Below are 121,896 nucleotides of genomic sequence, written 5' to 3' on the forward strand. Positions count from 1 at the left end.
GCAGTCATGAACTCAGAGTGGACATCTCAATTAGTATTCAGACTCAAGCTCAGGTAAATACAGTTCAAGTCAAAAACATTAGACTTATATTTTGAGGGCTATTATTCACTATCTAATATAACTTTGAAGTTCAGAGAAAAATTTGTATTATTTTGTAATATAGTATATTGTACCTAGCCTCTAAAGCTAACTGATGAATTGGCCTCCAAATGAACACATTTACTTACAGCATTTTCTGTAGTATAGCTACAACATTTTTTCTCCATAATCACTTAAAATTAACATATTTAGAAACAGAATGCTAGACTGAATGCAAGGCAATTAAATCAGTGAGGAAAGCAAGTAACTTGGATAGTCTGTTAGCTAATTATAAAGCACTAATCTCTCTGCATTCACTGAATACATACCCCTCATAATTATGCATTGTTCTGTCATAATGATCGAGCTGTACTTTCCATACCTCTTCCATAACTTTATCAACTTTAGATGAGCTTGTGATTTTTATAATCATCAGAATAATTTAATGCCTAAAAAACAGTGTCTGAGTAGCAGAGTGTAACCTTGATCCTACCTTTTTCAGCCAGCATGACCTAGCTAGCTACGTTAGGAAGAATAGAATTAGGGAATAACATTAAGAATGCTTTACATTTTGCAAGATGTGCCCGCATATGCTTCGATTAAACAGACATCATGGGTCCATTAGTCCATCACTGAAATTTTTGTCTCCTCATATTTTCGTCAGGAAAAATGAAAAGATTATAGTCACAGTTACTGCTTGTTTAAAGATGTTTTGTCTAGTTACCGTCACATCTTCATTGTTGAGGAATGAACCCTGCTCCCAGCTCCTACCTCACAGTCCATCCATCCGGCCTCCACGCACCACAGCTCTCTGTGAAGCGCTTCACCAGTTCATGGTCTCCCTCCAGAGCTTTGGGCTGCACGCTAGTATCTAAACACACACACACATACGCACACACGCGCACACACACAAACACATGTACACACACCATGATACTTTCAATAATTCATGCTACAGATTTCCAGGGTTTGATAAGAGAGCGAGATGACTAAGTCATGAAAGAGGGGTGACTGTGACTCATAGTGTGATAGGAGAGGGATAACTGTGACTCACAGCATGTGATGAGAGAGGGGTGGCTGTGTGTGACTCACATGGGATGTCCTGGACTCCTTCATAGGAGCACAGAGCTGCATCAGTGGTCTTCAGCTCCAGCGAGACCTTTACCCCCTGCGAGGGCTTATAGATGAAGGAGACAAGTGTGCTGGGGGCCATGGGCACATGGATGGAGAATATCCTGTCAAGAGAGACACTCAAATCTCCAAAAACAAGTCTGACTCCCAGCACAGAGGCCATGTCTCTAGAGACATTCAAACACCACAACATAACTGCCTTCCAAATGATACCTGCTAATATAAGCCACAGCCAGAATTCTGCACCATTTGCTTAATATACATGTTGTACATGTTGTATTTCTGCAATACCCTCTCATTTCAAGACAGCTACCTTCTTGCCGATCATAAACCTCTGTCATGTGAGTAGCTTGGATCACACTCCTATATGTGACATACTATATAACTACATGTTCGGTTTTATTCCACAGTATGCAGCTGGACCCATGTTAATCCCACTGATTTACTCCGCTTATGTGCATATGCTGCTTAAGTGCACTACAATGTCTCATGCACATTCATTTTCCTCAGAAAGAAGAACTCATTCAAAATAATGCACTGGCCTAGCTATGGTGTCATCAACAGCATGTACTTCTGATTCTTTTGTTCATAGAAGGGAACTCACTTCATCACAAACAGGAACTCTATATCACTCTCAGATGTCCTATTACCAAGAGTCCCAGTTTGTGACACATCATGCCATTACATAACATTGTTTATGCGCCCTTGTTTGCGTGGCTTCCATTTTACACATTAATATTATTTGTTTGGATCTGCATTGAACCACTTCATGTTAAGCACCCTGGATACATCAGCGGTGCCCTATGAACAACTCCACCCTGCATGATCTAGACACCCTGATCCCACCCACATCCCACAGTGCGTGCAACTGTGTTCACAAGCTTTAATGCTGCAGATGATACTCATATCTTCTCCAGACAGGCAGGACCACGGTTGTACCTCGCACAAACTTTGGAGTGCGTGGGTGGGATCACACCTTCAACCAACAGGGAGCAGCCGCCACTCCAGGCGTCATCGGGGCAACCGCGAGTCGCCAGCCGGCCGCCACTCTCCAGCTCCTCCCTCAGGTAGAGCGGCTGGATCTCCTGGCCGCTCAGGTTGAACCAGCCCGTGGAGCTCTCCTCCTGTGGGGAAGAATGCAGGTGTGGCACTTCATCGTCCACCCAAAAGCAGCGAGCACAGGAGCCTCTTACGAGGCACTTCCCTCCCTGTCTCTCTCTCTAGTGGCTGAAATAAGGGTTCTCTGGCTCCCTCTCCCTCTTTCTGGTCCTTATGGATGAAATGGGGGTTCTCTCTCTCGCTCTCCCTTGTTCTCTGCTTCTTATAGCTGGAATTGGGGTTTCTCTCTTTCTTTTCTCTCTCGCTTGCAGCCCTTTTGGCTGAATTCTGCCAAGGAGACTGAGCATTCGGTATGTAATGATTTCAGGTCAGATATACTCAACACGGCAAACCAGAAGCTTCATATTCGCTGTACTGGATATAGTACACATGAGAGTCACACCAGTGGCATTTACCTTCCCCTTCCAGTAGAAGCTCTTCCCAAACCCCTGGCAGAAGGAGGAGACAAAGGGGAGCTGGAAGGAGGGCCAACGAATGTACAAGAAGTCAGACAGGAGCCCCCAGAACCTGAGAGCAGAAAGTGACATCAATATTTGCTTCTGAGGATGACAGCAACCATTCTGGGTGCATTGCATTACTATAGAAACAAGTCGTCATGTTTCTTCTGCTTCCAATCCAAGTTTCAAATCCAACTTGTCTTTGGCCCCTTCTGTTGGCTTTATCATGCAATGACACCCTTCCCCAGGCTATTCTAGTGTTTCCTGATGGTCCTGAGTATGGCGTCAGATTTATGTCAAAAGTCGCAAGCACAGAAAATATTCTCAGGAGCGCAGGAAACATGCTGTGAGCGTTTAAAACATTCTTGTGCACAAAGCAGCCACCACGCGCGAGAGTGTTTCTGCTTGGCGAGCGCTGGAGGGCATACGCGCTCGCATGGGTTAACTCTGCTCGCGCGAATCGCGAGTTTTGACAATTTGGGGGCGGAAACCAAGGGAGGCACTGGCCCTCTTATGATTGCTCACTTTCAACGCAATGACACCCACATGACCTCCTTGGACCTTGCCTGACAGCTTCCGTTAACTGAACAACAGGCAGACACTGTTTGGCCAGAGGCTTGTTATTTTACATTTACATTTATTCATTTAGCAGACGCTTTTATCCAAAGCGAAGTACAAAAGTGCAAATAGTGGGCAAACAACAGGCACAAGGGCAAGATGTGTACAGGTCATACAATGCAGATAGTGCTGAAGCTGAGCGTAAGGTCAGTGTAGCGGGACAACTAATCTGATCTGAGGTAACATATCAAATACAGTCACTGGGGACAATAAAGTGCTGCTATACTACCTAGGCATAACGTAACTTACTACAAGTACAGGCCAATCTTAGATTTACAAGGTGAAATGGCAAGGGCGTCAGTCCAGGTAGAGTCTGAAAAGTTGTCTTCAGCCCACATTTGAAATTGCAAACAACTGAGAAATTTCAAACATTTGAAACAACTGAGTCCTGACAACAAGTTCGGAGTTGAAGACACAGTGGACGGAACAATGGCGGCGATACCTGAAGATTTATATGTAAGTGATACTGATAGATGGCTTTGTCTAACAACCCAGCAATTTACTTACTCTGAAATTTGGCTGGAACAAATAAATAGCTAACATTAGCTAATTAACATCAGCTATGCTTCCCCTATCATTCAGCCAATTGCATGCAATAGACGTTAGAAGTAACGTTAACGTAAGCAAATTGCTGTGTTGTTAGACGAAGCCAGCTAGCAGTATCATTTACATGTAAATCTTCAGGTGTTACCGCCGTTGTTCTGTCCACTGTGTCTTCAACTCCGAACTTGTCAGGACTCAGTTGTTTGAAATAACAAGACTCTGGCCAAACAGTGTCTGCCTGTCGTTCAGTACACGGAAGCTGTCAATCAAGGTTCAAGGAGGTCGTGTGGGTATGATTGCATTGAAAGTGACCATCGTATCGTAAGAGGGCCAGTGACTCCCTTGGTTTCCGCCCCCAAATTGTCAAAACTCAGGTCGATTCGCGCGAGCAGAATTCAACTTCACATGAGCAGAGTTAACCCGCGCGAGCGTGTACACCTTCCAGCGCTCGCCAAGCAGAAATTCTCTCGCACGTGGTGGCTGCTTTGTGCGAGAATGTTTTGTACGCTCGCAAGCATGTTTCCTGTGCTCGCGACTTTTGACATAAATCTGACGCCATACCTGGGCACCCACAGTGTATGCTGGTCTTTATTCCATCTAAGCTCTCACATTATTTAGGTTTGAGCTGTTAGCTGAACACTGCTCATTGTTTGAAAAAATATTTATATTCACTTACGTATTTAATCTTATATAAATTATTTCTGAATGAAATCTGCTGTTACACCTGTGACTGTAAAAAATTGAAAAAGCAAACTTGTTTGTTCAACATGAATCGTCCCCCACTTCAACTCATCAGGTACACCTCCCCCAATTAAGTATACTTTGTTGTTCAGTTTCTGAATGTCCTATGCCCCATTGAACAACTAATTAACCTTAATCAACTGAGGTGAATACTTTTGTATACTTTTGTACCTCTGCATTACTAATGAACAGAAACACTTCTGTTATAGTGGACATTTCCAACAGCCCCATATCTGCATCAGATGACTGACAGCAGATATTAACGTGAAGTCAGCCAGAGATCAGCACAAACAAACCTAGGCTGCAGTGAAAACCAGCATACATTGCGGGTACCTAGCACCAAGTACTGGGAAACATTGTGCCATTCCACACCATGTGTTTCTATACAAATGGTAGGCAGACATTGCCAGGAGCGTTAACCTGCAAGATGTAAACCTGAGACTATTCGTTCTTAGCCTGAGGAAATGGAGAATGTGTGCATCTGGGAACTGCAACAGCTCTGCTTGGAATGTGGAAATAAGACAGAATGCATGTCACTGAGTAAGACATGAAGAGGACCCACTTGTCCTGGTTGCTGCGGAAGGCCTTCTTGTCATGGCATTCGTACACCCAGCCTGGGGCGAAGATGGCAGCTGAGAAGCCGTGCTTGCGGATGAGTTTCATGGCCTAGGGTAGACACGAGAGAGAGAGAAAGAGAGAGAGAGAGAGAGAGAGAGAGAGAGAGAGAGAGAGAGATGGAGGGAGGCAGAGAGAGAGGTCACTCTGTCTGATCTCTGCTCTCGGCAAATAATGACCTATTTGGAAGGAGAACCTCCACCCGTTCCCAAATTAACAAGGTTTTTTATGTTTTTGATAATTTAAATATACTGTATTGTTTAAAAGTTTAAAGGATCCTTATTTGTCTTTAAAATCTTAAAAATAGACAGATCTGTATTTCATCAACTCCACTCAGTTCTTTGTCACTGTGTGTGTGATTATATTAGAGCGCCATTTGACTACCGAGGTTATGAGCCATACCTGTCTGATTTGACTCTTACATACACTCAGTAGCACAGGGGGGTATGCTTTCTTGTGAGCAGCTATTTGTCATGGGTGCGACCGGGCTGGTTTCCAAAGTTTTGTTTTGTTTTGTGATTTTTTATTAGCTTATTTTTGTCATTTGAATCTTTCTTGCATTTTTTTACGTGCGGTGCATCAGCCAGCACCATCACACCTATAAAATCACCTAGTTAAATCTGTCTGACTGATTAGGAAGGTAGTTGCTTCTTTTTTTCCCCAACAATGTCTTTATTGATTTTAACAACAACTTAGCATACACACACACATATATATATATATATATATATATATACACGCTACATGGCCAAAAGTATTTGGATGCCTGACCATTACACCAACAGAGACTGTAATGACATTGTATTCAAATACATATACTTTAATGTAGAGTTGGTCCCCTTTTCGCAGCCATAACAGCTTCCAATCTTCTTGGAAGGCTTTCCACAAGATTTTGGAGTGTTTCTGTGGGAATTTGTGCCCATTCATTCTGTAAAGCAGGGGTGCCCAATACGTCAATCGCGATCTACCGGTCGATCGCAAAAGTAGTGTGGGTAGATCGCATGGCATTAAAAAAAACAGACGTCAGCCTATCATCTATCCTCACTATGAAATTTGTCACTTGATTGACATACAGGGCAGCAATTCTGACATCTGACCTTTTCTGACACATGGGTCACCACGCATGCACATACAACCGTGCCAAAAACTCTATCAAGCTACCGAGTTGCCTAGTTAACCTCTAGTTAAATTTATTTCTTCTAAACTCAAGAAAGGGTATAAAAATGAGTGAGGGAGCTGGACCAAGTAAGAAGCCAAGAACCTACCATTTCCATACGGAATGGGAGGAGGACTTTTTTTCACAATGTCATATTCGAAATGCGTTTGCCTCATCTGCCAGTCTACCATTGCTATTCCGAAGAAGGGAAATGTGGAGCGGCATTTTCAGACTGTTCATAAAAACTACGACACTGACTAAAATGTCAGTTATCCGGACAGCAGTCATTTTTCTCACAGCTGACCACAAAAGCGAAGGCAGCCACCGAAGCATCATTCCAGGTGAGTCACTTCATCGTTAAGCACAAGAAGTCCTTCCAAGACGGAGAGATGGTAAAAGAGGCATTCGTTGAAGCAGCTGACTCATTGTTCCGAGACTTTAAAAACAAACCAGAAATATTATCTTCAATCAAAGCTCTCCAGCTATCAAAAAGCCGAAGCCATGGCCGAGGATTTGACCCAGCAACTTTGGAAGGATATCGCGGACTGCGAGTGTTTCTCACTGCAATTGGATGAGTCTACAGACGTGAGTGACACAGCCCAGTTGTGCATTTTTATTCGGATGGTGTTTACCGATATGACTGCAAAAGAGGAGCTGTTAACAGTACTGCCCACGAAAGAACACACGCGAGGAGAGGACATTTTTCAGTCTTTCAAAAACTTCATTGAGAAAACCCAGCTCCCAGTATACAAATTGGTGTCCATCACCATGGCCCGCGATGGTTGGCCGCTCAAATGGATTTATTGCCAGGTGCAGGGAGGACGATGCTTTCCCGGACTTCCTCAATTACCACTGCATAATACACCAACAAGCGTTATGCGCAAAAATGCTCAACATGAAAGAGATAATGAAGATCACCTGTTCCATCGCGCCAGATCTCTTCAAAGACGGCTATTTTGTGCGCATCTGGAGAAGGCTGACTGCGACCACTCTGAGTTGTTGCTACACACTGACGTGAGATGGCTTAGTCGAGGGAAATTCCTGCAAAGATTTCAAGAGCTCTATCTGGAGATTAAGGAGTTTTTCCATGTAGCTAAACATGCAGAATACAACCAACTAAATGACGATCAGTGGCTGCTAGACTTAGCATTTTTAACCGATCTGACCAACATGTTGAATGACCTTAATGTAGAGCTGCAAGGAAAAGACAAAACCGTGATCAATATGATCAACTCAGTTAATTCTTTCAAACGAAAAATGCAACATCTCTCCTCAAAGCTGCAGCGCCATGATTTGGCAAACTTCAAGAACCTCGCGTCAGAGCTGGAGACGCAAGGGAAGGCGTGTGTGCAACTTGACGGTGCACGCTACACAGAGCAGATTGAGAACTGTCTGTCAGAGTTTGACAAACGCTTTCAAGAATTTGTTTTACTGGAGCCAGTCGCTACATTCATGTGCTACCCTTTTCGGGATGATGCTGAGGTTGATTCACTGGCATCAAAAATTGAAACACTGTTTCACCTGAACTTTTCTGGAGTGGAGGATGAGATTTTGACACTACAAGCTGACATTCAGCTTAAGTCCAGGGCTCATGGACAGTTCTGGAACTTACTCACAGAGGAAAAGTACCCCAACATGAGGAAATGTGTTAGCTCCTTGACTGCATTATTCTGCATTATTGCATTATTCTGCATTACTGCATTATTGTTTTTTAATGCTTTTCATTGGTTAAATATTTGTAAAACCCACAGAGAGACGTAAAGGGTGACCAAGAGCATTGATTTATGAAAAAAATAAATAAAAATGATGAAATATGTAGATGCAAAGTTTCCACTCGACAGCGATGATTGTTTTGGCATTTATATTTTGAGAGGTTAGGTGAATTTAGGTTAGCACATGCATCATGTTCTGTTAACACCTGCTATCTGGTTTAGCACAAGCTAGCAACACCACTTTGACCCTGGTCAACATAGTCACACTGGTTGTGAAATACGTATGGCTTTGTCGCGTTCCAAAGCAGAGGACCTACGATGGAGAACACTCAGGCTACTGCCGCTCAGGCTGTGTCAATAGCTACACTAGCTGGTTAGCCCTAGCCACATCATGCCACATCGACGAACATGCGCTGCTCAGATATCTGCTCAGGCTGAGCAGCACACGTGCGTCACGGAACCTCTTATTTGAACTCCCTGGCTTGCCATATTTCGGCACCCATGTTAACAGGTTAGAGCAGCCACACAGCCCGTGTGAGCAGTGCGGCTCAGGTGCGGCTGCAGCAGCACGTCATCTAGATTCGGCGTGTCACCTGTTTTTTCCGCGTGATGCGTGTGGTTCTCAGCAAAAATAGACAGTGAAAATGATCTGTTGATAGTCATATTGACATCACACCAGCCTTTCACTTCAGTTTCAATGTCTATATCTGTAGACATCTCACAGACATGAAAAAAAATATTTTTTTAAGTCAACACTTCTTGTATCTGTTTCAAATTCTGTCTAAACTAAATATAAATGAAATTTATAATGATTCTATTATTCTATTATTGATGGCCATTATCAAAGGCAAACTCAATGTAGAAAGATAGGGCTGGTAATAGCAGCACCGCAGCAACAACGCTGTCCGTGTGGACACCACATGCATGCAAGCCACAGCAGTTCAGCAAGGTAGCCGTCACGCATAGGTAGACGTAGGCGGTGTGTCCCGGGCATAACTGCTTCACTCACTGGCTCATTCTACAGCGGGCAAGCTGAACTATGTCCAGACTACGGTGGCCTTAAAATATTTAAATACAATAAATTTAATGTTAACTTAAGATCAGACAGTTGCATGCACATGCACGCATGCACACACACACACACACACACACACACACCTCTCTGCAGCTGGCTATTTCTCATCCTGGTTGGAAACTAACCTTGTAATATTTTTCCATTACTTTCAGGTACAACATCATAGGGCCAAATCAACAAAGTAGCTCACATTTTGTATAGGCAATCTCTTAATTTAGGTGTGTACATGTGATAGCATTGATAAGGTCTCAACTAAGCCATAGTTTTCTGCAAAAATGTTAGCTAAGTTATATCTTGACCTTGTTCTTCTTTTTTTTTCTTTTCTAGGTAGAATATGTGAATGGCCATGTGGGAATGTGAGATGTGTGGAGAATCAGTAGTAAGTAGGTATGAATTGCTTAAACATTGCAAGCTAAAACATGGCCATCATGGGAACAGGTTCAAGCATTCCTGCCCGTACTCTAATTGTCCTTACACATTTAGATTATGGAACAGTCTTTTGAGTCATATATACCGTACTCACAAAATCCAAACAACTTCAAAGTCATCTGAGTCAGCTGAGATTTTCATGTCAGTTGTGTACATGTCGTGAGCTTTCAAATGAACGAGATTTTAGTCATGTAAACAAACATTTACGGAGACATGAAACTGTAACATGCATGTTTAAAGGTTGTGTGTTTAAAACTAACATCTACAATACATTTCATACCCATAAACAGAGAAGGATACCTTGTGTATCAACATGCTGCTGCTTCTTTAGTCAAGTGTCAATAAAGTAACCACTGGGGTGAGAATAAGAGGGTTATGAACAATGTCCTGGAAAATGTCTTGAAAAGTGGAGACTCATAATATTTAATATGCCATCTTTTGCAGAGTGGGGACACTGAACTCAAGAGGGACGGTGTCCTTAGAAGTCTGTGTGTCTACCTCAATGAGCACAGCAACACTCTCATCAAGGAGTACTTGGTTATTAATGGCATTTTACTGTGAGCTTTTAGTATTAAACTCGCGACGTTATCTTTTTTCAAAATGGTCAATTTGTTTTTCACCATTAGAACAGTAAGGAAGCTGAGAGAGGGATCGCACAGACAACCATGGGGCTTTATGTGATTCGCAAAGAAGGTGCTGATGAAGAGTAGGAGCCAGAGGATGTTGGAGTGATGATCGAGGGTGTGAAACTGCTACACGACCTGAGAAGCATTTCCTCTGAATGTGCCATGCTTTTTGGACTGATTTACAAACTCAACCTGAGCTATCCCCAGGAACTGAAATTCACATCTGAGTTCTTCCAGAAAGTGTTGATGAACTTGGATGGCAACAAACTGTCCCCAAAGGTCCAAACATTTAACCTTGTGCACTTTGTTTGGATATTGTTTAATTTTGCCATTACCCAGATTTCTTGGTAATTGTAGGTCTTGCTGATGTATTCCTTTGTCTTCTGAATTGCTGATGGAAGAAATACATTTAAAGTTTCTGTAATTTTGAAGTTGTAACTATTGGCCTGTCCATTTTTGTAATCGATTTTAATGAATCTGGTGATAAAGTTGTCAGAACTGTGCTTGTATGTGTTGCTTGGTGATTTATTACAGGAGACAGAATAACCGATTTGAAACGCATTACTTTTATGTATAATACTTGAATAAACACATTATGCTTATGTATAAGTTTGCATTAACTTAATTTAATAAAATCTGACTAAGTTATTTAATTTATTCACATTGACTCAACATGATAGAAGAATATTGCATTACATGTGACCCTTTACATTGAACTTATGTAATAAAATTAGATGGAAAATTCACATGTAATTGAAATACTTAAAGTCAACATTTTAGGCAAAATTATGTTTTTGAGTGTATTCATAACTTGTTTGACCTTCTTGATTTTTTGTAGCCCTCTACAGTTCCACAATGTAATTTTAATTTTTAGCTCACTAGACATTTTAGATAGCCGGTAATGAATTTCCCCAACAGATTAATGCTTTTACAGTTAAGAAAAACAAAAACATTACTAACACTAACACAGCCATTATATAAACACAAAAACCATAACCCATTCAGGTTCCATAGCCTGAATTTCCTCCCCCCATTAAATCTTAAGGCTTCCAGATCAGCATAGCTGTGCTATTCAAATAACTATATAACGCTAAGCTTAACCTCCTGTGCTACCATATGAATGCAGAAATCTCTTTCTTGAACACCATAGCTTGAATGAGGACTGTATCATGCCTCATTCTCAGATGGTAAAACATTATTTTTGGAAAAAAGTGAACAAAATATACATAGGAGTCTAAATCCCTTTGCTTACTGTAATGCCCACTAGCACATTAACTGAGTAACAATCACACCCTAAAGTAGTCTCGAGTTTTACAACATTACGCTCATTACTTAAAAACAAAACAAAAAAAGGACAGAAATACTTAAAGTAGGAGTTAAATAATGCCTATTTGTTCTGTAGACAATTCCCATTTTCTTAATATATTCAGTTTTTATGTCAAGATTGATACATCCTTAACAGTCTTTGAATTCAGTCCAGAGTATGTAAGCAACTTAAGTGATGTAGCCTAACAAACACCTCTAAACATAAGTGCATTTCGAAGTTGCAAATCTGAGCGACCTCACCTCAAACAATAAGTAATAACATTACTTGCTGTTTATTTTACCAAAATAGCTGTTACCTTCAAATTGTGTTACCAACGGCGTTGGCATCCGCTTCAGTCTGATCCACTCTCTAATTTAATCTGCCTGATGAAGTCTTCAACTTCGCTGGACCTGTTAAAGATGTGTGGCCATCCCCTGTATGTCACAAGGAGTCAAGCAGGAGGGATCATGCTGTACCGGAACCCCAATGATCGGAGCTGTCGCCCCACATTGTCAAACTCTTTTCGCTTCTTGTGCATGCCTGCTGCCATGTCCTGGTAAAACCTCACCGGCTGATTCTTGTAAAGGACCTGTCTTTTCGTCTTGACTGCTCTCACCACCGCTTCTTTATCTATGTAGTTCAGAAACTTCATTATGAGCGTTCTAGGTGATGCGTTAGAATCTGTCCAAGAACAGAGACTATGTGCCCTCTCTAAAGTGAGTTTTGTGCGTAATGGTGCCAGCTCCAGGTCCTCTGGTATCCAGCTCTCTAGAAAGGTGCTAGAAAGGTGCACGTGTCTTCGCCCTCTGTTCCCTCAGGTAGATTGACAAGCCTTAAGTTGGAGCCCCTTGATCTTGCCTCCAGGTCTAGTATTTTTTCCTACAAATCTTTATTTTTACCTTTCAGGGATTGTACTTTAGCTTGGAGCATGGTAACATTGTCTTCAGTTGTTGAGATCTTCGTCTCTGCTTGTGTGACTCGCTCTGCACAGTCAGTAATGTCTTTCCTCACATTCTCAAGAGCAGCTAATATACCATCAAATCTGGTGGAAAACTCAGATTTCATTTTGTTGACAGCTGCCAGTATGGTTTTTGATATGGCACTCGATTCCTCGAAGTCGTAGGGTTGTCCCTATCCAACATTGTGTCCTCAGGTGCTATGCTAGCATTAGTTGTTTTGTCGGTATCCATAGCTTTGGCACTAGCAGTAGTCTTGGAGTTGGCGCTTGGTGATGCAAAGTTCGGCAGTTGAAGTGTTTTATTACGACCTTGGCTTGCTTTTCTTTATGACGAAGGCATTACCCTTGGTTCTTCTAATGAAACTGGGTAGACAGCAGTCCCAAATACGAGTTTTAGAAAGGATTTAGTTGTCAGAGTAGCGGAACAGGTTAACATGCGTCCACTCAGCAAGCCGCCATAACTGGAAACCCTCCGGCAGTCGCTTCTTAATGCTGGTCTAGGATCAGATGTCCCAACCTCATTGCTCACCTAAACTAATCCTCCTTCTGCAGATTACTTACTTACTTACCAGCAAAAGGTAACTCTACCAGATATTAATGTGTGAGGGATGAATAATGCAAACTGCAAATTTCAGTTTTTTATTTTTCTTAAAAGTTTTTTCTAACAAAAACCCAATCTCACCTTGTGAGATTTGTTCAAGGGTTTGAATACTTTTGCAAAGCACTGTACTTTCAGCAGAAATTCAGTTTACTGAGAGGTGTCAAAAATATGGATATCTGCTATTTGTTCTATGTAAACCAAACTTGCTGCACCTGCACTGTTTGACCAACGGTCAATACTGTTTACATTTTAAAAGCAAAATTTTGGGTGTCCAGATGGGTTTTTGTTTTGTTGCTGTTGCTGGCTCATTACTGAAAGGTTACTGGCCCGATTTACCACTTAACCCAGAAATACATCAGAAAATATCCAGCTGGATGGATAAATGGATAAAATGGACAATGGATAAAAACTGTAGCAAATGTGAGTCACTCTGGATAAGGGTATCTGCTAAATCACAATAATGTAATGTAATATTATGAAACTGAACTGATCATGTGTATTAAAGTTCAACATGCCAGTACTGTGGCCTTACACTGTGACCTTACACCGTACCTCAGACAGCAGATAGATAGACACTTCCCATCACCCCCTCTCACCTTGTTGGTCTCAAACTTTCCCCCGACCACCTCACTCCGGGCAAACACATCCACCCCCACAAAGATGTCCCCCAGGCGCCCCTCGGCCACAGGATATGAGGTCATCCACTCCAGACTTTGCTCTGTCCAGTTGTAGTTTGTGAAGATACCGTCGCACGCCTGGAAAAACACTCTATAACCAGGGAGAGGGACTGATGTGAAACAACTTTTTTTTACAGATGTGGATATCAATATAGATGTAGATGTATGATCAGTACATTAAAAAATGACCCAACAGTTTACCATTAAATCTTTAAGTTAATCCTTTTTTCCTCTTCCTGAAGCTCCTCCTCCTTCACCTCTCTCCCATCTCCCATCTCCCCTTTCCGCTTTCTGCACTTTTGGCTAGTCCTGTGGCCCCTCTCTCTGTCCACTTTCTGCCTTCCCTGCCTGTTTCTCTCCTTCTCTCCTGTCTGTCTATGGCTCCTGTCTCTCCTTCTCTTCTCTCTGTGGCCCCTCTCTCTCCCTTTTCTCTTGTCTGTAGCCACTCTCCCTCTCCCTCTCTTGCCTGTTGCTGCTGTTGAGTTCGTTTTGCCACTTGAGTGTGCCATCCTCCAACACGCTGTCATACCACAGCACCATGCTGCCCGGCACACGTTCGTGCATCTGGTCTGTGAGGTAGCGCAGGAAGTGGGGCATGTTCTTCACTGCCATTTCCTGTAAGGGAAGAAAAACACCACCTGTAGCTCCACTGCCACAGGTCACTCCGAGCTACAGGGAAGTCTATGTAGCTGCGGTTCTTGTAGCGGTCTCCTATTTTTCTGCAGTTGAGGATAGCTTCAGTTTTAGTCCTTAGCACTGCTGGCATAATAATAATTATGCCCTTACAGAGTACCTTGTGCAGTTAAATTGCACTGAGAAAAGAAAGCAGAGGGGAGGTTCTAGATTGTCCTTACCAAGGAGTAGGCATCTTTACAAGAGCGATCTACTTTTGTTGTTACTTTCCTTAGTGGTAATCTAATAGCGTTGTCTAATATGTTGACTTTTCCTGGATTAAAATTGCATGCTCTAACTACATTACATACACAGTCAGGTCTAGAATTATTGGTAACCTTGCTAAACAAGCAGAAAACTACTGTAAACTATAAAATAATGCCATTATTGTCTTAAACCTTAGTTTCCAACATGTGTAATAGTGCGCTTTATTAATGAAAACTTTCTACATTAAGAATGAAATGCTTCAATGGAATCGACCAAAGTCTAAGATTTTTCAAATAATTTTTTTTCCCCAAAAAACAGGTTTCACAATTATTGGCACCCCTGGTTTAATACTTTGTGCAACTACCCCTGACACAGAGGACAGCCCTGAGTGTTTTGCTATAATTTATAATAAGGTTAAAGAACACATTTGAAGGGATTTTCAACCATTCCTCCATGCAAAACATTTCAAGATCATTGATATCCTTGGGTTTGCACTTATGGACTGCCCTCTTCAGTTCAGACCACAGGTTTTTGATGGGATTTAAGTCCAGAGACTGAGACAACCATTGCAGAATATGGATTTTGTTTTCACTTAACCATTTTTGTATGGATTTTGATGTATGTTTGGGGTCAGTGTACTGCTGGGAAATCCACCTGCGACCAAGCTGCAACCATTTCCTGGTGGAATTTCCTGGTAGATTTATTATGCCAATGATTTTAACTAGTGGCCCTGGACCACTGGCAGCAACACAATCGCAACTGGCTCTTGCTCGATTGCGCTCTTGCTCGATTGCTCTAGCTGTGTTTGTGGAGTGGTCTCTGTGCTATTACATTCAATAGGATAAAAATAAAAATTGGGGCTATTTAACTAGCTATTAAATACGGTAGGTCTGATCTACTCCTAAAGTTGAATCTTTTGTTGCCATTAGGGGACAGAGAGGGAGTTAGCTCGTTGGCAAATGCAGCTAATTCGGCTCTAGCCTACGAGAGGTTTTTTGTGGTTTTTTGCCCTCTCAGGAGCAAATCTTTAAATAGTTAAGCAGCACACTTTAGCTAGCTAGTCGAGTAGTTTAGCTAGCTAGCCGGTTCGCTTGTTAAATTTTTTCTACTATTCTTCAGCGTCAGATTTTAGGATATTCTGATTCTGGTTGTGTTAGCGCAGCTGCTGAACTGTAAACGTAGTTTTATTGTAATTTCTTGTGCTTGATTTCTGCCTTTGACTGTTCTGAGCCACCTCGGTGCGTTTAGCACTTTTTAAACTAGTAATTCTGTCTCAGCAGTAAATCTTCATTTAGGGAAAGCGTTTCAGTTAGGGGAAAAAATGTGGCCAAAACGAGAGTTGCCGGATGATCGGATTTCTGGAGGGAGACCTCCAGGATGAGTTCATCTGCGATTGTTGCTGACTTGTTGAGCACTTGGAGAACAAGATTCTTGATCTCGAGGCCCAACTTGCTGGACTCCACAGTAATCCTGAATTGTTAGAGTTCCAGGAGCTGATTAGTACGCCCTATAGGGAGATAGTGTGCTCACAAAAGCCGGGTAGGGGGGAAGATACAGACCAGATAGGGCAAGAGAGCTGGGTTACAGTAGGGCGTAGGCATAGAAAGGGGCACACAATTCCAAGAAGGGCGGCATCTCCAGAGATTGCAGTGACCAACCGTTTCGTGCCACTGCAGGATGCCCACAATCCTGAGAGTGGAAGGACTGAAGAGCCCCAGGGCACCCAGATGGCCTCATCCTCCAAGAAAAGGGAGTTAGTGATAGTGGGGGATTCAGTCATTAGAGGGGTAGACAGCATAGTGTGTTCGCACGACAAAGAGTCTCGCATGGTCTGTTGCCTGCCTGGTGCCCAGGTTGGCGACCTCCTGGAGATCGAGGACAAGCTCCTGGCCAGAGTGGGGGAGGATCCAGTGGTCATGGTCCATGTTGGAGCCAATGACATAGGAAAGGGTAGGTTCGGGTTCGGCAAGAAAAAATTATTGAGCTAGCGGGGAAGATTAGGAGCAGAACCTCCACGGTAGTCTTCTCTGGAATTCTACCAGTACCACGTGCAAGCAAAGGGAAGCAAGCCTTTATATGGAGGTTTAACATGTGGCTACAAACCTAGTGTAGGAAAGAGGGGTACAGGTTTATGGGGCACTGGGTCTCCTTTTGGAACAGCGGTGACCTGTACAAGCGGGACGGGTACAGCTGCACTGGGCCAGCATATGCTTAGGATAGCAGAGGGTTATTTAAACTAGGGTCTGGGGGGGCAGGGAGGTTATACAGTGAGATGGGTAGGGATAGACAGACTGCCAGAAGAGAACATACCATGGCTAAATATTTTATTAGTAGTGAGGAAACGATGCTTGTAAGTCAGTCAGAGCAGCACTGTAATAGAGGTGGTTCTGAGCAGCTGGGGGTCGGGGTGAAGGACAGGAAATGCACACGTGGTAACCTGAAATTCCTCTGTTTAAATGCTAGAAGCATAAAAAATAAAATTTTGGATCTGGAAACCGTTATGAGTAATAGTAATTATGATGTTGTTGGGATTACAACAACCCCATCGAGTACCTTTGGGACGAACTGGAATGGAGATTGCGAGCCAGGCCTTCTCGTCCAACATCAGTGCCTGACCTCATAAATGCTCTACAGAATGAATGGGCACAAATTCCCACAGAAACACTCCACAAAATCTTGTGGAAAGCCTTCCAAGAAGATTGGAAGCTGTTATAGCTGCAAAAGGGGGACCAACTCCATATTAAAGTATATGTATTTGAATACAATGTCATTACAATGTAATGGTCAGGCATCAGAATACTTTTGTCCATATAGTGTACATACAGACTATCCAAACACTTGGAGACGATAATATAGCCCCACAGTGTATTGAAGTATGCTAATCAATTAATCACGTCTCGGCCGGATGCACACACATTCAACGTTAGTCTACACACAAGCCGACGTTAGATTAACACCAAAATATACATATTTATAAACGTGACAAAATACCCCAAAACCCCCAAATTACGAGAGTCTTAATGTCCAGCAAGCAATAGAAATATTTCAAATACGAATAAAGTTCATCAAGATTGCAATCAAAGTCAAAGTTTGTGACGAAGAAGGAGCAAGAAGATGTGGTTCAAAAAGGAGCAACCTGCAATCTCATCACTCCAACGAATGAGAAAAAAGCAATCTTTTTGCAACCACCCACATCTTCCAACCATCAAAATCCACACCATAGGGCAAATACCAGTGTACTTTCTATACCGTTTATACCGCCCACCCTACCTCATGGTAAGCATGTGTACCGAGCTTTATGCCAATGAACAAAAGCATTGCAGAGATATGGCCACTCTTCCTTTATGGCGCCTTCACGGGCAAATTTGTGGGTACACTGCAGCCATGGAGGGATTATCATGACCACGGGCCCTGGACACAAACTCGTCACTGGCCCCTACCTACACACGCAAATAGCACACGTGCACTGCGTGTGCCCTCCCCAAGCACACAGAGTTTGGTCGCACAATAGCACAGGGCAACCCACAACCACACAGCATGTATAATAATCAACTATTTGGATTATGAATCGCATAATTACTCAATGGCTCTTATTTATCCATCAGATTTTAAATTTTGCTTGAGGTTGTTTTGGGCATATGCTAACTAACAATAAAGACAATAAAGATGAGAACTTCATTCAAAAATACGTCTTTTAATGAATGGTTACTAGGACTATTTCAGTGAGGGCAGTTGCTTGCTAGATAGTACAAGTCTGCTTCCTTTGAAAAAAGTCATCCATGGCAGCATTATGAGATCCAGCAAACCCATAGCCTTCAAATTAATTCGAATGCAACCCACATTGGGCACCGATGCATAGACACAAGTTGTAGAAATCTTTCGCAATTTAGAAAGTATCAGATTCTCCCGTTCTCTCAACTTGTGCACTCGGCAGCAACACCATCTCCAGCCATAAACATCGGCATGACAACGATGCAACATTTAAGCAAAGAATTTCTAAATAGCAGACGGGCTCTGGTTTAACATTGTAAAATCAGGGCACATTTGGAGTGTGAACAGGACTGTTGTGAATAACAGGTTATTATCTGCTACACTGTATGTTCAACGTCATTAATAATTTATTGATCAAGAGAAAATTATTTCAAAATAGAAAACGTTACAGCTCATAACATGAAGTAACATGGCTTTTAACATTAACATTAGCTAGCTAGCTAGCTAACTAACTTAATGAGATGAGTCTTCATCATCCAGAGAGCCAACGTGCCACCTCTTCAGATGCTCGAGCATAACTGATGTGCTCCCATGCCAGGCAAGGTCAGGTTTACAAATGTTGCGGTTCACAACCTTCATGGCAGAGTTAACCCTTTCGCGCGTACATTTACACTGGTGTGATTAGCCGTTTAGTGCGTATGCTTTGAGGAAACGGTGATTTAACATTAAAAATACAGCAAATGCTAACTGAAAACTATGAGAAGCTTAATAACGCTAATGAAAACATAACGAACCATGTAATGTAACGCTACATACTATAAAAAATAAGTTATGTGAAAGTGAAATGAAATAAGTGAAATGCTGCCACACTTTTGACGTCTTTGGTCCTGGTGTTGCCATCTCTATTGTTCACTCCAGTAAAGCAACGTAGCTTAGGCAACATACCTGAGCATTTCGACTCAACACAAAAAGACACGCGATGACGTCACCAACTAATCAACAATTAAATTCGTTGGCAACTAATTTGGTCATCGATTTTTGTTGACTACGTTGATTATTCGTTGCACCCCTACTGTCATTTTAGGTCTGTTTCGTTCTATACATGCCATGTACAGCACAGTATATACATCTTTAGGGGTCAAACACACACCTTAATTTAAATAAAACCGCAGTGAAAAATATCCTACCTAAACCACTCGCTTTCTTCTCGCCTTCTTTGAAGAGAAGTCATCGATCAAGTTGTCAAAGTCCAACTCCCGGACGACAAAGCAGCATCTTTAGCTTCTTTTTCTTTTTTGAGTTTATGCTTTGCTGACCTGCTAAGCGCATGTTTCTCCATGTTGACCGCGAAATTGACATTTGACCTACAGCCTAGGTCATTACGACATTATGTGATTTAATCGGCTAATTTACTAAACATTCAAACAATTTCATAATCATACTGCATTTTCAAAGTCACATTTACTCCAATATTTTAAAAACAAAAATTCTTTATGTAACAACTGTAGACTTGTGTGTTTTATGTTACGTGGGTCAGTGAGTGAGTTTCATACCTGGGTTCTCACTGCTCACTGCCAACCCCTTATAGCCAGCGTCATTGCCAGTGGAGCTAAAGGCAAATTGCCCTTAGCCTGTCGGCAACAACACTAGTTAACCAGGTCTCAGGGAGTGACGTAAGCACTGCAACCGCTCGGCTACCTGCTACCCGCTACCCCACAGGCTTTACGCAGGACTCACACAAGCTACTCACTTCAGCTCTGCCACACTTACACATTAAAAAAAAAACTAAGATAATAATAAATCTTAAGGCCAAGGACCCCCATTGGCTCCAAGGCCCTGGGCATGTGCCCACTTTGCCCATGCGGTAATCCATCTATGACTGCGGCCATATTGTTCAACCTGGCAACTATCCTTTAACAACTCTTAAAAACAATGGTCCAAAGAGGTAATACACAAAACCTCACTGGGCCATAACTCTAGGAGGAGATGGTTAAATGTGTTTTTTTATGGTATAGCACCCCCAAGTGGCCAAATTTCATGAAACCTGGTGCATACCCAGTATTCCTAATGCCAACAAAGTGTACCAAGTTTGGCATTACTCCAACAAAGCACTGCTGAGATATGACTCACTTCCTGTTTTGGTGTCTTCACCATGGAATTTCATTGGATAACAGCGGCCATATTGTTTGCCCTAGGAAAATTCTTTTGGTCAGAACCCTCTGTAGATGATACGTACCAGATTTGGTGGTGATTTTCAAAAAAAATCCAATACAGTGGAGTCTATTCAATTCATTGTGACCCAGGGATTCAGGGGAAATAAGGATCACAACTCTAGCTAGGACAAACAGTTCAAAAGTTATAAGCAAAAACGTACTCTGAAATTTGGCCTGCTGGTGGCACTACAGGGAATGATGGATTGACCCTAAATTTGGTGCCTGGATACCTTGGACTGTGCTCTATGAGGGTGCCAGATTCCACCAAAATCCACCTAGGGCTTCTATGGCCGGCCATAGAAAACCACCCCCGTGTGGCCAAATTTCATGAAACTTAGTGGGTGCCAAATATTCCCCCTGGCAATAAAGTATACCAAGTTTGGCGTGACTTCAACCAAGCATTGCTGACATATGGCTCACTTCCTGTTTTGGTGTCTTCACCATGGAATTTCATTGGATGACAGTGGCCATATCTTTTGCATTAGCAAAATTCTTTGAATAAATTTTGGTGAGAACCCTCTGTAGATGATACATACCAAATTTGGTGTTGATAGGATGAACGATCTAGGACTAGTTCGCAAATTTACAATGGGGGAAAATCCAATATGGCGGACTTAAATGGCAATGGGTACATTCGAATCGACATGACCCAAGGATTCAGGGGAAAAAAAGATCACAAGTGTGCCTTCGGGAAAGCACACTAACTAGATTTGTGCACATTTCCTGAAGAAAATTCAATGTGTGGTTGTCTGCTTGCATTATTGACTGTATGTGCGAACTATTGGAGTTGCCGTCTCCCTCTCCCCCTCCCTCTGTGTCTGGCGCTGGAGCCTGAGACGGCGCAGTAACTTGACATCAGGGGTCTCTGATGGCTCCCTTGCAGATATGTAAATGTAGAGACGTGAGCTCCCTTAGACAAAGCAATGTGTACACGTGACTTAGAGCAGAGGCTGAACTCGCCGACTATTTTGGCTCATAATTGAAAAACTGTTCATCACAGCACTGAACCAAAGACATGGTGAATCTTCGGGCAACCACACTAATAACAATAAGGGACACAAGAACAGTAGTGTGCTTGCCAAAGGGTAATCACACAAGAACAGCAGTGTGCTTGCCAAAGGGCAAATAATTGTTAGGGGTGCCAATAATTTTGTCAGAAAAACAGTGAAACATGAGAATACATATATTGAAATAAAATTATATTGTTTTCACAAACGTATGAACATATAGATTATCTGTGTTGTTTATAATATGCAGCCTGTTTTCTTCATTTTTATCAAAGGTGCCAATAATTCTGGACCTGACTGTAATACAAATATCACATATTAAAAGTAAGAATTAGTTTTTGTTGAACAGCAGGCACTGGTACATCTTTTATGCCACAGCAACTTACACTCAGCGAGTTCTCAATGTTGATCAGCCAGCCATCGAACCCATAGCAGTGGGTGATCTGAACCAGCCTATCGGCGGCCATGCGGTAAGACTCCTCCTCTGCCAGGAACAGCTCACACATCTTACCACCATCTGTCCACTCGGTGATGAAGGTCCCTGAAACAGCCAATCACAAACCAATCGATCGTCATCTGTTGTTATGCGCTCTGCTCTGAGACCAGCTGATGGCCGTCTCCCACCACTAGGGCGGCGCAGGCCCTGGGCACGGGCTCACCGAGAACTAGGACACCATGTTTGTGCGCCGCGTTGGTCCAGACGGCAGGTGGGATGGTCACCATGTTGTGGCTGAAGTAATTGAAGATGTCAATGTACTGCCAGTGATAGAAGGCATAGGGCGCTTCAGACTCTGCCCCCTGCACAAACCTAGGTAAGAAAGGCATATTCAGAGAGGGAAAATCTGCCAGGCCCACCCCCACCTCCATAGTGAATGGGAATGAGTGACAGACCCAATTGCAACTCAGTTAATGTACCTCTGAGTGTTCCAGTGTTCAGAATATGTGAGGGGCACATTTACAAGCACTGTCAGAAGTCAAGAATAAGCATGTAAAGGCATGGAAACACAGAAGGAGTTTTTCAGAGATTCTGGAATCCTTCAGATGACTCTAGCTGACAGATAAATGAGCACTGACTCTCATTCACAGGTAAATGAGGACTGCCAGCATGGCATATTCATGTATATTTTCCTGAGTACATAATGTATCACGGTTCATTCTCCATAGAGATATGTGGTAATAATGTGAAGTATATTTCCAAATGTTCTTGTGGGAGACAACAAACCTATCCTCCAGGTAGCCACCCATCATGTCATGACACACCAAGGTCTTCATCTGACAGCTCGCGAGTGGAGGCTGCCGATTGGCCAGGGGCACTGTGGCCACATTAAAGGGGTTGGCTTCACTCCGTTTCCATGACAGTAGCTCATCCAGAGACTTGAGGCTGTAGCTGATTGGTTCAGTGGTGTCTGGGTCATAGTGTTTGACTGCGAGAGAGAGAGAGTCACCAACAACCATTTGTGTCCCAGCATTTTTTCTGGAAACAACATGTGACCCCTTAAAAGACTTAATATCTTACTAGGGGCAAATGTCTCAATACAAGCATGCTTCTGCTGAACAATTAGGACTGAAAGGGTTAATCATTTCAGCACTGATTGGGCATGACTGCATTTACATTTTGTCTCTTACCCAGAACGACATACAATATGAGTGCATTTAACAATAAATTACATTGTCGACATCTGGAAGAAGCACTTATCCAGAGCAATGTACACGATGAGTACATTTAATTGATTGCGGTCTTCAATTTTCTAAATCATAATCGAGTTATACCTGACAAAGGGAAGGGCTCATATTTAATGACTTCATGCACACCGCGCAAATCCTCCGGCTGATCCAAGCAGGACTCCAAACTGTAACATACAATACCATGTATGTAAAATAAAAACAATTTGCTGTTCGTCTGTGATCACACATTTGGCTAGGTCAGGGGTGTCCAAACCTCTCCTGGAGGGCCACTTGTCCTGCATGTTTTAGATCTCTCCCTGCTCCAACACAGCTGATTCAAATGATCAACTCGTTATGAACTCCTGAAGCTGCTGAATAACAAACTGATCATTTGAATCAGCTGTGTTGGAGCAGGGAGAGATCTAAAACATGCAGGACAAGTGGCCCTCCAGGAGAGGTTTGGACACTCCTGGGCTAGGTGTTAACAGCAGCAGTCAGGCTACAACTGTACAACGGCCGCCAGCGTCAGACCTCGCCGCCATCATTTTTATAATGTGCCCAAAGCGCCAAATTGATCCACAGCACAATAATAAAAAGCCAGTTTAGCAGACGGGCCCCTTAGAATCTGAAAACACATTTTCATCAGGACATGCGTGTTGTCAAAACTGCCTCGTCGGTTACTGACATCATTCATTCGCTTGCTCTTTACAGCGATTTGGTTGATGTCATGCAGATTTTATAGCAGTCGCATATTTCTCTGCTATCAATCAGCGAACTTTATTCCTTCCACCTGTTCAAACGCTGGGACGATGTAAGAATAGTGTAGAATGGCGGAATTGCTAGAGTATACTAGTTAGCCAGCTAGCTACCTGTCAGTCTCTGTTTTCTGCAGTTTTCCACCCGCAGGTTGAGCGACTGGCTCGGTTTCCTCTCTTCGTCTCTTGAGTAAGGACACATCATCACTTTCCTCTGCCATTTCAAAGTTTGTGATGAATATTTTACTGACACTTTTATAAGCAAGTATTCAGCGTCTAAATCATCAGAACTGAACCACACTTCCTTGTTAAGTAGGATTGGTCACGTGAGTTTGTCAATCGCTGACGTACTGTTCAACGACCAATGACCGCAGTTCAAGTCATCACATGGATATTTGGTAGTAGTACTTGGCAGGATTAGTGTCACATGCAAATCCAGAAACGATTGCGCCTGGAGTATATTTTTACCCGTGATAACAAGAAGTTCCCCTCGCAATTCGGATCCTCGCAATTCATACCTATGGTTTAGTAATTCGTTACTTCAATTTTCCACTTCGTGCCCTCACTTTACCAATCACGATTTAGTCTTTTTTTTACTCGGTTTATCAATTGTTACCCTCAGTTTATCCATCCGTACCCAAGATTTAATACGTTTTACCTTCACATTAAAATCCGTCCTCACCCATTACTAATTCGTTCCTTAATCACCACTTAAAATGAACCCCTATTGGCAACAACACTATTGCCAGCTATCTTGCACCGAGTCTGCCCTATCCAGAATGCCTATTAATATGAGGGTAGAAGTTACAAGTGGATTTTTTCCACCACGTCCTAGTCTAAGTGGCTCTAAATTTCTGTTCATGCGCCTGTCCTACTGACCTGACTGGCGTTAATTACATAAAGTAGGCCTACAATGGCCTGCAAAGGTGCCATGAGGGACAAAGAAAGGGAGGGAGGAAAGTAAGAAGTTAGCATAAGAGAACCAGCCAAGGTGGGTGTGGTATATAACAGGGCAGTGCAGATACTTTATAGCCTCAGCAAAGATAACCGCATTTGAAACTGCATGCACTGGCCAGATCACTATAGTCTGCAACCGACTGTCCCCTCCTGATGAGGTTGCTCCTCTCAGCCAAATTGCCTGTCTGTATTGGTCCCTCAGTGGTGGAATGAACTTCCCATAGGAGTCAGGACAGCAGAATCACTGGCTATCTTCAGATGCAGACTAAAGACCCACCTCTTCAGACTGTATCTCAGTTCCATTTCAATCTCCACCTGCTAGCACCTGCTACTTGTATTACTTGTCGCTTGTTTACTTATAGTATCACTGTGTGTTATGGATATTGTGGTCCAGTGATGTTGATACATATGGTAGTATATGGCTGTCTAGTGTCAGATGAGCACAAGTTAACTTGAGATAGTACTTGAATAGTGTTGTGCTTGTGTAGTAGAATGATGTTGTTAGACTAGTTATGAACAGGGACCATTACTGTGAAATGTAATAGTGCACACACAGAGGTATTTTGCAGAGTGTACAAACACTTCCGGGTAGTGTTTTTATATTAGTATGTTTTATTATTTTTATGACGCAAGACATGTACTTTGTACATATTTTCTTTTATGTAGAATTCAAGCAGTATTGTTGGAAAGTGAATATTTTGTGCTTGATAGAATCTACTGTGATAGCCACGCCCACAAAGGGTTAATACTCTGCTGTTAGTCTTCTTACGTTCTCTTTGGTTCTGCATTCAAACTGAGAAGGCGCTGCTGAGGGCTGATGTGATAGCCTAATTATTCACCACTGACAATCTCTCTAATATCCCAGGTGGTGAAATTAAAGTGCCTTGAGGAAGACCTAGTGCGACAGAGTCGTTTTTCCCCAAACACAACACAACGCAGATTAAGACCCCGCTACACTTGCACTGGATGGTCTGGGAGTATTGTTATCTTGGTCTCACGCTGCTGCACTTTTAACATGGATAGATACAGTACACTTCTGTTCTCTTGTGCTGGCAGTTGCTGTGGAAAAGAGTACTAACTGAGTGTAATGTAATGAGAGAAAAAAGGTTGACCATGAAGGTGAAGTGAGAGTGTTTCACCCCATTTAGAACAGGAACCTGCTAAAAGCACAGGGCACACCCTTTGAAAATGAGGCAACAGCAAGGACAGTTCTCACATCCTTAAATTTTCTAGAATGACCAACCACCTTCAACCTCAAGCACCTTGTTGATAGAAATCTCAAACTTTCAAAAAGTGGCCACAAGGTGGCACTCTGCAGCAAGGTTTTACAATGAAGGGGCCTCAGACGTGACCTTGCTTTGGTCATGCTAATAACTGCTCACACTGAAAGAGTGAAGGAGCAGGAAATGTACATCACTTGTGTTATTAGAGCAAGTATTAGATACATAATGGCCTGTTAGGAGATATAATATTGGAAAATAGGTATAACTCTTGAAAGAGTTGTGTCTTTGAGCAACAACAAAAAGGCCGAGTGAGAATGTGCAGTCCATACAGTTCAGACAGGTGACTCCACCAATATGAATAGAGAGAAAAGAAAGATTTATCTTAGTTATGAAAAATCTTACTCTCTTTGTCATATTCTGTTTCACATTTCTCTTCTTTCGACTGCTGATTAGGTTTTGTGTTAATAAGACTGTACTGTTAATAATACTGTACCTATCTCTCCTTACCATATCCTCTAATCTGTGAGAAGAGCATCTGCCTGTTGATATAATATGGTTTGAATCAGGAGCTCTTATCTGCTGTGGTTTAGAAGGAAAGCTGATCATTAACATACTCTCTTATTATTGCACCCATTTCAAATGTAAGCCTCAATCATGAACAATTGCACCTGTCTGGCCTTTATTCAGCATCAATATCTTGATGCTTAATTGGAGGTTTTAAAGTCGGTAAGAATGTGGCAGTCCAGGCCACTGAGTGTTTGCCAAATAAAATCAGGTCTTTTGACAACATCCTGTGGATTTGATTTTGAACCTATTCAGGCATCTAATCAAAATAACTGTCAGGACTCAAACGCAGAACGGGCGTACTCAGATTCCAAGTGGCTATATTAGAATCGCAGGGCAAGCTCATGGTGGCAGACAGGCAGGGTCAAAAACTGGGAAGGCAGTCCGAGGCTAAACAAACAAGGAGCAGGGATCAAAAACAGGAACAGGCTGGGTCAAACCAGGCAGGCAGGTAGATCAGGCAACCAAGGCAGGACAGCAGGCACAGACAAGGTAGGTGGAGGTGCTCAGGCAGAAGTCAGCACAGGATCAACAACACGAGAAATCAGGAAGGTATGCAACAGAGAAAACACTGAGACAAACTGGCGACAAGACAGAGACAAGCAGGGTATATAAAGGGCTGGGCTGACGAGGAGATGGGATGCAGGTGGGCAGGCAAGCAGGTAAAGGCGATCAGGAAATCAGGTGGGCGGGGACAGGGCGGAGAGTGGGGCAGGGCCGAAACACATGGGAACTGTAAACAAAAGCACATGGATGACACTGACAGACAGGGAGAAACACAAAAACAATAGCTAGGGGGCTGAAGTACTGGCAATGAGCATTTCTGAGCAGTCTTCCATGTCAAGACTTACAGAGGGAGCTTAGACAGCTTCTCCTATAGACACCCTATGCTGAATGTGCATCTAATGCTAAAGGCTTGGAGGGTCAGTTATGTTTGTTCTGAGACTGAAACAATAACAACAACAATAAGAAGAAGAAGAATTTGCAAGTCTAAAAGTGTTTTTTCATAACCTAGTGCATACATTGATGTAACCCAAAAAGCAGAAATCTAAAATGTTTAGCATTTACATTTGGAGTGGCTTTTTCATTTTAAAAACCATAAGCTAAACTGGATGATATGAAAGTGCTGCGTGTGGCCAAAGCTTTTGCACTGAGCAAAGTTTATATGCAGCATAGCGTGTTTTAGACACAATAAAGCTGTGGGCTTAATAGCCTGAGAGATCTCCGTCATATGCAATGGCTGTCTTTGATTAAGGCAAACCATGCCACTGCCTGGGGCCCTGGGCGACCAAGGGGACTGCAGCAAAAAGCAGAACACTTAAAATGATTTTCATCTGTTTCTCCTTGTGGGTCCATGAGGAAATTCTTCACCTTAACAACTGCACTTACAATATGCATTTTGGCTCCTAAGTAGCTCAGTGTTTAAGGCCCTTGCCTTGACTATGAGCTGAGCTCCACAGCCCGTGTTTGAGCCCAGCTGTGTCATCAGCCAATCATGACTGGGAGCCCACAATGGTGGAACAAATGGGTTTTGTTCCACTGAGGATAGGGGTGAGTATGTGGACAGGAGCTGCTTGGCTTGTTGCTCTCTGGCACCCAGTAATACGTCAGGAGTTGCTAGAATAATGTGAAGGGAGTGGCGCCTGTCTTCCACTCCACTGCTGTGCGCTGTGTGACTTGCAGGGGCGTCTCTACATCAGGGGCCGGTGGGGCCCAGCCCCACCGCTAGATGGAGGTATTGAGTTCTTTCATTGATTTTCTTATCTCTCAGGCACAGCAGTTCAATGAATAAAATTCACTTTGAATAACTCAACCTTTGATAGATATTATCTGTAATACCTCTTTTAAAATGTACTCAAAGAAATAAAAATTGTTTGTGCAATGTACTGTACCCTCAGGTGCTTGATGCTGGCAAATATCTGTCAGTGGGACCAGCCCCACGACCCATGGCCCTGATAGTATGACAGGGAACCCCTTCTGCGCATGTCATAATGGAGTTTCTTGGCTTGGTTCGGCCCCACGTTTGGTAATGCCCACATAAAGGTCAAGTGCAGGGCACAGAAATCATAGCTATGTGTCAATTGGCTAGCTAGCTGTAGATCTTCTCCTGACTGTAGCCGTAGTAGCTGTCTCCTTACGATTGCCTTATTGATATGAGATTGTGTTAGACTCTTGTAGTAGCCTAGCTCTAGCAGTCCATAGCTGTAACTTTTGAAATAGCTTATCACCATGAACGAGGTTGAAAACCTCCTGGCCACCAAATTCAGTTCTCTACCTTTTGAAGAGAAGCTGCCGATCAAAAGGTTGGGACGCCCCCAGCCAGAAAATATTAACATCACCTAAGGAGAAAAGGATAAAAAAAGCAGTTCCAGTCCGGAGTGGTTCTAGAAAAAACCCTAGCTAACAGCTAGCAATTTGAAAAAATCACTCTTCTGCTTTCCTTGCCTTCTTTTTGGGGGTGAGACGACATGGACCACGACTGGCTTTAAGGATTTAAAACATCTATCGGAACTGCTTTTCAAGTAGTGAGGTGAGTCAATAATTGTGCTTTATGGCTGTATGCTCAGCTTGAATAGTGTTGGCTATCTATTGCATTAGCCTCCCTGTTTGGTAATGCATGATTTATGGTATTACATGGATTGGCCTCCCTGTTTGGTAAATAAAGATTTACGGTAGCATATTACATGCATAAAACATTGTAGACTACAGAAGATTAATAGGTAAATAAGTAAGCAATATTACTTTAAACTTGTACACAAAATTTGTATGTTCGTTGTCCATAGTATGTCCATCGCATTTTAAAGACATTTCAGGAGTTTAATTTAGCCTATGCGTAAAGTCAACGATTGCATTGCAAAAGAGATTATTTGGCGATGTACAGTATATGGCCAAGGTCCTGAAAAAGCTGAGCTGGGATTCCAAGCGGAATCTCAGCTGCGCAGAGGCCGGAGCAAGTGACGTAGTACAAGGAGTATGTGGAATTTAAATAGTCCTCACAAAGAGAAGTCAGACATTGGGTAGCACGTTAATGAATGTTCCTCCCAAACTTAGATTTGAAGATAATTTATTTTAAATGGTAGGCCCATCTGCACCCCCCCTCCCAGTAGGCTACTTTCTTGTATTTTCCAGGTGAGCAGCTAGGCATGATAGTGTGTTATAAGGGTTTCATCACTGTGTCTATGTAGCAAGGTTGAGGCTCACAGTTGTCACTGATAGGCTTGACAAGCTAATTGGTGCCCCATCAGAATTTCTATGTCAAAGCTGCCACTGGTGACTTCTATTGTAAAATACAGGCATTAACTGCTCACAAGCATATAGGAGGATTGTATGTGTCTTGCCTCAGCGCTCCTGTATAGTGAGACAAGCTAGTCTACAGTAGGAAAGTCCAAAAACAGGGTTGCAAAAATGGGAAAAAGCATTAAAAATACATGTATTTGGCAGATATTCTCATCTACAGCTGTTGACAATTCTTATCGTGCCAAGATACATCACACATATCACAGAAGCAAGAAGAAAAAAGAGCATGAAAACAGTGAAAAACAATTTCAACAATAAAAAAATTCCAACAATAAAAAATTATTAGTGCTTCTGTATCTGTGCTAAAACATAATGATATTACAGCAACTGTTTTGTCATGCTCATAGTATTGAACGATTATCCAGCGTTACCTTGCGTCATACTGTTTATCGTAAGTAACAATTTTTAACACAGGGACTGGACATAAGACTACTACGGACTGGACTAAGACTACTTCACGTAAAACACGTCTACACTCTGGGAAGCAGAGTGTCTGACCACTTTCGCGTTTTGTTAAACCATCCATTTAAATCCATGCACAGCATGGCATGGGCATTACGGACACAGACCCCGAGAGCGTGACAATGAGGAATGCCGACCATTACACTATTACAACGTCACTGTTAAAGCTGGACACTTATGTAAAAAGTCTCCATCACTCAGTAGAAGTGGGTAGGCCTACGCATTACATGTCAACACCCTCAAAAATCAGTGCAGCGACGGTCATGTCATTTCGCTACCCGTCCTTACGAGTCTACGAGTTTTTACTGAAGTCGGAAAAACGTCATGGTTGCGTAGTATGCAAAGGGATACTTCAGTTGTATTTTTATAACAATTTCTTGCGTGTTGTACTACCTACTGTTGAGACGAATCATCAATCACGGGATTTACTCCCCAGGTGGAAGCCCCGCCGTAACAGCTGTGCTACTGCAGTGATGCCTACCTACATTTACATTTATTCATTTGGCAGACGTTTTTTCCAAAGCGACTTACAAGTTACATACAAAACAACACAAGCGAAAAACCATACGGAATCAACAATATTAGAAGCACTGCATGACAAGGTTTCAAAGGTTGGCCAGGCAAGGTACAAACTAGCAGGTAAAAGTAACGAGTGCCTGTGTGCTATACGTATAATACGATGACTGTACTGTGTTTACAGATTTAAGAGCCTGCTATTGTTTCTGTAGCAAGATGTGGATAAGTGTGAATCATCTCTACTTGGAACTCATTAAAAGCAGTCTAACAGAGCCAGCAAAATTATTTATGCATGCATATGCTGTTGCTCAGTTAAGGTCCCCACTTTTACATAAAGGGCAGCAATTTTTTTAAGTTCATAGGCAGCTTTTCATGAATGTCTCCTTATATTCCCACACATCTCGTTTGTTTAAACCGAGAAGGATTATAAATCAGCAAACCTTCTCGGTTGAACTAGTTGCTACACAGTACCAGGTCTGTACAAGGCTTCACAAACCTTCGCTCCAGAATTGCCTGACACGTGAAACACTCATGTTACGTAATCCACACAGCACAGCCATGTGATATCTCTGATGTAGCCTCAGGCATTGGCTGCTTCTTGACCAATCACATTTAACTAAACCTCCTGAAATCTCGTGGGCGTGCCGCAACTAGGGTTATTGTTTGGGAAGTGATCACCGATTTGAGTGGGTCAGCAGTTTGTTTTAATGTAAGCAACCACAACTTACATTAAAACGAGCTTGCAAAAAGTATCACAATCTTCAACGACTGTGAAACTTTACGTGTGTATAGGCTTCAAGGGGTTGGATAATAGCCTATCTATTTAGACTAGTTACATTAAAATGTTATATGGTTACACTTCATTTGAGAGGTGTGAGAGTGTGTGATGGGCACAATCTCATTTACCTAGATGTACAATAATGACTGAATTATTGTGAAATGAAACAATGGCATTCTCTTGGTGAAAAAAATCCAGAGGGCATATTCAGATGAAAACAAGATTATCTCAGTTTAGTAACAAACAAGAAAAATCAATCAAGTCTTTGTGTGCACCTTACATTATCCTTGGGAATTTGGTCAAGCGCTCATTGTTAAGTGTTATGTACCTTGAATGAATTATGGTGCTTATCATGGCCATGGAGGTGGCACTCAGCTGCCAGCTTTTGTGCGTTGAATGCTTATGTTTAATTAAATTTATATCACCATGCTAATGCGTAGCACCTAATCCACTGTGCTGTGACTGTGGGGCATTTAAAATCAAGGCAGCTCTGTTCTGTAGGCTGTTAAGCCACCACACAGATGTGGGGTGTCTTCAAGTGCAGTAGTTCAGTTCAGACCAGGGGGTTCCGATACCACATAAAGGGGATCCTCAAAACAGTGTGAACAATTAGGTGATACTGTCAGTATGACAAGATGTTGTACAAAAGTAGCTGATAAAATTCCTGATGGCCTCATATAAATTGTTCAGTCCTCAGTCTGTATGCTGACTAGGGCTGGGCAATATGGACCAAAAATCATATCTCGGTATTTTTAGGCTGAATGGCGATACACGATATATATCTTGGTATTTTCTAAGTGGGCTAAATGTTCAGTTGTAAGTCAAAGCCACATGTGAGATATCACGAGCACTTTTATTAAAACAGACTGTGATCAAAATAAAATGCAAAGACAGGGTTTCCTTTCCTGTTTGAAAATATACAGCTGCGAAACGTGTAAATGAAAAATTATATAAAATAAATTGCCTATATTAAATAAAAATAGACCTGTCTCTGAGAATGCTTCTTCAGTTGTTTTCAACAACAATAACAGACTTCTTAAAATAGAGTACAATTACAGGTTTTCCTCTCCTGCTTATCAAAACACACAGCTGTGAAAATGTAACGGCTTCAGAAGGACACCAAACACCTTTGACATACACTGTAGTCTTTATTCCGTAGCTGTAGCACAGAGAAAAGATATGTCACGGGCTTAATGACAGACAGGTCCGCAACCACACACAGTCTCTGCTCTCATTGCATCCCACAGCAAACTGAGAGGCAGGGTTCAATTATCTCAAGAAGGGAAGAGGGGGCTCGACCGTTCCAATTGACATATTATAAGTGAGTGAATAAGTACGAATTTGATAAAGGCTTAAAAATAAATATACCTTCATCTCACATAGAAGTAAGTTTTAAAAAGATTGTTGGGACTTGCATCAGAGACACAGCCTGGAAAATCAACAAAAAAACTTAATACTCGAACTCCCCCGTGAGAGTTAGCTTCATCCATTTATGCGTGCGAAAGGCGATCTCCTTAACAACTGCAGGGAACTACAAAACAAAACTGTGACCGAACTGGCCCCACTGCTGAAAGTTGGTGGAACTAAACCACTCTGTCACACAAATAACGATAAAAATGTAAACAGAACAAAAATAACAACAGGCTTACCCTGTTTGAAAATATACAGCTGTACAATATATCCACATGTAAATGAAAAAATATATAAAATAAATAGCCTATATTGAATAAAAATAGGTTTATGTTGGTAGTACTAAATGATGAGCTATTTCAGACTATTGAAATACACTACCTGTAGGTTTATGTTGGTAGCATTTTCTGATAAGGTAATGGGCCTTTTTCACGTAAACATGGCGGACCTTCCGGTCTGAGCCAACAGGGGGTATCTTTACTTCCGGTTAGCCATCTTCCCTATTACTGGCGAATCAGGGCAGGGCAGGGCTAAGGAATTAAAGGAATTAAAGTATAAATTTTGCTACGATTCTGAAGTTCTGTCTACAACTGAGACTACCTCTTAATTCATTTGCATGGACTTTACAAACGATTATATTATTCTGATTATATGTCACGTAGTTTTATATAAGTTTTATATTATCACATTTAATGCAGCTAGCTAGCTTGCTTGCCTACACAGCTAACATTGGAAACTTTTGTTGTTTTATTTAGCGTAAAAAAACAGCGGTGACAATGCAATATTTTACTTAGGATAGATGACCGCGTTGTTGGTAAGCTTACGCAACTAAGCTCTGTTTGAACTAATTGTGACGTGACTTTGTCAGTGTCAAAGTAAATGATTACATACGAACATGTGTCATTGAAAACTGCTGTGCAACATGCCTTAACAGTGAATGCATTCATGAAATTATGGTACCTTGTTATTGGAATAAACATTCATTTCTCAGTCCTCCCAATTGAACCATTTCATCAGATGATAGGCATTAGGCACACAGAGAGGGCCGGTAAAAAAAAAAAAACTTCCTGGATTTTTTAACACCCACCGAGATTTGTCACAGTATGCCCGATGGCCAGTACCAGGGGCGGAGCAGCTGCCCCTGGGCCCGGCCCCTCCTGAGTTGCGGGGGGCCCTTCATGGCCCCGATGTGGGCCCCCTTTAATGCACATTCCAGGCTGTGTCCTTACGATCAGTGCTCTTTCTTCTCCCACTGACAAATCAATAAGCGGCGATCTGCTATTTATATAGCTCTTGCCAGGTATACTACTTCATCAGGGTGGGGCTCAAAATTTTGAAAATATAAAATATATTTGTCTAACCCAATCCTAAATATATTCCATTACTTATTTCGATTCAAAAACATTATTTTATAATCTATATTGTTTTTATTTAATCAAATAAACTCACGTTTCTCTCATTTGCCGACAACTGCAGTGCATGATGGGTATATCTCTGATCTTCGAAGATCATCTGACGTAGGCTAGCCATTTAGTTCAGACAGACAGAGACCGAACAGAGAGCAGTGATCGTGTGAAGCTGAACAATGTTTAAAAGCAAAAGTGGTGCTCAAAAAAGAAAGGAAAAGAAAGTTAAAGAGGAGGAAAAGTCCAAACTCCCAAAGTTGGACTCTTTTTTCATCGTGCCTACTCCCATTGAAACTTTCGATGATGCTTTGCCTTGCAATAGCAGAGGAGAGAATACTCAGGCTAGCGAAAGCCATGTAGGGGGGGGGTGAGGAAAGGGATATAGCAAGCATAGTTCAGGGTGATCTCCCAGACCATGTTAATTTCCCTGAAAACATAAATGTGCCTACTCCTGCTGAAACGCCCTGTAGAGTAGAGGTTAACACTCAGGTAAGTGAAAATAATGTACAGGAGGGTGAGAAAGAACGTAGGGAACTAGCAAAAACAATTCTGAATGACTTCCCAACAGACCGTGCAAATTTCCCTGAAAACATAACAGATGCAAATGTTAAAAGGTACATCCTTCAAACTGGTCCATGTAAGTTTAAGGGTCCTTTTCCAGTTACGGGAAATCGAAGCTTTTCAGCCCATTATTTCATGTCCACCACTAAAGCTGGTATGAAATTGCCACGTAGCTGGTTGTGCTACTCCCCTAAACTTGACTGCGCATATTGCGAGCCATGCTGGCTCTTCGCAAATCGGCAAAGTCCCTCATTTAACAATGCCTGGGTAAATGGAGTTCGAGATTGGAAACACATCTCTTCCAAAATCGCGGTCCATGAATCTACGCAGATTCATCTCAGTGCATGTGTTGTATATGAACAGTGGAAAGTTCATGGCACAATAGATGCTGATATGGAGAGAGACGTTCGTAATGCGGCTAACTTTTGGAGGCAAGTGTTAGAGCGCATTGTGAATGTCACTCTTACATTAGCGGCCTGCAACATGGCATTTAGGGGGCATCGAGAAACCATTGGACAGGGAAATGCAGGGAATTTTCTGTCCATAATTGAGCTTTTGGCCCGCTACGACCCTGTCTTGAAAGAATTGATCAGTCGACCAGAAGGATCCGTAAAATATCTGAGTCATGCAATTCAAGATGAGATCATTTACATATTATCACAGAGAGTTAAGAGCAACATAATAAATGAGATAAACGCATCCCCGTTCTACTCTGTCATTATGGACACCACTCAAGATGTAGCCAAGCGTGATCATCTGAGCCAGGTCTACAGATATGTTATCATTGACCGAGATGAAATGGATGTCCCTACAAATATTAGAATCATGGAAGCTTTTCTTGGGTTTGAGCTTACGGTGAATTCGTCTGCATCTGAGCTGGAGAGCAAAATTGTGCGTTCGATAGAAGGACATGGGTTACAAATTTCCAGATGCCGTGGACAGGGTTATGATGGCGCAGCAAATATGAGTGGCATTTATTCTGGCGTTCAGGCAAGGATCTCGGAATGGGAGCCACTGGCTTTGTATGTACACTGTGCGGCGCACAATCTTAATTTGGTTTTAAATGATTCAGTTAAAAACGTCCCAGAGGTGAGGCAATTTTACGATGTGGTCAAGAGCCTTTACAACTTTTTCGCGCATAGTGTAAAGAGATGGTCATTGCTTGGCGATATAATGAGCCAAGAGAGCAGAGACATCACTTTAAAACGCCTCTGCCCAACCCGTTGGTCCTCCCGCTACGATGCGCTTGTTGCTTTAAAGTACAGATATGGCGATGTCATTAAAGCTCTGGATAAGATCTCACTGACCAGCAGTAAGAAGGCCGATTGGGATGAAGCAGGTGCACTAAAAAAAAACATCACCAAATTTCAATTTATCTTTTTATTCAGCCTCCAAACAAAAATTTTGGAATGCACAAATGCGGTCTCCAAATTATTGCAGGAAAAAAGCATAGACCTCCTCAAAGCTTCTGCATTACTGCAGAATGCCATAGGAACTCTGACACAATACAGGGAAAAGTTTGAAGAGGCGAAGTCTTCCACACTGGCACTGGCTATGAAATGGGGCAGTCAAACACAATTTGAAGTCACCAGGTCAAAAAAGGTGAAGCGACACTTTTATGACCTTAGTGAAGACAGTCGGCTCTCCAACGCAGAGGATTACTTCAGGGTGAATGTATTTTATGCGTGTCTTGATGTTATCATTCAGCAGCTCACCCATAGGTTTGTTAGTTTAAACAGAACTGCTCACCTCTTCGAGGCTATTCACCCCAATACACTCCAGCATGCCAAGGATGAGGAACTATATGAGGCAGCGCATCGTCTCAGTAGTCACTATAGTCGGGATATTGACTCCAGTTTTCCTGGTCAACTTGTGTCTTTTAGGACATGTTTTAAGGAGCAGATAGCTAGACATCCATCCATAATAAATCTGGCCAAACTCCTGATAGTTGATCATCCCGCAGTAACCTCAACATTTAGTGAGGTGTGCACTGCTTTCCTGCTATTTCTCACACTTCCTGTCTCAGTCGTGTCAGCAGAGCGCTCTTTCTCCAAATTGAAACTGATAAAAACGTATCTCAGGAGCACAATGGGTCAAGAGAGGCTTTGTGGATTGGCCATGTTGTCAATAGAGAGTGAGCGCGCTAGGAAGCTTGACGTCACAGGTATCGTCAATGACTTTGCAGAACGCAAGGCTCGTCGAATGCCTTTTCAATAAAATAGTAGGCCATAAATTGGCACGCTGATTTTTTCTCAGACTCAAACCACCCAAAAGATATTGAACACAAACTATACAGACATGCAGACAAGCCCAGATGCTAGCCTATAGGCTATATAGGATTTAAAAAAAAAAAAAAAAAAGTTTGTTCATACAAGTTGTGCATAGTTCAAAGTTTCTGAGTGCTTCGAAATTATATTTGAAAAAAAGTCTTGTTAGACTAGTCCACATGTGGTTCAGTATAGTGTTTATGTGGCTTTACGTATTGAATTTATTTGTAATGTATATAGTTTAGCCTAACCCAGCCTCTTAGGGAGCAAGCCAGCTCAACTAGGTGCCGGTCCCAAGCCCGGATTAATGGGGAGGGTTGGCATTAGGAATTATAGCCTAAACTATAATGAGAATAGATGATTAACTGTTTAATATTGGCCTATGGTTTTGCACTCCACTCTTGTCACTGGCATAGGCGGGGTTGGGGCTGGGGGGCCCTTGACCAATTTCTGCCCCAGGGCCCTTTGTAAAGTTGTTCCGCCACTGGCCAGTACACCACTGGCAAGAGAATGGATTCAAGCCATGAAGAGCTGTTTAACGTATGTGATGACACAATTGTTTGTAGCATGCACTTTCGCAGCGACAACCTGTTTACAGCAACTACTGGTCTAAACAGAATTAAAAGATGCGGTGCCTTGTATTTTTCCAAGGGTCGAGTCAAGTTTATGACAGATCGACAAAGACTGGGGTTTGATGTTCATCGAGTCAAACCTTGCTGTGGTCGAGAAAATGTTGATGTTGTTAGTGTTGCTAGCCAAAGCATCTCCTTTAACAGACCGATGCAAACAATAATTTACTCAGTGCTCTTTCTCCTTTTGCCCCTTAACAATGTTATCTTCACTACATCTCCAGTTTGTGTGGCTCCTCATTCTTTTTAAGTGACCTGTAGCACCGTGCTCGTATTACGACACTACTGTCTGCTACTGTCAGGAGTTCCTCCCGACATGACCGCGCTGCACTCCCTGGGAGAGCGAGGGGGCTCGGGATGGAATAATTGGTCATTGACGGTGTTCGCTGCCTGGTGTGTGCTCCGCACCTGTTGCCTGTCTGTGTGTAATTTTCGCTGGGACTATTTAGGCAGGTGAGTGGGAGTAACACGCCAGAGACGCTAACGGAGGCTATCACACGGGATTTTAGCGTGGAGCCAGGTTTTTTGATTTCTTTTTTTGAACGTGCCGGCACGGCTGAGTTTAGGGTTTATTTTGGTTTGCTGTTTTTTTTCTTTGAGCTCTGGGAGTCGCGACCCAGAGCGGGTTTTGAGTTTGTTTTGTTTAATTTCTTTCGGTTTTTGCTTTGGTGTGCGAGATGCGCGAGTGTGTTTGTGTGTTTTAGGCGGCTTCAGAAGAGCGGCGACCGAAGGGGCTCTAGCGGTGAATCCCTGAGGGAGCGGGGAAAACAACGCTTGGTTCCGGACGCAGCCGGGGCCGAAGGGAGCCCCCACCCCGTGGAAGCGCGTGCTGGGGAGGTGATCCCCTAGCTGGAAGGGAGGTGGCACCGCGAAACCTTGAGAGAGTGCGTGGGTCACCAGCACGGGGTGGAGAGGGAGGGCTGACCGGCTGCTGTTCTGTGTCTCCCTCAGTGCGATCCCGCGGAGCCGGCGGAGTTACTACCGGGGAGAAGACGTGGGTCGCCGCCGGAGCCGCCAGCCCCCGCAGGAGTGACGCGGGGGCCTTGTCTGGAGTTTATTTAATTTCTTTTTTGTTTTTTTTGGGACGTAGGCGAAGCCCGGCAGTGTGGCGCGGGCTGAGCTACGTCCCCCCTTATATTTTCGTTTCATTTTTGTACGTGTGTGGTGTGCGTGCGTGTGTGTGCGTGCGTGTGAGGAGCCTCCCCCACAGCGGCAGCACTTCCCCCTCGACAGTGAGATTGAGTAGTCTTCTCTCTCCCGGCGTCCAAGTGGGCGGGGACGTCAGATCACGGGTGTGTGCAGTGAGGCTAAGTGTGTGTGGGGGGATTCTGTTTTTTCTTTTTCTTTTCTTCTTTTGGTGTGAGCGGCTGGGTAGCGTTCCCGCCTGTTTGTAGCCGGGGAGGGCAGACAGGGGTGGATAGAAGGATAGGGGGAAGGGCTTCGCTGGGAGAGGGATAGCGGCGTCTCAGATTTTATGAATTGCCTTGTTAAATTTTGTGTTTTTTTTAAAAGAATAAAGAGTTGCTCCTACTCACCTTGTCCTGGCATTCTTGTGGCGGGCGGATCCCTAGGAGGGCGAACTACCTGGGCATAGTGTCACTCCTGACACTAACAAATTTGGCGTAAGTCGGCAGGATCCGCCTTGTCACAAGAATGGATGAGCGGGGAGGAGCAGGTGCGGCGTTTCCGCCGGGTGGTGTCACCGTCCCCTGGTTTATGTGCGCGCCCTGGGTCCCTAAGTTCTCCGGGGAGGAAGGCGCGGTCAGATATGGGGAGTGGCGGGCACAGGTTCAGGCTATGCTCCGGGCACAAGGGCTCACAGAGGAACAAAGGGTTGACTTTCTGATGGGGGCCCTGGAGGGACGTGCCCGCCGGGAGGTGCTGCTTGTGCCGGTGGAGCAGCGCAACACGGTCGCCCTTCTGTGGGCCATGCTGGAGGAGCTGTTTGCCCGCCCCACACCGCTACCCGTGGTTCGCCAGAACTTCTTCCAGTGTGCGCAGGAGCGGGAGGAGGGTTTGGATGGGTACCTCCTTCGGCTACGGGAGGTGCACGCCAAATGGCGGGCCCGGGAGCCGGCGGTGGATGGTGACAGCCTGGTGTTGCGGGACCAGTGTCTGCTTGGCCTGCGGAGGGGCCCCCTTAAACAGGAACTGCAGAGGCAGGTGAGGCGGCAGCCTGCGCTCACTTTCCAGCAGGTGAGTCGTGAGGCCCGCGAGCTTGAGCTGGAGTCCCAGGGGGGGGACGGGGCAATGTGCTGTGCTTCTCGTTCGCAGGAACCTCGGCTGCCGGCTGTTCCGCTCCAGGCAGGGGACCTGGAGTGCTGGAAGGACGAGGTGCGGGCTGAAATGCGGCAGGAGCTCCAAGAACAGGTGGCCGCACTGGGCAAAGCGCTGATCGCAGAGCTTCGACAGCAGTGGCCGCAGGCTCCAGCCACCCCGCCCATAGAGGAACGGGAGCCCCAGGCCCGTGGCCCGGAGAGCCGTTGCTCTGCCAGGCAGGGTCGGGGGCCGGCGCGGTTTCAGTGGGACGCTGATGGCCAGCCCATTTGTGTTGCATGTGGGCAGTCCGGGCATGTGCAGCGCCACTGTCTCAAGCGTGCGCCGTTAAACTCCCGACCCCGTCCGCGGTAGGGCACGCGGGCGGGGTACAAGGGGACACTGGCGAGGACTGCCCTGAGCGTGTAGCAGTCCTGGGGCCATGCCCCCAGGTGGAGGTAGAGGTAGGTGGGGTTAAGGTGCCGTGTCTCTTGGACACGGGCTCACAGGTCACCCTGATGAGTGAGGGGTTTTTCAGGAAGTGGTTTGGGGGCCTTCCTGAGCGGGACACGGGTGCTCTGCAGTGGTTGTCCCTGCGGGCAGCCAATGGGCTAGACATACCCTTTGTGGGGTATGTGGTTTTCGATTTTGTAGTCGGGGGGGTCCGCATCCCTGATAAGGGCGTTATTGTAGTAGAGGACCATTGTTTAGGGTCAGATAGCGTCCTGTTGGGGATGAACATCATCTCCCAGTGTTGGGAAGAGGTGATGAGGGGTGTACAGCCTGGTGCCCTAACCTTTTCTGCCTCTCAGCAGGGCCGTGCTCGGCAGGCCTGGGAGCGGGCTTTTGCCCTGTGCCGCCGGGCCCAGGTGCAGGCCCTCTCCCCGAAACGTGGAACGCTGCGGCTGGGTCGGAGCGACGACACTGAAGTGCCGGCCGGCTCCGAGGTGGTGCAGTGGGTCCGCGTGGAGGGGGGTGAACACCTAGAGGGCCTGCCCTGCCTGTTGGAGGGGCTCGAGGAAGGTGGTGAGTGGCAGGTGGCCCGGGCCGTGGTTCGGCCACGGGGGGGCAAGGTTCCCCTCCGTGTGATGAATGTGCACCCCCATCCCTTGACCTTACCCCGACGACGCCCCTTGGCAACCCTGTCCTGTCTTGACCCCTCGCAGATTCAGGGTGAGTGCGATGTGGTGCTGCGGAGCCCCCGCCCCGGGGAGGTAGAGGTGACTGTGGGGACCGTCCAGGCCCCTTTGGGGGTGGGGAGTCCATTGCCCCTGCCGGAACTAGAGGGACTCACAGGGGAGCAGCACCGTCAGGCACAGGAGCTGCTGCAGAAGTGGGCGGGGGTGTTCGCAGCCCACGAGGAGGACTTCGGGTGTACCGACGCGGTGTATCACCGCATCCCGACCGGTAATGCTCCACCCAGCCGTGAGAGGTATCGCCCTCTTCCCCCTGGCCTTTATCCCGAGCTGCGGGTTCTGTTGCAGGGGATGCTAGAGAGTGGGGTGATCACCGAGAGTTCCAGCCCCTGGGCAGCCCCCGTGGTCCTTGTGAAAAAGAAGGACGGCGCGTGGCGATTCTGTGTTGATTACCGCCGCCTGAATGCCGTTACCCACAAGGACGCCCACCCTCTGCCCCGCATCGAGGAGTCGTTGGCGGGGATGAGGCGGGCAGAGTGGTATTCCACTCTCGACCTGGCCAGTGGGTATTGGCAGGTGGCGGTGGATCCACGGGACCGCGAAAAGACCGCGTTTGCTACCCCCGTTGGTTTATATCAGTTTGAGCGGATGGCGTTTGGGCTATGTAATGCCCCGGCCACCTTCCAACGCCTCATGCAGCGGTGCTTGGGTGACCTGCTGCATGACTCTCTGCTGATATATCTTGATGATGTTGTGGTTTTTTCCTCAGATTTTTCCACCCACCTGAGGCACTTGGAGGCGGTGTTTGAGCGCCTGGGGCGCTTTGGGCTCAAGCTCCAGCCTCAGAAGTGCAAGTTGCTGAGGAAGGAGGTGCGATATCTGGGGCACATCGTCAGTCGGGCGGGGGTAGCCACGGATCCGGAGAAAACGGCTGCAGTGCGGGACTGGCAGGCCCCTGAGACTGTGCGGCAGGTAAGGGCGTTTCTCGGGTTTGCCGGCTACTATCGGCGGTTCATCCCCGCTTTCGCTAAGATCGCGGCTCCCCTGCATCGGTTGCTGGTGGGTACGGCAGCTCGGGGTAGGCGCACACAGCGGGTGGAGTGGGGCCCCGAGTGCCAGCGCGCCTTCGAGGAGTTGAAGGCTGCCCTGCTCTCCGCCCCAGTCCTAGCCTATGCTGACTTCTCGTTGCCCTTCCGGGTATATACGGATGCCAGTATGGACGGGCTGGGGGCTGTGTTGTCGCAGGTTCAGGAGGGTAAGGAGAGGGTGATTGCCTATGCCAGCCGGAGCCTGCACCCTGCGGAGAGGAATGACCAGAACTACAGCGCCTTCAAGCTGGAGCTGCTGGCACTGAAGTGGGCCGTGACCGAGAAATTTAAGGACTATCTCTGGGGCGCAAAGGTCACGGTCTTCACTGACCACAACCCCTTAGTACACTTGGGGACGGCGCGCCTTGGGGCGACCGAGCAGCGGTGGGTGGCACAGTTGGCCAGCTATGATCTGGAGGTAAAGTACCGCCCTGGGTCCCGCAATGCTAATGCGGACACCCTGTCTCGGTTGCCTGGGGAGGAGGTGGTTGTGGCGCAGGTGGCTTTGGATGCCGCAGCTGAGGGTGCGTGGGACTGGGCGTCCTTACAGCAGAGGGATGAGCATCTGCGGGCTCTGGCGGCGCGGCTTGAGAGCGGGGAGCCCCCTCGGCGGGAGGAGCGGAGGAAGGCCTCACCCGAGGAAGGTAGGTGGTGGAGGGAATGGGAGCGGCTCCATTTACGAGGGGGGGTCCTTTGCCGCCGGGTGCAGGACGGGGCTGCTGGGGAGCCGTTGTGGCAGGTGCTGGTGCCCTGGGGCGAGGCCCAGGGTGTCTGGCAGCGGTACCATCAGGCCCTGGGTCACTTGTGCGCCAACAAGCTGGAGACTGCCTTACGCCGGCGGTTTTACTGGCCGGGTCTGGGGGCGGACGTGCGGCGTTGGACGGCAGATTGTGGCCAGTGTGTGGTGGCCAAGGCCGGCCCGGAGGTAAGGGCCCCCCTTGTCCCTCTTTCCACCTCCTACCCCTTAGAGGTGGTGGCCATGGACCACCTTGCGCTGGGGCGCCCGGGCGACCCGTACCCCTACCTGCTCGTGCTGACGGATTTGTTCTCGAAGTACGGGTGGGCGGTGCCTGTCAGGGACCAGTCGGCGACGACCACGGTCAAGGCACTATGGGGTGCGGTGATACAGCACTGGGGCTGCCCTGAGCGACTCCTCTCTGACCGGGGGGCGGCGTTCGAGTCCTCCATGGTCGCGGCTTTCTGTGAGCTGTACGGATGCACAAAGATCCGCACCACCCCCTACCATCCCCAGGGCAATGGGGCCTGCGAGCGGTTTAATCAGACACTGCTGTCTCTCCTAGGCTCATTGCGAGAGGATGAGCAGTCCCGTTGGCCGGAGCGCCTGCCGGCCCTGTTGCAGGCCTATAACAACTCGGTCCATAGCAGCACAGGGTATGCCCCGCATTTTGTCCTGACAGGGCGCCACGCCCGGTTGCCGGTGGACCTGGCCCTCAACGTGCCGCCCCCCGAGCGGCGATGGACCCTGGAGGGATGGGTGAAGGATCACCATCGGACCCTGCTACGGGTGTACCAGCGGGTGCTGGAGGGGGTGCGGCGCCAACAGGGCCGGGACAAGGAGAGGTATGATCGGCGAGTCCGGGACCTCCCCTTGCTGCCTGGTGACCGGGTGTTGGTGCGGAACTTCCGGCGGCGGGAGCATGGTAAGTTGGCCCCTCGTTGGAGCCCCAGACCGTTTGTTGTGCTGCGCCAGGTCGATCCGGAGAAGCCGGTGTATGTGGTCCGCCCGGAGGCCGGTGGTGAGGAACGGACCCTACACCGGAATAACCTGCGCACCTGCCCGGTGGGCGACGTTCAGGGGGGCCCCCCTGTGGAAGAGACCCGCCGGGTGGCCGAGCCGGAGGAGCGAGGTCGGGCATGGGGGTGGAACCCGGTGTGGGTCCCGGCCCGGAACCCTGGAGTGGTGCCCGCTGCTCCCCTAGAGGAACAGGAGCAGGAGGCAGTGGCAGGGCCTCCTGCACAGCCGGAAGATGCGTCCCTTCGTCGCTCCTCCCGTGAGACGAGGGGCCAGCCCCCGCGCCGGTACATTGAGGAGGTGTAGTCGGGGGCGACTACCCATAAAGCGGGGGGGAAATCTGTCAGGAGTTCCTCCCGACATGACCGCGCTGCACTCCCTGGGAGAGCGAGGGGGCTCGGGATGGAATAATTGGTCATTGACGGTGTTCGCTGCCTGGTGTGTGCTCCGCACCTGTTGCCTGTCTGTGTGTAATTTTCGCTGGGACTATTTAGGCAGGTGAGTGGGAGTAACACGCCAGAGACGCTAACGGAGGCTATCACACGGGATTTTAGCGTGGAGCCAGGTTTTTTGATTTCTTTTTTTGAACGTGCCGGCACGGCTGAGTTTAGGGTTTATTTTGGTTTGCTGTTTTTTTTCTTTGAGCTCTGGGAGTCGCGACCCAGAGCGGGTTTTGAGTTTGTTTTGTTTAATTTCTTTCGGTTTTTGCTTTGGTGTGCGAGATGCGCGAGTGTGTTTGTGTGTTTTAGGCGGCTTCAGAAGAGCGGCGACCGAAGGGGCTCTAGCGGTGAATCCCTGAGGGAGCGGGGAAAACAACGCTTGGTTCCGGACGCAGCCGGGGCCGAAGGGAGCCCCCACCCCGTGGAAGCGCGTGCTGGGGAGGTGATCCCCTAGCTGGAAGGGAGGTGGCACCGCGAAACCTTGAGAGAGTGCGTGGGTCACCAGCACGGGGTGGAGAGGGAGGGCTGACCGGCTGCTGTTCTGTGTCTCCCTCAGTGCGATCCCGCGGAGCCGGCGGAGTTACTACCGGGGAGAAGACGTGGGTCGCCGCCGGAGCCGCCAGCCCCCGCAGGAGTGACGCGGGGGCCTTGTCTGGAGTTTATTTAATTTCTTTTTTGTTTTTTTTGGGACGTAGGCGAAGCCCGGCAGTGTGGCGCGGGCTGAGCTACGTCCCCCCTTATATTTTCGTTTCATTTTTGTACGTGTGTGGTGTGCGTGCGTGTGTGTGCGTGCGTGTGAGGAGCCTCCCCCACAGCGGCAGCACTTCCCCCTCGACAGTGAGATTGAGTAGTCTTCTCTCTCCCGGCGTCCAAGTGGGCGGGGACGCCAGATCACGGGTGTGTGCAGTGAGGCTAAGTGTGTGTGGGGGGATTCTGTTTTTTCTTTTTCTTTTCTTCTTTTGGTGTGAGCGGCTGGGTAGCGTTCCCGCCTGTTTGTAGCCGGGGAGGGCAGACAGGGGTGGATAGAAGGATAGGGGGAAGGGCTTCGCTGGGAGAGGGATAGCGGCGTCTCAGATTTTATGAATTGCCTTGTTAAATTTTGTGTTTTTTTTAAAAGAATAAAGAGTTGCTCCTACTCACCTTGTCCTGGCATTCTTGTGGCGGGCAGATCCCTAGGAGGGCGAACTACCTGGGCATAGTGTCACTCCTGACACTACGTCGGACACTATACCAAAGAGAACATGCACGTAAGAAACATGAATGAATATTAAACTATCATGACATATATCATGACAATGGACCATTGGATAATTTCATAACAAGCTGCTAGGTGGCTTGATCTAACGTTAACCATCCCTACGTAGCTACTGTAGCTGACATTATCTTCATAATTAAAGATAAACTGATTATGGAACAGTTTATATCCACGATCCAGTTTGGATTGTTTTGTTTTGCAATATATATCCACTGTTTCAGCAACCTTTGAGAGCCGGAATTTTAGCAGATATGCCAAAGATCTGGAGAAAATCAGAGAGAGACACACATCTTCATTGAAGGTAGCCATTGTTGACCGGAAGTAACTTTACCCCCTGTTGCTTTCCAATATGGCGGCGTGAAAAAGGCCCATTCAGACTATCAGAACATTCTATAGTTATATCCTGGTAGTCTTTTCTGATAGGGTTTACAATATCAAAATATGCTACTTAAAGTTTTACGTTGGTATTGATTAGAGTGTGTTGATGGACAAACTAGACGACGAATTTACATGCCAGCATGTAAACTACAATGTCGAGATACGTACAGTTTATGTGATGGATAAAATGTAAGTAGCTAGGCTATGCCTATTATTAAAATTTACTAGACACTATTTTCGAAATTGCTATTGGATGAATTAATGAAAACAATAATGTAATTAGCTTAGAACCATTTTCTAATAAGGTAAAAAAAAAAAAAAAGAATTACCGACCTTTTTGGCTTCTAAGGTAGTGTAACAGAAGCAAATAAGTTAATGAATATTTACCAAAATCACGGTCAATATGTTTGTTTTGAAAAGTTACACTGGGTTCGGAAATCCACTACCTTTTTGAAGTTTTACTTTGTTTTACGTGCATAGGCACTTTTATTTTCATAATGCGCACTTGGCTCTTCAAGTCAGTGAACTTCTGCTCACTCTCTTCCTCTCTGAGGAACACAGACTGCACGCATAGCTGAAAACTTCTGATGCTGACTGCACATATTTTTCTTTTTTGTTTTATCTTTGAATAGGTATGTGGATTTCTATGTGAATTGTTCTGTGGAAGTTGGACCGAGGAGCTCCAACTACTGTGGACCTATAACAAATATACATATACAACTATACATAATGTAAAACATACATAACATAAAAATGCCTACATACTTGGATGTGAGAAGTCCTATCCATACCATAAGATTATCATTCCATGCCACAGATTATCATTCCATAATTTTATTTGGGCTGTGCAAAAGTTTAACATACATTATTTTCTTATTCTTTTTAACAAAAACAATATATGATAACATCATGTAACTTTTCTGTAGTGCAAACAACATTTTTGATATAAGGCATCTTCACATTGACATGTACATTCAAGAATTTTCTTTCAACAGTGCAAAACCGCAATTTCACATATAATTCTTTTGAATAAAACAGACCTGGTACTATGAAAGAACAAATAAAATCTTCTAGACAAAAGAATGATTAATTATTGAAATTTATATTTATTTTACAAACACAACCATGGAAGACAAAAACACACAAAAAACTGAACTAGTGGACATCACAAGCGGCTCAAGAAGCACAAGCAGCTCTGAATTTGGTTGAGGCCTATTTTTTCCACTTGTACTTTTTTTGATCTCTTGCAGCAGTAAGTAGTCGTTTATCCTCCGGAGATGCACTGTAAAACTCTGAGCAAGACATTTCAAAATTTATCAGCTCACTCTTCATTTGTTCTGCACATCAGTCCATTTATTTTTCATTGAAGAGAAAACTCTCTCCACATACCCAGTAGAGGACAAAGGACACCACATCCAGGATGTTTGGAAGATCAGCTGCCTGGAGAACTGCCACCCACCTCTCAGCTGTTCCCCTGGACACCCACTCCTGATGCTCTGTGAGGTGCTCTAGAATGCTGTTGGCAGTAACACACTCTTCATAGAGTGCCTCTATGGAGATGTTAAGCCTGCCAACCAGGTGAAGCCGCTCAGTGATCTTCTCCATGTCATCATAGGAGATCCTCCCAGATGTCAGAGGGAGGGGCTGCAGGTGAAAGAGCCAGTTATCCTCTGAAAAGTTGAACCACTTCTGGACATAACTGTTGGCGGTGTTTAAGAAGGCTGTAAACTCCTGTCTGGAGCATTAGATGGAGAGACAAGATGAAGGTTTTGTTTTGTCAGGAAGCCATAGAACCCATCATTTCTTCTCTGAGTTAATCTTCTCAGAAAAGTACATAATGGCATAGAGGTCAGCTGATGTGGTGTCATCCCTCTCCAGCTTCTTGACCACCTCTCCAAAGAGAGACAGGACATTATTACAGAAGAGGAGGTACACCTCCACAAGAACAGCCTCTTCCTCAACTCCAGCAGCATCCCCTTTCAACCTCAGCAATGCTTGCAGGTGCCTTGGACAGTCATCACCAATGCTGATAAAATATGACTTCAGAGGAGTGCAGTTCTACAGCAAGCGGGTGATTGCAGGGTTGAGTGACAGCCATCTGGTCACCACATGGTGCAGGATTTCATGGAACTCAACATCACAAAAGGCACAAAACTCCTTCAGGGACTCTCTCCTTTTGGCAGAGGTGGAAAAGAAACTGTAGACCTTAATGACAGTATTTTCCACGTCATGTGAAAGCTGATCCAGGGCATGTTTAATAGTGTTATGGACAATATGTGCATGGCAGTTGCTTTGGAGGAGGTCATTGTTGGATTTTATCTTTAATTTTGAAGACTGAATTGTGGATGCCATAATTGACATTTGTATTGTCTGCACTGAATGCAGACACATGATCTTAAGTCAGGCCCAGGTTTTCAAGAGAGCTCAGGATGGTATTGACTATACCTTCAGCAGACTCATTTGGATTTTCAACAAAATCAATCAGTTTGTTGATGACCCTGCTCTCTGGAGTGAAAAACTGTACGGCCAAGGGTAACATCTTGCGATTGCCCTTGTTAGAGGCATCTGTTTGTATAGAGAATGGGAGTGGATTCTCATCACATTGTAATTTGTTGATCACCTCCTCTACTGCCTTTGGAGCAAGGACATCTGTGATCACTGCCTCAGCTTTTGTCCTCCCACAGGACATCTTCTTGGCAATGCTGGAGTCACTCAGTGTTCAGTGAATCAACTTAAGTACACAGTCAGAACTGTTGTAGCTCAAATTGTGCTTCACAGTATGATAGATATGTGCTAGCTCAGCAGCAGTCATCTGTAAAGAAAAAAGGATGCAATTTCACTGTATATATGTATAGTTTATGTATATAGTATATGAACTACCTGTATAGTATATGCATATGAGCTGTTTGTGTCAGGGCTCCGCCCTCCTAGCTGTGGTGTTTTTGTTTTTCCCTGTCCATGTGCTTTTTGTTTTTCCTTGTGTTCCAGCCCCGCCCCGCTCCCCGCCCACCTGATTGCCCCATTACCTTCACCTGCCTGCCTGCTCACTTGCATCCCATCTCCTCATCAGCCCAGCCCTATTTCTACCCTGCTTGTTCCTGTCTTGTTTGCCAGTTCGTCTCAGCGTTGTCATACCTGTTTCGTTCCCGCAGTTTTTTGGATGTCTGATATCTCCGTGTTTGCCTTCCGGTTTTCGACTCTGCCTGCTTTTGTTTCGTTACTTGCCTGCTGTCATAAATAAACCCGCCTGGAACCTGAAGCTCTCTTGGTCTGCGACTGAGTCCTTGCCTGAGCCCTTACAGTACGAACTGGCCACGATGGACTCAGCAGACCTACCCCAGCTGAAGACTGCGCTGGAGCTGCATGGCGCATTACTGGGGGACCATCAAAGCCAGCTGGAAGCCATAGGCCGGTCCTTGGAGAGTTTCGCCACCAACCTTGCCGGCATCACGTCCCAGCTGCTGCAACTGCAGCAGCTGAGCCAGGAGAACCGCCCCGCACCGCTTGCGGCAGCTCCCCCATCTGCCCCGCCAGCTCTCCCGAGCCGGGAACCCCGATTGCCACCTCCCGAATGTTAAGCGGGGAATCCCGGAACCTGTCGGTCGTTCCTCTCCCAGTGCTCCCTGGTTTTCGAACTCCAACCCTCCACGTTTCCCACGGACCGGGCGAGGATCGCCTACGTGATTACCCTGTTGACGGGACGTGCCAGGGAGTGGGGCACTGCGGTCTGGGATGCCGACGCTCTTTTCTGCCACTCCTTCGCCACCTTCGCCGAGGAGATGAGGAGGGTCTTTGACCGCTCCAAACACGGTCGTGAAGCCACGAGGGAGATGCTCCTGATCCGCCGGGGGCGCCAGTCGGTGTCTGACTACGCGATCGATTTCCGCACCCTCACTGCCTCCAGTGGGTGGAACACAGAGGCGCAGTATGACACCTTTCTCCACGGCCTTTCGGAGACCATCAAGGACGAGCTGACCACTCGGGAGTTGCCGGTCAGTTTTGACGCCTTGGTGGATCTGGCTATCCGCGTTGACTAGCGCCTGTCACAGCGGCACCGGGAGAGAGGAGCCAGTGAACCGCGGAGCCCCTCCCGTGAGCCCCTACCCACACCAGCAACGCGCAGCCCTGCTACACCGCCGCCTGTTTTCCCGGAGCTGATGCAAGTCGACCGCACTCGCCTGACTTGCCTGTCCCCGGCTGAGCGTCAGAGGAGGATCAGCGCCGGGGCGTGCCTGTACTGTGGTCAACCTGGGCATTTCGTGGCAACCTGCCCAGCTAAAAGCCAGCGCTCACCTGTAGCAAGGGGACTACAGGTGAGCGTCACCCCCTTAAGCCAGTCCTCTGAAGTCCGTCCTCTGTTTCCTGCCACGTTGCTCGTCGAGGATCAGCCTCACCCGGTTTCCGTCCTGATTGACTCAGGGGCCGATGGGAGCTTCATCGATGCCAACCTGGCGGCCCAGCTGCAACTGCCCCGGGTCCCGCTGCACTCGCCTCTGGAGGCCCATGCCATCACCGGGGCCCCGCTGGTCCGCATCACCCACGCCACTCCCCCCGTGAGCTTCCTCATCTCCAGCAACCATCGCGAGGAGATAGTACTGCACGTCATTGATACCCCGCAAGCTTCCATAGTCCTGGGTCATCCCTGGCTGGCGCGGCATAACCCCCACATCGACTGGCAGGGCAACAAGATCCTGGGCTGGAGTCCGTTCTGCCACTCCCACTGTCTGCATGAGGCCCTAGCTCCTGTGTCACCTGTCGTTCACGCACCAGAGGAGTTTCCGGACCTTTCGGCAGTGCCGCCGGAGTATCTGGACCTGAAGCCTGTGTTCAGTAAGCCCCGTGCAGCCTCGCTTCCCCCGCATCGTCCGTATGACTGTGTGATCGACCTCCTGCCCGGCTCCTCACCACCTAGGGGGCGTCTGTACTCCCTATCCCCGCCGGAGACTGAGGCCATGAATCGCTACATCCAGGAGTCCCTAGCAGCTGGAATTATTCGCCCACCCTCCTCACCTGCCGGGGCCGGCTTGTTCTTCGTTGGAAAGAAGGACGGCTCTCTTCGTCCGTGTATTGATTACCGGGGTCTCAATGCCATTACCGTGAAGAACCGCTACCCCCTCCCGCTCCTGTCCTCTGCATTTGAGTCGCTGCAGGGGGCCACCATCTTCACCAAACTCGACTTCCGCAACGCCTACCACCTGGTCCGTATCCGGGAGGGGGATGAGTGGAAGACAGCCTTCAACACCTCCACCGGTCACTACGAATATTTGGTTATGCCATTCGGATTAACTAATGCCCCTGCTGTGTTTCAGTCACTGGTGAACGATGTCCTACAGGATATGCTGAACCGGTTTGTTTTCGTCTACCTAGACGACATACTCATTTTTTCTCGCTCCCTGCCCGAACATGTCCAGCATGTCCGTTGCGTTCTCCAGCGCCTGCTGGAGAACCACCTCTATGTCAAGGCTGAGATGAGCGAGTTCCACCGTGACACCATCTCCTTCCTGGGTTTTATTATCTCAGCGGGCGGCATACAAATGGACTGGCGGAAGGTCCGTGCGGTGGAGGAGTGGCCCCGCCCCACCTCTCGTCGGGAGCTGCAGCGCTTCCTTGGTTTTGCCAATTTTTACCGCCGCTTCATCCGTGACTACAGCACTGTAGCAGCTCCCCTCACGGCTCTGACATCTACCAGCAGGGCATTCTCCTGGACCCCGGCAGCCGAAGCAGCATTTCGCAACCTGAAAGGCCGCTTCACCTCTGCGCCCATCCTGACACAGCCTGATCCTGCCCGTCAGTTCATTGTGGAAGTGGACGCTTCGGACATAGGAGTGGGGGCCGTCCTGTCTCAGCGTTTGGCTGCAGACAACAAACTCCATCCCTGTGCGTTCTTCTCCCACCACCTCACGCCCACCGAGCGCAATTACGACATCGGCGACCCGGAGCTGCTGGCGGTGAAGCTCGTACTGGAGGAGTGGAGGCATTGGCTGGAGGGGGCAAAGATGCCGTTCCTGGTGTGGACCGACCATAAAAACCTGGAATATATCAGGTCGGCTAAGCGTCTGAACCCCCGACAGGCCCGCTGGTCCCTGTTCTTTTCCCGGTTCGACTTCGCCCTGTCCTACCGACCAGTTACCAAGAATGGGAAACCTGACGCTCTCTCTCGCCAGTTCGCGCCAGCAGGCGAGACCCCAGAACCCAGCACCATCCTGCCTACCTGGTGCGTGGTTGCGGCAGCGCAGTGGGACATCGAGACCACCATCCGCGCCGCCCTCCGGACCAAGCCGGGTCCTAGCTCCTGCCCCCTTAACCGCCTCTTTGTCCCTCAGTCTGTCCGATCCCAGGTCCTGCAATGGGGGCACTCGTCTAGACTTGCCTGCCACCCTGGCGCCCGACGTACTGCGGCGTTCATCGGTCAGCGGTTCTGGTGGCCCACCATGAGGGAGGACATTCCCCGCTTCGTTTCCGCCTGCTCGGTCTGCGCCCGGAATAAGACGTCCAACCAGCCACCTGCCGGTCTGCTGCAACCCCTGCCAGTTCCCCGACGACCCTGGTCCCACATCGCATTGGACTTCGTCACTGGCTTGCCCTCGTCAGACGGTAACACCACCATTCTCACCGTCGTTGACCGTTTTTCCAAGTCTGTCCACTTCATTCTGTTACCTAAACTTCCCTCCGCCAAAGAAACAGCGCAGCTGCTTATTCATCACGTTTTCCGGCTGCACGGCCTGCCCTCCGACGTGGTGTCTGACCGGGGTCCCCAGTTCACCTCCCACTTCTGGAGGGCGTTTTGCAGATTGCTGGGCGCTTCAGTCAGCTTGTCATCGGGGTTCCACCCCCAGTCCAACGGCCAGACCGAGCGGGCGAACCAACAACTGGAGACGGTGCTGCGATGTCTGACCTCCCAGGAGCCGTCGGCGTGGAGCCAGCACCTTCCCTGGGTGGAGTACGCCGTAAATTCCCTGCCATCTTCTTCGTCGGGGCTGTCCCCTTTCCATTGTTGCCTGGGCTACCAGCCCCCTCTGTTTCCTGCCCAGGAGGAGGAAGTCGGCGTCCCCTCGGCAGCTGCGTTCATCCGGCGATGTCGCCGCACCTGGAGGCGTGCACGGCTCGCCCTGCTGTGAGCCTCAGCCCAGGCTAAGCGCTTCGCCGACCGCCACCGCTCCAAAGCCCCTCGTTATTGCCAGGGTCAGCGAGTGTGGCTCTCCACCAGAGACCTTCCCCTCAGAACGGACTCCCGCAAGCTCGCACCCCGCTTCATCGGGCCGTTCCCCATTGCTAAGGTGATCAGTCCCGCAGCGGTCCGGTTGAAGTCTCCAGGATCAAGCCCGTCTTCCGCAGCCCGCTCTGTCCTGCACCCCAGGTGCCCCCGCCACCCCGCCTGATCGACGGATCGGAGGCGTACACCGTGCGCCGCCTGCTTAAAGTTTGGCGACAGGGGCGCGGACTCCAGTACCTGGTTGACTGGGAGGGCTACGGTCCTGAAGAGAGGTGCTGGGTTCCTGGGACATCTTGGACCCCGCCCTCATCCGGGACGTCCACCGCCGGCACCCTGGCGAACCCGCTGTGACGCCTGGGGGCGTCCGTAGGGGGGGGGGGGGTACTATCAGGGCTCCGCCCTCCTAGCTGTGGTGTTTTTGTTTTTCCCTGTCCATGTGCTTTTTGTTTTTCCTTGTGTTCCAGCCCCGCCCCGCTCCCCGCCCACCTGATTGCCCCATTACCTTCACCTGCCTGCCTGCTCACCTGCATCCCATCTCCTCATCAGCCCAGCCCTATTTCTACCCTGCTTGTTCCTGTCTTGTTTGCCAGTTCGTCTCAGCGTTGTCATACCTGTTTCGTTCCCGCAGTTTTTTGGATGTCTGATATCTCCGTGTTTGACTCGTTGCCTGATCGTTTGCCTGCCCGGTTCCTGACCCTGCCTGCTTCTGTTACCGACCCCGCTTTTGTCCACGGACTGCCTTCCGGTTTTCGACTCTGCCTGCTTTTGTTTCGTTACTTGCCTGCTGTCATAAATAAACCCGCCTGGAACCTGAAGCTCTCTTGGTCTGCGACTGGGTCCTTGCCTGAGCCCTTACAGTTTGGAGTTGTAAGATGTGTGTAAAAGGTTGTGTGTGTGTGTGTGTGTGTATATATATATATACACAACCTTTGGTACCTATGGTAGTTCAACTACATTCATATGTGCATACTGATTCAAGTAGTTAAACTTTTTTGCCATTTTTTGTGTAATTAACTACTGAAAATACAAACAATTTTTGGTCATAAAAAGCTGACATTCTTTGCACTTTCCCATGAATAGTGGGGTATTTTATTTTTTTGGTTTATGTATGACCTGTGAACAAGTGGGGACTTATAAATATACTCAAGTAATAAAAAAATAAATAAACTCAAGTGAGTGGCATTTTTTGCTGGCATGTGCGTGTTTTTTGTATTATATTTTGTTATAATTTCGTATCACATGTACATTGATAATTTGATATTTTTTTCACAAAGTAGTTTGAACTACTTTTTCTAAGTAGCTTTAGTTAACCAAACTAGATTTCTCCCTAGGGTAGCTTTGCTGTTGTTCAACTTCTTCCAGTGTGAAGTAATTGGTAGCTTGCAAAGCTATGCTTTCAAAGTAGCTTTCCCAACACTGGTATCTATCAACCAGACTTGGGTTTAAAAAATCTATATGATTATAATACTGTTCAAACCATATCAGCCTCTGGAGATGCCTGGCGGACAAGAAACTTTGAGAGTGTTCCACTTTGAGAGTGTTCCCTCTCCTTGTGACCTCCGCAGCCTCTCGCTCCTCCTGTGATTTTCTCCCGACGCGTGCTGTTTAATGTCACAAATTCCGCCGTAACAATGGAGAAAACCCGGTGGCAGACGGTGCAGTTAGCCTTGTGCGCCGCTGTCAGGTGTATCGTAGCAACGCTGACAGTGCTTCTCATGAAGCGCATTCTCTGCTTGGGTCGTGGAACATAACGTGACAGACAGGTTGAGGGAGAGCAGCAGGGTTTCCTCCTATCTCATATGAATCGCCCTGTCTGTAATATTTCTCTCCCATAGATTTGCACTGAATTGATTCTCAAAAATACGGAACAAAGCGCGTCCCTATCAATTTAATAGGCTACGGAACACGTCTTTTAGTTTCCAATTAGCCTACGGGACGATTCTGTATTTTACGGGACGGTTGGCAACCCTACGTTCTGGATCATTACAGTGTGCATATAGTGGGGATACACTGTAACAGTAGCCTATTTTTTATTTTGTTTTGTCCATGATGTAATTTGATACTTTCTGTTATTATATAAATAAATAACAACTTCCGTGACAAGTTCTGCTTACCTGCCTGTTGTTTCCTTTATCTGCTTATCTGCCTGCTTCCTGCCCCGCCTCAAAAGCAAAAGTGGTTTGATTCGCCTGTGCACAAATCGATCGTGTAAATCAGTGGTTCTCAAACGGTGTGCCTTAGCATTTTGAGGAACCCGATGCATTTTTATATGGGCGTGTGTGTGTGTGTGTACACGTGTACACTTATAGCCTACGCTGTGAAAAGACTGATGTTTTATACTGTGCTATTAATCCTTTTGCACATAACTTATTCTTATGCTATGTGGCGCGCCTGTTATGTTACATTGTTCGTTATGTTTTCATTAGCGTTATAAAGCTTCTAGTTTTTAGTTAGCATTTGCTATATTTTTAACGTTAAATCGCTGTTTCCAAAGCTAAAATTAGCTAGAATTTTTCCAATCTAGTGTTCTAATCACACTGGTTTTAGCATACGTGCTAAACGGCAAATCACACGGGTGTGACCGTATGTGCGAAAGGGTTAATGAAGTAGGCTAGTTTTGTTTTATTTTATTTTTTTAGTATGTTGCTGTTCATGATGCCGCAGTAAGTTCTTGCGCCTATGCACTTCAGTGCATTTTTAATAAATTATAGGATTGCCTGTCTGATTTAACGATCTGTTTGATAATTATTTCACAGTCTGCTGCAGTGATATGGGTCAAATCTCGCTAATGAAATTATAGCCTATCATAATGTGTGTGGCATTCTTCATAATCGATAACCAACTTTAAGCTGGTATGCCTTGACGATGTTCTGGTTTGACCTTTGGTGTTCCTTAGCCCCAAAAAGGTTGAAAACCTCAGGTGTAAATAACGTGGCTAAACAGAGCAGTCAGTGGCTTTCGCCAATTCTGAAACCAGAATCAAAATTAGGATTTCAGAAGATCAAGGAGCGCAGAGAGCGAGAGAGAACGCTAAAAGAGGGCAGGCAACTGCTGATGAGTTTCTTTCAGAAAACCGGCGATAGTAACAAACAGTAAATATGTTGCAGTAACGTAAGCTATCTTGCTAACAAGCGATTAGCTAGTTAGCAGTCATAAATAACAAGCACAAGATGATAAAGAAGCAGGATTTGATTCAATGTAGCTAGTAAGCATTTTATTAATAGTTAATGTAACAGACAGTGTTCTTGTGATCATGACCCAGCAAAGTCAGCCTTAGTCCAGCAGCTAACCTGTAAAATACACACTGTTAAGTTCCAGGAGCAGCTGCCGAGGAAAGAGCAGGCACCTCCTCATGTTCTGATGTAGCTGAAGACATGAGACAAGGTGAGCTCAGCAAAGTGGGTGGGGGGGGGGGGGGGGTGGGGGTCTTTTTAACGCAAGCATAGTAGTGAGTCAAAAGGTTTTATGAGTCAAAAAGTTTTGCGACTCAAAAAGTTTTACGAATCAGAAAGTTTTGCTTGTGGGTCAAAAAGTTTTGCTTGCAAGTTGAACTGGACGTAATGGGCTGGATCTACGCTGATGGGTGAGAAAAGAGTTTCTATTGGTGGGTTTGACTTGGATCGACAGTATGGCTACACCCATAGATATAGAAACGTAGATACCTCATTGGCCGTGTAGGCCTACAATTCTTCCCAGCGTATAATTTTTCCGGTCCGTTGCTGATCCAACGTCTGATGTGTTTTGTATAATGAACGAGTGACTAAACATTATTAAAATAAACCGCTGTCTGTTTTGTCTGTGTTGACATATATTCAATGCTTGCGTATATGTAAAAACACTTTAAGTTCAGTATATTGCTATCTTTGTCAACTGGATAGCATCATAGCTGCTAGCTAGCTAGTATGGTACGTCAACCCAAAATTAGCTACTATGATGAACTTTATCCAAGTGCTAATGCATACAGCTTCAATACTTTTACTTAAATACTTTTTGCAGTTAGCTAGCTAAGAGGCGTTCTGGCTAACTGCAAAAGTATTGAAGCTGTATGCGTTAGCACTTGAATAAGATTCAAAGGTTATTGGACGTCTGTTGTAATAAAAGAAACCGAAGTCCGTTTGTCTGTATATTTCATGTTTGTGCACATTTAATAAAATGTTAGTAATATTGTTGACTTTGTAGCTGGCTAGCCAACGTTAGCTGGCTAGTGTATTTTTGGCCAGTTAGTATGAACTGTCGTGTACAAAGCTGACTATCTGTTGACTTTGTCCTCGGGTAATTACAAAATTTAGTTAGCTGGGGTTGGCAGCGAGCAGTGAGAACTCCGGTTCGAAACTCGCTCGCTGATCCCTGTAACATCTAATTGAACACTACACAAGATCCTTCCCGTTACATAGGCCTATAGAAATCTACATTTTTGGAGGAACTCACAAAAGCTGAAATTGTAAATAATTTACACTTGATATTGCCTATTCATAGATCAGAGCCTGCATGTGTAGCAAGAGCTGAAGTAGCTCGTGTGAGTCCTGTGTAAAGCCTGTGGGTTAGCGGGTAGCAGGTAGCCGAGTGGTTGTAGCGGTTACATCACTCCCTGAGAGACCTGGTTAACTACCGTTGTTGCCGACAAGCTAGGGGCAATTTGCCTTTAGATCAACTGGCAACAACGCTAGTCGTAAGGGGTCGGCAACAAGCAGTGAGAACCTCGGTTCGAAACTCGCTGGCTCGCTGACCCTCGTAACATCTAAGTAACCAAACACAATGGAGCAAGATCCCACCCGTTACACATGTCCCAGAAGAGGTTGTGGCTATTCAGAAGGTTAATGTTTTGGCATGGAGCTGATTAGATCTGCCCCCAGTAACTGAATTTAATTCCAATAAGTAACCAGTATCGTGTTCAATTTCTCACTTTTATAACAAACCAAATTTCATGAAAATAGGTTCAGAATTAAGCGACTTACAGTCGGTTTTGTAGAGAAGTCTGCATCTCTCAAAACACATATCGTATTTGTTTCCTAGAGGATCTTGACCGCTCCAATATGGCAACGACGCAGACGCATAGCGGCGACATACAGCAGCGGCCAATGTGGTATCTATGTTTCTATATCTATGGGTGTAGCCATGCTGTCAATCCAAGTCACACCCACCAATAAAAACTCTTCTCTCATCCATCAGAGTAGATCCCGCCCATTATGTCCAGTTCAACTTGAAAGCAAAACGTTTTGATTCCTATATTTTTTTTTGACTCGTAATACTTTTTGATTCGTAAAACTTTTTGACGGGAAAGCAAAACTTTTTGACTCGCAAGCAAAATTTACTCTCAAAACTGTCTTTTATGCTTGCGTTAAAAAGACACAAAAATACCGTCATAAGTTTCTCGCCGCAATATTTATTTTGAATGAGCAGAGACACAAAAGAGTTACAGAAAACTTTATTCGCTGTCCAGTATCCTTGTGTAAGTGTACAAACAGAAAAATTACGCTGAGTCCCACAGTAGGATCTAGGCGATTGCTGGTTGTCTTATTTCCCATTGCTGTCACTGCTGACGGAGCCGTGGTATTTAAAAATGGTCTCACGCAATGAGGTGTGCTGAAATAGCCATTTCAACAGTGAAACTGAGCTGTTGGAAAACAATATTTCTTTACTATTTAAACCATATAGTAGGATTCTGTATTCTTGTTAATTGTCCAAACACAGCAGGACCTCAATCCCAAACAGAGAAACTTCTAGACAACTCATAGTGAATGCAGGCCAGCCAAATTCCAAAACTGGTCATGTGGGTATGTTAAACATTATTCTGTCAGTGCTTGCTGACACACCCATAAGTTGCTAATGCATTACATACTTTAAACATATGCAAAACCTGCTACATCTGTAATTTTCCTCTCTTCCCCATATGTGGAATGGCATTGTGCATTGTCTCCCTTTGTGAAGACTCCTGTTTTCAGGGGGAGAAACACACTCCAGAACAAAGTCTTAAATGCTCATAAGGCTAATAAACTTCCCTGACTGCAATGGCTCAAGGAGATTAGTGTTGCAGTTCCAAGCAACAGAAACACTTTTGTCAAAGAATATGATTTTTTTTTTTTGCTCACAAGCATTGAATCTAATATAATATATGTTATAATTTGAAATGAATATGACCTACTTGCTGAATGTCAATAACTGGTTAACAGTTGTATATGAACCATAGCCACAGTTTTAAAAATCAGTAGTAAAATGGTAAAAAACTACTAATAAATATGTTGTCCTTATTGTTATCACCCATTAAACTAAGATCAAACAAGTGTTTGATAGCTAATCTGACTGTTGATATATGTATGTTATACTGTGAATGTCAAATAACAGTGTGCCAGATTTTTTAACCATAAATGTGAGTAAAACGTGAAACGCCCCTTTGTGCTGTATATTGTCTTGCACTCATATGTTGACGGAGGCACCCACTTGTGATCTCAACACTATGTTTGGCACTGACTCTCATATGTCGTGTCCTGTTTGTGAAAAAGTCTATGTTATTTATTAAATGCACCTTGTAAGTCGTTCTGGTTAACACATGATAAATGAAAGTAATGTAAAGTAAATGTACTCATCACATATTTAAAACCTTACACTATTCTTAGTTTGCAGTATGATCTGACTGATACTGCACACTGAATGAGATGCATTTATGTGATTAGATGTGTAAGAGGGAACATGAAAGTAAAAGAAAGACTGATTCATCTACAGCAGCGTTTCCCAACCCTGCTCCTGAAGGCACACCGTCCTGCATATCTTCTATCTATCCCTGCTCTACCTACCTGACTGAACTCATCAGTGGCACTTTTGATTAGCTGAACACACCTGATTTAGTCAAGCAGGAAGGATACATAGAAGATATGCAGGACAGTGTGCCTCCAGGAGCAGGGTTGGGAAACACGGATCTACAGCTCTCCTTGTTATTGTTTGTGGTTGAGTTCCGAGGTGGTTACGTCACACTGGTGTCGGAAGTGAAATTCCCAATTCATTTTAGTCATTTTTTTAAAACGCACTTTTAAAGTAGTTCTAGTGATTTATGGCTTACCATCGATTTCCGAACTATATATTGTGATCCCAACTTGCGACTTAGATTTTTATTTTAATTGTTTCGAGCTAAATCTTACGTAATTGAATTTTTTATCTTATGTTCTAGTACAACCACGGGCTAAAAACTACACGTCCCTTGAAACCACGGTGCTTTCTCATTCTCGCTCTCCGGCCTTGCTGTGGCTAATTATCTCTATCAGCCATCGCTATAGCAGCTTGCAAGCTCGTCTTTAGCGGTCATCGCTATCAGCAATACGAAGCTCATCGTTAGCAGCAATGGTGTCGTTTAGCCAAGTCTTAAAATATCGAAACATTTCATGAGTCCAAATATATCCTCACATCGAACAGGTTAATTCAGGAAATTCCCAGCTCCTGAAATGAATCCGAACTTGAGTAAAGATGGATAGTGTGCGAAGCCCATTGTAATTTTCCATAGGGAATTTACTTCCGACACCAACGAAGAACCAGTGATGACGTACCCACCTCGGTATTCTATAGAAAAATGTCCGAATATTAAGATTTAAGCCATAAATCACTAGAAGTACTTTAAAAGTGCGTTTTAAAAAATGTCTATGACTAAAATTAATGGGAAATTTCACTTCCCACACCAGTGTGACGTAGCCACCTCGGACCTCGCCGGGCCCAAACCCCTCCCCTTTTGCGGGTTCTGACGGAAGTGACGTCACGGCACGTAGCCAGATTGTCTCGCAAGGAAGGAAGGAGGGGGCACAGAGAATAAGGAAGCAAGTGATGGAAGATGAAATTCATTAAAATCCGGCTCCATCCTTTCATCATTTTAGATTAATGCCATCCAGAACAACGAGAACAGAACCTTCATAACTTCAGCTACAATACAAGCCCCATATTGTGATATTCTGAAAATCTGACTGTTAGATAAGGGACGGTGAAAGTTGGATTAGAGGAGAGGAACAGTATTTAATCTTGGATAACCGGAGTGAGAACGACGAAACGGACGTTTATCGTGGAGATTAGGGTTTCGCTGGTAATAACAAATAGAAACTACAGGGTATCTGTATAAAATACTGTCCATATTTTTTTTAATTAACGGGGAGACAGCTAGCTTGTCAGCTAGCTAAATAAATTTTAAATAATGGAACTAAGAGTTGGAAACCGATACAGACTGGGCAGAAAAATTGGAAGTGGATCTTTTGGAGATATTTATTTGGGTAAGTATAAAACACAGTAAATTGAAAGTAAGCTATCTGAAATCGAGACGGCTAGCAAATATTCCTTATTGCATTTCACACGAACAGGAGGGAGACGAGCTACTGCGATCTAGTTGGTTATCTTGGCAAAGTCCATTGCGTTAGAACTAGCTATCATTAGACTACGCAAGTGTTCGTTTTTCGCACCCAGAAGTTATCAAATTGGCATACGTTATCCTCGATAGTTTATTTCTTGGAGGCTAATGAGACTAGTTAAAGCTATGGTAATTGACATCATGTCTCAATAGACCTGTCCAAACGCTATCCCTTGTAGCTTACTAGCTATGACAGCTCGCAAGCAGCTGGCAAGCTAACGCAAAGACCTTTTGCTAGTGAGCTACACTAGGTGTTAACTGTACTTAAGTGTTGTAGTTTGCAAAGCTATCTAACTGGCTTGGTTTTCCGTCGTTTACCTATGGGTAATATGGGTAGATGGCTAGAGCAGCTAATCAACTAAGTTATGTCGGTCTCGGTAGCTTCTCTCACTGGCTGAATAAAAAGAGTGATCTACCTTTTATGATTAGGTTATCAGTTTTGATTTGTGTTCAGTATGACATAACTAGCCGTCGGTGTAGTTCCTAGTTCTACTGATAACTGTTAGTAAAATGTGACTGTAACCAGATCAGCAACACTGTAGTAGGGAAGAGCTAACGTCATTATATTAGGAAGGGAAACTTCGCAATCGAAGAGCATCTCCTTTTTTTACCTGTTAGTTAGCCGTTTGATTTGTTGCAAGCCTCTAACTAGTTTCTTTGATGAACTTGATTGTTAGCTAGGTGAGAAGTACAATGCTGTTAAAAAGCTTTTTATCCTCGCTGTACAGTGGCTGGCGAAACTAGAAAGGGCCGACATTTTTAGCTGGCCAGCTAGGTGGAGAGAACCGAAATATGACAAAGTCTATCAGTTGTGAATTTTGGGTATCGTGGTATCTACAAGAGTGATGTGTTTGATCTTATCCCTCTTGAAACAATCGCCTCCGAGAGTACACAATGGGTAGGCCAAGTCTCCAAGTAATTGCATTGTAGCTATTTGTATCCGTTTACGACCACTGTGAGCTTAGTCATGCTTCTGTCTGGTCTTTTTTGAGTTTCTTTCTATAATGCTGTTTGTTATAATTTAGATCTGCGGCTATCTGGCTCCGAATATTAGCAAGCTTTAAAAAGCTCTGCTAGTTTGTTTACGGCCAGTCGGAAAGCCTTAGTCAGGACGCTCAGTGAAAGACAATAGGTTGTGCGTTTGGACAATGATAAATGTGTAATCTGTTAGCCGACAGATAATTGGTTGTGTGTTTGCTCACATTAGTTCATTCATACGTCTTTTGGACAAGGAAATGCATGATTGAAAAGTTTGCATTGCTTTCGTGTACAATTGTTTGATCTTAATTGCTGTACAGGCAGAATTCAATGTAACCGACTCGCTAGGTACTGATATATAATCTTTGGAATGTAACATTGCCAGAGAGTGTCACAAGCCTGCAAGTTTCCACCTGGGAGCATAAGTCATGTTTTTCTGTTTTCATAATTTAATGTAAAGATAATGTAAAACATTGCTGCTTACATTCCAAAATGGATCTGTTCGAACAAGGTTAAATAGCAAATTGCATATCTTGTTCCAGATATGCATGAGTGACAGCACTTCATTTGAATGCAGTAGGTGGGGTGGGGTGAGGTTGATGCCTGGGTAGGAGACCATAAAGAAAAATGAGGTTTTCTAGGGCTGTTTTCACACTTGGTCCCTTTTGCTGGTCCGAACTCGAGTGCGATTATTCTCCCCGCCCCACCTTGCTGGTCTCCGTTCACATTACATTTTTGGGTTGCGAACCCTGGTCCATAAGGAATGTGCAGCTTTTATTTACCAATGTCGCTAGGCAACGACGTAAAAGGGAGGCAAAATGGAAAGCCACACAGTTTTCTTATTCATCTTTTTGTTAATATGGTGTCAGCACCAAAATAACCGTGTTTGGCATTTTCACTATGCCATAAACAGGGTTGGGAGGGTTACTTTAAAAATGCATTCTGATGCAATTACTAATTACCTGTTTAAAATGTAGTCAGTAACCTAATCCAGGTATCACAATATTGAAGTAACTTAACTTGATTATTTTCGGTTACTTGTGGATTGCCTCAATACCAAATATGACTAATGTTAATTTGGTAGCTAGCTAGCTAACAAAATAAAGTTGTTAGAACAGGTTGCTTGCAGTGTCTGTGGTAAAATGAAGTATTTGGTCAGAAGAGACGTGATGAGGCTGTATTACAGCCATGCATTGCTTAACGTCCAGGGTACGATCTGTGAAATAGGACGTTGTGCGAACACCATACTATATACTTTGCAAACCTATATGGAGGAGGCACGAGATTGGATGCTGCTGCCTACGAGTCAAAGCATACACTGTTATACGGTAAACTTTTAAATTGTAATTATGCAAAGTTCACATTAAAATGATAGCACAGTGCAGTACATACGTAAGACATTAGCATAGGCGTTTATTGTGACTATCAAGACATAGGCTATGTATATGGTATACTATGTACTGTACCATTATATGCCTGGCAGCGCAATCACTTTATTTCCATGAGCCATGATACATGTGTTGCGTGCGAGAAGCATTGCCTTCACTACATCCAGTTATGTCTGCTACGTCCCGTTCTGCGATTGGGATTTTTAAACTTTATTATAACTGTATGGGGCTATGGATGTATATGTGAACGGGCATTGTCCAAACGGACGTTTAGCGGCGCATGACTGTAGTTTGATAGCTAGCTAGATAACTATTAGTAATATGACAGTTGAGCAAAGTGTGTGAAAGCCAAATTAGCTAGCAAGCTGTCTAGCGTCCTACATTGTTTTTTTAAATTGTAGTTTGCTATCTGTGTGTTTGTTTGTAAGGTGACATTTGTATTTTTAAGTTGAATGTGCAAGTAGCTAGCTAGATAATTTGGCTTTCACGCACTTTACTAACTACCAATCCAATACAGCTTTATCATGTCTCTTCTGAACAAATAGTTAAGTTTAACATTCGTACTGCAAGCCAAAATATTGACTTCTGATCTTAATTGCCGCTAGCTAGCTAGCAACTTAACGTTAGTTAAGCTTATTCCAGTCTGGGGCTTGTCCCGCTGTCTGAGAGTGATCTGAGCTGCTCAAATAAGGAGGTTTTTGTGGAGACGGGCAGCAATGCAAAATGAATTTGCCGCTTTGCTTGCAGAGCATACGCACATACCCTCAAGGTGAGCGAAGTGTGGCTACCTGCAATTATTTCCTGAATAGTTTTTAGATGCGACAAGCGTGAATTTCCACGTAGCTGTCCTATAGTCACTATTTTTAAGATTGTTAGCGTTTTTGAAAATTGCATGTTAATTAATAATTTAAGGGTGATTTATTCATTGTAGGAGAATTTTGATCCATCTGCGGTCTACTTGTGTGGTGGGAACATGTTTTGATCAGCTGGATGGATGGTTTTAGATTGGATAGCTTTCACAACAAATGCGAACCACACTGAAGTTCAGGTGAACCGTACCCAAGACCCCGTTTTCTGGAGGACTTGGGTACGGTCCCTTGGTGTGCACCCAAGTTCGGAAAACGGCTTTCACGTCAACAAAAGGAACCAAACGAACGGCTCAAGCAGGCTCGGGTCTGCACCAAAAGCTCTACTGTGAAAGCACCCTAAAATGAAAAAATGTACAGACCTAAACATTTCCATAACTTGTGTTAGCAGTCGCCTGGGCTACAAGTGCAAAGGGAAGCTCCACTGTAATCTGTCAGTGTCCCTGCCCTAAATGAATACAATGTGTCTTGTGTTGTGGGGCAGTCCTGATTGATTGGCCTTATGGAGAGTGACTAGATTTGGCCACTATCTTCATTGATGGGCGGCAGCGCATGCTTGATTGTTATATAGTGCCATTAATCATCCTAGCCCAAAATTAGTCATACCCATGCCAAATTTTGATTTATAGTGAATTTTTATATGACCAGTAGGTTTCATCTGGCTGGAAATGACATAAACAAGTGACAAAAGACGATAAAACATTGTGTTAGAGATGTTAGCGATACATTTTAACTATTTCTGTTTTTTTTTTTTACATTTTTACCAATAATGCCATGTTCAAAATTATTCATACCCCTTGAAATTGCCACACATTTTTTGAGAAAATGCAAGCTTCTATACTATTCCAAATGGTCCTGGTAATTTCTACCATGTTCTACAGCATTCTGATCAACTATAAATCGGGAACAGCTGATGCAGTAGTTTTGTAGTCAGTTACTAGTCAATTGCAAGTCATGGCTAAAACCAAAGACCTTAGTGAGGACCTCCAGTTGCACATTGTGGCTGCTCACAAGACAGGGAAAGGCTATAAAGTCATATCCAAGTGTTTTCAAGTGACAGCGCCCACAGTGTAAAGCATAATCAAAAAGTACAAGGAGTTTCACACTGGTGAAAAAAGGGTGTGGTAGGAAGCCAAAAGTGATCCCCGCGCTGGCAAGAATGGCAGTGCAAGAGGCTAAGAAGAATCCAAGGGTCACCACCAAGGCCATCCTGATGAATCTGAGCAATTCTGGTACCAACATCTCAAGGCAGACACTCCAGTGGACACTGCACAAGGCTGGTCTCCATTGACACTGACCAAGGAGGTCTACACTTCTCCAAGACAGGCACACAGAAGCTCGCCTAGCCTTTGCAAAAGCTGGACAAAGAAGAAAGCTTTTGGTCATCAATTCTGTGGTTGGATGAGATGAAAATGGAGCTGTTTGGTCACAGGGGCGTGGCTTTCGTTTGGCGAAAGAAAGGAGAAGCATTCAACCGCAAGAACATCATCCCCACGGTCAAGCATGGTGGTGGGAATGTAATGCTTTGGGGGTGTTTTTCAGCCAATGGGCCAGGCAACCTTGTCAAAGTAAACAGCATCATGAGAAAAGAGGACTACATTAAGATTCTGGAGGAAAACATCAGGCAGTCTGCTGAACAACTTGGCCACGGGCAGCATTGGACCTTCCAACAAGACAGTGATCCGAAACATACAGCCAAAGTGGTCAAGAAATGGTTAACAGAAAACAATATCGACATTTTTGAGTGGCCCAGCCAGAGTCCAGACCTGAATCCCATCAAGAATCTGTGGAGGGTTCTAAAGACCAGAGTGATGGCAAGGAAGCCTTCCAATCTCAGACCTGGAGATCGTCGCAAAAGAGGAGTGGTCCAAAATCCCAGTGGAGACATGCAAAAAGCTTGTTAGCAATTATAAGAACCGTTTGATTGCTGTGATGGCAAATAAAGGCTTTGCCACTGATTACTGAGAAAGGGTATGAATAATTTTGGACATGGCATTTTTCATAAAAAAGTAAAAAAAAAAACTGAAATAATAAAACATGTTTCATTTATATCTCTAGCACTGTGTCTTACCATCTTTTGTCACATCCTTATGTCATTTCCAGCCAGAAGAAACCTATTGGTCAAATAAAAATTCAGTGTAAATCAAAATTTGGCATGGGTATGAATAATTTTGGGCTTAACTGTAGGTCGTATGTGTCCATACACAGGGTTCCCATAGATCCTTAAAAATCTTAAAAGGCATTTAATTCTAAAAATAAGGCCTTAATTGGTATTAAAATGTCTTAAATCAAATAGTTTTTTTCTGACATTGCAATTTAAAATCTCAAAATAATTGGTAGCATCTATTTTTTAAAATAATTTACCGAATGCCTCTCGCATTAACATCACGCAGATCAGAATAGCGGAACCAACAACACTCATATTTTGTTTGCGGCTGGGATGCTCTGAGCAGATGCACTGTCTGCAAGCTCGCGACGACATAGGGAAGTACAAATTCAATGAAAATTGGCTATTCAACTAAGATTTCGTGGCATGGCTGAAACTGGTACCAGGCAATGTATACGAGACACGGTGTATTTTGTGCAGGAAGTGTGTCAAACTCGGCACGATGGGAATCAAGGCAGTGGAATCCCCCATGCAGAGTGAGAAACACAAAACTGCCAAGTCAACCCGCCAACAGACACCAGGTATTTCCCAGTTCTGTTCTACCCTCTTCTCCAACACGCTTCCACCCCCATCTCTGATACCAGCGCCACGGCAAGCAGCAACAGATCTCCGGACAACATTCAGGTTTACGCCTACGCTAAATGCAGAGGTACTGTGGTGTCTGAACACAGTGACAAAACACCAATCATACAAGTCAAATAAGGGAGTAGGAGACTTATTCCACACAGTGTTCCCGGACTCTGAAATTTGCCACACTTTTGCATGCAGTTCCGACAAGACAGGCTACATCAGCAAGTTTGGATTAGCCCCGTACATCTCAGATCAGCTTGTTGCGGATGCTAACAAGGACGCATTTGTTTTAATGTTTGAGAGCCTCAACCAAACCACGAAAACCAAACAAGTGGATCTGCATGTACGCTATTGGTGCGAAGATCATGTCCACAACAGATATTTGGGATCGCAGTTCATGGGACATGGAGCAGCTGAGGATGTACTGCACCACTTCAAAGTAAGTAGCCAGCATGAATTGATGTTTAAAGTAGGCATTTAGACTACATCAAAGCCACAGGCCAAGCTGGTAATAAGAGCTCAGAATGAAACATGACATATGGAGTGATTTAAGTGACACATTATTATTGGCTTTGTATTTGTATATTTTGAATATGCATTAAATGCAAACCGGCATGAAAGCACATAACAAATATGCATATTCAGTTGCATAAACAAACGCCAAGCATGCTGTGTTACTGTTAACAGTAACTTTAGCTTGTTTCTGCTTTAGCTTCATGCTAAAGGCTGTAGCGCTGTTAGTGTTAGCTCAGCCGGCTGACTGAGCATTAGCTGTGCTGTGTTAGACCCCAAGCATGCTCCCTCCCTGGCTCATAAACAGCCTATCATATCCCTTGATAATGGAGCGTGCTTCATGAATCATTGTAGGGACCTGGATGGGCGTAAGCTGCTGTTCGTCTCCATGGATGGACCAAACATCAATTGGAAGTTCTGGCGCTGCTGCAGCAAGAACAGGCAGAGCAGTATGGGGGGAGGCTCAACTGATTGTGGTGGGAAGCTGTGGCCTCCACACCTTACATAATGCTTGCAAAGCTGGCTTCACCAGGTGGCAACTGGAGAAGGTTTTGAGGGCCATGCATACACTCTTCCATACGCCGGCAAGGAGGGAGGACTTCATGGTTCTTAGCAAATCCACAAAATTTCCACTTCCATTCTGTGGCCCCCGGTGGCTTGAAAACCTACCAGCTGTGGAGAGGGCTGTAGAGGTGTGGCCTTCAGTGACCATGTACATGGATGCAGTCAGGACAAAGAAGCTACCAAATCCAGGAACATTATCTTTTGACAACCTCGAAGCGGCAAAACTAGCAAAACTCTACTTCTACATGTCTGTCACCAGGACTTTCAGTCCTTTCTTGACCACATACCAGGCAGATTAGCCAGTGGTGCCGTTCCTTGCAAACTATTTGGCAGAGTTGATGAAGGTAATTATAGTACTGTACAGTTGGTTATGGCCATTTTATGTTCATTGATTATACTTCTGATTATGTGTATATTATTATGACATAACATAAGTCATGTTAAAAAAATCTGCAAAAAGAAAACCAAGAACAGTGTTCCTAATATTTTGTCTAATGAGTATGGTTGGAATTATTTGGGTTACATTTTTAGTTCACGGTGTGTTCTGAGGCGTTTCATCAAGAGTCCTCCAGTCCATCAGTCCACTCCAGTTGGTCAGACTGGATGTTGGTGACAAAAAGAACTGGGTCCATCCTAAGGAAGTGAACGGCTTGGTTGCAGAATCAGCCCTGAGGGTAGTGTATCTTTCAGATTATTATCAGGATGCAGAAAATGGATTTATTAGTTGTAATATATGTCATTCTCATTATCCCCACCAGGAACATCACAGACAGAAAAAGATAGAACTCACAGTCCTAGAGTTTAGGAGGGACTGCATCAAGGTGATGTCAACCATCCTTCAGAAAGTGCAGGACAAGAGCCCCTTAAAATATCCCACTGTGAGGCAGGTGACCTGTTTGGACCCTAGAAAGGTATCTGATCCGGACTGGTGCTAGGGCAAGATGAGGAATCTCGTCCAGAGGTTTCTGCAAGATAAGCAGGTGTCAGGAGGTGTCTCTGCTGGTAGGAGAAAATAGCAGTTTCAGCAAAGTTTTTTTTTCTTGCATTCATTACAATATGTGTCTCCAAATGTAAAAGAAGCCAAGAGTGATAGCATCTCAAAAAGTGTTAGGTATCCAGACAGTGCATATTATTGCTTTGAATTTTTTTAGGTTCTTACCTAGTACTTAGTGTGACGAAAATAAAGCCTTTATATTTTTTATTAGTTTTTGTCTGTTCCTTTGTATTGTTTGTTGCAAGTGACGTGATTACCCAACAGTTTTGTGATTTCTTATCTGTTGAGGCTAGAAATGACTGGATGTCTTCCGGCATCAAGCTTTCCTGAGCTAACAGTATTCTGAGCTATGGGAGTTTTGTAAGAAGCTTCTTCTCCTGTCTCATGGCCAGGCAACAGTGGAGAGAGGCTTCTCAATAAACAAAGAGGTGGAAACTTGCAACATGCAGGAAGACGCGATGGTCACCCAGTGGCTGATCTGTGACTATGTCACCGTCTGTGGGGGGGTCCTCAAGGTCCCTATCACTAAGGAGCTGCTGTCCTCAGTTGCATCAGCTAGGTCTAGGTACAGGATGTACATAGATGAGGAGAAGCGAAAGAAAGTGACTGAAATCCTGAAACGCAACCAAAGGGCAGTTGCGGAATGCATCAAGGAGCTTTTGAAGAAAAAATCTCTGAGGTGGCCAGCATTCTGCAGGATGATGCCGATCAGCTCACCACACAAGCTGAGGGAAAGGCTGGCACTAGGCCTGCACGATATGAAGAAAATCTGCAATGTGCGATAACATTGTTCAATATTGCGACGACGATATGAATTGCAGTAAATGAACAAATAAAAAAGTTACCCTTTTTTCAACATTTGAAGTAGATCATCAGACCAAAACAGTCATGTTTTTTGTTACAATAAACATTTGGGCAAAATTGTCCCTAACCCTAACCTAATTGATTTTGTTTTTTTCTTCAATTTTGGTTATTGTAAAGTTGGTCTTAAATTTCATTCTGAGTGGCATTTAAAAAGTCTTAAATCTAACTTGCCTTAAGCTGTAGGAACCCTGAATACAGAAACATAGGTCCTGAGTCTGGGTTTAGGCAGAGTGTTGGAGTTTTTGATTAACGTGCTCAGAAACTTCCACAGGAATGGAGTCTGATAACTGACAATAATGATAATAATAGTTATTATAATAATTATTATAATAACTATTATTATAATGATGATAATGGTCTTGTGGACAGGCTTCAGTTGGGCATGTAAGGTCAGAGGTTTGGACTGGCGTTTGGCATGGCAGCCGTGTCTCACCTGCCTGTGATGTGTCTGAACACACCCAATGGCGCTCCCCTTCGCTGCAGCCCCTGCAAAGAGTTTGGAAACAGCTTGCTCAACAGTCGGTTGTGTACCCCTCCTCTTTCAGCTGGCACCCCCCTTTCCAGCAGCTGCTTGGTCCCTTTTATCATGCTGCAAGTTTTATAGTGTTTGAGTCAGGTTTTCATAACGCCTTTCATAAGGCCTATTTTACTGATGATAGAACCCTGAACTTGTGAGGTCCCATCTGCTGAAATGGGGGTAGTCAAAAGTCTGGTAGTTTGCAGAATGCAGAATGTTCCAGGGGCCATTCCAGGGATGGCATGGCCAATGAGAGTTTAGACTGTGATGTAGACATCACTGTGGTGTGTGAGCACAGTAAATTGTGGTGAAGCAGGTGATACTGTGCCAGAGAGGAGACCGTGTATGCCATTCAGAGAGGGGCTGGACCATAGCAGCAAGAAGGAATCTCTGAGGGCTCAAATCACCCCCCCCATCCCTCCCCCCCAGATGTTCACTCACGAAATGTTAGCATGATGAGTAGGCAGCTTTGTCTGTTTTGACGTCAATAAGGAGAGGTGTTGCATGATAACTTGCTGTCTCCAATGTTGCGCACCGTCCACTCTACCAGGAAATTACGCAAGCACACATATGTGCTCACAATGTAAGTGAGGCTGGTTTGACTAAGGATGAAGGGTGTAATGTGGAGGATGAATCTGATCATTTAAAGTTGGGTTTGCTGCATTGACTGGGTTTAGCCAGCTGAAAAAGAACTCTGCTTGGCTGTCTGCTCTTTACTAATAAAGTTTTTTCTTTGGCTCTTAAACTGGAGAGGTGATTAAACTGGGTGTAGTATCTTTCCATTGAGAAGGCTTCTCTGTGGAATTTCTTGCAAATTCCCTCCCACAGGCCGTCACGTGCGTGTGCAAGTGAGCGAGTCAATCAGGGCAAGGTCACAGTACAGGTTAGCTGTGGGCACACTATTGACTTCTGTAAAGAATTATTGGTAACCTGTGGCCATCATGTAGAGGCTTCCAGGGACATTCCCATTACCTGAGAAGCTGCTAGTGCTGCAATCTTGCATGTCATTGGTGCAAGAACCTTTATTGTTGTGTGGCTTATAATTAGGAGCCAAGCACCGAAGGTGCTGGAACCCTATTGTAATTGTTAGTTTTCTTATTATTATACATCTGCCATGGGAGTCTATAGCAGCCCATAGATCCGTTTATACACTTTTTATGAAATTTGGCACACTCACAGAGGACAGTCCCAGCTGTCCACTCACCAATTTTGGGTTCAGTCAATCAAGCCCTCTAGCACCACCATTAGGTCAAAGTTCAGCTGACATTTTTAGCCATAACTTCTGACCCTGTTGGAGTTTTTTCAAAATCCTTTTTTCCTAGATTCCTTAAGTCAAGCCGAGACCAACGCAGGTAGTGAGGCCATATCTAAGCAGTGCTTTTGTGTACTGACACCAAATTGTTTGGTGTCTCTGTTTGCGACTATGCCCTGAGGGTGCCCAAGTGTTTTAGTGATGTTTGACCACTAGGTGGCGCTATAAAACATATTGCATATAATTTGTATTATATTTATATTTTAATATATCTTTTGAACTGCATGGCCTAAAATCATAATTCTTTCTTCTGATTCCCTCAGTCATGCCAAGTTAAGCACACGTAATGGTTTCAATGTCTGCCTAATTGCAAAACAGGCCCTCATTGTGCTTGCTCCCTGTATTGCTGCTTGCAGCTATATTTAATCTTTAATCTTCTTCTGGACTAAATCGAAATACAGCCTAAACCATTCAAGCTGCAGACACAAAACCGATGCCAAATCGACCGGCTTGTTCACCATTGATGTGCATGTACTTTTATATTTGTATTAATTGTTATACTTTGAAAGATATTTTTAATCACTTAAGAATTTACTCCCTTTATAAAGTATAGGAGTGAACAGCGGGAGGATTTCACTCCTGGCTTTTTTTTTACACAGCCGTATCTCCTTGAATTGTGGCTCTACAGGCATAAATTATACAGAATGTAGGAAAATTCATGCAGATTCTGTGAACAGTTTTTGAGTTATGAGCCTAAATAGTTGCAGAGTTCAGCCGCTGCTCTAAGTCACATGCCCACATTCCTTTGTCTCAGGCAGAGCACTGCCCCAGACAGAGGGAGGTGGTATAAGAAGGCACATGGCAACTCCAATAGTAATATTAACCCTTTCACGTGTATGGGCAGTAGTGCAAACTGGCGACCACACCTTACATTTACATTTACATTACATTCTTCAAGAAGTGCACACAAATCTAGTTTGAAAGTGATGGTGTGCAGGCACAGGATCGGAATGTATCACTTTTGCAGAGCTGATTATCCAAGTGAGCAGAAATGGCTGCTATTGTTTGGGATGTGCTAGCTGAAAAATTTATCACAATAAAATGTTTCATATCAGTCGATATTGATAATTATTTATAATTTTTATGATCTATTTTTAATAATTACCAGGAGAAAAATTTTTACTTTACCACTTTATTTATCAAGGCACACAGGTAATATTTTTACACAAATAAACATAAATAAGGCTAAAGGAATGATCTCACCTTAATACACATCAAATAAAGAAAGCGAGTAAAATCAACTTTGAGGTAAACTGACCTAACATCAATAAATAAACATAAAAAGCCTCTTGAACTTTGCACACATTTTGTAACATATTATTTACAATGTAAACGTGTTTTGTAAACGTAGAAAATAAAAGTAAATTTTGAGGTAGATCAACCTAACAACATAAAAACCTCTAAAACTTAGTAAACAAAATGAGATAAAACGTAAACTGTAACTTACAAAATCAAATTCAACTTTGAGGTAGAGTGACCTAGTATCAAGATGTAAATAACTATTTTAAAAGACAATAAGTACCCAGTACACAAAAAAATGTTGTGAAACAACTCATGTACTATTCACAATCATACTTGGCTTCATTTCAAATATCAAGCAAGGAAGACTCTCTCTCTGGTTTTAACGCTTCCCTGGTACATGTGACGACATTACCCTCTTTACTAAAGATTCTTTCGGAGGGGGTGCTGGTGGCCGGGATGCACAAGTATTTCTTTGCAAGTTGCAGTCATGTAGCCTCCACCACTCCGGGGGTTCAGACTCACTGTCTGCATCAGGAGATATCAGGTAGCTTTCCAGAGGCAAGGCATCTGCATCGGTAGCCATGTCGAGCAGGTCATCATTTACATTTACATTTACATTTATTGATTTAGCAGATGCTTTTATCCAAAGTGACATACAAAAGTGCATATAGTGGGCAGACAGGCACAAGAGCAAGATGTGTATAGGCCATACAATGCAGATAGTGCTAAAGCTGAGCACAAGGTCGGTGTAGCGAGCCAGAACTAATGATCTAGGATTACATATATCGAATACAATCACAGGGACAGTAAAGTACCGCTATACTACCTAGGCAAAATGTGGACAATACAAGGTAAGAGATAAAACTAGAAGTACAAGTCAGGAATCTAAGATTACAAGGTCAAAGTTACAAGGTCAAAAAATGGCAAGGGCGTCAGTCCAGGTAGAGTCTGAAGAGGTGTGTCTTCAGTCCACGTCTGAAGGGTTGGAGTGAGGTTGTTGTTCTCAGGGTGGTGGGGAGTTCATTCCACCATTGGGGGTGATGATGGAAAAGCCTCGTTGTGAGGAGCGTGAGCCTTTCATTCTGTTTATGGGAGGAGCGAGGTGTCCGGATGTAGCGTAGGGTCGGATGAGGTCCTGGAGGTAGGTCGGGGCAGTCTTTCTTGCAGCAGAAAAGGTGAGAGACAAGGTTTTGCAGCGGATCCTGGCTGAGATTGGGAGCCAGTGGAGGGATCTCAGTAGGGGCGTGATGGTGGAGAACTTGGGGAGATTGTAGATCAGCCTAGCGGCTGCATTTTGGATGGGCTGCAGCGGCTGAATGGCGCAGGCTGGGAGGCCTGCAAGGAGGGCGTTGCAGTAGTCCAAGCGGGAGAGCATGGTGGCCTGGACAAGCAGCCTGGTGGAGTAGGTGGTCAAAAAAGGGCGGATCCTCCTGATGTTGAAGAGGAGGAATTGACAGGAGCATGTTGTCTGGGAGATGAAGTCGGTGAAGTCCAGCCTGTTGTCGAGTGTGACTCCCAGGCTCTTCACAGATGTGGAGGAAGTTACTGTGGTGCTGTTGACTGTAACCGAAAGCTCTTGAGGAGGAGAGGGCTTCGCCAGGATGAACAACAGATCAGTCTTGTCCAGGTTGAGCTTGAGGTGGTTAAAGGCCATCCATCTGGAGATGTCAACCAGGCATGCAGAGATCTTTTCGTTGACCTGGGGGGTGGAGGGAGGAAAAGAAATGATTAGTTGAGTGTCATCAGCATAGCAGTGATAGGAGAAACCATGACTAATGACTGAACCGAGTTGGTGTAGATGGAGGAGAGGTCCCAATACAGAGCCCTGGGGGACGCCTGTAACGAGGGGAGTGGGTGTGGAGGTGTAGCCTTTCCAGTAGACCTGGGATGATCCACCGGTCAGGTAGGACCTGAACCAGGAAAAGGCGGTCACAGAGATGCCAATTTCAGAGAGCTTGGCGATGAACAGCTGGTGATTGACGGTTTCAAACACAGCGGAGAGGTCGAGGAGGATTAGGACCGAAGGCAGGTTGGAGGCTCTAGCTGTGTGGAGGGCCTCTGTCACTGCCAGAAGTGCCATTTCAGTTGAGTGCCCGAGTCTGAACCCAGGCTGGTGGGGATCCAGGAGGTTGTGCTTTTGGAGAAAGGGAGACATCAGACATCAGGAGTCATCAGTGACCTGATCTGCATAGTTTTCATCGAGGTATGCCATGATTTTGGTCTTTAACTCTTTTGTGAACTGAATGTCCCACTCTGTAACATTCAGTAATTTTGTCCTGAACAGCTGGAGCACAGGCTTCACATATGACAGTGTCACGTATGACTCCCCAGAAAGGGAGTCTGTGAACTCCAGGAGAGGACTTAATGCTTCATGCATGGACTCTAGGACATCAATGTCCTGCCATGTTGGCACCAGGTGTCAGGTCTTTCTGTCTGAAGTCAGGACTTGAGCGATGGCCTTTTCTTGCTCCAGGACTCTTGCCACCATCTTCTGGCGTGAGCCCCACCTGGTTTGTGACTCTGTAACAAGCTGGTGTTTGGGGAGATTGAGCTGTTCCTGAGCTGCTGCCAGATCTCTCTTTTTTTCCCCAAGAATATGAAAATGCTGCCACCACTTTCTTACACACGCCAACGACCCTTTCCATTCTTGTCCTTCCCTGCTGCACCTGAAAAAAGACAGAAAATCAGCAGTATAAGCAACTGTAAAAAGATACAGCAAGGTAATGCTATAAATCATTGTGATAAAAATACATAAGTAATCCTGAAATAATAGCTGCTTTACAAAATATTATATACAATAATAGATGTGTTAGAGTGAAACCTCGCATTAAAAAACAAATTAATATTCATTTACCATTTCAGTTTTATGATTAAAAAGTTATATTCTTAATTCCAATAATAAATGTAAGTACTTGCAAATTTGTTGTGTGTCTATTTTTCTTAGTTGTGATTTTGTGATTGTCTTTGAAAATATTCATATTATTGCTAATAACACAACCCAGGAAACTGTGGATGACTATGAAACTGCTAAATGCCAACGCTACTCACCAATAGCTGAATGCAAGCGGTGGCCAAAACATTGCAGCCGAGTCCAGTTAAGTGTAGTGGCTTTCACTATATTCACCCCGCTGTCAGTGGTGATGCACACCTGTTTGTTTTCATTCAGGCCCCATGGGACCAGTGCATCAGTCAAGCCTTGTGCAATCAATTCCCCTGTGTGGTCCTCTGGAAAATATGCTGTTTCCAAGCATTTACTCTTCAGACCCCATTCGCTGTCTATGAAATGAAGAGTCAAGCTAATACACAGCTCACATGTGCGACTCGACAGATGTCAGAGGTTGTGGTAAAGTAGGAGACTGATAAAAGCTCTTTTTACACTCTGAATAAAGTTGGGGAAGCGCTGTCTTTGAAAATTGCTTGTGACCTGGGACAACATAGCGGGAGTCAACCACGCTGAGGAGCTTTCTGAAGCCAGACTTTTCAACCACGCTGAGTGGTAGCATATCCTTAGCAATGTAGTATGCTGCTACGTGGGTTATGTCCTTGTACCATTTGGATGTTTTGTCATTGTTATTGTTGCTGAGTACTTCTCCATCGTGGACTGCCTGCGGGTTGTTTCTTGAGATGTAGCAGATGTTCTGATATCTAAAAAAAAAAAACTGCCATACTGGCAAGCTGACCTGTCCTTTTTTATCAACAATTTCCTCACAGTCTGCACTCATTTTCTCACTCCACGCTGTTTCTGTTGTGTCATGTGTCAATGGTGCAACTGAACATTACACCTGTTAAATGATTGGCTTTTTGCGTGTCACTCGTAGCACGCTCCATTATCAAGGGATGTGATAGGCTGTTTATGAGCCAGGGAGGGAGCACGCTTGGGGTTTGTCAGGGTTTCTGCGGGTCCTTAAAATGTCTTAAATACGGTTTTGACAGGTCTGAGAAATTGATTGGATTATGAAGTTAACAATACTTTCGTTAACGTGGTGTCTGGCAGTAAAAAGGCAGGTGCTTACATTCACACAGAACGTGATCCACACTGGCCAGTCAGAGGATTGGTCAGGTGTGCCCACACTCGTGTGTAAGCGCTGTCACGGCGAACCTAGACTTGTAAGCAGACATTCAGAGCAGGAGTAGCACGGGGCACCCATTTGCATGCCGTTACCCTGATTCTCATGTGTGTATGTGTGTATGTGTCCATGTGCGTGTTATTTGGACCGTATGGCCATAACATCTTTAGCTCGAATGCAGTGAATGAGGTGTTGGACCTAATGGATTTTTCATTGTTTTCTAAGTCTCTCCTTTTGAGTAGCTGTGTTGCTTGGCAGTTTGGGAAGTAGCTTGTAACCACAAGCTTTGTTTGAATATTGTGAGTAGCACTACTGCTGTAGCAAGGTGAAGTGAATGTCCAGTTGTGTAAGTGAAAGTCCAATGTACATTGCCCTCTGTGCGAGAGTTGCTAGGAGTGTCTGGGCCAGACTCCACAGGTAGACTAAAACTGGCTTCACGCGGGACCCAGCAGGCATAATGTATCATTGACTGCAAGGCACTGCTGACGCCAGACTGTTACATTGGCTTCATTAGTGTTCTGCATGCAGAGGGGAGCAATGAAAGCTGCTATGCTTAATCTCCTCTGAAAGGGTGGCTAGCTGCACAAGTCTCTCTCTCTTTACCACCACCTTTCAGGAGGTGGTAAAACAGGCGGTATGTCATCATCTCTGTCCACCTCTCATGTTGACCATTAATTTAGTGCACTGTGGTTGCTTTGAGTTTTGTCAGCCATGAAGTCCAGTGCCACATGGTGACAGACTGCATGATCAGATGGCCTCTGTTACTCTAACAGCATGCAAATTTTCAGTGTCTGCTTCTGCTTACTGTCATTGGCAAGAAGAGTGACAGTTTTGCGTTTTCTTGCTAAGGGAGATATAAATTGCCTTAAGTCATAGTAATTTAAATCCTGTTATGTATTGTTAGTTTCCAGGTTTGAATATCAAATTGGTATTTATAGACTCCTGCGTAGGGTATACGATTGGTATCTACCGGACCGAATTGCAACGCAGATTTTGGTCCCTCATTTCGGTGCCACTTAAATGCCCGAGTCAGCTGTCGATTGAAATATTTGCCCTCTGGTGCTCTGAAACGGACGATACAGTACTGTCACTGTTATTTAATGTTAATTGTAGTTGGGTTAGGTTTTATTTATTATGTGAATTTGTTAAGTAAATTTTCTAAGTGTTTTGTATTTACTTACTATATCAGTGCGTATATATATATATAAGTATACTTTACTCCTTTCGCACATACGGTCACACCGGTGTGATTTGCCATTTAGTGCGTATGCTAAAACTGGTGCGATTAGAACACTAGATTGGAAAAATTCTAGCTAATTTTAGCTTTGAGGAAACAGCGATTTAACATTAAAAATATAGTAAATGCTAACTGAAAACTATGAGAAGCTTAATAACGCCAATGAAAACAACGACTCATGTAACGTAACATGCACCCTACACAGCATAAAAATGTTACATGCAAAAAAGTTATACTATTAACAGTTGATATATTGTTCAATTTCAAGTTCAAATTTGCCTTAGCAATAAAAAAGCCGTTCTTTAATGTCGTTGACCGTCATTTTGTGCTTTTCTTTTTTAAGTATCGGTTCAGGCTCCGTTTAGTCACCGGTGCCGTTTTAAAAGTATCGCTTTATCACTGGTATCGAAAAAAAACCAAAACGATACCCAACACTACTCCTGAGTAGCTCAGTGGCTGAGCTCAGTGGCTTTGAGTGCAGACTGACCTCTATGGCCTGGGTTCAATCCCAGTCACATCATCAGCCGAAGTTGACCTGGAGCACATTGCACCAGAGGAAACTGGCTTTGTTCCGCCGGGGATAGGGGTGAGGATGTCGACAGGGGTTACTCATCTTGCCACTCTCGGACGCTCTGACTTAGACACCCACACATTGCCAGTACGTGGCATGTGAGTGTGTCAGAGGATTGCACCCCCCAACTCCTGCATGAGCACAATGGTCGTTACAGAGAGATGACTGTCCTGATGGCTATCCCAAGAGAGGGTCGCATGTAGGGAAAAGGCATTGAAAATATTATATTTATAAAATATTTTTAAAAATATTTAAAATATTTTTTGCCAAAGCAACTGTCATCAGGTAACTATTTTTGTATGTCTCCAGCTCACTCAAACCTGTTTCATTGAAGTAAGTATGCTGCCATAGTGGCTGAAACAGACTTCTCCAAGCAGAGAAAAAGGAGTTCCCTTCCTCAAAAACATTCTGCTCGGCACAGCTCTGCTCATCCCGAGAGGGATGTGAACATATGGAAAAAAGGTCAGCAACAGGTCATCAGCCCAGACAAAATCATTTTTTTCCTGTTTCCATTACATAACACTCTAGGAGGTTGGAAGAGTTGTTATTCCTTTGGCTGGAGCTTTGGCTGGTGGGCGACACTGAATGGTCGGTTTCTGAGCTGCGATCACTCTACACAGATTAGCGTTCAAATGGTCATTAATTAACAAAGCACAGGCGCAAATCCAATTATGTTTTTTCTTGTCAGTGTTCATAGAGGAAAGCTTAAGAACCTGTAAGGAAATGGATATTCCTAAAATGGAACATTAAAAGTCTGGAGTGAGTGGGGTTCGATCCTAGGTTTGGGGACAGAAGATCAGGGTTCGGTTATCGGTGGGGTTTCAGGGATGTGGGATCGTTGAATATTGGGCTGTGAAGTGAGCTCGCAGTTGAGATGGTGTGAGATTAGAGCATAGAGGCTGTCGTGGGCTCACCCATGCTGGGCTAATTCCCCACGTGCTGTCTGGAGGGAGGGGTGAGCTGGCCAGCCATCTGCCTCACACTATAATTACTGCTGCCTGGCTGCTGAACACATGTGCCATTTCCTGCGCTTGCTTTGACACTCACTGGGTTATGCAAATTACCCTCCTGAATAATCCAGATAATCTCCATCCAATGAGGGTGTAGGACCCTTGTTTCCTTGTGATTTATGTGTTCATTTGGGAGTTTGTGAAGCAAACATTTCCGCATTCTGTTTCCACTGATGGAAGAATAATGTTGGATTGCATCTAAAGTGAATAAAATACCTTGACCGTTAAAGTGACTTCTTTTGAAATGACATGGTGTTTTTTTTTTTTTTTTTATATATATATAAATTGTGCCTCTGGTACAGTAACAACTTTGTTTGCATTTGTGTTGATAATCTCACTAAAACTAGCGGTCAGCAGGGACCACTGCTGCTTCAGTACATTGAGAAAACAGCGTCGCGTGAAGTTAGTGTGCACGGTGATTTTATTTCTCATGTTATGAAACGCATGCACCACATGTCATTGGAGATAAACATTTTGTTTGTGCCCACCCCAATGTGAAGACTTGTTTGTGGTCTTGTCCTCCTTCTCTTCCTCTTCCTCCACACTCATGTCTGCCTCTGCCATCTATGCAAAGGACCGCAAGGGCCTCTCTGTTTTGGGTGAAAGGCATGTAAGGCGATCCGAATGGCTCAGCAGATGTTTGTGGGAGTGTTTTTATCTCAGCGGGGCCCCCAGCCTTTCCTACCACCCAACACCTAGCAAAACAGTCAACACACGCACTGACAGCCCTGGACGGGTGCCTTTTCTGAGCATGAGTACTCGGAGGGGAGCGTACTTTAATGCCCAACGCAGGGGTGGTCCCCTCCTAATGGCCCACAGGCACGTGCCACTACCTTCCAAGCAAAACATTTCCTGGCACCAGTGCAACCTGCATGCGTTTGAGTCCTGAGCAATCAGGCTGTTATGTAAGCACTGATTCAGCCAGGGCCCCCAAAACGAAGGCCCTCCACACCTCTGCGCCCACACCAGTGGTCTGCACACCTTCACCAGAGCCCTAAGCAACCAGTGTCCCAGTCTCGGGCAGGTGGGCGAGGGCTCCCATTTCTGCTTTTTCAGGACTGACGTGGACAGATAAGCTCCTGTGTCAGTTGTGTGTTTATCTGTGTATATAGAATGCCACAGATCTGGGCAGTGACAGCAGTCACACTGAGCATGGAGGGCCATTGCTTAGACATGTAGGGCTGGGATTGTAGTCATCTTGCAGGCCACTTGGATGTACTATAACAGTAGCAGGCAGTTTACTTTTAGAGTGAAAAGTTAAGAATTAGCAGGATGTATGCAACAGTCACTCAGCGTTGGCACCTCAGTTGCTGTTAAAATGAAGATGTTCAGACTGCATTTTGACCACATATATTTAGACATTATAATCCTTCATTACTGTAATGTGTGCAGTTTGTTTATGGTTGCCCTGTGGAGTCATTGTAGATCCATACATGGTTGAGGGGCTTAGTGTTTCTCTCTAAATGGCATTATTGCTGTGTGAATATGACTCATGGTGTTCAGGTTGCTGAAGAAGGCAGGTGTTCTTTTCACACAAAATGTTTTTGCTTGTGTGTGCGTACGCATGGAAACGGACGCAAAAACTTGCCCTCCTCTCCCTCCCCATTGTTGCAGTGTGTGTGTGTGTGTGTGTGTGTGTGTAGGGCAGGGGTGGAAGGGGGCGTGCCAGTGAAGACCAGCTGCTTTCAGATGGGGGAGAGGGTGTGGGCCTGCTGCTTTAGTGCTGTTTTTTCACTCATACATTAACAGGCTGCTTAGAGCCCAAGCCCCTGATTGGGAGGGTGGATTGCAGATGAATGTCAGCAGCCAGTCATAGGGCTTGTTTGTGATGTTCACATGTTAGTCTAGATGAGGCGGCCAGACTGTTTATACAGCGGTCAAACAAGGATGCACACAGATCCTCCCAGCACACCAATGCAGGGCTCTCTGTCAGCAAATGAATGAGAGAGACAGACAGACATACACTGCCATCTCAAGAGTTGCTACTGCTGCAGTCCCAAAACCCAAACAGCCTCGAAATTCACAAAATGTGACCGGACAAAGACAGCGGCAAAAATGTCTGGAGAATGTGTGGTGTGTTTGTCATGGGTGCTGGGTCTGCTGGATGACTTGCAGGGGAGAGTGAGGTGGGGCCACATTATTTGGCAGGTTAGGCGGGTCCAATGCTCTTTTACAGTAAAGCCACCTCCGTGATGCGTTGGTCTCAGAACGATTTGGTGTGGGCGGTCAGCTCTGCTAATTCCTTTCCCACGCTCCTCTTTGGCGTGCGTGTGTTCATGGCTGATGTGGAGCGGAAGGCTTAATCACACTGATGCCACCGGCATGACATATCTGAATGCAGCCGTTGTGACTCACTGCTGCATCACACTCCTCAAGCCAATTTTAACTGCCTCTGTTTCCATTTTGGTCTGAGGTGAACACTGCTCTCCTGGTCGTTCAGGAACTGTCTGCTGTCTGTTTCTGGAAAACCACTGCTGTAGGCACATTTTCACAACACATTTCCTGTTTCCACCAAACGTGAGGCGGCGGGCGTAGATTTATACAGGCGTCTGATTTGTTACAGAGAAGGAGCGCTGCAAGCTGAAGAAACCATCCATGCATCTTTTCTTGGTGTCATTATGTCACTGTCCAAGTGACCAGTGACTTTTTCCAAATTTACTCTCTGTACCAGTGTGTGTGTGTGTATGTGTGTGTGTATGTGTGTGTGTGTGTGTGTGTGTGTGTGTTAAATTTGCCCTGTCTATTCTCTCTGTCTCACAGGTACAGATATTTCTGTCGGGGAGGAAGTTGCCATCAAGCTGGAATGTGTAAAGACCAAGCACCCCCAGCTTCACATCGAAAGCAAGATCTACAAGATGATGCAGGGGGGAGGTATGGTTCTCTAGCACACGTACACCAACCGACAGACACACACACACACACACACACACTCTTCAATTCAGCAGGCTACATTGGCATAACAAGGTATTGCCAAATTGTTCACAAAGCAAATACATGATGAACTGAGTGAAATAATTTTTAAAAACTTAACAGAAAGTACATTTAGATTCATAAATGGAGTATATAGTATTTATAATGTATTTCGTTAGTGGAAATGTATCCAGCCAAATGTGTGTATATGAACATGGGTATACATACATTGAATGAGTTTATACATACAGGTGCGAATGCGCACAAATGCGTGCTTGCATTCAACGAAATGATACTTGGGCAAACTTCAACAAAACTGTAATTAAACTCTCAAAGCATTGTAAAGTAAGTTTTGATTGTGCGGTGTCAGAGCTTCGGTCATTTAGTTTGCTGGCACTCCGAGTCATTCCACGGACGCGTTTCAGAGAGCCTAAACTGTGACTGCTCACTTGCTCCCAGCACCGCTTAAGCCAACTGCACTCCACCATCTCTATCATGAAAGCTAGGGAACACAGGGTTCTCTTCTGAACTGGCGTGTAACAGCACCACAGCGTCATGGTGCTGCCGAAGTGTTCACATCACTGCGTCACACAGAGCAGAGAGGGGCACTGCTGGAGCTCAGAAATGCTTCCCTGCTGCGGTTACACTGTGGCAGACAAGGTGGGGTACCCCCCTCCCCCTCCTCACTTTGCAGAGAAAGGCCAGAGCTCAAGATCAGCATGTAGACAGACTTTATAGTGGCAGATTGTCATGGTTGCCAAGGGCTGTGGACCAATAAGTAGGCATAGCTATAACAGGGGCCGACCCTTTTCATCACTATTACATTTCTGTCTTCAATGAAATCAAATTACTCCCCCCCCCCAGCTATCCCTGCCACCCTAAGTCACCTTCAGCACAGACAAGCAGAGAGGTGCAGATATCTTGCTGGCTTGCGAGTGAAGACTGCCCCTCAGCACACCTCGCTTTGTCTCTCCCTTTAGAAGTGCCTTCAGTCTGTAACTCTGTTACAGGCCAGGGTTTTGAAGTGTTCTGTTTGCAGTCAGCTCAAAGGTGCAGCCCTAGTTTGGCCTGCCCATACCTGTGTTTGAGAGTCACAGGGGACTGTAAGGCAGTCTGTCTCTCCTGTGCTGCAGTGGGAATTCCCACCATTAAGTGGTGCGGAGCGGAGGGCGACTACAACGTGATGGTGATGGAGCTTCTGGGGCCCAGCCTGGAGGACCTGTTCAACTTCTGTTCCCGCAAGTTCAGCCTGAAGACTGTGCTCCTGTTGGCTGACCAGATGGTAAGGGCATGAACACACAGGGCCTCACATACTCAATGGTACTGTCCCATACATGCCCATGCACAGGCACTCACACACTGATACATTCATATGTATGCACTCGTTGCATTGCGTTGTCATTTAATGGACAATCTTACCCAGAGGAGCTTATGTAGGTTAGTTTTTACATGTTACCCATTTGTACAGCTGGATATTTACTGAGGTTATTGAGTTATTTACTCCTTTCCCAAGGATATAGTGGTAATGCCCCAGCAGTGAGTCTTCCTGCAACTTTCTGATTACAAGCCTTTCTTCCTAACACTATGCTATAGTGCCGCTCTCACACTCATGCACTCCTTCATACACATTCACACATGCACTCAAACATGCTGTTCATCACACCCCTCCTTCACTGATGAAGGCAAGGCACCGAGTGTGAAGCTGATATGTCTGTTCAGATGGCAGGCTGGTTTATTGCCTGCAGTTCTTGCTTGTTTATACATGTGATTGTCTCTGGGTACACCATGCTACAATGAAAGAGCCTTCAGTCCCCTCCCCACAGTCTCAGGCTCTGTTCTCTGTTCATTAGCAGGAGGCTTTTTCTATTTGCCTATTGCAGCCTTTCTTCAGCTCTCAACTGAAACTGCCTTTCTCTTTGTTCACCCTGTTTAACCATGTGCACTCCAGATCAGCCGCATTGAGTACATCCACTCCAAGAACTTCATCCACCGGGACGTCAAACCAGACAACTTCCTTATGGGCCTGGGCAAGAAGGGCAACCTGGTGTACATCATCGACTTTGGGCTGGCCAAGAAGTATCGCGACGCCCGTACCCACCAGCACATCCCCTACCGAGAAAACAAAAACCTGACAGGCACTGCCCGCTATGCCTCCATCAATACGCACCTGGGCATAGGTGAGTTGCCCGCTCTGAAACAATCTGCAGGGGCACACAAGGTGAATTTGTGTCCAGCAGCTACAGGAGGTCTTGTGCTTCTTTGCATTGTTCCCACTCTGGATCTGCACGCCCATAACATGCCCACACATAGCCAGGCTATTGTTTGTGAGAGATGATTGGTTCTGTTCTGCCCCTGCTCTTTTTTTACTCTCCTTTTTCATCTAATTTAAGTAGTTACTAGTTACACATTTAAGCTCGTTACTGCGATGACATCTGCTGAATCCAGGGGTATGTGCCTGAAATCTGATACACCTGCACACCTCCTGTGACTTTGTTTCACACTGCAAATCCCACAAGGCACCAGGAGGGAGACAGCATCAGAGGATAGCTACATCCTCTTGATGCTACCTGATAAAGTTGTACGTGTCCACGCAAGTCCCATGGTGCTGAGTGGTGAGGGGGCCCTGGCAGACGTGCCCACCTCACAGACTAAAGGCAGATTGTAGTGTTCGCGTTGTGACTTTTGCCCTCCTGCCCCACAGAGCAGTCGCGGCGTGACGACCTGGAGTCTCTGGGCTACGTGCTGATGTACTTTAATCTGGGCTCGCTGCCCTGGCAGGGCCTCAAAGCTGCCACTAAGAGGCAGAAGTACGAGAGGATCAGCGAGAAGAAGATGTCCACCCCCATTGAAGTCCTGTGCAAGGGCTACCCCTGTGAGTAGCTTTCTGTATCAGCACTCATACCCCTGTGAGTATCTCACACTGTGCCCTAGTACCCCTGTGAGTGTCTCACACTCTATCCCTCACACTAATATCCCTACGAGGCTCTTAAACTGTGCATTAATACCCCTGTCAGTGACGCTTCTGTGAGGTTGATGCCACATAGTGATGCCCTCCGCCTCTGTCTCCTCAGCCGAATTTGCCACATACCTGAACTTCTGCCGCTCCCTGCGCTTTGACGACAAGCCTGACTACTCGTACCTGCGACAGCTCTTCAGGAACCTGTTCCACCGCCAGGGTTTCTCCTATGACTATGTCTTCGACTGGAACATGCTTAAGTTTGTGAGTGTCCCAGGGGAATGTGACTTGGAGCTCTTCAGAGTCAATGTTGACAAAAGGCCTTTTCGCCCACAGCCACATAGGGATTTGTTTGAAAGCAGTTCAATCTGTTCTCATTGAGGATGTGAACCTCTCACCTTGACAGGTTGTTTACCCGTCCTTTATCGGAAAACATCTCATGAAAGTTATACTCAGTGTTCAAACAACACATCTTCATCTAAGGGCATAAACATGTGCTCTGTGTGTTGTGTGAAAGCACAGGCACAGTTATAATAGATGTAATAATGAGGTGTGGCGTGTGACCCTGGAGAGGAGAGCAGTCACCTTGGTTTGTTAGAGAGTGAAAGGCATGCGAAAGAGGCAGTCATGCTCACCCCCCCCCCCCCCCCCCGAAGTTGGCTAGCTGTTGTTGTGTATAGTGTTACTGAATGCATATGCTGGTGGCACTCTGATGGCCTGCTCCCTGCCTTCGTATGTCTGTCACCAGGGCGCAAACCGGGCTGTGGAGGACGCTGAGCGGGAGAGGAGGGACAGAGAGGAGAGGCTGAGGCATGGCAGGAACCCTACTGCCAGGGGGATCCCCTCCGCCTCGGGACGGCCCCGAGGGGCCCAGGACGTCACCCCCCCGTCACCCCTCACCCCCACTTCTCACACAGGTGAGTGCGCACAAACCCTGACCTCTGTCTCTCTAGCCATCAGGGCAGGCCTTGGTGGGATATGTAAGATGGCCTTCCATGTGGAAGGAGGAAGCAAAGGCAAAATCAGTCCAGCTTCCTTCCCTGCGTGGGAAGCAGAGAGGAACGAGCCATACATCTGTTTAAACTGGAGCAGGACAGGAAAGAGCGTTTCCTCTTTCTGGTACCCATCACCTCATTCCCCAAGGACAGGAAATGCCCATGAGCAGTGATGGGTAGTTTTCTTCGTCTTGGGTGAGAGCTGAGAGGCTCAGCAGGGCATTTCCTGATCCACTGATGAAGCCCTCAGTGGGCTTGACCCTCAAACGTTCCGCTCAGAGCTTGGGCCTCGTGGGGCAGTCTTGCAACTCTGTAAATACGTGGTTTGTGTGAGGTGGCACGTTTATGAGGAGGCGTGCATGTGGATTAGAGGACCCTCTGTAGGTTTCACTGTGATAAATTCCTAACTGAATCCTTGCCGGGGCCACGCGTTGTAGGACTTTGGTCAGCTCTTCATTTGGCTCCAGCAGCAGCTGCATATTGTCTCCTCCTTACCCAGTGAGCTGGAAAATACAGGAAGTAAATGAAATTCCAGAGTAATAGTTCCACATTGTGTGAGATATTTCAACTTCCATTATAATGAGCTATAAATGGAATGAATGGTAATGGAAGTTAATATGTAACAATGAATATATTTGTGTATTATAATACTGTAGTAATAATTATATTATTATTAACAGGTTGAATTGGACAGATGATCAGTCTGTTGACAGACAATAACTTTATTAGAGCTTTATCCATATTTAATGACGATTGGAGTGGTATTGAACATGATACATCTGCAGGTATGTGTCATACTAATGTATTGCTTTGTAGCTCATAGGGGGATTAATGGTCCTTAAGTTTTGCATCAGTAGCGAGTTGTGCTGCCCGAGTGGGGTGGCGTTTGGCTAACACGTTGCTCGTCCCATTTGCAGCCAACACCTCGCCACGGCCCATCTCTGGCATGGAGAGAGAGCGTAAGGTCAGCATGCGCCTGCACCGAGGCGCCCCTGTCAACGTCTCCTCCTCTGACCTGACCGGACGGCAGGATGCTTCACGCATGTCCACATCACAGGTACGAGCCAGCCCCACTCCCATGACCATGCCCACGGCCTTGCCCTTGCCTGGCCTGCCCCAGCTCAGTAAACAAGCAACAATGCTGTCAACGAATAAACATATTTAACTCTACACATGAAAGTGTGGGGACTTTGAAGAGAAACACGCTTTTCATTGAAACGAAACTTGGGCCAGGTGCCTTGACATGGTGATGTGAAATGTAGAGGAATCTGTGTAAACTTTAGTGTTGGAGGGTGGATAGTCAGTTAGTTTGAATTTAAGTTGCAGATGGTGAGGGTCAGAAACACACAGATCCTCCAGTAACTAGAGTAGCGTTTGACACCCCTGTTCTGTAGGGGATGTTGATGTTTTTATTTCTAATGCTGGTTTGGTGTATGTTGTAGCTGGGTGTGAAATGTTCAATCAGGTCAGCACTCTGAAGTTTTTTTTGTGGGATTGGACCGAGTCAGGTGAGCTCTGTGCGAAGTCCATGTGCCACTGCAGGACGGGGACCAGCTGACTGCAAAGTGTGCTGCTGTTCACATACTGCCAGGGGGCTGAGGTCCAATGGCAGCTGAGCTGAGGAGCTTCCCCGTCACAAGCCCTATTTAGCCTCAGCACTTTGGCTTATGCCTACCGGCAGCAGTACCGCAAACACCGTGTGTTTTAGTTTCGTAATCCAACGCCAGGGAGTAGCGCTCTGGAGTGTATTCATCTGGTTTGCGCATTGAAGCAGAAGGGTTTTGGGCCCTGTTCAGCACAAAGTGGGAATGAACATGATATAATTTGGATCAATCAGATTTTTCTGTTACTTCCAAGTTTTTGAGGATTCATCAGTCCCACTCTCCATATTTTTGTATCCTGGTTTCTGTATGGCTGACGGTATTCCCATGATTTTGAGTCTTAGCACCGGTACGAAATGTTGGATTATGAAGTCATGGTCCTTCCACAGTGTTCCACAAAAATGAAACTGGAGGAGAAGGGACGCAGAATTCAGCTTGCATTTTTTTGAGCTTTACATGCTATATGTGCTTTTCTGCATTGCTTTTGTACAATTGCACAATGTTCTTTCTTCACAAATGGCTGTTTCCCCCTCCCCCCCACCCCCCACCTCAGAATAGCATTCCCTTCGATCACTACGGCAACTAGCTGCTCGCCACGTTCTGGTCTGAACGCAGCACCGGGTGAGTTTGTCACATCAAAGACTACATTATCCAAAATGCAAGTAGGGATGTCTTCATAAGAGTCACTTTTATGATGACTTCATACCTAAATTCGTGATAGGTTTTCATCGTGTCACCATTATTAAATAATCTGTGTAGACAGTGATTGGGCGTGACAGCCCAGGTCATGGAGGGCCAGGGTGTGTCTGACTCTTTTGCCTTTTGAGCTCCTGTGGAGGTTTTGGGTTTTGACTGCACGAGTCCTGAGTTAGTGGTGCAGGAGCTCCAAGGTCCTAGCCCTCCAGGACCAGAGGACTGCAGGTACCCACTGGATTCTGCCATAGCAGCCTTCCCATGGTGCACCTGTTACCAGCACACACACACACACACACACGCACACGAGCTGACTCCAACCTGCAGTTAGAATATAAGAGAAATATCCACCACATCCACCCCCTGAAGTGAGGGGGCGTCATATGGGAGCTTTCCAACAATCTGGTCCTTTTTACTGGCAGCACAGCTATTGCTCTGGGATCGAGGGGCAGCCTGAATTGTGCTCCGGCCTCAGCCTGTGCATGTCTGCTGGAATTGCACTGGCCCTCTGAAGTAAAATCACACAGGATATAGCACTATCAAATCACAAATCCAGTGGGTTCTAGTTCTTACCTCAGGGGGGAAAACAATTGGTTTTTGCAGTTATGAGCTGCGTAGCACCAGCTGTTGGTTCTGCATGACACCTCTCCCCACCCATACCCTATAGACAGTGTAGGACTACTTGGGCCTGCTTCTGGAAGTGTCTGCAGGCTTTCCTTTACCTACAGTCTGACACTCAATCAGCTCTGTGTTAGTGTCAGTGGTGTAGAGAGAGCTGGGAAAGCTGCTGAAGGGCTGGGGTGGAGTAGTGCAGGTATAGAACCTGGGTGTGGTCCCCCTTGTGTGTCGTTTACCTGCTTGCTGATGCCTGACCCCTCTCAGCATGTTGTTCACCTGGACTCACCCACCGCCTCCTAATGATCCAGACAGGAACTCCAAACGCTGGGCAGCTGTCTGGAATTTTTAGTAGTCCAGTTGCCCACAAGAAGCTGCCCATGTGATGCATCTTCCGGTGATTGCTGATTGGTGTGCGGGCGGCGACGGGTGCTACTACAGGTGTTACTGGTTCTGTCGCAGTCCCTCTCCACTGATGGTACCTGTTCCCTGCCTTCCCCTACCTTCCACTCTCTCTCACATTCCCACTCTGAGGACAAACCAAGCCTGACATCTGAAATGAGTTTGTGTGGTTGCTAAATTAGCAGAACTGTTTAGTGTGTTGCAATGAATGGTGCATGGTTGAAATTTCTTATTTTCTTTTCCCTGAAAAACACTGATGCTTTGTTTTCTGTATCCATGGGGTTGTGAGAATGTGTGAATTGGCAGTGATGGTGTAGAGAGCACACTCCCTGTGACTTTCACTCACACAGACTCCCTTATCCTTACCTGTTTTCCCCAGGGACCAGTACACTAGTCCAGTACACATCATTAAAAAAGGACAGAGATTGCAAAATGAGTTTGAATTAGAAGGAATATTGGGCGTTTCAGTGGTTTAGAGCACCTTTAATGTGTCCTCTGCTGAAGGTAGTGGATGATCATTAAAGTGTCATTGTCAGCAATCGGATGGGTTGAGTATTGCTGTGACATGTTATGTAAATGTGCAGTATGTGTTTTTCCAGCACATTTTCCTGTGAGTGACAGGTTTGTGTGTGGTGGCTGGTAAGTGTAAGGGTAGTGTATGTTTTCTGTGAGTGTGAAAGGAATAGTAACAGTGCGAGTGAGAGGTATAATCTCAGGTTCATGCGAAAGTTAAAGGTGGTATAATTGTCCTGTGAGTGTGAGAGCTGTAATGATTTTCTGTGAGTATAAATGCTGCAGTAGCGCTCTTGCAAGTGTTGAAGGTGCAGTAATTGTAATTTTCTGCAAGTGTGAGAGATAGTGTAGTTGGTACTTCCTGTGAGTGTAAGAAACAATGGTATTAGTTTCCTGTTAGTGTAGCCAGCATAGTTATAGTTTCCTGTGATCATAACCAGTGTAATTATATTTCCTGTGTGCAGAGATAGTAGAATAAATTTTAGCTGAGACTAAGATGTTTTTGTTATTTTCCTTAAGTAACCGGTGTAGTTAGATCTCTTGTGAGTTCCTGTGGGTGTGAGCACAGCTGAAACCCCTGTGTGTGAGAGAGGTGTAGTAACAGGTTTTCTTCCCGCCTCCCCATACAGGTCCTGTCCCGCGTGACCCCTAGCGGTGTCCAGTCTGTCGCACCCCGATGAGGTCATCACCGTGTGCCACAGTGGGCAGGCTTGCCTGGCTGACCATCACCAGAACTATTTGAACAATAACCTCATGCCCACAAACAACTGCAGAGAACCAGAGCACCAGGACAGAGCCGAGTTCTACTTCAGATTGAACTGCAGCAGAACATTGGCCGCACATTTACCTGGAGACAGACACAACACCACACATGTAACGCACAGAATGCAAGTGTCTTCCGAGAGCTGCAGGGAGCGCCCTGTCTCTCTGAAATGCACGCCAAAGAGGGGCCACCTGCGACCTGGCGCCATCTGCAACCAACATGGCCTTGCAGTCTCCTTTTTTGGCGAGAGAAATGGCCCCACAAGTCATCGCTCTGTTCTCTTTCTGCCGGCAAAACTTGTGCTGGTACTCTAACTTTGTACTGATTTTCTCCTGTCTAGACCGTGTTATTCTTTTCTCTTTGTATTAAATCTAAATTTCAACAGACTGCAGTCTCTTTGTAGATCAGTAGTGTGTAGATAGTTCAATTTGGACTTTAAATTTGATTATGTAAGGAAATAAGGATTTGTTTTCACACTACAAAGACAAATGATGTCTCCGAGAGACTCCGCAGGGGTTGGTATGATTTTAGAATTTATTTTATGGGCATTTAAAAAACAAAAAGCAATGCACATTTTATACTTAAGACACTGCCCCATGGCGTAATGTAGAGCAGGCAGCGTATCCCACCTCATAGTGCTGAGCAAAGAGGGCATGGCGGGAATCCAAAATTCATATCCCTTTCCTCCTGGTTCTTTTTAAAAGGGGGGTGGCACTGTCTGACTGACCAGACGCCTCAGTCACCTCTCTGTGGAGAGCCCTCCCCAGCTGTCATTGTTGTTTAAAAGCTGTGAAACTCCTGTATTATAGAAATGTAAATGTTTCCCTTCTTCTAGAATGAGTTTCCTCTTGGTAAACATGTCGGGGGGGGGGGGGGGTGGGGGCACTGCGGCTCCAACATTCTGGCCCCCATCGACCTGAGGGCGCTGTGCCACAATTCTGCCAGGTTGCTTTCTCAAAGGGCTCTTTTTTCTGCGAGCATAAAGGCAGGGGAGACATCATCTTCAGACATCTCACCAGCAAAGACCACTTTACAGAGGGCCTTTTTATTGTGCTAAGTGTACCCAGATCAGATACTGCTTTTAACATGGTAAGCACTGAGCAGATTCTTTGGGTAAAAAAAACTGCATATAACAGGCTGTCATGCCTCATCACACTGCTTAAGCCAGGTATTCAAGCTTGTTCTGTTGGTCAGGTTACTCCACATCAAATTCACTGTTGTAAAACATGCTATCCTGTAGTTTTGGAGGACGGTAGTGGTGAAATTCTGTTATCATATATGTATAGGATGTGCTAAATGATGGCAAAGTGCAGCTTTAGGTACAGTTGACATTTGTGTATTTGAAGATGCTACCGATCAGTGTGAAGTACTCTTCCAGGGATTAGAGGGGCTCACTTCACCCCAGTTTTCAAACAGGAACAGTCAACTCTGTTCCAGTATTGCAAGCTAAATATCAAGGCACCTGCAGTGCATTATGGGATTTGTGTTGTCACATTCCCACACTATAGAGTTTAAATGATTAAATTCTGGGGCTGACTTGGTGTGGGGTTTGATTTGTTCTGTTAATGGTGACCTTTGTAAAATTATGTGTGTACCTGAACAGTATTTTATCAGTATAATAAATGAGCACTGGTGTCTGTACCAGTTTGAAATCACAATTGGCGACTGGTGTCTCCACTATGACATCACAGTGCCAACCACTAATGTATGTAAAATGTGACATCACAGTCCTGGCCCTTGATGTCTGTAAAGTGTGGCATCATCTGGTGCAGCTTTGAGAGGCAGTACAGCATAGCATCAGCCCCTTCTGGGTTCTCTGTTCTCTCCAGCTGTTTGCACCCCTGGGCTTTTTCACAAAACCCCAAAAAAGTCACACTCTCCTGTATCTAATGGAAATATGGGAAACTTTGACTCCTTTAAGATCTTTTTCTTTTTTGTATTACCACTTTATTTGTGTACTTTAAAATGGTGTAAATAAATGAATGAGTACTTGTATGTTTTAATTGCTTTGTTAAATGTTTTCATACCAGGTGGGCTCTGAGTTTGTGTGTTCACATGTTGGTGTGCTTGTGTGTGCATATTATTTTGATAGCACAGATATGAGACCTGAGTTGGAAAACCTCTAAAAATATACTTAAAGTGAAGGTTTAAAGATATTTACATCTGCTACGAAGGGAACTTTAGTAACAGTAGTACATTGAATTTGACACTGAACAAAAAGGCAACCATTGGTTTTGCACTTTGACAGTAATGTTATTCTTTCAAATCTAACTGTGCACTTGATCGATTGATCATTCTATGCTCATCTACACGTAATATTTTATCAACTCATTGCTGACATCAAGTAAATCTTAAGATCTTAAAATCACCACTGTGGATAAATATGTGCATCTATACATTTTTAAATACTTTGTTGCATGCCTGGTGTGTCTTGGTTGTGTGTGTGAGAGAGGAGGTACTAGCATCAAGAATGAAGGGTGCTGTAATTAGTTTTGATGAGCAGGTGGCTGGGAAAAAAACTCAGGTCCCGGGTAGTGATTGGACAGAATGAAGAAATGACAGTCTGAATGCCCTTTCACACCTGAGGCAAACTGACGGATGATAGGGTCGCAGGGGCTGTTATAATGTGCATTTGAGTGGAAATCTCCAGTGAAACGCAAAAAATAAGGTTAAACTCATGCATGTTTTAAATCACTAAAACAAATACTGTTCAGTTTGAGACACATCCACAGGGTCCTGCCCTTAAACTGCAGTTATGAAAGCACTCACTCCTACCGCCACCACTCACAGGTACATACAGGAGGAGTCGAGTGTTGTCGTTAAGACTTGGCACATGTATGACAAAAAACACTTTAATCTTGTATGCCACAGAGTGCCTAACCCCCCCTACTGAATAAAGCCAATAAGGCTTCCAATACAGGCACATGACATACTAGCTCTTTGTATTCTGTATAAAACAGGGAAGTGTTCATTCTGTATGTGTCATGCCTGCCATGCTTTTTTGTGAGTTTGTTTGTGGAGCAGCCCCACAGCCCTTGGTGAGTGTAGTGGACGAGGGAGAATAGTGGGAAGCTGGCGGGTTACCTCTCGTCCCAAACCCAGTTCCAGTTTTCTCTCCACAGTCCTGTCCTGGATGCTCTTTTTTTTTTTCCTCTCGGGTGGCATTTCAGTTGACCCAGCTCTCACCTGACCCGGCCTCCCCTCAAAGGCGGGTCTCTGGGTTGGCAATGGCGTGGCCGTTACACAGCGTGTCCTCTTTCAGGAACCTCTCCACCTCCCAGGAGTCTACCAGGATGCTGATTGGCCGATTTTCCCACAGGTCCCACTTCCGACACTCCCCCCTTGCCCCCTTGTTCAGTGGCTCCTCCTCCACGGATGTCTCGGGATTGTGCGACTTCCTCCCGATAAACAAAAATTTGCCTGCTGCAAGCAGCAGGGCAGACAGGACCACCTCACTCCCGGCTAACAGGAACACATACATGTAATCCCCAGTGGCATCTAGTAACCTCCCTGTTGGTGGACAGTGAGAGAAAGGGATTAATCACACATATAGAAAGACCACTGTGTGCACTGTCAATTTTGCCCTGTTTATGACAGTTTGCTGGCACTGTTGAAGGTGAATCTACACAGTACACATGGGGACATTGTGTGCTTAGTACAGAAAGTATGCACTGAACACTGGGAAAATCTGGTGTGGTATGGAAAGGAGGGGTGGGGGGTGGCATTAAGAGGGAGAGGGCATGATACAGAGAGGAAGGGGGGGGGTCTGACCTGCGGAGGGCGGCCCCACCAACACGGCAACCGCCTCCATCAGCAGCACCAGGCCGATGGCGCTGGAGAACTTGTCAGTGCCCACGACGGCCATCAGCACCTCAAACTGCAGGGCGCCCACCATGCCATAGGAGATGCCAAAGAAAATGCAGAACACCACGAGTGTTGAGTAGCCATGTGCCAGCGAGCCCAGCAGGTCTGTGGCACCGTTGAAGACCATGGCGAAGCTGAAGAGGTAGACACACTGCGGTCGCACCCGCTGCAGCCCTGCAACTGCGCCGCAGGCTGGGCGCGCAAAGATGTCGATGAAGCCCAAAATGGACAGCAGCAGTGCTGACTTGGTGTCTGTGTTGCCCAGCTCCTTGGCGTAGCTGACCACAAAGACTGGCGGCACGAAGAGCCCCAGCACCATGACTGCGGCAGCAACTGTATACACCAGGAAGCCCCTGTCCTTAAGCACGCTGAGGTCCAGCAGCTTGGCTCGCGACCTCTGTCCGCTCCCCTGCCCCGCTGTGGTGCCCCGGCAGCGGGGCGCCAGGGGCCTCATGAGCGCCCCACAGGTGCAGCAGTTGAGCAGCATCCCCCCCAGGATGAGGAAGCCCCCCCGCCAGCCGTAGTGATCCTGTAGGAGCTGGCCCAGAGGGGACAGGCAGCACAGAGCCAGCGGGCTCCCCGCTGCTGCCAGCCCATTGGCCAGGGGCCGGCGCTCACTGAAATAGCGGTTCAGCATGATGAGCGAGGGCTGGAAGTTCAGGGCCAGACCCAGACCTGCAACCAGAACATGATGGGAGCACACGCTCTCTCTGAAAGGGTAGGTGTGTGTGAGTGAGAATGGACTGTGACTGGGTACGCATATGTGGGTGTGGGTATACACACTCAGTGACCAGTTTATTAGGTACACTTGTACACCTGCTCATTAACACAAATATCTGATCAGCCAATCATCTGGCAGCAACTCATGCATAAAATCACAGAGATATAGTCAAGAGGTTCAGCTGCTGTTCAGACCAAACATCAGAATGGGTAGGAAATCTGATTTAAGTGACTTTGACCACGGGATGATTGTTGGTGCCAGACAGGGTGGTTTGAGTATCTCAGAAACTGCTGATCTCCTGGAATTTTCATGCACAACAGTCTCTAGAGTGTACAGAGAAAAACAAAAAACATCCAGCAAGCAGCCGTTCTGTGGGTGAAAACGCCTTGTTAATGACAGAGGTCAGAGGAGAATGGCCAGACTGGTCCAAGCTGACAGGAAGGCGACAGTAACCCAAATAACCACACGTTACAACAGTGCTATGCAGAAAAGCATTTCTGAACATAAAATATGTCGAGGTGGATGGGCTACAGCAGCAGAAGACCCCTCTGGGTACCACTCATGTTAGCTAAGAACAGGAAACTGAGGCTACAGTGGGCACAGGCTCACCAAAACTGGACAGTAGACAAGCCTCCGCAGTCACCAGATCTCAATCCAATAGAGCACCTTTGGGGTGTGGTGGAACAGGACATCTGCAGCATGAATGGGCAGCCAACAAATCTGCAGCAACTGCGTGATGATATCATTTCAGCTTGGAGCAGAATCTCTGAGGAATGATTCCAGCACCTTGTTGAATCCATGCCACGAAGAATTCAGGCCATTCTGGGGGGCAAAGTGGGGTCCTACCCAGTATTAGAGAGGTGTACCTAATAAAGTGGTCACTGAGTGTAGACGCTGACTGTATGTGTGCATGTGTGTATGTGAGGGTGCATGTAACTTACCTGTGATGATCCCGGTGCACAGGTAAATGTGAAGGATGCTGGAAGAAAACGAAGCCAGGATCATCCCCAGGGAGGCGAAGACACCACCCACCATCATCACTGGCCGACAACCAAAACGGTTCACTAGCACACTGCAGAGAGGGCCTGCAGACCACACGCACATACACAAACACGCATGCACGCAAGGGCTCAGTCAAAAGTGTTCATTAGTACTGCTTGCATATTTCTGAATGGTCTGTATTTTCCATGTCATTACATTACATGCTCAGACAGGGTCTGGTGTATTGTTGCATATGCTGTTGTCGATGTGGCCTCACTACATGCACTTTTTCACCCTTTGCGGTCTGAAGTTAGAGTGAATTGTGAATTTGTTTAGGCGTTTTTTTTAAACCTGTCCCATAGAGCATAGCCAGCAGGATGGAAGAGATCCAGGCGGTGTCACTGTAACCCACGCCGAACTCCCTGATAAGCTCCTTGAAGAAAACGCTGACTGCTTTGGGGAAGGCGTAGGAGAAGCCAGTGATGACAAAGCAGCCCCCCAGGACCGCCCAGCCCCACCCTCCATCTGGAGCCATCGCCCCGCCTGACACCTCATCTGGCACCGCTCCTCCCATGATACTCTCTGGTGCTCTTGCAGGTTCTGCTGGCGACAGGAGGAGGAAAGTCTTGGCTATAAAGCCCCACCTCCATCCTTACTATCTCTGTCTTTACACTGGAGATTTATTAGCATGGCCCCATCTCTCTAGGACATTGAGGAGACAACAGATGGCAGGAGAGCACTCACAGGGTCACTGCAGCCAAGTGCTTCAACAGAATTGTACAGTACAGTATTGTCATTCAGCTGATGCTCTTATCTCTTGTCATATTTTAGGTACTTCCAATTTTATCAGTTTCTACAGCTGGATGTTTACTAAGGCAAGTGTGGGTTAAGTACCTTGCCCAAGGGTACAACAGCAGTGCCCCAGTGGGGAATTGAACCAGCAACCTTTGGGTTACAAGCCCTGCTCCTCACCACTACACTGTACTGCTGCTCCAGACAGCATCGTCCCCTAAAGGCACACTCAGTACCTCTCTATTGCCCACTGGGGCACTGCTACTGTACCCTTAGGTAAGGTACCTACCCGCAATTGGCTAAGTAAATGTCCAGCTGTCTAAATGGATAACATGTAAAAACTCCAATCTATGTAAGTCACTCCGGATAAGAGCATCTCCTTCATGACAATAATGTAATGTAATCTACTAAACAGAAAGCATCCAGTATGTATCATTCTCAGTTGTTAACACACAGGTATAAATCATGCTCTTTTGACCAAAAAGTCAGATAGTAATCAGAAATGTTGTCTCTCTGACAAGAAATGTAAGAGGTTTACCAGCACCAACAATATTGACCTTTTAGGGAAATTTGAAAGTGGTGCTGGTAAGCCAGTAGAGGGCAGTGGTGGACTGCAGCTGCAGGGGGGACCTTGGGCCTGAGTTAAAGTCAGCCTCAGAGTGCAGGTGCCTTCTGTTCACCACAAAGTGGCCTTCAGGGAGTCCTGATTCAGCACCCAAAGTGCTCTCCTCCTTTATCCCCATTCTCTCTACTTACCTGCATGGATTTACTGCCTCAGGAACCTTAATCAAGGGAACTTACAGTTTAACTGCATCACAACCAGGAAAAAAGATGTACAAACGTTTTTATCTTCTTACTGTAGAGCAGTGCCTGGCTCAGTTCCATTTGAATTCAGTAAGTTCAGGGGTATGGATTGAAATTCAGTTTACAAGTTGAAAATTGTCCATTGTTTTCTATGAGGATTTCTGAATAGCAATTTATGAGTTGAATATAAGTTAATTTCTCGATTCACACTGAAATGCACTGAAATTGACGTGTCCCAGGCTCTGCTGTGGAGGTGTTCCATGCCAGTGTGACTTTCTCTTCCCCCTTCTCTTCCCCCACCGCTCTGTGGTGCCTTGATTTCCTATTATGAAAAGGTGTCACTAGAAGTTTACAGAATGTCAGACAAGCAGCCACCCAAAGTCAGACAGAGGTTCTTGCCATCAAGACCTCTTTTGTTGTTGATGACTCGACAGTGTGAGCACAAAGGAGGAAGTGATGGTTGCTAGGCGACTAAATTAATCTGTGTGTGGGTGAACTGTTCCTGTGAGTGGTCCGGTAAGTTGAGCTTCAGGGTGGACAGCCTCACAGAGAAATCTCCCTCTGGTCTCCCTGGATGTTAGAGGTTAAGTCGATTTTGACCCAAAACATTGTGTGACCTTCCTTTTTCTCTGCCTTCACTGAGCATTCATTTAGAACCATGTGAATGTTGTTAGCAGATATACTGGGAAGTCATTGGCCTACAGTCAGCTACATAAAATATGATCTAAAAGCCCCAGACGTACAAGGCAACAGGGGCTGTTACCAAGGAGCTGAGGGTGGTGGGACTTCTAATTCTTTATGCTGATGGTCTACATTTACACGTTAGATGGTTTCCAATTTCTGGAATATTTTCAAAAAATAACATAAATCTATGCACACATTTCAACTATATCTTTCCTTACCTTAATGTCATTGCAGATGAACAAGAGAGCAAAACATCTCAGAGATAACTGGTCAGAGTGCCAGGACATTACATGCAAGGCACTGACTGAAAATTTTCATAGACCATTCATCTGTGAACAATACTGTTCTGTGTTGATCTTGGCTGATGTATTTTATTAAAGTTCTTCCTCTTGAAAAAATGTAAGGATCCTTATCAGCACATCAGGTGGTGGCTCCCATAACACATACACTCCCACCCCTAATCTTTTGGCCTGGCAAATCTGGGCCATCAGCCAATGGAAGCTGTCCCATAGGACTTTGCTGAATAATGGCTTTAAATCTGGTATAAGTATCTACACACCCTCATGATTTCTTTAGACCTTTTTAGCCAAATATTTCTCGTTTGAATCTGTGTGTTATCACAGCCATGACAGAGTAACTTTAAGAAAACAGGAACAAGAGAACCAGAGAGCTGCGTGTATAGTTGACATATGCTGTATTCGAAACCGCATACTATACTACCAGTGTATACTGATTTTGATCAAATGTAGTACGTAGTATACAGTATGCGAACGAAATGAAATTTCCAGTACGCCAAAGATACCCGGATGACGTACCGATTTGGAAAAATATCGCCAGTATGCATCAGTCTACCTCGCCTACTATATCCCATAAGGAAGTGCGGCTGTAGACGTCACAGGTAATTCTGAGGGTAAAAAGCTGAAAAACATCGCGGACAACGAGACGGCTGTAACGTTGGAGGACCGCACTGGGGATTATATATATTATCTATTCACTTATAATTGATTGACTTGATTATGATCCTTTGTAAATCTAAAACTGTATGACATCTGTAATTAAACTATCAATTGTTTCTCACAGAAAATATTTTTATTAATAAAAAAAATTAATTCGTGAATTTTTAAATACATTTTACCTTATTGATTACCTGACGACATGCAGCGTAACAGGTGTAACACCATAAAAAGTTAAGCTTGCAAGCTAGCAGCGTAGGCTACTTATATAGTATTGATATTCAAGTATCACATAGTAGGCTATGCAGTAGGCGGTTTCGAATACAGCCATACAGATGCGCGAACCCTAACAGGAAGTATTTACCGTCGCCTCGTGAAGGCTGCACACGCGCCGCTATGACCACAAACAGTGCGCACTCTTAATGATAGACGTCGAAGCCAGAGCCATGTCGAAGCTAAATGGACAATTCAATTAGCTATAGCCCATGCAGGGGCGTCGGACCGCGGGGTAATGGTGGACCTGACTAACCAGGGCCCTGCCTGGATGGGGGGCCCTCCGAAAGCCTCGGAAATAAATTGATTTTTGCTTCTGATTTTGCAATTTTTGATACTTTCTGTTAAAATAGGAATAAATAATAACTTCCGTGATAAGTTCTGCTGATCTGCCTGTTGTTTCCTTTATCTGCTTATCTGCCTGCTTCCTGCCCCGCCTCAAAAGCAAAGTGGTTTGATCCTCCGGTGCGCAAATCTATCGTGTAAATCAGTGGTTCTCAACCGGTGTGAATTTTGAGGAACCCGATGCGTTTGTATATAAGCCTGTGTGTGCGCGCGTGCACTTACAGGCCTACTCTGTGAAAAGACTGATGTTTTATATTGTGCTATTAACTTACTTTTATTCTGTGTAGAGCACCTGTTACGTTACATGGTTCGTTATGTTTTCATTAGCGTTATTACGCTTCTCATAGTTTTCAGTTAGCATTTGCTATATTTTAACGTTAAATCGCTGTTTCCTCAAAGCTAAAATTAGCTAGAATTTTTCCAATCTAGTGTTCTAATCGCAGTGGTTTTAGCATACACGCTAAACAGCTAATCACATCGGTGTGACCAGGGGTTAAATTTGGCCGGGGCTATCCGGGGCTCAGCCCCGGCACATAGGCCTACACTCTTCTATGTCATCAGGAGACGCTCAGCCTCGCACATCCTCAACAATGTATATATTTTTACACTTTTCTCGTTCTTAATAGCCTAATTAAAACAATGACTAAAACACATTTCCTTCGCTGCAGGGAAAATATAAATAAACTTTTACGGGTTTCCCTTTTTTTCTGTCAGTGGGTTTCCTTAACACGTAACTTATTTTTATGCTATGTAGCGGCGTGTTACGGTACATGGTTCGTTATGTTTTAATTAGCGTTATTTAGCTTCTCATAGTGCCCAACACTGATAATGTGTCTTCAGTGAGTACACATGTAGTTGCTTCTCCATTTTTTCACTCTTCTATCTATAGATTGAATCTATAGATATAGATTATGGTTAGCAAGATTGCGAGGCAACGGTGATTGAAATTTTATGGGACTTCAAGGAAAGGTTTGGAAATTTTAAAAAGTGTTGGCAGCCTGGTATATTGTAATATTGTAAAATGTAAATTAATCTGTTTAATGTAACTATTAAAAGACTGTTCTGTTTATATTACTTTGTATTATTATTCTTTCCTTTAGTGGTAACAACACAATTCCTATATTTGATACAGATACACTTGAGAGTGCACTTACAGAAAGATTTTATTGCCATCAGCTGTAGTTTTGCGCACTGCCAACAGTATCTAGAATGACTTTGATTAGCGTTTTAGTGTTCAGAGCAGGGGGTTGTCTAACCTTGTTATATTTTGTTTACCGTTTGTCAAATGATATCAATCAGATTTTGTAGTCTATGCGCGCGCACACATGTGCACCCATGGCAACCCTGAAACCACAGAGCCCCCCTACATAACAAATCCCAATTTAACCCCTGGGTTTGACCGTACGTGCGAAAGGGTTAATTTTGTTTTGTTTTATTTTAGTATGTTGCTGTTCATGATGCCACACTAAGTTCTTGCTCCGATGCACTTCAATGCATTTTTAATAAATTATACGATTGTCTGTCTGATTTAACTATCTGATAATTATTTGACAGTCTGCTGTAGTGCAATATGGGTCAAATCTCGCTAATGACATCATAGCCTATCATAATGTGTGTGACAGTCTTCATAATCGATAACCAACTTTAAGTTGGTAATAGTATGCCTTGACGTTCTACGGTCCGTTTCGGTCATTTAGCGTGTGGTGTGCGTCAGCGCGTTGGGTTCGCGTAATTAATTCTGAATTTCAATTAACGCACGACCTCGAAGAGACCAGGTGTAGTTGCCGGAAAGTTTGTGGCGCTAATACACATTACGTCTATTACAGGGAATTGATGCTAAATCTTCTCAAGATGATGTATTATTAGAGGTGTTTTTATTACGATAACTGTCCTTATTTTGCCCACTTATGTTAGGGTGACCATACGTCCTCCTTTTCCCGGACATGTCCTCTTTTTGGGACGCATTTTTAAAGTAATGGTCACCTATGGTCACCCTACTTATGTACCCACTTGCGACTTATTGTGAAACATCTTCATGTGTTGATTTCTTTCACACACTGTTAACACATGATTTTAAACACACAACCTTTGCGAATGAAACAAAAACACTATATCGATTCACAAACCTGACAGACAAAGCAAGAAGCTTTAGTTAGGGAGTGAGAAATGCTACCCACGTATTTAACTATCCAAAAGGAACCCATCGCACTAAGTATGTTTATATTATCTTGGCTTTTCTACACAATTTTTAGATGACTAATGTTTTTAGTTGCTAATTGTGTACACGGATAACTGTTGTTTTATTTCGTATATGGCACCCCATTGTAAGAGGAAGTTCTCTTGACCAGCGTCAAGCGTCAGCGTTAAATTTAATATCATATGAATGTTCGTAATTTTTACTTAACCAGATAATAATGATTATCGTCACAAAGACGTGTGATATTTCCTCACGCTGAAAGCCTGCGTCATATATCTGATGAAGGCTCACGTTTTGGGAGTGAGGAATGATGACTGCTAGTTCTCCCTTTAACGGTATGATCTAGATCTTAAATAATCCACAACAGGCTATAATAACGTGAAGAGGTAACCGAGGAAAGATGGGAAGTTTTAGTCTCAGAACTTTCTCCTACTTCTGTACCCGCTCTCCCCTCTCTCTTTTTTTAGGAGCATCACATTGTGTGACACTAGCAACTTGTCTTCAGCAGGGGTGTAGGGATGTTTGTCAGCGTTCATGTTCCCAATCTGTGCACGTTACATTAGAGCCAAAATAAGTAAACTGTGACTAAGGTGAACATGAATAACTGCAAGAATATGTCATCCTGTGAGAATAAATGCAACCGTTAAATACATGACTAATAAGCATTTTTCGATTGTTTGCTAATTCTGAATGCAACCAACCAGTTTACAACAGGTGGTAGGCTACATACCAGATTTTTCACTGGCACATTAAAAATAGGAGTACATTATGGGATATTGTAAACACTCACGACAGGTGTCTTAATTTGGTAAATATTTTATAGCTACAGTGATTGGTAATACCTACCTTAGTTATGCTCCGTAGTCGCGTCTCTCCCGATCACCTCTCAGCGATTTGTGACTTTTCATTATAGAATCACAGTAGCTCTTACACATATAAAGAAGGGACGTCAACTGGAAAAGCTTCGTTTGCCTGACAAGAGCAGCAACCTGGGTCCTAAAGACAACCATTTTCTGATGACTGGATGCCTAAAACCGACAAGGGTACGTTTTTGCCGCGTGCGGCGGGGCATGGGTGAGCTCAGATTTTTCGAAATAATAGCTGACTTGCTTTGGGTAGCAGGCTCTTTTTTGTAGCCGAGGTTAATACGATTCCTGGATGATATGGCCAAAAAATAATGTAGGTTAACTGGTCAGCTCGGTTCAGTATAGCAATAATCCCTTGTTCATGCTTTTACATAATTGTTGACAAAATCTACCCTTTTTATATCTGCCATAAGCTTTCTTGGTTTCTCTCAGAAGCCCCATAGAAGGTAATTCATCCATTTGAAGTGGTTTAAGAGCAGTCTGAAATGTCATGTACCTGTTATGAGCTATCCTTGTCCTTTACCCCTGCTTTACATAACGGGAAGGAGGGCAGAAAATGGTTGCTTGCAATCCCATTGGTGCCATCAGTTGAACACAATGTAATGAGGTGATATTTTATTGACAGTTGGAACATGACAGTTTAAGCCAGCCTGTGCCTTACTCAGACCCCTGGGGGCATCATGGAATCAATCAACACCACCATTTAATACAGCTGCTTAATTGCAGCCCTCTTAGGCTTAATGCAAACATCCAATTGGTTGAGGAGGGGCATTTCTGGCTGTCACATCCACAGCTGAGCAGTCAGGGTCAGGCAGTCATAATATGCACAAAAGACTACCCCAAAGGGTAAGATGATGTAAGTCATTTGACATTGAATTGAATTTTTGCAGTGACACAAAGCTACCATCATCAGAGCTAACTGCCATGACAGTATCATCATATGGCTTTCAAAGTATATTGAAAACCATGATAGGAGTCTGTGGCAGTGGAACACAACTGGCCATGTTCTTGCGGGATAGGGTGACTGTGAGTTGCTCCAATGACATCAGGGAGATGCACATATCCTCCATTCAGTGATCATTCTCCTGGTGCACTGTAGGACTTGTAGTGTGAATAGTCTCTGTCGGTAGGCAAGTGTATTGTAAGAATACGTTCCCTGCATACTTAAATGGGCATCTTTGTAGCATAGTGGTAAGGAGCAGGGCTCATAACTAAAAACTAGGTGGTTTGATTCCTTGCTGGGGCACAATTGCCTCAATAGATATCCAGCTATACAAATGGATAAATTGTAAGTCACTCTGAATAAGAGTGTTCACCAAATGACAATTGTAGTAATTGTAATTACTTGGGTGCAAGGATTGTTGCAGTGAGATGAGGCAACTGTGAAAACAATGAGGGAAAACAATAAAAAACATGAACTTCAGTGCTGTTTGGTACTAACATCTTGCAGTTGCTCAGCAAAAGATGGCATAGAGTACCGAGGTGGGTACGTCATCACTGGTTCTTCACTGGTGTCGGAAGTAAATTCCCTATGGAAAATTTACAACGGGCTTTGCACACTATCCATCTTTACTTAAGTTTGGATTTATTTCAGGAGCTGAGAATTTCCTGAATTAACCTGTTCGGTGTGAGGATATATTTGGACTCATCAAATGTTTCGATATTTTCCAAAAATGTTAAGATTTAAGACTTGTAGTTCGAGCTGTAGTCCACTTTTCAAACGACACATCCGATAGAGCAATGTGGGGGGAATGTCCTGACAAATCAGATACCACCATCTCATCCGGGCATTCTGGGATCTTCGGTTTAGAAAACCATTGGTTCTGAACCCAGCTAGGTTTGCTAGTGGAAGACACAGTAGCAAAAATGACGATAGTTGGTAGTTAGCTAGCTAACAAACAACCGTAATTGTTATAAAATGGTTCAGTGCTTTGTCCCAGACTGCAGCCATCGTACATATGTGAACGACTGCAAATTTTTCAGGTTTCCAAAATGCCCCATGGCATAGTTTTACATTATGGAAACCGAATGTTATCTCTGTAAGCACACCATCAGAGATACTTCTATCAAATGTAGCTAACTGAATGTGCCTTTTCACTCAAGTCGAGTGCCCAAATCTACACGTGTAAGCAGAATTATCTTTTTGCTTAAACATCAAGGTGTTTCTGACTCTGTAGATATGTCTCAAAGGCTTCGGGCATTTCGCATCATTCAAAATAGTGAGCTAACAATCAGTCCACTTAGCAAGCTCGATGGGTGATGATGTGGTAACCTGACTTTGCTAGTTAGCTAGCTGATTAGCTATACTACCTAACCTACGTGGCCTACACTCACTGACACCCTGTAGGTCTATCCCTCATGCTGGCCCTGACCAAACCGGTGATATGGCCCTCAAAACAACTGAATTCCTCCACATGCCCTAATTTATAATAGTTTTCGCCCCACTGAACACTTCGGGTCTCATGCTTGAAGAAGAGGAGAATATGGCTAAGAGACACCATTGCTGCTAACGATAAGCTTGCTATTGCTGATAGCGATGAATGATAGCGTTTGAGGCGCTTGCGCACGCAGCGACTGGCAGTGAGTGAGGTGGCGTCCGATATGTTTGTTTGTTTTTTATCCGTTTTTGTTTGTTTTTTATCCGTTTTATAAGTCGTGAATGTCCCAAAGTTTGTCTGAAGTCTGTTTTAAAGTTTCTCCAAGTCAGTTAACTCCGATCTGACGATATAACAAAAAATGGAACTTTTCTATCTGATTTTAACTTGGACTCTGTTGACGTGCCTGCTGTTTGCCCGAGACACAAAGCAGGCCGCTCAAACAAGAACTGCGTACAGCAGAGATCAGCTGCTTCAACTCCGCTATGAGAGCGTGCATAGCACACCAGATGTGGCTTTACAATTACCAGATTGTATAAGGAAAGATCACAAATCCGAACATTCAGCATGGCAGAGAAAAAAGAGGAAACGGGGCAAACGCGGAGGTGTTCGTTTACGCCTGAAGAAGCAAAGTCTCAAACGGATCCCCCTCCCCACAATGATTTTGGGAAACGTACAGTCCCTCAGGAATAAACTAGATGAACTGCAGGGAAATGTCCAGCTGCAGAAGGACTTTCGGGAATGCTGCGTCTTGGCCTTCACGGAGACCTGGTTGTCTGGCCATGACCAGGACCGAGACCTGTGGATTGACGGTTTCGGATCACCTATCCGGACGGACAGAGATGCCGACGTAACGGGGAAGACGCTCGGTGGCGGGGTATGTGTTTATCTTAATAGACGCTACTGTACTTCTCTGACTGTCAGAGAAAGCATCTGCTTACCCGACATTGAGCTCCTGTCCGTGTCAATTCGCCCATTCTATCTGCCACGCGAATTTCCGCAAGTTTTTCTAACAGTTGTGTACATTCAGCCAAAGGCAAATGCCACCACTGCTTGCCATGTTATTTCTGATGTCATCCAAAAATTACACTCTCACCCGACGCTCCGAACTTTATCTTAGGTGACTTTAACCATGTTACTCTGAAAAAGTCAATGAGAGACCTTTACCAGTATGTCAACTGTCCAACCAGGAGGGGAAAGACACTGGATCTATGCTATGGTACAGTGAAGGACGCTTACAAATCAATTCCACTGCCCCCGCTGGGCTCTGCGGACCATAACTGTATTCAACTCATCCCCAAGTACAGATCTGTCTTGAGAAGGGAACAAGTGCAAATCAAGGAAGTAAAGGAATGGACGGAAGAATCAGTTATGTGCCTTCAGGAGTGTTATGACTGCACAGACTGGGACACTTTTAAGGAATCCTGTAATGACTTGGATGAACTCACTGATGTGGTGTGTTCATATGTGGCTTTTTGTAGGGATATGATCATCCCATGTAAACAAATCAAGATTTATCCTAATAATAAACCATGGGTGAATGGGTCTATAAAAAACTGTCTGCGGAAAAAAAGGCAGGCCCAGAAACATGGTACTGCCACTGATTTACATGCAGCCACCAAAGAGCTGAAAACAAAGCCAAACAAAGATATAAATCCAAACTTGAACAAAGAATGGCTGAGAACAACCTTGGCTCTGCCTGGTCCAGTATGAAAACTATAGCTGGTATTCAGAACCAGAGTAACAGTAGCCATATCTCCCTTGAGGGTTTTAAATCTGATAATGAGCTTGCTAATGCATTGAATTGTTTTTATAACCGTTTTGATAAGTTTGATTTCAGTCAGGAGGTTGAAGAACTTCAATATAAACTAAAAAATAATCAGTACACCAACATTACATGTACAGATGTTGAAAATGTCTTCCTCAAGACAAAAATTGATAAAAGTCATGGACCAGATAATATATGTGGGCGTGTAATTAAGTTATGTACAAGAGAGTTGAGCCCGATATTCCATTTCATCTTTAACAAATCTCTACAGACACAACATGTACCCAAGGTCTGGAAACATGCTGCTGTGGTCCCTGTCCCCAAATGTAGTAGGCCAAATACTTTGAATGATTTTAGACCCATCGCTTTAACCTCAATTGTAATGAAAAATTTTGAAAAGTTGGTAAGGTCACAAATTTTAAGGCACACTGAACATGCACTGGACCCCATGCAGTTTGCTTATAGGCCAAACAGAGGAGTAGAAGATGCCACCCTTACTCTACTTCATGTGCTTCTTAAACATCTTGAAGGAAGTGGGTCTCATGCACAAATTCTATTTATTGATTTTTCATCTGCTTTTAACACAATCCAACCGCACATTTTAGTAAATCGTCTTCTTGCACAATTTGATTTAAGTTTTAACCTTATTGGTTGGATTCTGGACTTTTTAACAAATAGGACACAGGAAGTCAGGGTAAATGGAGTCATGTCTGGTCAGCTTTGCTCCTCCACAGGTTCACCACAAGGGTGCGTCCTCTCACCCCTTCTGTTCATCCTGTATACGAACATGTATCAGAGCAAATATGTCCATAGGACTATTATGAAATATGCTGATGACTCTGTGATTGTGAGCCTGCTGCAGAAGAATGAAAGAGGCCATGGGCCAATAATAGAAGATTTTGTCCAGTGGTGTGAGGAATCTCACCTTCAGCTGAACATATCCAAAACGAAGGATATGCATATTGATTTTGGAAAAAACCTAAGATATGAGGCCACTACTGTGAAAGGTGAAACAGTGGAACAAGTCACATCCTATAAATACTTAGGGACAATCATTGACTCCAAATTAAACTTCCAGGAGAATTGTGAAGCTGTTTGCAAGAAAGGACAACAGCGGTTACATTGCCTGAGGAAGCTGTTCCACTTTAATGTTGATAAGACCATGATGACCTTATTTTATCGCACTTTTATTGAATCAGTCATATCCTTCTGTTTAGCATCATGGTTTGGCAATGTTCCCCTTACACACAAGAATCGCCTATATCAAATTGTTAAGTGGTCAAGTAAACTGACTGGTGAGTCGCAGCTGCACCCTTCTTCTCTATACACAAGTCAACTACAGCGGATAGCAATGGCTATCCTAGATGATAGCCAACACCCCCTGCACAGTGAGTTCCAATACCTCCCCCTTGGACGGAGGCTGGCAGTACCAGGTTGCAGGACAAATAGATTTAAAAACAGCTTTGTTCCTGCTGCAATTATTCTGCTAAACAAAATGTAAATCTAGATTGCTGTTTACCTCTACAATTGCATAATGCACTTTAGGTTTACTGTATGTACTGTAACCACTTAAGCACTTTAATTGCACCTAAGTTTGCACTGTAAGATATAATGTTTATTGTACTTATACTATGCAAACAACAAGTCAGTAAGGCCATGTAGGGCAACTGTTATGCATAGTCACACGCTCCAACATTTCTAACTTTTTTATGTGTGTGTGTGTGTGTCTGTGTGTGTATGTCATATATGTTATAGGTCATATGTCAGCACTGTCTTTGTAATATTTATTTTTGTGTATATTGTATGTTTTTAAATTCCATGTTACATGTGCCATGTGTTTTTTGTAGCTTACATGTTAAGGACACCCATCTCTCTCTTGAACTGCAAAACCAGTTTACCCACGGGTACCAATAAAGTAAACTGAACTGCTAAAGACGAGCTTGCTAGTTAGCTGCTATAGCAATAGTTGATAGCGATGATTAGTCACACTCTAGTTAGCAAGGCCGGAGAGCGGGAATAAGAAAGCTTGGCGGTTTCATGGGACATGTAGTTTTTAGTCTGTGGTTGTACTAGCATGTAAGATAAAAAAGTAAATTACGTAAAATTTAGCTCAAAATAATTGAAATAAACGATATAAGTCGCAATTTGGGATCACGATATATAATCCGGAAATCAATGGTAAGATATAAATCACTAGAAGTACTTTAAAAGTGTGTTTTAAAAATTTCTATGACTAAAATGAATGGGGAATTTCACTTCCGACACCAGTGTCATCTAGCCGCCTCAGTACTCTATTGAGCCTTTGAGAGTTACGACCAGATTTACCCTGAATGTGTTTCCTGTAGTCTGTGGTGATGGTGAGCAGATGCATCGCCAAAGGACACAGGTGGCCTTGGCTTCACCCCCCCCCCCCCATACAAATGAACACTACAGGTCAGTGGTTAAAGGTGAGCTTCAGAGCTTGGTTTTGAACCCAGCCAATGACCTGGAGTGCAAAGCAACAGAACAGATTCTTTGTTCTAGGGATAGGGGTGGATATGTTGGCAGGGGTCGCTTGTCTCAGTGCTCCGAAGCACCCTGTGACTCATCAGAATGTGGCAGGTTGCTCAGATGGTGTCAGTGAAGCTGCACCCATACTTCTTAGCTTGCTGTAGTGCGCTGGGAAACTTGTAGTATGAAAAGTAGTGCAGTTGGTGCAAAGCTATTTTTAGCTTGATAGCCACCAATTTAGTTAAATGCATTATAGTAAATGCAGTCTAATTCTTTCCTGTGATACAGGGAATGTTGCAAAAGCTAAAACCCAGAGCTACAAGCAACTGGCGTAGGACCTGGGGTGATTGATCTTGGGGGAGGGGGTTAGTGGTAAAATGGACCTTCATCTTGACTGTTTGCATGTCTTCAAATGGTTTCCTAGTCCTTCTATTCAGAATGCTAGGCTGGCATGCAGGTTTAAATGTTAGACTGATTTGCTCACACAGTCAGTTTATGGTCATACAACTCATGAAAGAGTGGCCCTGAATCCTGCCCCCATCCAACACCCCCCCCCCCCCCCCAGGCAATCAATTAGCCTTGTAGAGAAAAAGGAGGCTAGGACATCACAGAGCTTGAAAGCCATGATTTATTGTATGTTGACCTCTTCTCCGTAGTCTGTTTATGACCTTATTGGCATGGCTCCAACAAGTCCCAGTCTGTTGTCTCTCTTTGTTTGTTGGTTAAGAATGGTATGGCATGGCTTGCTGTCCATTAAATTATTGTCATTTAGCAGATGCTCTATCCAGAGTGACTTACATAGGTCACAGTTTTTACATGTTGTCCATTTATACAGCTGGATCTTTACTTGAAGCAATTCTGGGTTGAGTACCTTTCCCAAGGGTACAACAGCAGCACCCCAGTGGGGAATCAAACCAGCAACCCTTTGGTTATGAGCCCTGCTTCTTACCACTATGCTATGCTGCCTCCGACCCTCTCTATTGTGACAGTTCTTTTACATTACTTCTACTACATCAACAGGTTTTTTGCAGTGTGCCTGGACAGATAGCAAATGTGCAGATAACATGTCTTTGTGCCAACCGCTGAAATTAGCTGACCTCACAACGCGCATGGCCTGAGGGGGTGGAAGAGCTGCTTTGCAAGCATTGCCCATGTCCTGACACGCACATGTCATGTTTTAAAATGTCCTGACAAAATCTTTATATAGATACAGCACAATAATTCCAGTTTTAACTGTGTGTGTGTGTGTGTGTGAAAATAAGCAGGCTATATTTGTTATCATATTTACCTGGGACCAGTGACTGGGTTTGGGAATTCTAGAGACCTGTGGAGCGAATGGGGTTTTCGTACGTGGCAAGTGTCTTTTTTGGGACAGGCCCTTTTCTGCAGCTGGTGGCTCAGTACTGTGCCATTTTGAGATAACATGGTACCTGGTCTGGTGCTGTAGCCTTAGATGGGGTGCAGAGGGTTTGTGATACTGCTCATTTTAATTCCACATTTTCACAGCTGGTCTTTTTCATCTCTCACTGTGGACAGCCTGTTATTTTGGAGAATCAGTTCAATTCAAAAATCAAAAGCGATACTCGGGGGTAAAAATCTGATACTCATACTTTTAGGGTGTAACTTCTTCTCCTCAGTATTGTGAAGGTGCAGTGACCTATGAGATAGATAGGGATACAGATAATGATCCCTCTCTGCTTCCCCCTCTTTTCTTCTTTTTATTACACCCATATTTATTATGCACATTACATGGAATATCCAAGGCAGAACCCATCTGAAGTTCTTCTGAAAGCCATCAGAGTACCAAAACAGCTTCCTTTCATTCATGTAAAAGGAAAGACACTGCTCACTTTAAAGATGGTGATACCTTTTCTGACATGCGTTGCTCTCTCCTCAGCTTCAGTCCATGTGAACAGCTGAAACATGACACATTTACATTACATTATTGGCACTGAGCAGACACTCTCATCCAGAGTGACTTACATCTGTTAGTTTTTTTTACAATGTTATCCATTTATACAACTGAGGCAATTGTGGGTTACATACCTTGCCCAAGGGTACAGTAGCAGTGCCCCAGAGGGGAATCGAACTGGCAACCTTTCGGATATGAGTTCTGCTCCTTAACCACTATGCTACACTGCCGCCCCCAGCTGACACCTGTCCAGTATCCACCTTGGGCTCTGTTAAATACCAAGTCATCTCAATTATAACTGTGTCACCATTTACACAGGGCCTGACAGCCTCATCTCTTTTAATTTTTTCCTTACTTAGCTATGAAGGGTTTTGAATGAATGACCATGAATGATGAATGATGGCTGTCTGTGTATGTATGAAGCAACCAAACATATTCAGTTTGAACAGAAAGTGCAAACAAACGCAATTGATTTTTGAAAACCACCCAAACCTTTGACGGAAATAACACAGTGACCTCAAAAATCCTATGTACCATAAATAAAACTATATGGTATATAGGTGGAGAGGCCTTTTAAACTGGGGTTTGCTTGATAGGGAGGGGGTGGTTTGCCCCTCTGGTGTGAAGGGGGAGGCCCCCATTCTGTTATGCTTTTGAACGCTTAGGAGAAGAAATACTGTGGGAACAGGCCAAGGAGACAATAACAGTGTTGAAACCATGTTGTTTGCTCCTGTTTGTTGGCTTGCCATCCAGCCCCCTTTTCCTGTGGCAGTGGTCCAAACTGGCATTGCCCCAGGGCCTGAAACTCAGAGCTAGTGACGGATAGGGGCCCCTGGAAGCTTCCCAGGAGCACAAGACAGCGGGGACCGAAAACATTCAGAGGAAGAGACTCATATTTCCTTAGCTGCTCCATTTAACAGATAAGCTGAAATGGAAGGACAGATACCTGGCAGGTGACATTCAGTTTAGCTAAATGTACAGTCTTGCATGTGGGAAATAAGAACCTTAGACAAGACTACTTCATGGGGGGAAAAAACTAGAATGTGCTCAAATAGAAAAAGACTTGGGAGTAACAGTTGACCCAAGCTTAACAGGATCTAGGCAGTGTGCTGTAGCAGTAAAAAAGGTGAACAGTACTGATTATGAATCTAAAGAGGTTATATTGACATTATACAATGCTTTAGTCAGACCTCACTTGGAATATTGTGTGCAGTTCTGAGCACACTATAAGAAAGATATTGAAGCTCTTGAAAAAGTTCAAAGAAGGGCAACTAAATTAGTTCCTGGCATGAAATATAAAAGCTATGAGGAAAGACTGAAGTTACTTAACCTATTTAGAATTATCAAGAGGAGACTTAGGGGTGATCTAAAAGAGGTTTTTAAATTTATAAAAGGACTCAATAAGGTTAACTATAATAGATTTTTATGGTGAGTTCAGTCTGTAGAACAAGGGGACATAAATGGAAACTAGTGAAGAGTAAGTTCCGCACTGATGTAAGAAAGTACTATTTTATACAAAGAGTTATCAATACATGGAATAGGTTGCCAGGTCATGTAGTGATGCAGAGACCCTTGCTGTGTTCAAGTCCAGACATGATGCAGTTTTGGATTGTCTTTAATTGTAATGGCAAGCTTAGTTGGGCTGAATGGCCTGTTCTCGTCATAAGAAGATAAGAACATAAGAACATATTAAGAAAAATACATTTATGATGTTACCTATTTGTGTTGGCTGCAAACTTGTCCTTTGGTACCCTCTAGTGGTTTTGCGCTACACTTGCACACAGCTAACACGCACAGCGCAGAATACTGCTCGTTTGAAAGAGAAACCGTCAGGGTGAGAGAATTCATGCATTTCTTTCTTCCGTCTTCATTGGAGATCTTCTATGGTATCTTTCTGACACTGTCACAGCAAAGACCTTAGTTTGCATTGAATCAAAATTAATAAACCTTTATTACGAAATTACGTTTTTTGTAAATTTTGCTTTACCAAATATTACACTGAAGAGCAGAGGAGCAGTTCAGCGCCTCTGAGTAGATCAGAGAAGCTCTGTTTCAGTGCAGTCATATATAGGCCTATGCTTACAACACTGACACATCCATAAGGCAAACCTTAACATTGGACACAAAATATTGTGTGTGGTATTATTTGCATCAAATGTCATAATATCATATTCTTTGGAGAAACTCAAAATGCATTACTAGAATGCCTTAAAACACTGCCTTTAAGATATTAGACGTTTTCATGTCAAGTCTGCATTGGCTACACAAACTGACTTTGCTCGGCCAGAGTAAGGCTACATGTGTTAACCAGGGGTCCCTCATTGCCCTAATTTCAGCACCCTGAATTACATTGTTGCCATTTAGCTGATGCTCTTATCGAGAGCAATTTACAGACATTAGGTTTCAATGTTATCCATTGATACAACTATATATTTCTTGAGGCAGGTTAAGAGGTAAGTACCTTGCCTAAGGGTACAACCATTAACAGTGGTTTACTTCTTAGGATACGTCAACCTTCCAAGTAAACAAGCACAATGTTTATGTAGCACTGTCTTTGCATCCGACAGAGACATAATAGATGCATAAATATTGTGTCTGTTATTGGAATCAGTACAATATAGAATGGTACAAGCAAGCTACAATTATAAAGAAATTGAGAACCGAGTAAAATGTAAATCAAGGACAGTTACATGTGATGTTTACATAAAACATTAAAATGATTCCCAGTGGCTTCTCAGGAACTCCTTCATTCAGTCTCACACTTCGCACATCTGATGACTGCAAATCGGGGAGCTCCTTCTGAACCTTTTGCATTATGACTCGTATAACATTTGCAAGCAATTCCTTCTTGCCCCGTGTACTTGCCAATGATGCCCAAAACATTGTGGGGCTCTGGTATCGGGCCGAGAGTATGGCAAAGGGTATTTTATTGCGCTGGAAGCGTCCCGATTCGTAAGCATGCGTTATATCCAGGCTTGGGGAGTAATGGAATACATGTAACAGCGTTACGTAATTAGGATACAAAAAAAGTAACTGTATTCCGTTACAGTTACAGAAAAAAGACGTAATCAGATTACCGATACATTTAGTAAAAATGGGGATTATTAGCAGGATTACACTTTTAAAATACATTTTAAAATAAAGAACGATACTACCATGCACATGCTAACACATTACCCCCAGCAGTGTCCCCTGCTGGGACACTGCTGCTGTACCCTTGGGCAAGGTACTTAACCCACAATTGCCTCAGTAAATATCCAGCTGTATAAATGGATAACATTGTTAAAAAAAAAAAAAAAAAAAAAACTGTAACCTATGTAAGTCGCTTTGGATAAAAGCGTCTGCTAAATGAATAAATGTAAATGTAAATGTAAATATATGTAAAATATGGAAATTTCGCCATTAGTTTGTCTTTAAAGCAGAAAAGGGGAACAACATCATAGTACAGTGCAAGTTATGCCTTACAGCTGTGAAAATGCAGCCATCCAAGGACTCGACATATAATTTTAAGAAACAAATATAGGTAAGACCAACCGCTAATGTTAACTACACAGAAATCCAGTTAGCTAAAGTTAACATTAACATTTGATAGCATTAAAGTGCATGAAAGCTAAATTAGCTAGCTAGCTACTTGCACATTCAACTGAAAAGTACAAATACCACTATCACATATAATAATACTATCACATTCTGCTGACAAATACAAATATCAACTAGTAAACAAACACATAGCTATCTTAGCTAGCTACAATAAAAACGACGTAGAACGCTAGATAGCTTGCTTGCTAATTTGGCTTTCACGCACTTTCCTCAACTGTCATATTACTAATAGCTATCTCACTAGCTCTCAGACTAATACAGCCTCATCACATCTCGTCTGACCAAATAGTTAATTTTACCACAGACACTGCAAGCAACCTGTTCTGACAACTTTAGTACTCTAGCTAGCTACCAAATTAACATTATTTAGTAAATTCGCATAGTTACCGCTAGTGTGCGAAATACCCGGTGGAAAATCGGGGGGTCCCCTACCCATACCTGTGAACATTTAGGTTTCAAAAAAACGGGAGGTTTTTTGGCGGGGGGCGTTGGATAGTAAATAATTGTATGTAGTGTGTAGATTGTGTTTCATAGCCGATCTTGCAACTTGGGTAACATCAGACAAACATGCAAAACTTATGGATCCGTGTATGACGATTAATCATAATAAAGTTTGCCATGGAAATTACGGGAGTTTCCCGGGAGAAACAACAAAAAGGGAGGGCGCTGGGAGATGGCTTTTGACTCATTGCAATGAAAAGCAAATACATTATTTTGTGTTTACATCCCACTTTGTACGAAAACTAATATCAGCCCTATGTTGGAGACAATGCAGAAATTTGCTGTGATTTCAAACTGGATTACACGTGTAACACAGTGATAAAGGGTTGCTACACACGACAACGCTTTGTCACACAGAGAAAGGGTATAGCAACGCTTTGTCATCGGAAAGGGTATAGTTCTGCTGTTTATTTTGATTGCACGTTGTGAAGCGATAGGGACTTTGTGACTTATTTAACCGAGGAGCAGGAGTGTGAAAATGGGTGAAGAAATTAATAAAGATATTACTTTGCAGAAATTTCACCTGTCTTCATAACGTGATTACTTAGGTATGTACAAATATGTGACTAGCATCATTACAAAGCTCCGGTTCCGCCCTTTCTTGTGATATGTGTTCCATATCTATGCAATGACGAGTTCATGAGTAGGCTAATTCAGACAAGAGTAATGGGTGTGGAGATGGACGCAGAGCTGTATACAGATTGTATCTATGATTAAATTTGATGTAAATTCAAAATTATTTTTCTCGCCAACACTTAGTCGCATAGACAAGCAACTAGCATCGTTAGCGATGAATACTTCGTGAGCAATTCAACCAAGAAGATGTGAATTTGGACGCAGGCTGCGTCTGTCTGGCTTTAAGGGTTATAAGACATTTTTAGTGACAATTGCAAGTGACAAATAATAATCTTTTTTTAAAGATTTTTAAAGATTTTTCCAGAGCTCAGTCCCCCCCCCCCTTCCCAATTTTTGCTGTTGAAGCTTTCAGGGGGTCTTAAGTATGAATCAAGGGGTCTCGGACCCCCGGAACCCCCTGTATTTCGCACCCTGGTTACTGCTGTTAATCTAAACGCGCATTCGCACATTTTTGAACAGGTAATTAGTAATTGTATCGGAATACATTTTTAAAGTAACCCTCCCAACCCTGGTCATACCACACTCGGGCCCACTCCCAAGCCGAGTGTTTGAGCCGGACCTGGACCTAGATTCAAAGCCAGAGTTCGGCCGAGTCGGGTGGCCGTAATTGAGCCGCATTCGGCCCGCATATTTTTGCTACTTGGGTACAGTTTGCCATGTGGAAATAACGTTAACAAGCCTGTCTTCATTTTTAACTGTTCACTGCTGCTCAACACATATTAAGCCAGCGATATAGTTTGGAGTATGTAAGAGGTAATATTTAAAATTTACATATTTATATGCTGAAATATTTTCCAAAATGTTGATTTCAGTCAGCTAATTAAGAGCTAATTTTGCTAATATTCCATATTCCAATGTCACAGTGTAATACAAATGAAAGAAATCACGAGTAGGCTAGGAATTTGTTTTACTGAAGGTAATTTATTCAGGTTATGGCTGTGGTGATTGGTGTTTTCCTGCTGCACGTATAGGGTAATGTGCATCTGGGCCGAGTTAACACGCACGGCATCAGTGCTACTGCATTTTGCCGACACCCTAGTCTGTCAGGTGGCAAGCGGCACTCGGCCATATGACGGTTGACCGATGCCGAGTCTTAACCAAAGGCGCCGAACAGTTCCCGGACTCGGCCCTAGTCTTCTTGCTAGCTGGGAGATGTTCAATGGGATTTGATGTGATTAAGGTCAGGACTGGGCCACTCAAGGGTGTCAGTTTTCTTCATTTTAAGATAATCCAGTCTTGCTCTGGCCAGAATCAGAAAACACAGGACAAAATGTTAATAATCCCTCATGCTAATGGGCTGTGAGCACTTGCCTGAGACTGTTTTGATGTTGGGAGTGGCACAGGGTTGACATGCAGGACTTTTCCAGTGGGCACCCTCCTTCCTCGACATTTTACTGATTACCTCACTACTTCTCGGGAGGGTTTGATGATGACTTCTGCCATCCCAGAGTCATCCCCCGTTGTGTCTCCCCACTTTCTTGATGTTATCTTGGGGCTCAGGAGAGATCTTTCCACTTGATCCAAAGCCATTGACTACTTCCTTCTGCCACCTCTGATGCAGCTCTGATGGTTTTTTGTTGAGTCTGACCATGGATCCCAAGCTCCTTCATGGTGGATGTGGCTATAAAACCACTGCAGCCCACTACTATAGGACAGACTATGGTTTTCCAGCCCCGTTGTTGTGCTTCCACTGCCAGATCTGCATACTGTAGCCTCTTGCACTTGTGTTCTTCGACCACTGAGTCCTTCAATGGGACTGTGAGTTCGACAATGTAGACAGTCTGCAGCGACATGGACCAGTGCAGTGCAAGTCTGGCCTAAGGTTGGTGGTGGCAGTCTCTGGTGGGACGATGAGTTTCTCAACTGTTCTGTTTCTAGCTTCTCTCTTCCTCCTGGAAGAACGCCATTAGTCTCAGTGTGTTGGTTGTTCTTGGGGGCAAGGAGTTAGTTGTTATCTGCTGTAGAAATAAAACGGTTGTTGCACTTTCCAAGTATGAAAATGAATGCAAGCATCAGACTTCGTTTTGCTGTCACAAATAGGTTTTTTAATACAGTAAAGGAACTAGTGGATCTTCTCCCCAAGTACAGAGATAAAAGAACACTGATGATATGGCAACACTGATTTTTAAAGGGATTCTTTCCCACCCCCTCCAACATTCTGGGTACCCATCCTGGCTGGTGACCTGTGGGGGCTGGACATTCCTGCAGTCCCCCTCCCAGGAAGGAATCATTTGCATTCTGTAAGGTGGGCTGAGGCAACACCTTCCCATGACTTCCTAGGGTTAGACTGGCCTGGCAAATGGTCAAGCAAACGATTGTCCTCACAGGGTTAACATTCAATTGGCATTGATGTTAACCACCATTCTGAATACCCATCTGAGCTATTGTCCTGTGGAGAGCAGACAGTCCTGCTGTCATCTCAGTTGTTTGCATATGAAACGGTGGGCTCAAGCAACACCTTTCCTCAATTTCCTGGGATGAAGCTGATCTGCCAAATGCTCAGCCACAAGATCTGTCACAAATCCCAACATCTGCTTAGCTCATTTACGTCTCTCCATTTTGGATGGCCAGTATGCAGGCGGCTGGATTGGCGGGATGTCAGATGGAATGACCATTCACTCTTACTTCTAAGTCGGTGTGAATCTTCTCCAGATGCTCTTCCAGTTCCTGCTTTGATGTTTTCAGGGTTTTCGCTGTTGTGAAGAGACCTTTGACAAAGCTGAAAGGGTCTTTTTCAGTTAGCTCTTGATGTCAGCTTGGAGTAGGTTGAGACCTTCCCTCTCACCTCCTGAGGCTTTCTTCCACTACTTCCTCTGCTGTCTTCTTTCTCAGATCAGCTGTTCGATCTCCCGCTGCCTCCTGGAGTTTGTCAGTGGTATTGATGCCTTTTGACTCTTCTTCTCAATGACTCTGAACTGCTCTGTCCCGTAGTAGTAGATTAAGGGTGTACTCACACTAGGCCACCATTTCTCAGTCCTACTCCTGGAGCCCCCCCCGTCCTGCATATCTTTTATCTATCCTTGCTCCAAACACACCTGATCGAAACTCTTGATTAAATCAGGTGTGCTCAGCTAATCAAAAGTGCCACTGATGAGTTCAGTCAGGTAGGTAGAGCAGGGAAAGATGGAAAACATGCAGAGCAGGGGGGCCCCAGGTCCAGGATTGAGAATCAGTGCACTAGGCGCGGTACGCTGAACTGTGCCCGGGCCCGCTTGAAGAGGTGGGCTTGGGCACAGTTCACTTGTACTCAAGCATGGAACGCATCAGTGTGATCGCTAACCGGACGGAACAGGATCATGACGTCAATGATGCGACTGTCCCATTTAACAAACATGGCGGCAAAGGGATCACTGTGGTCTATGGCAGAGGTGCAGTGTTTGCTGGAAATTTGGGCAGATGAGCGTATACAGGAACAACTGGATACAACACACAAGAACTCTGAGATATTTGGTAAAATTCGTAACTATCTTTATGATCGTGGATACCAAAGAACCATTGAACTATGTCGTGACAAGCTGAAACTGCGGGCTCAGTATCTTAAGGTATGGGATGCACTGCGTAAATCTGGCAGCTCACCGGACGCAAAGGATAAATTCTAATGGTACGATGCTATCAACGAAATAGTCGGCCTTAAACCAACTAGCGAACCTAATGTTTTGTAGTCGCATTCGGGAACACCATCTGCACCATCTGAAAATGTTACAGAGGACACTGTACCGGCGGGCCCATCGAGCAGTGAGTAACGTTACCCTATGCTAGCTCTTAGGCCTAGTCCACAAGTACACGGGTATTTTTTAAAAATGTAGCT

At 44.8% G+C, this 121,896-nt stretch overlaps 3 protein-coding genes across 8 annotated transcripts in view; 1 reads left to right on the top strand and 2 right to left on the bottom strand.

Annotated features, from left to right (window-relative positions):
* engase (endo-beta-N-acetylglucosaminidase) overlaps window positions 1-24,348 on the bottom strand; it is a 26,417-nt gene extending 2,069 nt beyond the window's left edge. Inside the window, exons 1-12 of one of the 3 annotated variants that reach the window (XM_036552974.1) lie at window positions 24,167-24,348; window positions 23,403-23,482; window positions 22,855-23,056; window positions 22,292-22,440; window positions 22,019-22,173; window positions 14,289-14,437; window positions 13,742-13,913; window positions 5,230-5,333; window positions 2,724-2,835; window positions 2,149-2,333; window positions 1,171-1,313; window positions 850-949 (exon numbers count right to left, since the gene is read on the bottom strand). In XM_036552974.1, the coding sequence (XP_036408867.1) occupies window positions 850-949; window positions 1,171-1,313; window positions 2,149-2,333; window positions 2,724-2,835; window positions 5,230-5,333; window positions 13,742-13,913; window positions 14,289-14,437; window positions 22,019-22,173; window positions 22,292-22,440; window positions 22,855-23,056; window positions 23,403-23,482; window positions 24,167-24,273 (1,658 nt within the window). In that variant the 5' untranslated portion in view covers window positions 24,274-24,348. Of the gene's footprint in view, window positions 950-1,170; window positions 1,314-2,148; window positions 2,334-2,723; window positions 2,836-5,229; window positions 5,334-13,741; window positions 13,914-14,288; window positions 14,438-22,018; window positions 22,174-22,291; window positions 22,441-22,854; window positions 23,057-23,402; window positions 23,483-24,166 lie in introns of all 3 variants that reach the window. The other 2 variants (XM_036552976.1, XM_036552975.1) reach the window with 2 other exon arrangements.
* Window positions 24,349-61,411: 37,063 nt separating this feature from the next.
* LOC118793962 (casein kinase I) lies at window positions 61,412-92,935 on the top strand. 4 transcript variants are annotated; one of them, XM_036552081.1, is made up of 10 exons: window positions 61,412-61,884; window positions 83,639-83,749; window positions 84,922-85,070; window positions 85,737-85,965; window positions 86,490-86,660; window positions 86,860-87,008; window positions 87,493-87,661; window positions 88,657-88,796; window positions 89,894-89,961; window positions 92,193-92,935. In XM_036552081.1, the coding sequence occupies exons 1-9, from the start codon at window positions 61,809-61,811 to the stop codon at window positions 89,924-89,926; spliced, it is 1,227 nt and encodes a 408-aa protein (XP_036407974.1). In that variant the 5' UTR covers window positions 61,412-61,808; the 3' UTR covers window positions 89,927-89,961; window positions 92,193-92,935. The 4 variants fall into 4 exon arrangements, with proteins under 4 accessions (XP_036407974.1, XP_036407973.1, XP_036407972.1 ...); XM_036552080.1 differs by lacking the exon at window positions 89,894-89,961 and having other exon boundaries at window positions 92,193-92,303; XM_036552082.1 differs by lacking the exons at window positions 89,894-89,961; window positions 92,193-92,935 and adding an exon at window positions 67,838-68,426 and having other exon boundaries at window positions 61,821-61,884; window positions 88,657-89,883.
* A 2,593-nt stretch (window positions 92,936-95,528) lies between these two features.
* Window positions 95,529-98,466, bottom strand: LOC118794016 (monocarboxylate transporter 4-like). Its single transcript, XM_036552147.1, has 4 exons — window positions 98,244-98,466; window positions 97,853-97,996; window positions 96,098-96,865; window positions 95,529-95,836 (listed from the first exon to the last, which is right to left on the bottom strand). The coding sequence occupies exons 1-4, from the start codon at window positions 98,464-98,466 to the stop codon at window positions 95,529-95,531; spliced, it is 1,443 nt and encodes a 480-aa protein (XP_036408040.1).
* Window positions 98,467-121,896: the final 23,430 nt, after the last annotated feature.

The sequence above is a fragment of the Megalops cyprinoides genome, chromosome 19 (genome assembly GCF_013368585.1).
Source record: "Megalops cyprinoides isolate fMegCyp1 chromosome 19, fMegCyp1.pri, whole genome shotgun sequence".
Taxonomy (NCBI): domain Eukaryota; kingdom Metazoa; phylum Chordata; class Actinopteri; order Elopiformes; family Megalopidae; genus Megalops; species Megalops cyprinoides.

Bases quoted from the DNA above. Each gene is read 5' to 3' on its own strand.
- LOC118794016 (XM_036552147.1), bottom strand. From the start codon at position 98,466: ATGGGAGGAGCGGTGCCAGATGAGGTGTCAGGCGGGGCGATGGCTCCA. The intron at 96,866-97,852 runs GTAAGTTACATG...TTCTGGTTGCAG, and splicing joins GTGCACCGGGATCATCACAG to GTCTGGGTCTGGCCCTGAAC. The intron at 95,837-96,097 runs GTCAGACCCCCC...GTCCACCAACAG, and splicing joins GGTGGGGCCGCCCTCCGCAG to GGAGGTTACTAGATGCCACT.
- LOC118793962 (XM_036552079.1), top strand. From the start codon at position 61,809: ATGGAACTAAGAGTTGGAAACCGATACAGACTGGGCAGAAAAATTGGA. The intron at 61,885-83,638 runs GTAAGTATAAAA...TCTGTCTCACAG, and splicing joins TTTTGGAGATATTTATTTGG to GTACAGATATTTCTGTCGGG. The intron at 85,071-85,736 runs GTAAGGGCATGA...TGTGCACTCCAG, and splicing joins TCCTGTTGGCTGACCAGATG to ATCAGCCGCATTGAGTACAT.